Below are 105177 nucleotides of genomic sequence, written 5' to 3'. Positions count from 1 at the left end.
GCTGCTAGTTTAGCACTCTGGTGTGAATCAGGTCAGTGCCTAGAGGACGCAAGCTTCATTTTTGATGGAGACATTTGCCGTGGCTACTAACTCTGTGCACGTCTCCACAGAGCAGAAACTACTAGCTGAGCTCTGACCCACAGTCTGAGCCAGACAGGCGCGTGGGGCAGCAGTAGCTCAGTCGGTAGGGATTCCGCTTGGGAACCAGAGGGTCGCCGGTTCGAGTCCCGTATGGACCAAGTAAGTGGACTGGTAGCTGGTGAGTTGCCAGTTTGCCTTCAGGGCACTGCCAAGGTGCTCCTGAGCAAGGCACCGAACCCTCAACTGCTCCAGGGCGCCGAATAATGGCTGCCCTGCCATAATTGGAAGTCGATTTGGATAAAAGTGTCTGCTAAATGGCCGTAATGTAATGAGAGCATGGAGTACATGGAGAATATGCCGACACATCCAAAAAAGGGGCCTTGCTTGACATTGACTAATAACAAAAATAGACAGTGGGATCATAGATACAGTATTTACCTCAGTTATACTGTTTACATTATGAAAAATACATATTTGGCCACTCACTCACTCAAGGGAAGTATTGTGACCACATGAGGGCGCTGTTGACACACCAGTGATGCATGATGACGAATCATGTAAAAGAAGTAACAGGTTGCAAAATTAGCTCCCAACTGCAATGACAATGAGAAGATGTTTTACTGCGTGCTGCCACTTAGATAGTCTAACAACAAGATGCTTTTTATACACACATATTTTTATATTACTGTGTGATGCTGCCCATGCGATCCTGTTATTTAGATGAAATCATACATAGGCCCCTTGTTGTTAAGGACAAATTCAATGAAATGTAAAGTACGCAATGCTGTGGCTCTGTATCAAGCTTAAGCCATGTTTACAAATGAACCGCCACATTTATATTGCCTAAATGGAAAAAGCTTCCACCAGCACAGTCGTGGATATTTTTCATTGTGTAAAAATAAAAAAATCAGATGCAGAATAGGTACTCTTCTTAGTTTCTCTCTCCTTTCATCCAATCCCCACTCATTTGCTTTTATTCACATTTGTGCTCTATTATACAAAATCGAGGGGAAAACTTAATAATAACCCTTAATAATTCCGCGGAGACTGTTTTCTATTCCACCCACTAGAGGGCGCACTCGCCTCGCAGTGTGAAATGCAATGGCACGCAGCACGACGGCCTCAAAGCAGCGTGGCGGGGAGGAGGGGGGTTGGGGGGCGTGAGGAAACTCCCGCAGCTCTACTCCGCATATTCCCACCCAACCTCTGTGTCTCTGTGTCAGAGCTTCAGTCTAGCCTGACGGTGCTGCTGCTGCTGCTGCTGCTGCTGCTGCCGTCTAAGCGGGATCCGATCATCCCTCTCTCTCTCTCCCGTCAGCTGTTCATCTCTCCATCCGCGCTGCGTCCACGCCTGATCCATTCGGGAAAGTCACGATCTTTTTAAGAAGCGAACCTGCCAACTTTTGTAGCCGTCATTTGCCTGTGGAAGAGCGTCCACCTGAGCCCTGCGGTGAGTGTGTGTCTACCTATGCTCAAGCGAGCTAGATCCTATTTAGGAGGGAGCAAAGAAATGATATGCACTGAAATAGGATGCAAAAAAGGAAATTTATGAACCTTTGAAATTCAGATTAATTCATGTTCCTATATTAGGATTAGTTTAATAGATTTAGAATTTTTCCCTCTGGGGGATCTGCTACAACATATTGAAAAGTTGATCAAATCTTCCCAGCAGGCATATGTGCGGAGATGAAATTGAAGACAGTAACTTGCTGTGTATCTTCCAGGTTAATCCACACAAATGTGCAATTTCAAGAGCTCGATCTGCCTCAACCCTCCCGCTCTCGCACCCGAGGACACGCTTGGCATTCACAAGCTGCCTCCGAGTGTTGCATAATAGCCTCTGTCTCAATGGAGCTTAGGGTCGGTAGGTCGGGGGGGGGGGGGGGGGGGGGAAGCTAAGGATTGAGTTTTATTTGGAGAGTGTCAGATCAGTGCTTTCCCCTAAGCAGTGCAGCCCTCTTCCACTGGCTTCACTAGTTTTTCCCTCCACGGGGCAATGCACCAGCGAACTGTCCCCGCTTTGATGACAGGCCTGTGGTTTGCCGTCTTTCTATAGCTTGTGGTGCAGCAGCTCTCCTCCCATTTTTTGGAGCTCAGAGGTCTGTAATCTCCTTCAACCACAGCACCACCACCCAGTTTCAGTTCTGCCACTGACTCAGGGTAAAAAATGACCCCAAAAGAAAGCTGAGCTGGTACATAAGGGAGAGACAGACACGTGTCCAGTTTGACAGTTTGGACGGTGTCTCTGCAACGTAGACTCACCTAGATTGAAGGTCTGTGTACTGTATACCTGATCCCAGTTCTCCTCCAATCCACCCTCATGCATTTCTTTCCAATCTAAAACATAGAACAGTTTTAATCACAGGAAAGAAAGATACAAAGGTGGAGAGAGAGGGACGACGCGCCAACAGCCTCCAGGTTGACCGTTGCTTTGAGAAACAGAGAGAGAAAGGGGTGAGGTTGAACTCATCGAGCCAGCACACAGCCACGCCATATATGGACATGTGTGTTAGCGAATCAGCTTAAACTCTTATCCCAGAATTCATAATCCTTGCTCACTTTTCTCCCATTTTTCTTCGACGTATCTGACTTCACCCGGCAGAGATGCACCGGTGGACGAGCCGCCCATAAAAGTGCCTTTGAAACCAACCAGCAGGTGTCAGTACAGCGCCGCAATCAAGCTCCTGATCGTAAAAAATTAGAGCAAGCGGTGTGTTTAGTGCAACACTGGCTAGCCGAGTCCAACTAGGAGCCACAAAATAGGAAAGTCAGGGAAAACATAGATGTTCTCTGCCGACATCACAAAGAAGTGCAACAAGTGGTCTTTCCCTCTCTCACTCTTAGATCACTCTCAGATTTGCGAGACATTTGGAAATGCTGTATCCCTGGGGGTTCAAACCATTGACCTTCCGGTTGCATCAACGTTTCCCAATTGTCCTGAATGCTTTTGTTAAATTAAAGACAAAAGGCTCAACGTTTTGTGTCTCAGTATCCCAGCATTCCTCTGGGATTGCTGAAGGTATGGATTTCCGTCAGACTGCAGGTCCTGTTGTAGCTTAAAGGAGGAGCAGCCAGGAACAGAAGGGCTGTTTGAGGGAGAATAATGAATTATTGTCCTTTTTTGCTTTAGACAAAACTTCAATCCCCGTTTTGGATCTGAGTCAGTATCTGCTCCAAGTTACATTAAGCCTAGTCCAGTCAAGTCCTGCAATTTTGGATTGCTTCAGATCGGATCTCAAAATTCTCCGAGCTGAGCTGAGCTGAGCTCAGCTCGGAGAATTTTGAGTCAACACGATTTTCATTCTAGGGATGCATGCCGTTTTTAAATCTCAGCCTTTTTGACCTCCTGCCTCCTTCAGTCTTGTTAGTTGCAGATTGGCACTCGAGCGCAGCAGCCTGGAGGAGGACATGGAACAATTCTGACTCACAAGCAGAGGTGGAAGACGGATATGAAGCTCAAACTTCACACCTCAATGGAACAATATGTGGAGAAAGTTGGAGTCGCAAATTGAACATGAATCACATTCTGAAACACATTAGTTTGAATTGTTGTGATTTACAATGTCTTTTCAGACACTGCTTCCTCCTGTGTGGTTCGGGGGATGGACGGCTGACCTCAGGGTTTGCCGATTGGCTCGCTGCCGGACGCTGCCATGGCCAAAAGCCAGGAGGTGAAGCTGGCCGTCTTTGGCCGAGCGGGGGTGGGGAAATCAGGTAGGTCCTGTGTGAGTGTGTGCGAGCGTGTCTCAAGTCAGCAAACTTCTAAATGGCTCCTAGGCTCCAAGGTGCAAAATCAAATAAAATATCTTGAGCTTCTGAAAACATTCCTGCGGCGTGAGCGGCACCGACGGCTGCGAGTTTCTGATTGGAAACGAGCCGATCTGGCAGATTTCAACTCTTTATTGTTAGTGGTTAGAGCGACCTGCACATATCCTGGCTCGCGTGTTTGTTTTTCGTGGAATGTTCTCGAACGTTCTCCGCGCCTCATTGTGTTGCCGCTGCTGCTTCGCCCTCCTCCTCTCCGCCTTCCAGTGTTTTTCTCCATCATTCCGTCAGTGTTTTCACCCTCGACATAAATCAGCCTTGCGCCAGTGTTTGCTTGCGTAGCTCGCCGTGCAGTCGCGGTTGGTCTCCTCGAAAATGCTTCTCGCTCCCAAAAGATATTTCAGCTGCGTCATTATCGTCTAGTCTCAGCATTCCTCCGTAAGCTTGCGGGCGGCTCGTGCCTCAGCTGGAGCTCTGTATGTTTTCCCCCCTAGTAGCTAACGCGATAACACAGACCATATGTATCCTGCCAGGCCGCAAATCAAGAGCGATCCCTGCGTTGTGGCCGTCAGCTGTTCCAAAACATGCCTTGAGAACTCTTCTGTGTCAGCCGAGGCCATTAAAATGCCTACGGAGGTCAACTCGAGGACCGTACTGAAAAGCGTAATCGCGGCGTGGAGCAGGTCATCATGGTTGTAAAGCATGGCAGCAGCTGGAGTTGAAGCTGCTGACACACATGTTTGACACTCCAAGGAAGAAAAATTAAGCTACTTAATGTGACTTTTGTCCTAGAAGTTATGATTAACCCCATATGCTTTTCCTTAAGTTTTCTGTTTTGCATATGTTTTATCCTTTAAATGTGTTTAATAGGAAGGCATACACTTGCAATGGGCATTTCAAGTTGACAGGAAGCAGATAGATGCTGCATACGAATGCACACTGTCCATGAATAGATTTCTATTTTCAGTTTGAAAGCCCCAGAAACTCTTTAATAAAAACGTTTCAAACCCCAAAGAGCATAATCGCGAAGGTTAAAAGGTTTCTTTTGAAAAGCTGATATTTCCGAGGTGATTGATTAGGTTATTGTACCGCGTGGGAGCATTACATCACCGCCATTGTTCGCTCGTTTCGCTTTTGAAAAGTGGCACCCTGGTGATGAAAATTGCCTTCGAGAACTCATAAAAACATGTTCGCCCCGGTGTAATTTGGCAGTAAGAGGACGCTCAGTACAATCACGGCTGCTGACTGCAAGCAACAAAAATGGAGGCAAAAAAAACAGATTTAGACTTCAGAGTGAACCATGATGGGGAAGGAGAGGGTGAAACATTTCGCCGTGTTGGGTGAAGGTCGCTCTGCAAGTACGCCCGTCTTTCACAAAGCCACAGCAAGGAAGATGGACACCCACGTCTCCACCATCATTCTGAACCAACTTAAAGGTGATCTGTTGATGTATAGACCGATGTAGGACCACTGAGAGCTGGACACACTCCTATGCTGCAGCATCCTCCCTGCTCCACTCTCACATTCAAGTCCACTCAATGTACACATATCCAGATGCTACCTGCTGAGTTCCGATCACAGCAGTAAGCTAATAGAGTGACTGGTTAAGTAGCGCGCCATTAATGCCTCAGGTCTGGCACACACACACACACACACACACACACACATACACACACACCTGCTGATTTGTCGTCCTTTAACACAAAGCGAGTCGGTTTGCAGTAGAGTGATTTTCACACGGACACTTGATTTATGCGGCACTGAGGATGCCTGATTGTGTTCCATCACCCCCGTCTCTCCCTTTACTGCGCACACACACACGCACACAGCAGCATACACGTCATTGTTGTTACATCTGAAGCAACACGTAGCCGTGGTGATCTCTTCCAACAATGAGTGGCCCTCATCAAAACATAGCCCCCTCGGTGCAAATCTACAGATGCTAATGAATCAGCCTCCTTCTTCTTCTTCAGTCTGCTGCGCACATCTGGACTCCAGCCACAATATTACACAACCACTTCACGCACAATATGATTTAAGCACAATATGGTTTTATATTACATTTCAGGTGTTTTGTATCATACGCATGTTGGCCTGACTACAATTGTGTAGCTCAATCCCTCCTTCCTTTCTGCTCAAGTGTCCTTGAGCTTGACGCTTACCCTTTGCATTCAAATGCAATCAGTTTCCTGTTATGTGCAAGATCCAACACTGGACCTCATGTGGATCCATATCTTGGTCTTGGTAGATAATTGGTAAACGGCCGGTTAACATTTTCTCATTTACACGTCGGGGAAGCAATTCATGAAGCGCGTGGCACAAGGAAATGTTTCAATCTGATGGTAAATGTCTGCAATCAATACAAATGACATCTAGGTCTTTCAGTTGATCGATCAGTTTATTTAAATAAAATGTTTCTACTCCGTCTCTGGTGTGTGGGTGTGTGTGTGTGTGTGTGTGATCCTAATGGGGTTTATTGGCGCAGCAGCGATGAAGCTGTGCTTTAACAGCGATCATCCCCATCTAGTTTCCTCACAGGGTGGAAGAAATGTGTCGTAATAAACGGTAGCAGACCTGCTGGTCGTCGTGGCGCAGTGGGGGGTTTTGCCAGAATGCCCTGACCAGGTCTCCTGCAAAGCAACAAGCCCTAATAAAGAGCAAAGCGCATTAACTGCTGTAGCACTTTCACGTTGTACCTTAGGGACTCCACAGAGGGGAAATAAGATGAATTTGTCTAACTACTGTACCTCTACCAACTCGTTTCAAACATTCACACACACAAGTTTGCTGTAGTTGTAAGTGCAGGTTACAATAAGTGGTATGGGGAGTAAATATCTCAACCATCCCCCCTCTGTTAGTCTGTTATTGACAGACATGTGATGGAAAACCCTGCAGTAGATGATTTCCCAGATGTTCTGTTCCCAGATGTTTGCTCTTGTTTTATTATACAAATCCATCCAGAATCAATATCTGATCTTGGGAGCCATATTTACCTCCATTAGTGTCGGCATGGTGTACTGACAATCCTGCATGTAAACAGAAACTAACCGTTATTCTCAGCAGAAAATCCATTTAGAAGATTTAGTCGCTCTCGGTCAGGGCATATTTTCCATATTAACAAAAAAAGGTGTGTTCGCCTGATGAAGAGTTCTGATCACGCCTGAATAAGCTGATGAGGTGTGTGTAGAGTAGAGAGAGATAGGATATACAAGGTTTTATGGTACTTTAGTGCTTCTAGTAGAGTTTCTCAGATACACAAATAGGAAAAAGCTTGTAACTCCATTTCAGGCTTCACCAGTGGATTAAGTAAAGTTTAAATGAGGCTTAGTTTCTGCAATGACGATGTTTTGGAGATGCTCCAAAATGTTCCCGAAATGTGGTGGTGGAACTTTTCCTGCCTTAAAGCGGAAACTGTAATTATTAAATCAAATAGAATGAATAAATCTGGCTGTTATTGAAGTGTTGCTCTAGAAGGCGGCAGGCTGTTTTTATTTTGGAGAATTGAACTTTACAGGGTGTGAAGCTCTGGCTCGTCTCGCCGTTCCTCAAACATCTCCCCCTAGACCCCCCCACCCCTCGCCCTGCACCATGACCAGAGAAAGGATAACAATAACAAATTTAAAAAAAGCAAGCGCTTGCGTCTGCCTTTAGAAATACTGCTGCTTACAGCTTCCAGCGCCCAAAACAAGACCATGAATCAGCCTAATGTAAGTGTCTGTTTGGTGGGGGGATGAAAACAGTCATTGAGAGGGCAAGTGTATGAGACAAGGCCTTAGAAAACAAACAACGCGGACAAAGAGGCGAATCACTCACTCAGATGGTGCGGGACAGTGAGAACGAGTGAAAACTGTGTCTAAACCAGGGGTCGGCAACCTGCGGCTCCGGAGCCGCATGCGGCTCTTCAGCCCCTCTGCAGCTCCCTGTGTATTTGAAGTTCTGAGCTGACATTGTTTAACACAGGGGTCACCAACCCGTCGCTCGCTAGCTACCAATCGCTCGCAAAGCGTTTCCGAGTCGCTCGCCGAAAGGTTCAAAGATTACGTACAACACAGCGTCACTTGGTAAAGGTGTTTAAATTTCTATCCAATCAAATTCACAAACATCCCGCTTCCTTTTGTCACAAAACAATTATAAGCCAATCAGCTGTCAGTCCAACAAATGACGCTGCTGTCATGTTTGGTTACGTGACACCGAAAACAGCCCCGATAAAAGGAAACAAATTACGAATGTGAATGGCAAGTGTGTGCCTGTCACATTTGCGGTGCGAATGCGTCTGTGGAGCGCCACTTCACTAAAGTCCACAGCAACTTTTCACGGGACTTTCCGGCTGCTAGCAGGGCGTCATGTGTCGTTAGCGAAAGCACCGGCTCGAACAATTCCCTGAAGTTCCCATATCATCTCTTTTAGGTGAACGATGGGAGCCGGCTCCCGTCCAAGGGCCGTTCTCACTTTTTTCTGCAACTTAATACAAGACAGAATGATAGGATGGTCTCAGTCTACTACAGGTACAGAGCAGTGCGCGATAAGATGAGTGACAGCTGGGGGGGACGCAGCATTGGAGAAGGTTGGAGACCCCTGGTTTAACACGATGTAGTAATAAATAATTACCATGATTATTGCTGATCGCAGTGCAAATTGTGAAACAGCTCTTAAGGAAATACATTTTGAAATATTTGGCTTTTTCAGTTAAAAAGGTTTCGACCCCTGGGCTAAACTGTCTTAAAAGCAACCAGATCGAAGTTATTTGTCATGTTTTTGTGTTCTTCTGCTTGATAGTGTTTGGTTTTCATTAGATGGTGCTCTTTAGAGTTTGTATCACTGCTGAATGATTCCCAAAGTACTCAAATTCTTTATGTAAGAAGACAGGAAAAGGACATATTGATTGAAGGAAGACAAGGAGGGAGAAATATTGTTTATCTTGCATTGAATGTAAAGTCTGAATCTACAACGGAAATGTAGAATTATACTAAAATGTAGTGTAGTGAATCCACCCGTATTGACTTACTGCTCATGCAAGGCGTCCGACCACATCCAAGCTGATCGGAAATACAAAAACACAAAAGAAAGAAAGAAAGAAAGAAAGAAAGAAAGAAAGAAAGAGAGAGAGAGAGAGAGAGAGAGGAATGCGATAGCAGAGTGTTTAAAAGCAAGCGGGACAACTCAGACACACGTTCATATGGAGGTTTTTGGCAGAATTAAATAATGTCAGCTTGTACCAGAGCACATTTTGGGAAACTGAAGTCCCACAAAGCAATGAATTAATTCAAACCAGCCTCAACATCCATCAGGCAGCTTGCCAATGAGGCCGCGTGTCGAAGCAATTAACAGATTCCTCCTCCGACTCTGCGGAATGCTCCTGTTTTCCACACGCTTCTTTGGCCTTTGACAGCCAAGGGAGCTCAAAAGCCCCCAAGTCTGCTCACCGTCGAAATTCGCTGGTTACATACCGCATGTTGGAAACATATGAGTCATCGAATGCATTATGTGGCAGCGCAAGTGCTCTAATCAGCAGAGGTAGTTCTCAGTGAGAGATGTGAAAAGTGGCTTTCAGCGGAGAGGAGGGTCTGCTTTATGATTTACTATGTTACATAACTCTTAAGCATAAGGCATGAAACGTCTGAACAATGCAGAACAAGGGTCAGATTTGAAAACGTCGCACAGCCTGATGCTACCTTCTGCTTTTGGCCATAGCAGTTACTGTATGTTCTCTAACCATCTATTAGCGTTGCACCAATTACATTTAATTATCAAAATAATTCATCTCTAGCTTCCATATGTCCTCAGTATGGTACAGGGTGTCTTCTTCCATTCACCTTATCTATATCAGCTTTATAAAGGTCATCTGCTTGCTTCAGTGCCCCCCCCTGCCCCGCTTCTATTCATCTGCCACTCCATCACACACACTCTCACACACACACACGGGTTGGACTAGTAGGTGGTTTTGAAAGGATCTATCGTTGGAGAGATGCTGCAGGTAGCGAGTGTGCAAGTGTGTGAAACACATCTTTGAAACCATCACGAACTGTTAAGTCAACACAGGGAAATGAGTGAGTCACAGGAGGGTGGGCCTCTCCAGCGGTTTGCATTCAATTCTTCTGTTGAAGTATTTTAAGAGGACACCTCTGACACTCTTCAGCCTCAATATATTGTCTGCTCTCCACTTAGTGTCTGCTGCCGTCCTCGGCCAGAGACAGAGTGCGTCACAGCCGTAATTTCCTCACTTTTTTTTTACATTACTCTCTAGAGATTAGCAGAGCTCTTGATATTGCATGATGGATCCATTAATTGTTTCCCGTATGCCTCTGAAGGTGTGTTATCAGCCAAGGTTCAGGTTAATGTTTAATATTCAGGGCCACTCTCAGCCTCACTTCAGTTATTCACTGTTTCTTAAACCCACTTTTGCCCTCCCTCCAGAATAGTTCATGCAGCACCTTGACGCTTTGTTGATTGACAAAAATTTGGGTTTAAAATCCACAAACTTCATATTCAAACTTCCATTAAGTTCAGCTGCAGAAGCGCAAATGGGCTCAGATGCATCACTGTGTTTACAGTAGCTGTGCAATGTGGACAAGTCACTTTAGCTTTTGATTCAAAGTCATCGATACCCATTAGGACGATCTTTATCTCAGCTGCACCTCGTACCAAGAGCCTTTGTGTGTAATCGGCCCAAAGATCGCGGTCTTAGGCGTGGTTGCCACTGTATCCGAGCCCTCGTGGGTGTTGGTGAAAAGCACTGCGGCACTTTTGTTTAGACGCTAAATTAAAAAGGAAGAATGAATTGAGTTAGAAACGTCACACCCTTCCTCCAGCCCAAACCCTGCAACTGTCGAGTTTCTGTCCTTTGCGTCTTCAGACACGTGAAATGAAATCCTTACTGGTGGCACCATTCTGCAGAGCCTCTGGGGAGGAGAATGACCGCCTCTCTCTACCTCTCTCTGTCATTGTGTGTTCATGGAGCTAATCCAAAGTGCAACCGAGTGGATTTTCTTCACCAAGATTTCCGTCATTCATACGTGAACCCGATATGTACAGCGACTTGTGTTCAGAGAAAAGGACATCCATCTTCAGAATGAGGAGATAAGATGCATTTGGCCGAAGGGGTATCATGTTTACTATGTGCAAAGGACATAATATTAGCAGATTAATATGAGAAAAAGTAACAAGCAACATCGAAACATGTCATAACTCAAATTCAGTGTTAACTATACAGCTAGGAGGCACTAAGTTGCTCTCACACGAGTTCGCTGAGGCATTAAATTGCCAGGAACAAAGCCAACAACTCCCACCTTATGTTTGTCATAACCACTGCATCATAGGTAATGTCCTGTGTAGGTGTTAAAGTAATTTTATAAAGCATATATCTTAACTAAATGTGATGAATGAGATTTGGCGGGATGGTGGGCCGAGTGAGTCAACCCAGTGCCGTCACGTATCCATTTTATTAAGCTTTTTATGTTCTGGCTCATAACCTGAGGCAAAATCAATTTATTCTGGACTCAAGCTAAATCTGTCACTAAACGACACACTTATTCTCTCTAAACACATTTTCTGCTATTTCAGCCTCTTCCCCGTATTGTTTGCCAAGCTGGGACTTAAAAGCTGGAAATGATGCAGCAAAATGTAACGGTATCTATTTGTAGAGCTGCATGATCAATTTAAATCGTCTCAATTTTAGTTCTAATGAGTGTGAATCACTTGAGCATTTAGTTTACATGTTTGTTTTCGCAGCCTTGGTGGAGGTATCCAATTATCCCCGGGCCCAGAGTCAGGACGGAGACAAGTAAGAGAGATTTGGGTTGCATGATGTGTTTTAGAGAGAATCTGCCAGTGAGTTGGTGGTGCATCGTGCTGCCGGCAGTGTGGCGCTCACTCTATATTTGGGTCTGTTTGGGTTGAATGCATCTCGGATGAATTCCTCCTGTCCTCCGGTCCCTTTAGGTTCGGGTCAGAGTGTCCTCAGGTTGCTTTTCAGGTCCTGTTTCAGGAGTTTTGTTAACTAAACGCATTTTGCAATAACCAATGTGCACTGTTTTAGAACATAAATTAATTTAATGAATGCACTTCATGATAACACTGAATCTCTTTCCATTATTGATTGATTGGGAAAGCGAGTAAATCTGTGAGGATAGTAACACACAGAGGTGCCTAATTGACCTGCTTTAATTCCCGTTTGATTCACTGTGAACGCTTAGCTTGAGGCAGCGCAGATGATCTCGCCGTCAAAATGCCATCTCGTGACCTACGCCTTGTTTACTGCTCTCTGTTGCGAGCGGGACACTTTAATGATGGCGTGTCTGCCGGCAGCAGATTGCAGGCTGCCCGTGTTGACATTAACTAAGATGTGTTTTCGCTGCTGGTGCCAGAGTTATGACTCTTTGATGTTTCAAAAAATCGACTTTCTAATCTAACCGCATATGCAGTCATTCATTTGATTTGTATCTGATGGGAATGGGTGAGTAAGACGAGGAAAGATGTCGACGCCTTCAGGAAAAAATCTAACTGTTCAGGGTTTTCCATTGTAGATACCCCAAAAACAGGGCAAATTATTAATTGTCACGCAACTAATGAGTAATCTGGCATGGCCTGCAATGGAAAGCTGGATTCTTCTCAGAGGAGCTGTTGTGCTCGTTACGCCCCACATCTCATTAGAAATAAATGCTGCATAAGTAGCCAGGTACTTGCAGAGCTCGCTAATGAGTTTACACACGGGGGGGAAGGATGATGAGTCATGCCGGGCGAGTGACCGCCATGGTGGGAGAGGATTTGGTCTCCTTTCTCCATCTGTTATGTATCCTAGGTTTGTATTTTGTCTCGTGTTATACAGTGATCGGTGCGTTCAGGCTGCAACAGAAACTTTGTTTTTTTGTGTTGAACGTCAAAGATGCAAGACTTGAAGCTGGGACTAAATATTCCCAGCCAGACAAAACCATCAAAACTTTTGATTGGTTCTTCACTTCTGTAGCCCAGCTGCACACCAACCAAGGGGAGATGCTGGAGAAACATTTAGGCGGTCGCTCAGCATTACGAGGAGACTGATTGAACTATTTCATGCCGTGACATAAGGTTGCTTTGAAGTGTTTGACAATGGAAGCACTTTCAAAATAAAGCGGATAGAAACATGATTTTTCTTCTTCCATCAGCATCTAAACGATATACAAGCTGTGGGGCTTTACCTCAACACACACACATTTCTTCTCATACACACACACACACACACACACACAGTAGTGACAACCCACAGTGCGAGCAGCAGGCAAACAAATTAGCTACTAAAAACACCCAAACCACATCCTGAACAGGAGGTCAGATCGCTCTGTCCCAGTTTGTGAGCTTTCCCAGAGTTCCGTTCATCACCACGCTGCTCCCAGGGGCACGAATGCATCTACAACCGCCGCCATCACCAAGTCGCCCCTCTATAGAACTGCTTTACAGGACCTCCAAGTATGAAGAAATGTACATGGAGGGTGGTTTGCTGGGAGTTCCCACAGTGTCAGGGGATATATTCTACTAAAATACAGATGACATCTCATCATGTAGAGCTCTCTCCAGATAGAATTACAGCTCGCCAATTAGCCTGTATTCATATCTATTTTTAGGATATAACTCATACTTATATGAACTGACAGATATGTGGGAAATCCAAAGTGGGCAGAGGAACAATGACAGGCGAGCCAACAGTAAACATTCTCTCACCAACATCTGAGATTAATTCCCCCAGATTTGGAGGTGTGTGTGTTTGATTCAGAGCAGTTGGAAGAAGCACTAAAGCCGTGCAGTGAAAGTAACTGCACTGCAAATGGAAAAAGGCACAATAATTTAAATTTCCCCAGCTGATTTAATCATTAATCAACCACAGATTCCTCTTGTCGCCATGTATCAATGTCTTACTTGTTTACAAGCATCCGGGGCCACATCGAGTCTAAATCGTTGCTTCATGCCTGCCAGCACAGCAGCAGCAGCAGCGACCGTATGCATTTACGCAGACAGAGATGCAATAAAAACCACAGGAACGACTCGTCTGGTTAATGATTCACTCCTCTTGTATTCGCGTAAAACACGACAGCTTTTCTTCCCAACTGAGGAGCAAAACTCCAACAGGTCTGATGGCTATAAATCAAGACGATATTGTTCCGTTTTACTATTTTATTGTGTTATGGCGAGACTATTCATTAGATGTTATGAGTTGGTTTAAGTTCCTTGCATTTTCAACTCTCTTGAGTGCCACAGACGCACTGTTTTCCCATGAAATCCTGTTGGCAACATGTCCATATATATATATAAATAGATGACACACAGTATATCACACTAATCATTATACTGTCGGTCATGCAAATCTCAAAGTTCAACAAATCGTTTAGCATCTCATCCAGAAACAAAACTTTTAACACATTTTATTGATCCACCTCTATTCTCCCTTGCTGCAGCATCGCTGTATACACTGAGTGTACACCGACAGTAGGTACCGTCTCCTTCCCTCACAAAAAACTTGCTCCGTTACGATGGGCTGACTGCATCAGGCCTAGGTTGATTGATTGATTTTTTGGGTGTTGGTCGTCTGGTTGCTGCACCGTTCTTCTCCTCGTCAAGCCAGTAAAACAGCGTTTGTGTGGCAGACGGGACACCAAAGAGCAGCGGGCGTCCGTCTGATGGCCTTGGAGGGGATCAATAGAGTTTGCTCAATGAGTAACAGAGTGCTGTCTGAGCACACAGACTCGGGCGCCGCTAATTACTGCTGCTTTATTTCCAATTAGTCCACCATTTTATTCCTGACTCGATTCGCTCTCTGGACAAAGAGTGTCTGCTGCAAATGATCTATTCATCTCAACAATGATTTAGAACTTTCTAAAAATCAAATCACATTCTCTTCTCGCTTAATTGTGCAAAATATGCAGCTTCATAATTTCAGAAGAACGACACCCACGCCAAGGCTGCTGGCTGTTGATTCCGTCAACATGCCAGGTGTCATATTATACGGCAGTGGCTCCCAGGTAACATGGCAGAGGTTATGCTTTCAATGCCGGTGCTCACTTTGTTCCCCGCATAAATGCCTGAAAGGAAACACCTTGGATACAGAGGAGGTGGTAACAGTCACAGCGTAGCTCCAAAACGCTTGTACATACAGTATGTCTTCAAAGCTGATGTCAGACATAGGCGTTGTTTAAATTTTCCCGTCTGTCTCCTTCTGCTGCTGCTGCTGCTCCTCGTCTTCCCGGTTGCTCCATACATCAGAATCATAACGCAGAAATATCCAGAGATGTCAAAGCCACAAATGTCAGAAAACTGTGTGTGTCAAAACTCGGAGGAGCCTGTCAGACCGTTGATGCCAGACAACGTGGAAGACAGCCCCGGAACCCCAAGGACATTAAAGGCGTTATGAAAAAAAATTTGATAGCTAGAGACGACGCTCATTCTCCTGCAGCGAGATGAAGAAGTATAGCCTCATTCATTTACCTGAGGCGGTACTTATTCATAACGTCCTCTTCCGATCCCGCGCCGCGCCCCCCCTGCAGTAGCTCTGCGCCCCCCACTTTGGGAACCACTGAATTAAGACAATATGAGTTTTGGGGGTTGTGCACACTGAGTGAAAACAGCACAACAAAATACTATTGTTGGCTAAACTGTAACAGAATTAAAGACCTCAAAATATGTGTAACATATACACGTAGGTGTACATGTTAACCTACGGATAAAATATTTCCTTTTTGAGTAAAAAAGGAAATATTTCCTGCAGTTGAATAACTAACGGAATAATTCACCTATAGCAGAAGCAAAATCCATCCAAAATGATCAAAGTAAGCTATGCCTGTGGAAGGTGGAGAGAGGGTTTAATGTATATACAGTGCATACAATGTATACATTCAACAGGCAGTGTTATCAGCATTCCAGTCTAACACACAGTGAGAGAGCAGCCGGGCTTTGCGATCTGCTCCATTTGCTGATACAGTGAACACTATTCCCTGTGCGAACCTTCCGTAAGCCAAGACCACAATGTCCATATTGACACACGCAACAAAGCCTCCTCTCTTCCGTGTGTACATTTCTCCCAGCTGCCGTGGAAAGCGGGAAGATACTGTTACCTCTAATGAGGACGCCACTTCACACCCCATTGGCTGTCCGGTCCACCTGGAATCCAAGACAGTGGGGCAGAAACGCCCACACATACCTCCAGTGGGGACGAGAATCATCCATCTCCGTCTACCTTTTCAACTCTTTTACAAAAGAGCTGCCGCTGCTCATCAGAGAATAATTAACCCTCGCAGTGTCACATAGCGACGCCACGTTCGACTTACAAGACTGAGTGATAATCCAAACAGTCTGAGCCCACAGGCTGGACTCCAGTCCTTTAGAAGTATAATGAGACATGGCAGAGACACAATTTCCCCGCAGTACTTCTTTGTCCTGGCTAATAATGAGAGGGAAAAACAAGATGGATGCGTCAGGTGGGCCACTCGGGTCCATTAGAAGTCCTCCAGGCATATGACGGCTCCCTGCAGAGACCTCGTCGACGGAAGTAGAATTAGCCGTCGCCTTTCACTGTGACCGGTAGTGTACAGGCTTGATTTTAAAGGCCTCTTTAACAGCGTCTGGATGCGGGAGATCGGTATTTCTGTCTGGCTGTTTTCATTGTTGACAGCGAAACCGTTAAAGTGTGTGAGTCACCGGGGGCTGCTGTGGGGCCGCTTCTCAGTTCTGATTAAGGCGGGCGCTGTTACAGACAGAGCCCACGCGCTAATCAAGAGAAGCAGGCAAATAATGATGATGATTAACGGAGTTGGTTTTTAATGATGTTGAGCTATTACAACAGGTGTTAGGTTTGCATCTTATGGGCTTTTGATTGATTACTCACAGTTGATAAGCCATTTATCGCAGATGTGTCATTAAATTCCAATAAGTCTTTAATAGGATCTGTTGCTGTGATGTAATTCTACAAGTTCTACTCCCAAAGTCGAATATATTTGCTATTTGATATTGTATCCTGAATGTGATTTTTCTCTGTCGCTGTTCACAGCTTTGGTGGTGAGATTCCTGACCCGACGCTTCATCTGGGAGTACGACCCAACACTCGGTAAGACCATCCCTGATCATTCTGCTTGCAGGGGTCTCAAGTTCCACTAATTTTCATATTGCAGTTTCACACGTGCGCTTTAAAAGCTTCTTTTTGACTTAATGCAGATATAACAAATAGCAGCAAGCGAGGAAACAGCAGCCGCAGCGACCGTCTCCTTGTTGTGCATAATGAGTGTAAGAGTGCAGGCGGAGGACGGCGTCTGACCAGTTACACGACTGCTCCACTCAAATTACCCATGAAGACGTACATACATTATTAAAAACCTATTATGGGTACATCACGCAGGTTGGGGTGTTGTGTGTGCGTGTGTGTGTGTGTGTATTACGTGATGTTCTTCCTCGAAATGAATGATTACCAGCCAGAACACAGCGACCACACAGCAGCACGGATGTCATTTCCCCCCCCAGCAACTGAGTCAAAATGGCAGTACAAAGGTTTCTTGATGCAATGCACGAAAAAGCAAAAACTCCTTTGAGGATCTGACAGTGTTGATGCAACGCTTTCCCTCCGACCAAACAGCCCCGAGGTGCTGAGGGGCTTTGAGTTATGAGGAGAGACGGATTACTATGCCAGGAAAATTACAGCTTGTGTTTCTCTCTAAAGGCCTTTAGATGCGAAGGCGGGGCTGCTTAAATCATCCAATCCCTCCCTACTGTCAGTGGCACAAACAAACTCCGGTTTGCGTTGAAGGGTTTGTGGTCGAGCCCCCGACATCAGCTCTCCCACGAATCCCAGTTTTGAGATCCCCGTTCTCCTCCCCTGAGATTCTCCTCATGCCTCCGGCCAAGCAGTCATAAATCTCCGCACTACTTTCACCCTTGGCCCTCGGTGACATTTTGTGCACGTCAGAGAACTCCAGTTTATCCCCTGGAGAGGTGAGCGCACCTGGGACGACATGCAGGGACTGGAGTTGACTTTTTGGACAGGTTTTGTCTCGGTTTGTCTAAATATACGGCATCATCTAGTAAAGCTGATCGGACACGGTAGACAGCAGGAGAAACGTTACACCACATTATGCTCGGCTGCCAGTCGACAGTTCCGGTTCCTGTCCAGTCACAAGAAGCGGAGCCCAATGCTGTGTTCAGGTGGTGTTGGAAATACACGTCAGGCCCGTCAGGTGTGATGAGTGAATGAGGGTAGATTAATAAAGTTTTAAATTTTTCATTGAGATACAATGTTGGTTTTGTTATGAATTTTGTTTCTGGACATTTGACCTCATGGAAAATTCATAAATGGAGCATATGCAATGCAGTAAAATAAATGAACTTCCCAAAATAACCCCTCTCAACCTGTTCTAATGTTCAGCACAACAACAACGACAGCCCTCGACATGACCCAACAACAAATTCTGCACTAATTTGCATCTGTATACGGTTTCTTTCTACAACAGCCCACAATGAGATCAACGTCACCGTTACATCACCTAGGAATATTAAACGCATGTTAAACAGAGATACAGAGTTAAGGCGTAAGGTTACAGAAAAGCCCTGTTGATGAGGCAACGGACATCCAGCAGAATCCATCATCTTTAAGAAAGGCAGATTTGGGGAGCTTCTGTGCCTTTGCGAGGTGTTTACACAGATGGGGGTTTTACAAGGGGAGGAGGGCAATTCAGGCCAGATTACTCCCCATGGTGTCCGCGGTGGAATGAGAGGGGTCACGGCCCACAGCTCACACCTGTGCGCCTGTGCCAGGAATAAGAAGCTTTTATCCTGCTTTTCAAACGAATGAGAGGTGAAGCTCGGGTCAATGCAGGAGTCGGTCATCACTCGGGGACAAAGAGAGAAAAAAAAAAAGAGGAAAAAAAAAAACATGTCTGGCTCCAAAGTGCAATTTGATGGAGAAAAAAAAGAACTGTGGCAACAACCAACATTTTGCTCTATTGAAGTGAAGTCATTGTCTTCTTGCAAAGTGTGTGTGATAGTGGATGGTCAATCAGAAGCGACCGTGCCTTTTAAAACAGCATGTTAGCTGAGTTCAGAGTGCACAGCAATGCTACAGCACAGCAAAGTAGTCTCTCTTTCTGCGTTTGACCTTTTTTCTCGTCTTATGCACCTTACAGAATCAACCTATCGCCACCAAGCCAATATTGACGACGAGTTAGTCAGCATGGAGATCCTGGACACCGCAGGGCAGGTGAGCGCCTTCTAACCCTTTGAAATAAAGGAAACCATGACGACGCTGGAAGTCCTTCTTAAGCACCAGGACTCATTTTCTGATACGCAGCGCTCGCTCTGCATTATTCTGCCTTTCCCACAGCCGTTTTGTTACTTTTCTTGAAACTTGCGGGCACGCTATTGTAAGCCATTTTCTGCAATGTGTCAAAAGCCTTGTGGGATATTAGACGTGGGGGAGCGCTTGCGTAAGTCCTCCCGCACCGAGGAGAAACATGCTGCGGGGCTGTGTAGGTGTTCTGCTCGAGGCTGATTTCCCCTGCGACACTTCCAGCCAAGTCATCCCTCTCTCATTACACTGTATTCTATTTTCAGCTGGCGTTAACATGAGCGCTGAATGTTTCCAGACCTGTCAGGCCGCTCCCCGTCTCAATAAAGCAGACCGACAAACAAATCAACTCCGATTGCATCAAGTCGGAGCATTAACACCGTGGTGATTTGTGGATGTGTAGTCTTGTCTGCAGCTCGTAAGTCCCTGGTTCAGAAACTGGTCAGGTATACAAATGTCAACGTCTCATTTGTATCCACGGGAGGAATGTGGTTTTCCTTTGCCAGTAACAGAGATCAGACTCTCTGCCTCCCTGCAGACGGATTTGATGTACAGTCGCCCTCACCACTTTAGTTCTCTCACAACCAGGCGCCTGTTCCTCCTTTGATTTGATCGAAATAGGAGCGCATGCCTGACTGCCTCTTGCTCCCCAGATAGCTGCAGAATAACATTTGTGTTTTAAGCGGGTGTGAAAAAGAAGCAGAGGCAGGAATTCAACCCCCTCATTCATAAACAAAAGGGATGTTTTACACACAGTAACAGTAAAAATGCACGAGAGGTGGAGAAAATGCTTAAGGACTGTTATCGGGGGATAAGCCATTTAATTTTTTAAAAAATAACCTACATTTCTAACAGTTTGTCTTCGTCTTAGGAGGACGTCCAGCAGAAGGAAAGCCACATGCGCTGGGGTGACGGTTTCGTCATCGTGTACGACATTACCGACCGGGGAAGCTTTGAGGAAGTAGCGCCGATCCGGAGCCTCCTGGACGAGATGAAGAAGCCAAAGAACGCCCCGCTCGTACTGGTCGGCAACAAATCCGACCTGGACCACGTCAGGCAGGTGGGCACGGACGAGGGCGAGCGGCTGGCGGCGGAGATGGCGTGCGCCTTCTACGAGTGCTCGGCCTGCGCAGACGAGGGAGGCGCGGTGGCCGAGGCCTTCCACGAGCTGTGCCGCGAGGTGAGGCGCCGCAAGGCCGTGCAGGGCAAAGCCAGGCGGCGCAGCTCCACCACACACGTCAAGCAGGCGATCAACAAGATGCTGACAAAGATCAGCAGCTAGGCAGGACCCAGAAAGCAGATGCAAAATGTAAATGTCTCATATATAATCGACCATTCCTGAATATTGGACTGATTTCAATGTGGAAAGTGTTCTTTTACTTTTTCTCTGATCTTTTCCCACCATAATGTTGACACTGGAGCCCTCAGGGATGATTCCTGCTCGGAATTGATGAGTTGGATCAAAGTAACACCACTGATTTGAGATGAATCGGTTATAAAGTTAAGCTCAAGTTCTTTCCTTCTTTAATCCAACTGTTCAATAGAATAATGATCCTGAGGGCAGAATATGATGCATGCAAACTGTCCCATCCAGCATGCAAACGACCCAAGTGTTCTCTCTGTAGATTGTCTGTGGTGGTGGGGGTGGGGTTGTTGTGTACTTGTTCGGTCGGTCGCATCGGTCAAAGAAAATACAAGCAGAGATCGACCACTAAGATTAAAGTAGATCCAGTGTGCTCTCCGATGTGCTTTGTCCTCCGATGTCCAATCTAGAAAGTCTCTGGAGTCGTCAGTGCCTGAAGTCTGCCACATTTCTGTTGACATCAAAGCGACTTCCTGTGTTTGCCCGGGACGACGGCGCAAGAAGAAGATCCTTTTACTTTTCCGCAAGGGACCAAAGCGAAAAGGATGGGAAAGTCCCCACACAAGGTTACGAGTGAATGTTATTGTTTGTTTTCTGTTAAAGCCACAAAAAAGGGAAGCAAGCATCTCCCTTGCTTTGTCACATTCCAGGGGTTTCTTTATAGCCCCTAGTTTCATTTTAATACTGTAAACTTTGTATGATATAGTATATTGCCTTAAGCACTGTTGTGTACTAGGTGTGTACAGGATCCACCGGCATCTAAATGATACTGAAGGTGTTGATCTTGGATGCAATATCTGAGTTTTGCTCGTATGTACAGTATGTGTGAGGAGGCAGTAGTCGAGTGGGTAGAGCTTCCGCTTAAGGACCGGGGGGTTGCCGGTTCGAGTCCCTGCCGAGGTGCCCCTGAGCAAGGCACGGAACCCTCAATTGCTCCCCCCTCTGCGAAGGGTGGTAATATAATGTAATGTAAGTCGCTTTGGATAAAAGCGTCTGCCAAATGATCGTAATGTAATGTAATGTAATGTGTGTGACCCTTACGAACAATCAACCAGCTGGGCACTTGTAATTAAAAAACAGATATATCCCAATAGTTTTCTCTTAATTAGTCTGTATGCCGTGTTAGGCTTCACTGTTTGTGTTCGTAGGAATAGTGTTGCCATGTTTTCACATTTGTTACAGTAAGAACGCCATAATTCTGTAACAATTCACAAATTAACTTTTGTCAATGATGGAAAGTAACAAGCATCAGGCTCAATCTGGATTTCTCCGGATAATCCACAGACAAATTTTTCACATCTTCACACAGAAATCTCCACCAGTGATCCAAGTAGGGTGCCGGGGGGGATTACTTAATAATGTTGCGGTCAAGGGATGATGAACTTCTGTATGCATAGTATATCGTTTCACAAGGCAAGACAGGCAGGAAAGGCCAGTGTGTCACATACTTTCATGCGTCATGGGGATACAAATCCCAAAAGATCCCATTTTACAAGATATTTATTGTTTTATTTTAGTGATGTGTATGTAAGCCTCTTCTAGTATAGTTATTGGTAAACTAAATTACAAGAATATTAAATGACCGGTATCCCCATGAGGTACAGCCCACTCGCTTGTTCCCGTTTGAAACAAAATGACCATTTTAGGCCTGGAGAAAGTGTGATCCGAAAAGCTGAGCCACACAGTGGCAAACAGGAACACAAAAGTTTCAGTATCGGGTTACGGTAGCTGACAATACACCAAACAGGTACAAGCGCCCATACGCCTCATTATTCTAGCATTTCAGCAACTTTTGCATGCGGATTTCAAAAGTCTCCCGTTAAATTTCCCCCTTTCTTTGCCTTGGAACCCATTAAACACTTTTACATGCCGGGAGACTTCCCACTTCTGACATTGTCGTTAAAAAAAGAGGGGGGAAACTCCCTTTAACACACACACACACACGCACACACCCTGTTGCTTCAAATAAGAGTGCTGAATCAGGGGAAGGATGCAAAAACAAAAAATGGGCCGTCTGTAGTTTGGGTGAAGCAGAGAGGAGTGGTACAGCTCTCTGCCAGATAATTACAAGAAGCAAAAATGCCACAATAACCAGGGAAAGGAGCCATGGTGTTCCTCCTGGGGCCAACCAGATGGAGATTAAAGGACAATTCCAACAGTTTGGAGACGCCTTTCTAATTAATTTTAACCCCCTGACAGTTCCAAATGGTCCACGAAATAACCGCAGACTCAATTGGACTTAATCCATCACTGAGAACTAGAAGAAAGTCTTGTCAAATTGCGCATTGTCAGCAAAATGAAGGAGAATGATGCGGTGAAAGAATTAGGCGGAGCGAGGTGACATGACAGTCGTTCCGCTCCCGTTACGCTTTCACCAACAGCTCATATCAGATACATTTCTCTCAGAAATAAAACTATTCTCTACAAACTTTGAAGTGCAGAAACGGATTCAAAAAAGATAATGCCCGCTAGATGTTACATTTCAACAATGCAATAATACTCTTCCTTCCCACAGGAAGGCATTTAAACCTACAAATTCCGGCACACTTCATAATTCGACAGCGCAACAATACATTCTGGCCAGCAGAGGACAATAAAAACCTGCAAAATAACTTACGTTTAATACAGTTAGAGTTAGGGCATTAAAATCAGATTATCAAACTTATTCATCAACACAAAGCAAAGATTATAGTATAAATTGAAATAAGGTCACACACTTTCCCTTTTGGAGATGGAGGAATAATGCTGCACTCTTTTAGTGTCTTCTCCACGATGCTACAACACAGTGACAGGATAACAAAGACATGTTCAGAGGGTCTAATTTAGCCTGCACAAAATGAGTAAGGTTGTTTTAAAGCGAATATAATACACACATCCTCACAGAGACTGTTGCTCCAAACATCCTGGTTACATATGCAGTCATGGGGAAAGCGAGTTCAGCAGTGATTTCATCGCATTGGCACTCGAGCATGCAAATGAAAAAGTCAATTCTTGTCTTTTACCAGCTGATTTGGTAGCCGAGATATTCTGGAGACCCTCCTGCATGATTCAATTTCCCATGGAGGATAATTGTAGAGAGGAAAAGCAACGCAGCTCCACAGCGGAGGAAATGAACGCTCCACCTCTATAAACAGGCCAGCTCTCCAAATGCTCCACTCTCGCTCCACGTCGGGCCCAGATCTTAAAAACAACACACACTTCTCCCCCACTGAGTGTGTTGGCGACAGACAGTTTACCTTACAAGCCAAAGAGTTTACTTCCAAAAATGCTACGCAGTAAATCCATTGTGGAGGAGAGAAACATTAGCGTCTGAAATTCATCTAACTTTACCTGCGACAATATCTGAATGATTATATCAGCCAAATAAACTGATTTTACTCACAATTCATACAAATAATCAATTCCAAAGTGCATATTTTAGATTGCAATCTTTTTTATTAAGCACAAAAATGACGTCTGTTGGCAAAATGAATCCTCTGAAATTGCCCTAATTGCTCTAATGTAGCAATTAAAGCCTACAAGTACTTGTATGGTAGTGGTGTTATACTACATAGCTTAGTACCTACATGCTGGGTTTGATTTGTGATATTTTTCCTTCTTCAAAATGATATGTAGTGTTATGAAAGTGCTGCAAAGTGGTTTGACGTACAGAATACAAACCATTTATGGTACGCAAGCCTACAGATATACTGTCACGTTCTTTGAAATGATAAACACAATATGAGATGTGGAGTTAAGCCTCTTAAAAGCCTCTAAACACATGGCCACGAGATAATAGATTCATTACAAATGGCAATAAGGCACAGATATTGCATGGTCTAGCTCTGGGGTCAACCCTCCGCATCTCACACCACTAAAATAAAATGAATGATGATCTAACATGTTAAGAATGATGGAAAACTGTTTGATGGTCATTGAAATGCCTCGGTTTGTTTTTCACAGTCAAAGATGTGAAGAAATGGGGGTTATAGCGAGGGAATGTCGTATTTTCTGCTTTAGTGCCCATTGTGTGCTGCACTCTTATGTAGGTGTGTGACAGTAACTTGTGCATCAACCAAGGACTTGTAGTGTAAACATGAATCCATTTAACAATCCCTGCCTGCATCATCCCATTTCTGTAGGAAATAGTGACAGAAGGGATGCAGCATGCCCTCAACATCTGGAATTCTCTGTAAGACATGAAGTTGAGTAAAGATAAACAGGATGTTTTTCTGCACACAACAACGTCCCTGCAGTGCAAAGATGAGAAGTCAAACCACAGAAAAGCAAACTAGAGGATTTCCATCCGTCTGTGCCTCGCAACTCTCAACTGTGTTCTTTGAGGCATTGCAGTTGTCATGACAACCAAGGTCTTCCTTGTTTTTTAAGATTTTCACTATGGTGACCAAGGCGTTGTTGTCATACAGTAGGCAGGTCTGAGAGGGGGAAAGGCTGCTCACACACATACAGGAACCAACACGCAGATCCACCCACACATTAATTCCAGAATTCCTGGCGAATAGCTGGATTCCACTTATCAGAGGTCCCCAATCTTGTCATTAAAGAGATCAAATCGCCACAAGGGACTCAGCCTTCAACCTTACAGCTGCGTCATCGTGATGTCCGGCGTGTTGCTGCTTTTCGGAAACCTTAATGAGATTTTTCATGAATCAAAGACAGAACCTTTGTTTCTTTTCTTCTCAGTTTAGATGTAACATATTCAGTAAACACCCACACAGGCCTCAGAAGAGGTATGAGCTAAAAAAGGTGAAAGCATCTGCACTGTTGGATCAACGCTCTGTTCCATGCAGGAGTCTGGCTTTGTTTATCCTGGGTGAGGACATTTTCCCCCACAGTTTGACAGAATTGCCACATCATGTAGTATAATGTAGACAGACAGACAGACAAACACTGATGTGGACAGAATTCTGAAACCGTGACGTTGCTGCATTTGACACAAATGAACAATCAGATGAAGAATGTTCCCCACAATGTCTCTTCACTAAGTGTAGCGAAATTGCTAAAAACTAAGCAGTGTCCATACAGGATGGCTCATCTGCTATTAAGAACTATTTCTCTTAGTTTAACTGTGATAAAACTCTTTCTTCTTCCTTCTTATTGGTGCTGATAGTTTTGCATCACAGCCTACACAGAGTCCTTTTCTAGACATTTAAATTTAGCAGTAAGGACACCAGCAGCTTGAAGCAACATGATGGCAAGCAATCAAAGACAAGTGAGCTCAGCCATGATATGATACTAATTCGCAATTAACACCAATGCAAATTAGACTGATAAGAACAGAACTTTGAAGGGAAGCGTCACACACACAGACAGATTAAACCAATTAATTCATGCATATAACTAATTGCCAAGGCCTGACAAAAATAACGAGACATGCAACGACAAAACCCACAGTTTCAAGCACACAACTCAAAGTACAATAAGCACGAATTCGTATCCTTACTTGGAGAAGACGCCATTCCCGAGGATTCCCAAGACCATAACATGTGCAGGAGCTCTGGATTCCACCTTAAGTGCGTGTTTGAGGCCGAACAGCTGATATGACAAAGAATAGCTGCACACTGGGGTGAAGTAGAAGCACGATCGGACGTGATTTTCCGTTTTAAATGATATTAGCGGCAGAAGCAGTAACAGGTGGGTCAGAAGCAACATGGCGATCGGGGCAGGCAGTGGGCGGGACTTAGGTAGTTTGAATAGAGCGCCTCGTTGGAACGGGTGCGTTTGATGTATGACGCAATGGGTGGCAAATGTACGGTGTTAGGCGACGTAAACACGACCAGGTACAAAGGACTCAATTCCGACTTTTAGACGGCAGGAACACCTTCAATTAGCGTTTTACTAACAACAATAACATGTAAGGTAAATGTGTGAACTACAGAATGATGAAGATAGCTCCCTGTGTACGAAAATGGAGAACACTATCAATCATGCTTTATTTTGCGCATATTGTCCATCAAAATAGTGAAACGGGACGTATTCGTTTTCAAACAGGGAATTATATTGACGCACATATGCTTTACATGAATCTTAACGCGATAATAAATCAACAATGATCTTCGTTTTCTTTCCTGCTGCGCACTGAGGGCGTTAATATTACAATTCCAGAGTTTAGGTATGAAGAGACCCTAAAGGGAAGGATGGTGTTTGTTATGGAGGGCAACACCCTCTAGTGGTTTAAATGAGTATCTGCACCGAGACGCAAACCAGAGAAAGAGAATGAGTGCACATTTATCACAAAATAAGAGAGAAATTTGGAGTTTAAGATTTATAAAGTGAAAAGTACAGTTTCCATCTGTTGCAGCAAAGCACGCTGGCGACGGACGCTTTCACACTGACTCATCTCTCTATCACAGATTTAAGATTGGGTGTGTTTGAGTGGTACAGGCATGGTGGCTGCAGGCAGGCAGAGACCTGCGGCAGATGGAAGATTTGACATTCAAACCAAGGAAAACAAGAGATCACAGTGATGGCTGATTACCATCGAGCTGCCTGCTCTGGTATGCAACACATGTCTCAGTTTGGAAAACAAATATGACTCTCAGGGCTCTAAAATGAGGCCATCTTCAGGTCTCTATATATTTCTTCTTCTTTAACAGGTTGACTTAGTATTCAGAATCCATTCCAGTGCCCATAATTATTTTTGAGATTTATTCATCTAAATTATGTAGATATGCAAAATGTGTATTTAGCACAGTAGCACATAGAATATTTTTGTTTATTTCCTGCCTTTCATGAGGACACCTCATGACTTAATGCCTCAACAGTTCATGTCCAACAAGCACAACAGCAACTATCCTTTGCCATCTTTTGTGCCTTAATCCAACACAAGGTTGCCCTTCTTCAATCCATCTCTGCTGTTCTTCTTCAGTCTTAAAAGTCATCCTCTGTCCTGTTCAGTGCTATTTGTTTTGGATCCTTCAACCTTTTCAACCCATCTCCATTTTCCTCTTGCTGTATCTTTGTTTTCAAGTTGGCAACATAATAGTAATACAATCATCACCTTGACACCTTCAAACATGAAGTACAAAGTCTCCAAAATAGCTGTTTGATGACGCAATACTGTGTATGTGTCAACATGTTCACAACCAAATGTGTTTCATATTACCTCTGGAACATAAGTGCTTAAAAATGGGATTTCCATTTATTTGAATGCTTGACATGAGGTGGGCACCAGATGAAAGCAGGTTTTCTACGCTGAGCTTTTACGCCAGGGGGAATAACATCAGTAGTGATCCAAACCCAAAGGATTCTGGGATAATGACATTCTGAAACTTTTAAAGGTAAAAATGTGCCAAGACTTCTCTTATAAAGACCATAAATGGAGAAGAAATCCACAAATGTGGATGACTTGCAGAAAGAAGAATGCACACCCTCAGATATAATAAAACTTACTTTTAATAACAGAAATCTCGATTTTTCAGACAAAAGAACAAAAGTACAGAAACCAGAAAGTACAGAAATAAATACAACAAATTACAGAAACACATGAGATGCGTCACACTTCTCACAAATAAGCAGCCAGACGTTAAGATCACAATTTTACACACCTGAGGCACATGGGGAAGGTTGGTTTTTCATGCCACATTTACACCAATATACAGAAGAGTTACGTTAATACACTTTAGGTACCACACAACACCACCCACCATTCAGCAGAGAGAGAGAAAGTGTGAGAGAGAGATAGAGAGAGAGAGAAAGAGAGAGAGGGGGGGGGGGGGGGGCACAGTGGGATAAAATTGGCAAATAAACCCGTGCAATAATTGTTTAAAAATGCTGCATTTACAGTGGATTTGACTTCCCTTGCAGTATTAGCTGTGTTTAAATGGCAAGTGAGTGTAGCTGCATATTAAATTCAGTGTTAGACTGTGCATCAATCAACACACCTCACCGTGTTATGTCCAAAGTGGAAATGAATCCATTATATTGCCTTTGATCCAAACTATCTTCTCTAATTTAACGATAAGAAACGATTTCATAAAAGACTGTGCGCGGTGAAATGCTGCAGCTGCATCTAATTATCAATTAAGTGCGGTTGTAGTTTCTTGCAGAGAAGCTAGAATGGCCGCCTGCTGGAAAGCTGCAACGCTAAACTCCAGCAGAGTGTTTTAGCACCTTTGCGCTCTTTTGTGAAGTTCGATCTGTATAAATAAAGATTCAAGGCGATCGATTTCAGCCACGGTGGCTCTCAGGGCTCTAGCAAAATCAGGATTCTCCACCTCCATCATCATTATCCTACAGATTTTGCACAACAGCTAAATTTTTGGAGCTTATTTGCGCTCAAAAGACATGGCCTATTTCACAAAAGCAAGTCATTTTCCCAGTTCTACCGTCTTAAAAGTCTGTTTCTGCAGAGCAACGCTGAGCTTTGAGGTAGCTACTAGTAAACTCTGCTACTTGCGTTGAATCTTAATTAACCATTAAAAGCCACACTGCTCATTTTTGTTCATATTAACTCTGCAAAGATTGGAAAAACAGTCTTTGCAGGGCCCCTCACCGTATCGCTTTAAGTCTATTGGGTTAATGGACACAGTGATTAAAGTTATTATGTCAGTTTATCAGTAACATCACAGCCATTATTGCATTGCACATAAGGGACCTCGTGGTGCGGTTATGGCTTATCACACTGCAGTATTAGACACTAAGCGGTAGGCATCTTTACACTGAGAAAAACATAAATCATAAACACTTTCAGAGGGTCCCACGATGAAACACAAATTTGGTCCATTTTGACACAGTGCCAAAGATGAGGAAGAATGAGGAAGAATGACTAAAAACAGCAGGATTTTCCACGTTACTCACTGGTCAATTTAAACTTCAGCAGGCGGAGCAAATACACCACAGTTTTCCATAGACAACCAAAAGCTGTATATTATGTCCCCTTATAATTAATTTAAGAATAGAAGGCTCATTTTATTTTCCTCCTTTGGCGCTGTGGCTCCGCCCACTGAGGTTTACACCCCTTAAATATGTATTACATTTTTCTTACACAACTAGATTGTAAATAAAAGGAATAAAACAGCTTTCCAAAATGTACACAGGTATCATGGTGTCATATACAATATTGACCTTATTATTATCTTTTAATATCTCATTATTGCAGGAATGTGTGGTCTTTTTTATTGTGTTATTGTAATTATTAATCATAATGGAAAGATTTACAATTATACACACACGCGCCCACACACACACCACTATATGTACATTTCATACATTTTCATGCATTAGAAAGTAATTTTACTTTAAAAGAAATGATTATTATCATCATCATGACCTTACAGTTTGGATGACAGGTCTGTTTAAACTGCATACTGCTCACTGATGCACATCAATATCCATTAGATGAAACATATTACAGTAGCACAGATTATAGTGGAGCATATAGCTAGGAGGCCTCCAAACATTGGTAGTGGATAATTGGAGCAACTTTTACAGATTATTATTGTGATTGGGCCCGGCACACAATAGATGGGGATGCAGATCCCACCTCTGTGGACGCCGTGCTGCTGCATGCTGAGCGTTTGACCTGGGCTCCCAATATATGGTTGCTAAGGGATCCTACAGCGCTGTCAGCGAAGCTTTCGAAATCTCACATTAGGCATAATTTCTTGGACTGAGTTCAAAAACAAGCTCCTACCTATAAATCATCAAATCAAATGTTTGAAGATGACCTTTGCATACACACCATTTATCCAGGAAGTGAAATAAAGAGAAGATGGATGTGGATAAATAATCTGTGATCTCATCCGAAGTCAGAAAACAAAAAGAGAAAAGCTGCAGGGTTACACGTCTAAACCCTTTCTTTCATTGTGGAAAAATGTAAGTGCTCACTGTTCACCTTTCAGCACGTAGAATTTTGTAATAATGATTAAAAAATGCCTTGTTATTTGAAAAATAGTCCGTTGTGCTATTTACAAAGCACAAAACATTGAGAGAGGAGACCTGGGGGTCAACTGAGCTATGATGGAAGACAGCGGCTGCGAGCCAGTTCTGCATTTATACCTTATGATATCACCGCTCACAGTGTGTGATATGACCCTGTGTGTGTGTTTGTGTGTTTGTGTGTGTGTGTGTGTGTGTGTGTGTGTGTGTGTGTGTGTGCGTGTGCGTGCGCGTGCGCGTGCGCGTGTGGGGGGTTCAGTTTCATTGGTAATGTTAGGCCAAGGTGTGCCAATGTGTGCGGTTAGTGGGGACATGTGGCTGCTTATCCATGCTCAAAAATAGCTGGTGAACCACGACTGTAATATTTTAAAGATAAATGCGTAATTCAAGCGTGATCAGATGACTTTTTCGCCTAACATCTTCATTGTTCGGACAATCAATATGGAATAACGACTACATACCAAGCAGAACGAGCTACACTATCTACTTCAATCATTTACCGCTAGAAAGGCTGAGTTCACGCCAAATGGCAACTGGAACTCTTTTAATCTGGTTATCTTTTGTAATGTTTGGCCTTTCTAGCGGTAAACGTGTTGGGGTGGGGCTGGCAGGTTTGCACCAGGTTGGTAAACTTCACAAACAGGGGGGAGAAAGGAAGGCGGAGGAAGAGGAAGCTGAGACTCTGAGGAAGATGGAGAATCCAATGACGGCTGACAGGAAGGTGGAAGCCTCGTGGGGAAGCTTTTTAGTCTGAGAAGAGGCTGGCGAAGGATTGTCGCAGGCTGCGGATGGTCTCGGCTTTGGCCTCGTCGTCGGTCAGGCTTCCTCGTAGCGTCTCTGTGAAGGTGTTGGTCAGAGACTGGGATTTGCTGAAAAGAGGAGAGAAATGTGAGGATTTATGTGTCTTGCTGATATTTCAAGAGATGAGACAGTTGCCTGGAGACATGAGTGTGTGACACCAGTGTGGACTCACTTCAGCTGTGGGGACTGTTTCTGGGCACCAGGGCCGGCGGGGGCGGGGATGGGCCCGGGCTGGAAGGCCTGGCTGGGTGAGGTGGAGGCTGAGCGGGCTCGCTGCGGTGAGGCCTGGGCTGACTGAGATGGAGAGGCGGCGCCAGAGCGATGTCCCCCTGCAGCACACACACATACACGTTTAATTGTATCATATCAGTGCTAGGGTAAAGAAGTGCTTTGTTGTAGTGATGAAGAGCTTCTTACCTCTCCTGGGCTGTGTGGTCTGTGCCTGGAGGGATACAAACAGGGACACAACTACTTATAGTATTCTACTGTAACTACTTTGACTAGTACCAAACAATAACTTCAAAAGCTTTCTGTCTGTATTAAAAGGGGGTATAGTTAGTTAGTTAGTTATTATAGCTGGAGAAGTAGCAGTAGAGCAGCAGTGATAACAATGATAAATGAGGCAATACTTGTTCAGTTGTTGTGGTAATAGAAGCAGCAAACCACTATTGCCCTATTAGTAGTATATATACTATTACTCCATCTTCTTTCAAATTACATCTTCTACCGACACTACTAGTATCACCAGTACACTTAACTATAGTATGTAGATACAGTATGTATCTACTGTATATACTGTAAAGTTCTCATTTGATAGATCACTTCCTTGCCTTGCACTACTGTTTATACTGTTGTGACTGTAAATACCCCCTCTGTCACATACTTATCATTGTAATAAAGTATCGCTTATGTACTTCTCGTTGGACGCTACCTGCATTTCGTTGCTTGTACTTGTGACATGCAATGACAATAAAGTTAGTAGTAGTAGTGATAGTAGTCATTATCTAAGTACTGCTGTACCTTCACTGAGGACAGCTGCGGCGTGGAAACTCCCAGCAGCACTTGGGCCATCTTGTTGAGGACCTGCTCGGTGATTAGCTGCTTGTCTTCCTCCACGTGTTCACCAATTAGAGGCATGGAGCTGTCCATCACCTGGAAACGCCAAAACACACAGCCAATCAGCTTCAGATCTAGATGTAAGCATTTTAGCTTTCCCCCACTAGATGGCAGTATTGCACCTGCCAGTGAACCTGTCCAGACGCCTCTTGGGCTCAGTGCAAATGGAACTCTGGCATTTTTACAGACACGATGAGTCATTTTATAGTGCGAGTGACATCGTATTTGTAAATGGCGTTCCCCTCTGTAATGTGGGACTGTCGGCCAGACGACGCTCTTTTAAAGTGACATTTATTGCCGGATGCACTGAGTTTGACAGCGTTCCTCTCTGGCTGCTTCCCATGCTCGTCAAAAATCCCCCACAATCCTGGGTCTATGTTGTAACATCCTGCAGTTTGTGGAGTTGGTTTCACCCCGCGGAAGGACAAATTGTAGAGGAAAGGCGTATTATGTGTTTTTTTGCAATACCTCAAATCAACAAAGGTGAAAGAGAAAATCATTTGTAAAAGCAGGCACTGTAAGACACAAATGAAGGGTGCCTGTAATCCCATATTTAGAGCTGAAATGGCATATTTGAAAACAAACATCTCCTCCTTCAAACTGCTATTTTGGTGTACCACTTTTTGCACCTTCTGATGACCAAAAGGGAACCAAAGTTAGAATTTCCTGTAAGTAAACATCAGAATGTGGTGTTTCTCCTGTGGCTCCATCTGTAAATATTATCTTGCCCCGAGCTTGGACTCGGAAAAGCTCAAACCACAATTATTGCCACACAAACAATTAAGCACAAAAAAACATTCCCACCACATTCGTGTGCACGTGAACTGGAGGAACCACAGAGCACGTGGGGGCCTTGCGAGAGCCTGCGGTCGTCCTCTCTGAAGACCCAAAACAACAAACCCGAGCGAAGAAGAGCGGCTGCTGGCACTGCAGGGGCATGTGCGCACGTGCTGCTCCGCTCGTACACACTGTACACCGCGCACAGCCAGAGAGGACTGGAAAAGCCTGCAACGTTTCCATCCCAAACAGACGCTGCCGCAGCTCTATTACTCCGGTTGACGTGGTGACATCGGGTGCTGTGCTCACTGTACTGGCACAACACAACACAGAGGCAGTAACCTGTTGCTGTTATGGTTTTTGTTAAGTGATTTCATGATTTTCAGGTCACTATGCAGATGATTTGTGCACGCCACACACACACACACACACACCTGGTAAACATAACACAAAATACCTCTAGAATAAAAGCAACATCAGCCATACAATGAAACCCTTAAAGGTCATTTGAAGACCCAATCAAAGGTCTTGTTAAGCCCAAATGCCTTTTTTCATGTTGTGACTTTCTGGATGATTTTTTTTGGCAAAATCACACTGTTTACTCCAACCCTTCCTCAATAAGCCTCAGTTGATAAGTCGAGGTTAACTCTCGTGTTTTGGCAACGCATGAAATGATTGAACACCAAAGTCATTTCATGGTAGGTTAAAAAATGTTCCCAATCACTTTTGAACAAATCAGTCGAGCACGAACTGTTCCACCCTTACCAAAGAACCGTTTAAAAAAGCCCTCATTCGTATCCTGGCTTCTTGGCTGGGGTTTGGCGGCGAGGCGGGGCGTGTCCCGGTGTTTTGGCCAGTTGAGTCATGACCACAGGGGACAGAGTGTGGGGGCCCCTGGCAAGCGAGTGGGGCAGGAGGGCCCCCACTTCAAACGGCGTGCGGTGGCGAGCGGAGCCTGGATCCACCCTGCTGATTTATTGGGAAACGGAGACCATCTAAGCAAGAGGACTGTGGCTGCTGCTGGGCTGAGGTGTTACCCTGCCCCCGCACAGTGCTCTCTCTCTCTCTCTCTCTCTCTCTCTCTCTGTGTGTTTGTGTGCTTTTCTGGACAATGTACCCTGACTGCATGGGAAAGTTCAGAGAGCACAACATGTGAAATGCGCTCATTCAAAATGATTATGGGACGGGCAGAGGGTACGGCCTCTCCATGGGAAAACAATTTTGGGTTTAAGATAGCTGCATTCATCCTTCTCTTTCATGGCATTTCTACCATTTGCTCAAAGTCAAAGAGAACACGTGGAGCGCCTATCTGAGATTATCTGACACGGGACGCCATGTACCCTCTCACTCTCTTTTTATCTCCCTCCACCCTTATCTCGCTGACTCTCTCCCTCTCTCTCTCTCTCTCTCTCTCTCTAGACACAACAGTCACTCATAGTAGGAATGTCTGCAGAGGTGGAAGGTCAGGATGTGTGTGGTTATTGTATGAAGTAAAAGCCTGTTACTGCAGTGAGGCAGTTCGTGTCATATCATGTGTGGTGCACTTGTTGCGTCATGTCAGTTTGTGTCGCGCAATGCAGGAGCTGTGGACTTGAGACTTGACTGCTAAATACCTGACATGACCCTGAGACCTTAAGGCCTGATGCAAAACACAAACCAGTCCAAAAAGGCACAATACTAATACGTAAAATCAAACCAACCAACAAACCAACAATGTTTTCTTTTAAGTGTCCTTAATATGAATTTCAGTTATCAACTAAGCTTAACTAAAATAACTTACAAACAAAATGTTGAGAAATACTTAGACTTGGTCTCAAATGAAATAAGACTCAACTTGGCCTTGTCTTCACTGACTTCATGTCACAGTTTCCAGCAATGTCTCAATGATTTGACACAAAGCTGGAGTTGAACGTTTCTATCAGACGCAGTAAAGTACACAGTGCACGATGTGAGCAGCTCATTAGTTTTCATTGGAGGGAGGTGTCATGGCTGATATCTTGGTCGGGAACAAATAACAGCTTCCCGGTCTCCTTTAATTAAACTGCAAATATGCTGAAGGGTGCAAGGGAGAGAGAGAGAGAGAGAGAAAGAGAGAGAGAGAAAGAGAGAGAGAGAGAGAGAGAGAGAGAGAGAGAGAGAGAGAGAGAGAGAGCTGAGGGGGCGGATGTGTTCTTTCTGTTTTTGGTTGGTGATCATTGCTAGATGACTGTGTCTAGCTCTGAGACGTTAGGGAGCTAGCTGGTATTTCCTGAGATAGTTACAAAAAAAAGTCTTATTTTTTGATCGCTGACCTCACCCAGTGTTCAGATAAGGAGGACTGTGATGTCATGGCCTCGGCCTGAACGTGTCAGATGTCTCTAACCGGCCTGTTTCCTCAGATTGAGACAAATGTAAATAATAGGAAGCCATTATAAAAACAACACGTCGTCACAGTTGATAAGAGAATATTTGCCTCCTGATTCATGGATCCACCTTTAAAAATAATTCCCGATAGATCCCAAACTCAATCATTTCTGGGCTAAAATTTAAAAGAAGATAAAGTTTGATATACTCATTTATCTATTTTGAATTGGCAATGTTTGTTTTTAGATGCTTTCTACCCTCGACACAGTGTCCACCTCCTCTGACCTCCAACCTTTAAACACACTGACCTCAATGATATAGTCGTTGCCGTCTTTTCCGTGCACGGCCTTCACTGCACAGATGTCCAGGCCGCCAAACATCTCGGCGCAGGAGTCCACCCACTGCCGATATCTGGAACACAGTGACATGCCGGACTGATAAAAAGACCCACGGAGCGTTAAAGACCCAATAATTACTCTGGAGATACGGTAAAGGGCAAGCTGATCTGTACCGCGCTGATGCAAGAAGACAGACAAACAGACCTTTAATGATCAACTAAAAATAATAAAATGAGGGAAACATGTGTCAATACTACTTAACAAGTGTACGTTTTTACATGATTCTACTTCATTAATAGAGACCTGAATGGCGCTGAGCTCACCTGTCTGTCATGGCGATCTGCTCCAGCATGGCAGAGCCCGTGTTTGCTTTCCAGTTACCGGAGATGGACGTTCTCCTGACAAAAATCACACACAAAATTCAGGAAATGAATCAAACCTCCAGTCAGAAAACAAGAATGCTCCACCATGAGAGGCAATCATCCACGAGTTGTTTGTGTAGCTGTGCAAGAATCCTCACGGGAGACGTAATCATCACTTTCTTACTGACGAGGACGGCGGCCATCTGCAGCTACATTATGTTAGTGTCACGGCGGTTTCCGAGACGAGATTAGGGTCGGCTTCTCTGTTCCTCAACATTTAGTCGAGTAATTGTTTGGATGTGGAGACATGAAAGCCAAACAGGGTGTTGACTCATGGTCTTTGTTGCTGTATGCCCTGCTGAACTTACAGTACGAGTCTCTTGCGCCCAAATGGGTGTGAGGGGTTTTCACAGAGGAATGGTGCCACAGCTAAGCTATTGTTTCCTTTTTCCTGAGAACTGCCTCGAGGGCCGGAAAAGAGCAGGACTATAATTATCAAGTTTTTGGGATTTTCCGACATACTGCAAACTCCATCCTTGTTAGTTAGAACTGGCTCGGCCTTGATATTCGGAAAGTAGTAACTCATTAGTTTAGCAATAGTTACGTTTTCATCTACAATTCAACGTTCGGAATTTGGAAAAAAAAGCTAAAAAACCTGGAAAAAAACCCTCAAATATCGCAATAAAAGACAGGGACAGATTTCAAGAAGTATTGATAATTAAATCCCGGTCAAGTGGAAGGCCTGCTATGTGTTTACTTCTCCTCTTTATATGGTGTGGTGGAAAATGCAAGTCTAATTCTTATAACATCTTATAATGGAAAGACTGCATGAGTTTTGAGCAAAATTCAAGAACTGAACCCTGTGGCATGATGGTGTCATATCAAACTCATATTGTTGCCCATAAAAAGGTTTAAAATGGACATTATCATTATCTCTAACACCTATAGGTTTTTGTACCTTTTCAAATAGAGTCTGATACAGGAATGATCAAAACTGGAGATACAGGAAAGAAATGTCAGTTTCGCTTTCACTCTTTCAATGTGCAGGCAAATGGAGGACAGCTGTGTTCTTAAAGGCCTTACATGTAAGCCTTGTAGTTGTTGCCGATCTTCTGGATGCGGATGTCGTACTTGGACTGGATGTAGGGCTCGCAGGTGGCGTAGGTCCCGGCCAGACCCACCACGCTGGTGATGTCCTGGAAGTCCAGTTGGTTCTCCACTTTGATCTGCGGGAGAAGAAGAAGCAGCAGCAGCTTGTCAGCCTGGTCTAATTAGAATCCCGCAAGAATTTTACACTTTAGCACAGACGCGATAATGAGCGGTTCGCCTGCGGGAAACATTACCAAGGCCCACTTTGAACCGAGTCACCTCACTCCCATTAAGCTCAAGCGATCAGGCTGTAACGCCATACAAGAAGGCCAAGGCAACGGCGACACACCAACAGAAAACACCATCGTAAACACTTGTGCTCACTATGACTGTTCCAATTTGTTAACAATGTGGTTTGACAGTTTGTAACACACAGAGAAAACAACTGGCAACAAGTGAGTCAGTCTTGTTTGTTCTAAAAGTCTCCATCTTTGGGATTGAAACTCCCTCCGACATGGTTGTGGCATCGTCCTTAGATGTTCCAATGTGAAATTCAGGTCATGGGAAATGGGGCAGTTGGGGAAGACTCATGCTCATTAATCAGCAAAATGGCAGACTGTCAACGCTCTGTGTCTAAGACGTAAAGAGATCAAGTCCAGAGCTTCCCCCTCGCTCGCCACCGTCCCTGTCTCTGGCGGCATCGCCGGTGGGAACCGCAAGGTGCCCCATCGCGAAGAAGATAAACCAAAGAGAGGGATCGGAAATGAGATGAGAGGTAAATACCCCAGGTTACTTTCCAAGATATCTCAATGTCCTCCATGGTAACAGTGACATTTAATGACAGATATGTAAAAACTGACATCATTACGATTTCTCTAACATCGACTCCACTGTAAACAATTAAAGATAGAGCGTTTAGATACATTAAAGGGCAAATAAACAATGTAAGTCAACTATATATCTGATATAGATGCAAAGTGGCTCCCTTCAAACCCATTTTGAAGTTTTTCAGATTGGGTTTGAGGGCCTTTTACAACAAATTAATAAGACAACGGGTGAAACGAGAGAATTGTGTGGGTGGAATAAAGAAACCACAATGGTTTCCCGTATAAAAGACAAGACGTGTGATGCGAAGGGAGCAAACAAATAAAGAAGAGAATTGTACGAAAAGCATAAAAATACAATTTAAGGAGGAGGAGGAGGACGGGAAACTTTGATGGGTGCGTGGTCCAATAAAGAGTGTTGTCACTTTGAAGGGCTTAAACATGACTGCACATTATTGAACAGGATAAAACTTTCAAAGCTGCATATTAAGTAGTCAAACTAGAAATGCACAGAGTTTGTTGGTGTGTATTTTCTTTGTAGTCACGACATTTTGTAAGCGACAAACGATGATTAATGACATTTACTTATGCCACTAAGTTATTACTTAAGTCACTCATCACGAGCATTAAGGTAACTCCTTTGATGCTGTGATTTTTGGCCAAATGGAGCCGGCAAGCTTGCCAACTTAAGTGGGCAGGAGCTGAAACAACAACACTTTAAAAAGCAGAGCTGGCTCAAGGGTCACGTCACGGAGTGGACACCAGAAGTACCTGAAGTACCATCCAGAGCCGTTACGCAAGACCTTTGAGTGCTTAAAGGAATGGTAACAGAGAGCGAAAGGGGGCGCCAGCTAAGGTGAAAGACTGGCGGAGAGATGAAAGATGGCAGCGGGTGGAAAAGCTGGAGTCACACAGGTCGCTGTCCAGTCTGAAGGACGAGGGAGCTAAAATACGAGGTGTGTGCGTCCACTCTGTCTTCACTGTAGAACTTTGGGACCTTGATCCTTGACGTCTTAGTCGAATGACTTTAAACAGGCGAGTTCAAAACAAAATGGCTCTGTCTCACATCGGGGGGCTGTCGACGGTACTGCTTTTTAAGATAAAAGACATTGTGCCCTGGTCCAATCCCTGTCCTTAGAGAGGACAAACATGACAATAATGAATTTGAGTTTTCCATTAGTATTTCACCCTTTTCATCATTTAGCACTTACAAGAATTCTTTGTGCTTTCAAGTCATCCAAGGACGTTCTAACTTATGATTCAGGAAGTCAGAGTGATGATGTAATCGGGCGTAATTTAGCGGGAACAATATGGACACAGGAGGAATTTGATATTTTTGCTTTACTTTTGTTTTTGTTCCAAAAAACTGCTCACTTATTTAGCAGAACTCCAGCTACGCAAACATTAGTGTGTAATTTATGTTTTTAGCATATTTGGTAAGCCTGTAAAACATGTCATTTTATTGAAAAAGACCATGTGTAAGTGAAATACAGCTATCCTTTGTCTTGGAAGAGTTGAGGTGTTTTCCCACTCATTATAGGAATTTTGTGGCCTCATCTTGTAATTGCAAAATATACGATTTACATTGAAGGGACCATCTGAAATGCTTGATGACCGGCTGGTCCACAATGGCAGATTCAAGTAGTTGTCCTTATTTATTTGCACGGCTTTAAGTGACTCTGTCGGAGCTAATTAGGCTGTTTGTGTTAAGTTAGCGAGCTAGAAATGCAAATTCAGGCCTCTTTTTCACAGCTCTGCTTACACAACCATTGCAGGTATCTGTCAAAGGCAAACAGAACGGGGCCTGGCCCAAATCCCACATGTCCGTTCTCAGAGCTCTGTGAGGTCCAATGGGGCTAAATGAGGTCCTGCTCTTCAGATGCTCGCCAAATTCTCCTCCAGCCTTATTAATTCTATAACACGTCTGGCTCCTGAACAGGAAACCCAGCCCGTCCAGACAGACCAGTGCTAAAAGATATATAAGAAGTGTTTCCCCCTATTAATCTACATAACTGCTGAGAGAGGAGGCAGGGGGGGGGGTATATATGAGTATTAGTCAGTAAGACGAAGAAAAGAGCGCCAACTACAGAAACTCAGTCTTCCTCAACATAAATTACAAGGGACAACATATCGAGGTACCGCCCTCTCACCGTTTCCAGGTGATTTCGTTGAAGATTGCTGAAAAACGCCACGGCAACAAGTGCATAGCAAGAAGGGCGAGTTCTGGTTTTATTGCGAAATGTCTCATTTGTGTGACTGCTGAGAAATATGACTTGAAAACACACCAAGATGAGACAGGTGGAGTGTACTCAGACCTTATCAGGTGTGTGTGTGTGTGTTGTCAGTATTTTTCCAAGAACTTACCTTGCCCATGCCAGCGTGGGCGTGGCCCATCTTGACCACCACAGGGTAGGACGGGGTTGCCACCTGAGACAGAGACAGAGACATTAGATTGTTAGCCGCCCTTTACCCCCAAAAGAAAGGTAAAGGTCAAAGACACATTATTCAGATTGCCATGCTTTTGTTTTCATTGAGGCTTTACAGTGCATAGTGAGTGAAAACGATACATTTTAGGAGACACGGTCTGTATCTAGGCTTCACCTAGGAAAAGCACCGACTCTCATGGTGGAGTTGGAAGAATGTTGGTTTACTACACAGAAGGGTGGCCTGCTGGGAAATTGGGTGGAAGACCGCAGCTCTTTCGGATGGGTTGAGACAAAGCACATGGACCTCAAACATGCTCTTTCTCATAGTTTGTTGGGTTGATGTGGATGAAACATCAACAGATGACATCAAACCTCCCTGTGGTTAGACGCCTCTTGATAAATCCACTGATATCATTGTGAACCGGAGTGTAATCTAGCGGGGGACTTTTCCAGCGATGAGAACACTTTCACCTCCTCCCGTCTTAACTGGATCTCAAACAGACAAGCGAGGTGAAATATTGGGCCAGTTAGATTTATAGCAGTAATTTAAATATAATTTATTGATCCTTAATTGCTACAAAAACATGCAAACTCTCATTTCAACTACTACTCATCTGAAATGCGTATATTCTGATCATATCCATGCTTTCTGCACATACTTTGACTGTTTTTGAGTTGGATTCTGTCAAATATATCCATGGTAACATTCAGGCAAATGTGGATAGTGAACAGATATTGACGTGTCAGAATGCAGCATCACTGTACGTGTGGCATCAGACGGACAGCTGAGACTTCTCCAGCTGCTGCATTCAACGTTTGTGAAATCAGAATGCAAAAAATCATTGTGCTTTTGTGCTATACAATTATTTGTTTAGTCCTTGAAAATGCAATTATACGTACAATCGGTCGTTCAAATGTTTGTTTAGTATCCAGCCTTTAGTAAAATGAGAATAATTACAGAATTACTGCTCCAGTGTACTTCAAAAGATCTAAGCAGTCCATAAAACCTTTTTTAAGGACTTTTACACTTTTTTGTACCACTCCTTGCCAGTAGTGTTAATGGTAATGACTCACCTTTATCAGAAGTGGAAACGGAAATGGAAATAGGAGCTGGCAATGGTTATACATTTTATTTGTCAATCAAAACAGAAGGCTAAGAAGATGGAGTAGGCCATAGTTTGTTTGAGCAGAGTCATCAAAACAAAGTTTGCATTCTGCCCGATCTTTGGACCAGTTATGGGCAGTGGGAGACAGATTTGCTTGTGATCCTCCACACAGAGCCTGAGACACATCGTCTTCATCCTCGCAAACAAGTCCTTTTACCATTGATGTGCAAATGCTTCCACACACCTCACAGAATCACACATTCCGACGTTAAAGGAATCCAGAACCACGTGATGTAATGAAAAGCATGAAAACACTCGAGCAGGAAGTAAAGTTTACGGCGATTATCTCTCCAAGCAGTGCCAGGTGAAGCAACCCACTAAATAAACACAGTAACAGGAGATGTTAGGGCCAGAGGCAGCGAGCCAGAGAACGCATGGAGATATAAGACCTGCGAGGAAGAGGGAACACCCAAACAGCTGCTATCACTTCATCCAAACCTCCCTCCCTGACAGCCGTCATGGCCGCACATCCTCGCATTTACGTTCGAGCTTATTCTCTGCACGCCATTTAGCAAATACAGAGCTGCAGCAAGGGCGTGACTGTCGCCGCCGTTGACAGCTTTCTGACAGTTTGGTCAAGACCAACACTGCCAAGATAAAGTGTACTCTAATTATGTCTGCTATCACTTTCACATGTGCCAGAATACTGAAAGGGAGGCGATACTGTACTTAGAAGGCCACTTTGTATTCCACTTTAACGCCTTAGATGTATGATTTTATAATTATTGGCTGATAAGTGAATCAGGAAACACTTTTTTTAAAATCAGTTTTTATGACTGAGGCCCAGCTAATGGGATGCATTCTTATGCATGTATCCTTATTTTCATCATTCTAGTTTATTTCTGTTCAATTTCTGCTTCTTTATCGTTGTTTAACACTGTAGAAAATGTACTTTTTGATTTACTATGAGTTTCTTTAAAACTTTCAAATATCAACAATGAATAAAGAAATCTGTTACATTCTAGAATAGTTAGCTTTTTTGGCAGTTGGACATTTTTTGAGTCATTTCCATCTCATTTTCCAGCCTGTAACCTGTGGAGTTTGTGCGATTCATTCCCAACAGAGAACAAGTGAGCATTAGAAGGTGACACTTCGACAGCTACACACTGTATGCATGTCATGTGCGTGACCCCGAGGGTCTAGCGTTTAACAAGTATCCGAGAAAAGCTGTGGGCGTGTGTGTGAGTGTGTCTTGTCTGCAGCAGTGAGTGTGTTTGGAGTGGTGTTTTCGGATGTACGGAGCCCTGCAGCCACCCACTCCTTCTGTCTGGACAGGTTCCTTCCAGGCATTCCCATCAGTGTGGCAATGACGGCAGACTCCAAACGCGCCGCCGTGGAGAGACGACCACATCCTCTGCCACTCATGAAAGAGGAGCGTCAGACCGAGACGTGTGCTCACTGGTGTTTTCTCATTGATTCAATCCTGACAAAACACGCTGTCACCTTCACTGCCGACAATCGGTAAAGGAGAACAAAAACACTAGTTACATCACATGAAGATCCTTCTGAGAACCTTCACAGATACAGTATGAAGAAGCTACTTGACAATTTGAAAGGTTATGAAGGAGAAAGACTGCACCCACGAGCAATGAGCTGCCACTCTGCAAGCCTCACACACACACACATGTTTTTGATAGTTAGGGTTCGAAACCAGAGTACCTGGGAGGAAACCCGTGCAGACACAGGAAGAACATAAAACTACCGGGGCGGGCATGGGATTCAAACCTAGGACCTTCTTGCGGTAATGAAGTTACCAGGTCATGTCAGGCAAACCTATCATGTTCGATATCAAATCATCATGTTTTTAGGTTTACTTATTTATGTTAACACCCATTTCATGAGTCATGCCGTAATTTGCAAACGTTGTCATAGCCTTTGTCATTGATTTACTGTTTTTAATTTCAACTGAAGCACTTTGAAATAAGCAATAAAGATAATAGTGACTTTTATTCCTCCAGCTGTAGCTGAATAAAGGTCACAGCTGAAACGGGGTATCTGGTTTCATTTGCCCCTCACTGTGCATTTCGTCATTGCGTCTGTATTGTGTTTTCCTCTGTGGAACCATGACACAGACGGCCATAAAACAAAATGTCAGCAAAGAGTTTGTGTCACTGGTTACTTTGCAGTGATTGATATTGTTTGTAGGAGATTGTCCAACAAACACAAGCTTTCCGTCCTCAGTGGCCATTAGCGCCCTGGTGCTCTCAAATGTGGAAATTTTCGGTTTGAACTCTTGCTTTTGAGTTTCGTCTCGGCCATTCCGCCTGTTGTTCCCAGCAGCGCTCTGCGAAAGGCATCCAGTGTGGTGAAGAAGTTAAGAAGTCACAGAAAAAAAAGATAATTATATAGTGGGTGACTTCACCAGTCTAGCTTTTATTTTGTAATGCAGGCTCCCCTCATTTACAGTAAACGTGCTGGTGGATCAGAACTGGCGGGGGATGGAAATAGTTGTAGGGAATCCCATCCATTCTCCGCCCACCCCTTCCCCTCTGACAGTGCTGTGCTGTGTGTACCAGGCTAATTGTCTTGTGAGTCAGATGGGATAATCAGGTCAGTGTCTGAGGTGAGTCATGCCTCCGTAACTTTAAAACACCTCCATGCGACATTCCAAACCCCGAACACTGCGTCAGACTGACCACTGCATCAAATTCAGAGAAACTGTTAAACATCTGCAGTCTCCCCGAAACATCTGTCTCTACCGGACTAGAAATGTCCATAGTCAAGTTTTTGATTGCCAACATGTCTATTACCAATTATAAAATGGGTGAAACTTAACATTTTCATGAAATTGTGCAGCAAATATAAAGCAGAATTGTGTTTTCTATTGTGGCATGTGTGTTGAATACAATTGCTGGCCGCAAAGTAGATGATGATTATTTTAAAATCACAAATACTTTTGCAGTAAATTCCAAATTCCAATTTAGAGAAAAGACTCAAGTATAGGTTGTGAAGTTCAATGCTTTCAATGAATAATTCAGTCAGTTTTATGACAGTCAAATGTCAAAATCTATATTGAAATGACTGAACTGCTCAGGCGAATGTTTTTGAAGACATCTATCTGAAGTTACCCACATGAGCTATCCTACAAAACACATGGTGTATCCATCCCGCGTTTATGATCTCTTAATTTTTATGATGGCAACTCCAACCTGCCACATCAAGGACACGACGGGCAGCAGAATGGTTTGGGCAGACGACGAGTGCTGGGGATCCCCGACCCACAAATCCTTTTTCAAGAGTTTTGACCGCACTGGGAGCAAAGGCGGCCAGCCCACATGAAAACCCTGTCCGGGGATGAAGCGAGCCGCTGGGGAGCCATAAGATTTACCACCTGGCTCCCTACTGAGTTACACACTCGATTCACACACCTGACTGGATTTGGAGGCTCACTTTGAAGCAACGCTGAGAGCAGTGAACCTCTGAAATAAAACCTTTATTACAACAGTAACTCCTGGCAGAAACTACAACCGTTTCTATTTAAGCACAGATGAATTCTTTTTATAACATTATGTGACTTGAAATGTCTATTCACTCAATGCAATAACTTGTAGAAGTGATGAATGCTACTGTGAATTGTGGTTATTGCCACTGGTGTGTAGGATCCACTTATATTTAAGGTAAATGTATGCAAAGACACTCAAAACAAACCCTGTTGTTATAGTAACAAGGCATATATTTACTGTAAATACCTTAACCATAAAGTTTAAAAGCTTGTTTTATAGAAGTTCCTAAATACCCAGTCACACCAGCATGACACACAGTTCCTGCACACACCCCCACAGCAGACATTTATGAGTTGTCACGGCAACCCCTCCTGCTCCACCGCCACCTCAAAACTTTAACTGTGACACTTGTTGCATCAAGCCTTGTACAGTAAACTCCGTCTAATGGGGACGTGGTAATGATTGTTGTGGAATTTGGGCTCATCTGGCTTCCATTAAGGTCCATCCGGGTGCATTTCCATGACGGCTGCCTGGAAAAGACAACTTGTTCCTGGGAATGGAAGTTTCCAGGGTGGACACTTCCTCACAACGCCAACGTGCTGATGGAGAAGTGACAGGCGATGGTTGTCAGCGGCTCCTGCTGGTCAAAGTCAGCTGACCTGTGAGCGCAACTAGCTAAGTGATGGGGAGATGGGACTTCATATGTGACTTCATATGTAACAGTTTGTTGGAGTGTGTATACATTAAAGGGGATATGCTATATTATCATTACTATTTTGTTATGTTGTCATGTATGTGTGAATATTGCTACATTTACAAAACTCGACCATAGATACTGAATTGTGATGAGGGCAGCTGGCCAATGGGAATAGTGAAAGCTTTCAGGTGGATGCCTAAAAGAGACAGCACCCAAAATGACCTGTCATCACTCAGTGTGCATAGCAGTGTTACAGCTAAAGAAAGGTAGAATTGATTATGTATGTTGTTTTGATAAAGAGGCCTAAATGAAAATAAAAATGAGGAAATCTGGATTAAATCTCCCCTTGAAGGTCCATGAAGTGAGAGCTCAGCTTTTCTGTGGTTGGGCTGCAAGATGGAGCTGGACAAACCTTATTAACGCTAATCAATTCACTAACATTCCTGCTTCTGAAGTAAAAGAGGCCCACAGTCAGCGAGACAGACGAGACTCGGGCGGGCCAATCCTGCAAAAACGATCATTGCTGTGCCACATTCCTCTGAGTCTAAAAGGGAAAGAGATGTTTCATTCCCATTTTCCAGGGGCTCCCGCAGTATTAGGTCTCGGAAAAGGCTGAGCAGAGATGAGGGGACTGTGTGCAAGGCTGGATTCCCGGTCCAGTGATCAGTAGCCTTATATTGAATCATTCAGTCTGTCCATTCAGTAAAGACATACTGGTGAAAACAGTCTGAAGTATGAAAGATATATGAAACTATTCTGTCTGCAGCCACGCCTCCAAATTCAAATACACACAGAGGTCATAGGTCACGGGACAAGGTCAGATCATGTGAGGAGATCAGAAGCAATTGGGGTTTGGAATGGGCTGGATTCCAGATAACTGGAATGAAACACATATCAATACCACTTCGATTCTTCGCAGACCTTCAATGAATGAAAACATTCTGAAGCCACATCCACATCCACATTCTGAAGCCACATCCACATCCACATCAAAAACAGTCTTATGGGTTTATAAGGGGTTAAGGGTTACATAAAACCAGGGAGCAGAACAGGTGCAAAGACATCTAGCTCCACTCTCGATGTGTTCTCTATCCACGCTTATCTTCTTCAGGGTGAGGTCATAGAGATCCATACTCCCATTCCGGCACAGGGAGAGCATGGAAACTCCTCACAAAAAGGACTGAGGTGGACTATAAACCCAAACTAAACTAAGAAATGCTGACAGATTTGATCAGAACGTTTGGAGCATATTCATAAATGCTCCTGTTCTCTGTCCCTGATAACGTGGCCGTCCGGGGCGTGACAGGCCGAGATGAGAGGAGTCAGCAAGTTTTCTCTACAGCAGAGGATGTGGAGCCGTCTGCAGAGTGCATACCACGACTCGGCCTAAATGTCAGCGCCGCCACTGTTTTCAATTAGACGTGGAACATCGGGAGGAAGGTGGAGGAGGAGACAGGAGGAACATCAAGGAGAGAAAATGTTTTGGAACAGCTGGATGTGGCAAACCCAACCCCGGGTTTATACCGGCAGCAGAAATGGGTGGTACCCAGTAACACAGTACGGCAGTGTTAACAGTGTAAGACTGTGTTACACTTGATTATCACTTGCAGTTACACACATCAAAGGGAAAATTGATCAGTCTGGTAGCAGATTAAATAAATATTCGGCTTCCTAAACCTTGAGAATCGTAAACATTGTGACGTGTCGGACAACAATTTCTTCTAGCTCAGCAGACAAATGGACTTGGTTTATGTTTTCTTTGTCCCATAAGAACAAGCGACGATGCACTAACAACCATGTGAATCAGATGGGAATTATAGCCAATCATAGGCTATTTCCAACACGTAAGCGTTGCCGCCCTGGAGGCAGACACGGAGAAAAGGAAAGTGAAATGACAATGGATTGGCAATTGTAATTTATAGATTGATAGAGGCTAAGTAACACAATATGTATCACTCCTACACACTTCTAGCTACATTATAGGTCAAGCTAGGAAGAGTAATCTGGCGCTTAACAAATATTAGTCTAATGTATGTGTATTTACATTGACTGGTGGTGTATATTTGTATCAACATGCTGGCACACACACACACACATTGGGCGTAGATTGTGCTTTGTCACTGACAATGTAAAATGTCAGAGGGTCACAAGAGTTTGTGAAATGACTTGGACAAGGAGGGGGAGGGGTTCCGTTTAAAGAAACTTCGTTATTTTAACTAAACACTATTACACATTTCCCAAGAGCTAAATAAATAAATGTGTAATGACTGCATTTCCACGTTGTGCATCAATGTTTGTGCAGAGTCTCCTGTCTGGTTAATGGGGGATTCCAAGCGTAAAAATAAATGTGGGATGAGTAACCTCCTACTGTGGTTTGTCCAGCTAATGGTGGTCAGCTATGGTCAACAGAGCTCACACCCTCTGGTTCCAGCCAGGGGAACGTTCATCACTACCAACAGAAAGAATGACACATCCAAAATAACCTTTTAAAGGGATGCTAGGGGGGTACCATGGGATCTGTGGGTGTAGTTACTGTCACTAGTTGGTCTATTTTCACAATTCAGCACATTCATAACAGGTGTAGAATAAGCAGAGCGATCAATTTCTCCATCAACAGGATAGAAAAGAACATGGTGTGACAGCACAAGGTCTTCAGATGACTCAAAACAAAGAGAATTACATTAATTTCCCACATTGTTAGGAAATGTTTTGGAATGAAACTGTCCAAACAGTACAAAAGAGGAAACAAAACACTGCAAGGGGTTTTCTAAGCGAGTGATAATTCTAAATTTAACCCTGCTGTAGTGCCTCCGCCGCCCAGCATGTGACGTCAGCATCCTGTGGACCCCGTCGACCTCTGACACGCGGGTGACTCACTGGCTCTCTCCCGCGACCATCTCCTCAAAACTGACTTTCTCCCTTCCTCCCACACGCGCCATCCCTCTGCTGCTCGGGTTTCCGAGAATCGCTTGCATTTTACAGTTTGCTGAGAGGAAGACACACTGCTGCGATTTACAGAGGCCCACCAGATGGACTCCAGTTGAGGAGTACCGGATTGGACCCTCGCACTGTGGCTCACAGATAAGGGATGTGAGCAAGCGCGCCTGCTGCTCCTACGTCCCCTTCCTCAGAACTTTGTAATCCGTTATCTGGTATACCCATATTTCACTGTACAAGCCTGCATTATCTGGTTGGTGTGTGAATGTTTTTCATGCTTCGTACAGGCAAAATTGCTTGCGTTCACACTCAGGAGTTAGCATGTTAAAATGCTGAACTTCCAAAGGTGAGAAGTGGTGGGTGCTGACATCATCGTTATATGGATATGCAGCAGAGATGAGGGTTGCAAAAGCATGTTTAATGCCCAAATATGTCGTAGGCAGTACTGTCAATCAAATTGTTCTCTGAAATGTTCCCAAAATGCACCAAGTACAACAGACAAATCAGATTTCCATTTTCCAAGAGTGTTGCTTCTTTAAATACAGCAACATTCGAGGCTGACATTCACCAAAAAATTACGAAATTGCCCAAAAACGTTGACATTTATTTATGTGACGTTGTATTTCTTTAATGACCGAGATTGGGACCGTCCAAGCACAAAGAAAGCATTATACCACCAATGTTCTCAGCACTGGACCCCGATTAGGCATTCCCTCAACCTTAAGGAATTCCTCAAAGCTATTTCCATGCTGTCATATGCCCGTGTTTATGGTCGGGCCTGGTGTCTCATTGTCTCATGCTGTAATACAACATAGTCATTTTGTGGGGCGTTTTGACCGCGCACGCACCAAATATGTACAGTACAGAGCGACTGGGGGGGATGCGGGGGATCCGAGCAGCGAGCGCTGTGGTCGCATTTGGCACGGCTGAGTAGGAAGTTACTGACCCTTCATCATTCATCACTTCATATTTTTTTGCAAGGGGAATCCATTGTGTGCTGAATAGAGGCCATGTTTGTGTTCCTTTCCCGGTGTCCTAACACTGAATCATATAAAAATGCAGTTGGAAATGGACTCTTGGATGACTGAATGCATCACCCGGCCTTGATATCATTTCCTAGTGTAGTAGAAGGGTGGGGAAGAGAACGCCATCCTCACAGCTGATATCCTCCCCTGTGCTGACAGAGCTCAGATACTGAGCGTTGACCTTATTTCGCACATTTCATCCTCCAAACCTGGGGGTGAAATGATAACTAAGGTAACCATGATATGGCACAAAACCAAACACATTCCGACATCAATTCTGTCTGAAGTTATAGTCGTCTTTTTGTGCTTTGCGCCCCAGTGCCAGACACCAGAGAGGTGACGCCTGAAGTGAATGGGCTCACACTTTCCTTCTACTGGTCTCACTGGTGTGTCTGGCATGAGGGGTCATCAGAGGACTACTTCCTGTGAGGACAATAATGGTGTATGACAAACTATCCTCCCTCAGAGTCGAAACTCAGGGCATCAAAGAGCACGAGCATCAAGGCGCTAAAGTAAGCAGGATGACAGCTTCCCTCATCTGTTTCATTAATAAGTCATCTGTAACCAATGTCAATAATTAAAATTTGTGTGAAAGCATGTATCAAAGCACCTTAATTACCTTTAATCTAATTACAAAGGCAGATAGAATTGTCTGATAGAAAAGTCGTATATTTCACACATCAGATTAAAACACACCCTCACGCAAGCACACAAGAATCCAAAAATGCACACCTCTCTTTTCAAAGTCGCTACTCTTAACTAGAATGGCATGTGGGCTGTGTAGCGGGGCCCGGTGAGTCAGGCTTGGACAGCCTCCCTAGGTGACCGTCACTCCCGGCGGTGCTATCTTTTCAACCTGAGCCTCTTCCTGTGTCTCTTTAGCGGCTTGTCAGTTGGATGAAAGGTATTTCCTCCGAGTCACCGCTCTGATCTCTTTTGTCATCCCAGAGCCGCGCGGGCCTGAAAGACCGCCGATACAACAATGATGTCGTCCTATACGCCCGGCAGCCCACCAACCTCAAAACAACCTTTGTCTCCACCAAGACGTTTTCAGATAAAAATGCTCTTCACTTTGCATTGTGCTTACAGAATCTTGGCCTACATAGGTGACATCGTTTCCAGAGGGTCCCGACATTCTTTTCACCAGCGTGACAAGCTATGAGAGACAACAACAGAACCGGAATACTCTGGTATTGCTCATCCTTTTTATCTTGTTCTATTTCTGACTGTAAACATAAAGTGTGCAGTTTTGCATATATATAACTCATGGTTTCTGAGGTATAGCAGTTAAAAGTTAATGAAATTCAGACTAAAGACTTCATTCGTCTTCCTGTAGTTTAAACAGTCCTGCGAGGACAGCTGTGAGCCAAGAAGACACACTGATCCCACACATATGGTGAGCAGCTCCCTTTGCCTATTCAAATGTTCATTCTTCAAGGGAAATTCACCCCTGTATACTCTTACGGACAATAAATCATTGTTTGATATTTACAGCATTCCAAGAGATGAAGTGTTGAACCCATTCTTCTCTCAACCTGCCTCATATACTTCAGCTGGTGCCTTTGACAAAACCCAGAGGATGGGTGTGAATTTGTTCCTTTCTGCCCAGATTAGGGAGACCATAAACATGAAAACTATACCAGAGAGAACATGGAATAAGATAAACATTTAATAACTTAGGTGGCGGTAAGAAATCACCATTTAAACACAGTGGGTTGTACGCCAACATAACCTGATATCTACTATGAATACAATGTGACAGCGATGGAAAGACAACACCCAAAGTGACACATATCTGTTTTATCTTTTAACCATCAGTATGTGTTGTGGGTTTGGTTCTATCCCTTACTGGGACTGTTTTCCCTCTCCATAGCTGATTCATGTTGCTATCATTGTAAATGTATGTTAGGAATGTGGTCCTGTTTTACCTCGGTATGCATCAGTGAAGTCATATGTAAAATCGACTGATTGAATCATTTCTGAGCCTTCCTGTTTCATTGTCCACATAGTGTTCAGATATAAACAAGAGTGGAGCTGCGGGCCTTAGATTAAAACCCAGGGCGGCAGTAGCTCAGCCGGTAGGCATTCCCCTTGGGAACCGGAGGGTTGCCAGTTCGAGTCCCTGCCCAAACCCCCAACTGCTCCCCCCTCTGTAATGGGTGGTAATGTAACGTAAGTCGCTTTGGATAAAAGCGTCTGCTAAATGACCGTAATGTAACCCTATAGACTCAAGGCTCCTTAGAACAATCCTCAAGATGGGGCCATTTTCTTTGCAATAAATGGTAAATAATATAAATAACATTCATTTTATATCTATTATAACAATTTTTTATTTTATTTATAGCTGATTCATTTTGCTTTTAAGTCCACCCCTGGATGTGAATCAACCTGTTGAGTCTGCCAACCTCACCGATGAAGGAATGTCACAAATGTGTTTATTCAGACTTCAGGTGGGAGGCTGAAATAATATCTGACCAGGCCTGATCAAGGGTTTACAGCAGCTCAGCAGCTCAGCAGCTGACGTGTTTCCTCAGGACGTCTGCTCGCACCGTGAGTGCCATCCAACCTGCTCTGAGGCTGAACCTCTGATAAAACACAGCGTCCTGTCGCCGCTTTGATGCCGTCCATTTCCATAAATATCTTGTTGTTCTTATCTGTTGGAGAGCCACCAAAAGGTTCAGCGATGTACCTGTGTGCAGCCCTGAAAAAACAACGGCTGTTTACCTAGGTAACTAGGATGAGCTGAAAAACACACCTCAGGACAAATTCTTTATGAACAACAGTGAGTGGAAACTTTGAAACACGTCGGCTTTGTACTTGTCCTTAAGCAAATGGAAACCGGTCTGCTAATGTGTTTTGAACCAACAACATAAACCACCTAAAGCATCACATTTATATCAAAATGAGTCACCTTTGCAAAATGCTTTGAAATTAACCCTTTCACTGACAACAACAAGTGTGAAAATCTGATTATTTCTGAAGATATTAGTGGGCATGCAGACAGGCTAAACACTGAGATAAGTGTTAATGACAGCATATTAAGGGTCAGAGTTCCCTAACCCGATTATTTCTGGCTTGGTTATATAACTGTGAGTGGCGTCAACCCTTCACATAGCTCTCTCAGTCTGTGCAGATAAGCCTCTGGAGCGATAATGCAGTCCCACTCGGGCCTGGGAGCACAATACAAAAGGAGGAGAAAAGAGGGTTTGAGTGTAATTGCCTAATTTGAATGACTGGGCACTGCAAGAATCGTAAGTGAATCTATTGCAGAATAAAACTTTCTGACTATACGTGAAACTGCTGCATTTTTCAAAATGATCAGCTCCGAATTTCATCCACGCTGAAATCTCATCTTCCTCCAAACCGCAGCATCTAAAAGAGAATCAATCTGTCTTAACCAACAGTGTTTCTGTCTGACTGTCGCTTCTAGAATAAAAATATAAATGATCACATTGAAATATTGCTAATAAAGGGGCGAGGGTGGACACCTGGACTGAGTCATAGCGCATTATTGATGGCATGGTGCAATGTCGAGAATGTAATATCTATCTAACTGGTTTGTACAAATGACAATATGACGTGTGTACAGCATGTTTGTCGTTTTAGAGTGTTTTTATATGTTTTTAGTTCTTTTCTATGCTTCTTTTTCACTGTATTTTCTAGTGTGTTGTGTCTTATGTAATCAATCAATCAATCAATCAATCAATCTATCTATCTATCTATCTATCTATCTATCTATCTATCTATCTATCTATCTATCTATCTATCTATCTATCTATCTATCTATCTATCTATCTATCTATCTATCTATCTATCTATCTATCTATCTATCTATCTATCTATCTATCTATCTATCTATCTTATTTATATTTAAAATGTTCGTTTTCCTGAATACTTAAAAGTGAACCGAAACGTTTTTCCTTTTTTATCTTCATATTTTTTATATGATGGTAAACCAGTGGCGTGCAGGGGTACAGGGTAAAGTTCCAATATGTCATCGTGTCTGTTATTCTTAATGGCATCACCGGACCGGCCGCTGATTGGCCGCTCCGCCAGCGCGCTGCAGAGGTGGAGAGGGGCGTGCACGTCTCTATCCGGCTCACTATATGTACGGCTGTGCGCCTGATCAGGACCAGAGAAAACGCTCGGAACGAAGCGAGCTACTGCTGCTGCAATAACAACAACAAAAACAGCAACAACAACGACCCGGAGACTTGGACATTATAGGAGCGGATCCAGACGGACTCCATCTACCCACACACACACAGTTTGAGCGGAAGAGAGGAACTGGCAAAGTTTGGTGAAATGCAGTCGGTGTACCAGCATCTGTTCAGCGTGCTGTTTGTCTTCAGCAGCCTCCAGCTTCACCGGCTTACGGAGGGCTGTTCATGCGCCCCGTGGCACCCGCAAGAAGCCTACTGCAACTCCGACATAGGTGAGTACGGATTACTAACTTGGACCTGAAATCGTATTTTTGTTTTGAACGGTGTTTCTCGGTTTAAATGTCTCTTTGCGCTGCAGAAGCACGTGCGCGGCAGCACATGAACATCTGCTTGTTTTTCTAGTCTAGTGTAATTTTGAATGGCTCTCCAACACGCCGCTCATTTTCCCCACTATATAATGAGGCAATTGAACGTTACAATCTTTCGTGCAATCTTTGGTCACTTAAGTCACCAAGTCTTCCCAAACAGCTCTCCAAAATGACACACATTCTATTATAGACCAAATCCCTGCTTAATAAATGAAAATGGAATTGATTGAGACTTGGAATGCACAGTTTGGGACGCATCTGTATGGGCTGCATCCAAATAATTGTAGGTTCTAATTCTAAATTAGGCTTTTTGTGGAGATTCTGTCAAGCAACACACCATTTTAAACATCCTATCTGATCCCGTTTTATCCTTTTCTGGTTTTGTTTGGCGGTGCAAAGCTGTTTCCAAGTTTTAGATATCAGTGTCTCCTCCTGTTCAGGGCTGCAGGTGAGAATTCACACCAGTTGATAATAAGATACACACTCAAATCCTGGCTGTTTATCTGCATTCACTGGTATTACTCTGAGGGACAGCCACCCAGTTGTAACTCGGTTATGCCTGGCCTCTGGTCCACAAAGAGGGAGCAAGGGAGAGTTTACACAGCTTACTTTACTGCCCGGGTTATGCTTACACTGGCTCGCCGGAATAATACGAACTGAGGATCTGGTTTAATGTGGAACGTCTGTCCATCCTGCCCTCTGTGTTTACATAACACTGGCAAACGCAAAGGGATTATCTGATCTGAAGTCGCTTTTGGGGTGTGTTTCAGACAGAACGGTGATTGAACAGCTTGTGGGGTGCTGTAAATTTCTCTGAGGGATTAGGGGATGCCTAGAGACACACGCTTTGGAAGAACACACACACGCTTGAGGGTTCAACTGACATGGATTTGCAGAGTGACAGCAATATTTTTAGTCTGCAGTCTGTATTTTGCTCCAGTATTATTTGACCCAAAAACTTGCAACCATCACAGGACACTAAAGCTCTAAAAGCTTAACCCATTATCCAAAAATAATCTGTCAGACTAACCCCAGCACACACGCACACACACGCACGCACAAACACGCACACACACACACACACACACACACACACACACACACACACACACACACACACACACACACACACACACACAGCCTAACGGGTTTTACTGGATCCGCACTACACACAACACATGGTGAGGGAAAACCTGGTTTCTGTAGCAACCCCCCCCCCCCCCCATAAACAAACACATGCATACACATACACACTCACACATCACTTGCAATAATGTTGCAATTTCGATTAGTGGCCAGTAGAGGCTGATAAAGATGACTCACAGTGCATCATTTTCAAATAGCCTTTTTAAATAATCCATCAAAAAGGTGTCTGGTATATTCTCACTCTTCAGTCTCTGCTTTACACTCAAAGTTCCCAACAATTTCTTTGTGGAATATCTTTGCCGAGGAGTGAAAACATGACAAAATAAGTATTTTTGGTTAATTTATGCTGTTTCTCAAGGCAAAGGCAAGAAAAGTTCAATTTCAAGTTTTAATTAATGAAGCGCAATGAGGTGCTTTTGATGGATCCCATACCTGCGAGGGTGGAATTCCCAAGGATAGAGAATAAGGGAAATAGACTCAAATTGGCAGGATCGTCTCTTGTGCCAAAGTTGCAGACTGACTTGATCGATTAAGTCAGTCTTCGGCACAAGAGACGATCCTGTACATCCTGTACATTTCTTGTACCAGTTTTGAACAGTTCTCCTTTAATTGCTCCTCACACTTCCACATCTAGGACCATTCCCTGATTTATGTCCCATCCCGACATCTTGCCATTTAATGAGCTGTCTATCGTTGAATGCATTATGATAAGTCAACAAGCCTGTCCAAATGCAAATAAAAAAATTCCAATGTGCTGCATAGGTTTCTGGAGTGAGCAGGAATTCACATTGACGCTATGAAGAAGCCTTTGTAGCTTGCCACCCTTGGAAGGAGCTGCAGGTTCAGGCCTCCATCCTTTAAATCCGCCTTAAATAAAACCTTCTGACCCAACATGGCTGCTCAGCATCTAGCCTGTGTCATTGAACTTCTCTTCAGGGGGCAGGATCAGGGTGCATCTTCAGCCAAGTGACCCGGTTGGAGTGAAAAAGGCTGCTTCCACAAATGCTTGTGATGCCTTTGAAGGGCCCTTAGATAGCTCATGGCGTTGGCACCGGCTGAGACTCGCCAGTGTAGAATCTGGGAATGACTTCAATGGGAGCAGTGATCATTTGTGAGCCCCACAAATCCCATTTTCAAGGTCCGGGGCTTAGCTGGAGGTGTGCTCTGAATGCTTCTAACCTCTGGAGCAGTGGCCTGATTCAAAGAACAGGGGTTACACACAGCCTTAAGTCATATCCCCTGGTCTTTCATGTTCATTTCTTTATGAATTTTATTATTTTCCCTGGTGTGTGATATGATTTATATGCTGATAATAGCAGTACAATACAACATCATATGTATGGAAAATCTCAAGCGGATTGGGAAATGGCAGTGGCTTAACAACTGTGTACCCGGTCATTAAATGTGTACCAGGGGTGGAAACAATACTTTTCCATATGTTTTTGTGCAGAGAAATGCAGTAACTCATTGAACAGACTCTGCGCTAATGTGCTTCAGCTTCAGCGTAATATAGGTTAATGATTTGAGTTCCATTAACTCAAACAAAGATACGAGGTGCAGAAATTTTTGGAAAAACATGACATCAATTCAGATGTATTATGTGGACTGTGGTTCATTCTTTACTCTAAGACTTTTTCTACCATTCTCAACCAAAACATGTGCAGTTCTGGCTGATCCACCAAGTCAAAGCTCAAATCCAAAGAGGTGGAAAACAGAAAGTATGGGGTTGCAACACAGTCGAGGAGAAAGCCTGTAATTCTCACTGTCAGCATCAAAGGCAACAGCCCTGAATCTTCCTCATCTAAGAGCTGAAGCTGAGTTCAAAGCCTGTTGCTCTTGTTTTCTTGGCCGTGACCCATAATCACCCGCAGGCACTCCACTGGCTGAATCAAAATTAGGCAAAAAAGCCTGAAATTAGGTTATTTTGACTCTGCCTCTGTTTATTTTGACTAATTTTAAAAGATCTGTTTGAGGTGTAGGTGTGAAATGATACAGAGTTAAGTTTTCCCTCGGTTTTGGTGGAAGTATCTCATAAATGCCTTGGCGCTGATTGGTCATGTTACCTCAGTCCTAAGCGTTTAAGTCCCATCCTGTCAGTATTACTGCTGCATACCTGAGTACAGGGCAAAGACACGTCCGTTGTTGAGTGCAGAACAGGGTTGTTGAACTGAAACAGCCCATTCACAAGGGGAAATGAGCAGCGCTAGTTTTTTCCCCCTGAAAGCTCCCCGAAAGCAAGATTAGAAGCTTTGCAGTAAACTTTGACCCGACGATTTAATATCGTGCCGTGACGACGCCTGTTCCCAAGCGTCTCTGGTGATAGGAGCAAACCTTTACATGCTCGTACCAAGAACCGGATCATTAGCAGGGGATTAGCCTGATTTGTGATTTTGCTCGAGTTTGCAGTTGAGGATCAGGCGCTGGGAGAAATGGATCCCACCCGGCGGTGCGTTTTGCTTTGCACAGGGAAGCTTTTGTAAAATGACGGCGGTTTTGCAGGTTTAGAGCGAAATACAGCTCGGGGCTTTGTGATTGCACCTCCCTGGTACCAACTACTGAGTTATGTACAGAGCAACACTGTCACATACTCCCTCCATTAGCCACAATCAGCTTTCTCATCTGCGGGTTAGAAGGTGACAGAACCTGAGGCTCTCTGTAACTATAGATGTGCTATCTGCAGTTTTTCCAAAAGTGACTTAAAATATGATGAGAGTCAAAGGTTCCGGATTCCTCACAGGCCTGGGATGTTCGTCCCCTGAGTCGGGTGTATCAAATCTCCATCCCGTCCCTCCCTTCTCTAACCGTACGGCCAACAAGAGGCCAGCACGGGGGCGACTAGGACGCAGGCCAACATGTTATATCTATAAAAGCAACAACAGCTATGTAACGACCAACGAGTCCAAAGAAAAGGGGAGAATGAGCAAGACAGAGAGCCAGAGAGAAGATAAAAGTAATGGCAGGCTAAATGCAGAGCTGCAGGTATTGATGGAATCTCTCCTTCAGCCACATGAGCAGATCCTCATTTTCCTCAGAGACAGGGCTTGTTTTTGAAGTGCCTTTTTTTTCTAAAGTTTGGGAAAGGCACCAATTTCAGTTCAAATGACTGTGTTTACGGCCTCAGCTGGAATGAAACTTGTATTTAAATGCATGGTCGGTCAAAATGTTCCCTTCACAAGATCGAGCTGAGACTTCCAGCCAAGTATGGGAAAGAATGTTGCCTTGGCATTTGTCAAATTAAATTTGTTACACTTGAAATGTGAAGGTTTTGATATATATATAAAGGCATTTTATTTGACCAGATGTTTTGTTGTTGTGTCCTCCATTTTGGACTGAATTTGTTTAGACAGTTTGCCATTGTCTAATGTACCATCTTAATTATCAAATCCACTGGCTTGTGCCACTTCCTTTGTAAATTAAAATTGTTTGCCTTGGGCTGGAGAGTGATCTTCTTGCACCATATCTGTCATATCTGGCTCTGCATTTTGCCAGCTAGTAACAGGACATCGCAAGTTTCTTCTCTGGTGTATTGTTGAATCTCAACAGCCAGTATTCAGTTTCAGTGTTTGTGTATGAGCTTGCTAGTGTGTCATCCTGAGAATTCCTCTTCCTCCCGCTAGCCTCCTCAAACTTGGACTAGATTCTGCATACTAAAACCACTGTCACCCACCCAGTGCTCTCTCCCTCTCTCTCTCCCGCCCTCCCTCTCTCTCCCCCTGTTTCTCTCTGACACATGCACACACACACAGGAGGAGTTTTATTCATGTCATGCTTGCTCTTTGTCACATTGCATCTAGTCTAAATTACATGCTCACCATATGATTTTCATTTGCATTCGTGCTGGCGTAATCCTCCACTTGAAGCAAGAGATACAGAGCGACTTAAATTCTCATCCCCTTTTCCCCTTCCTGTCAGACCCTGGTTATGACTGTGTCATAAAAATAGCCTCCCGCTCTTTAAATGTATGTCAGATCCTCAGTGAAAGATTAATCATTGCAGTATTGAGTATCTGATACAGATACTGAGGCCGTATATCATGAGGATTGTGTTAAGCCCTTCCGTTGCCGTCAGCTTTGCTTAGCTGTCGGCACTTTCTGACGGGGCAAAAAGTTCCCAAAAACAACAACTTTGCAGCACTTTAGTTGCTCTAAGTTGATCTTTCATTTAGGTGTATAATTTGAAACTGGCCATGTTTTACACTCTCCGTTTCTTTAAGGCACCTGCCCTGTTCCGGTTGGCCAGCTGTGTCAGACTTGAGCTGATAATATGCACAGACTCTTAGTTTGTGGGTGTGTCTAACAAGGTGTGTAGGCGAGTAAATTCAATCGGTTGGTGCTCATGTAAACCTGTCACAGGACCTATGGATGTCTCTTAATGAATACATTTCTATAGGAACCTGAAGGACTCTAGAGGTAAGGTGAAAACTGAAGGACCATAGCTCTTATCTGCAGTTTCCACATAGCTTTTAGTTGGAGCTTGGCGATGTCAGATCAGCTTATACAACTGGGTTAAATAAACAGTCATTATGACGTGAGCAGGCGGCATATGGAAACGCTGCCCTGTGGTTGTAAGTAAATATAACTCCAGAGAGGAGAGGAGGTCAATGGGTCACTTAAGGGAATGACACCAATCCTCTGTTTCCGCAGCAGCTGAGGCCTCTCACACATTCCTCTGGGTGATGGCACCATCACTGGTCAATTAGTGGCTGCCGTACAACAAGAGGCTCCTATCTGGATATTCTTCACTTGAATCAGCTGACCTGTTGCCCTTCACACTTAAACATTTGTCCTTCTGGAGGGTTGGGTTTAAGGTCAGGCTGATGTAGGAAACTAGGTTTTGGGGTGACTGTTGAACAGTCACAGTGTATTTAACAGAGAGACTCCTGGTAAGGTATCCTGTTAAATCTGCACATTCCTCTATAATTGTGTCCTGGTTCCTCTGTAATTGCGCCTGCACACATTTGTCAAACAGCATTTGGGGACGTTTAGCAGAAGCTGATCAGGTTCATATTAAATGAGCTGACAGATTAATGGATTGAATGTCCTGCAGAGAGATATTGTGAAAGGTCAGGAAGCGGGCGATGGGGAGGGGATTGGCACATTAATATGGCTAGATCCATTTTTACATGGCGGTGGGATTTCTTGTCAAACCGTCAGAGAGTGAGGCTGCTGTCCTGAGTGATAACACAAAGCTGGCAGCTCGAAAATCACCTGTGTGCTCCAGGGAGGAGGCTGAGTGTCACTGCACAGGCAGCATGAAAGCTTTTGACATTTCTCAGCCATGTTTGGAGGAGGTGGTTTTGAAGGTGAAAAGCTACATTTACCATGAATTTGGGAATCAATTATTAAGCACATCAATCAATCCAATTGGGCATATGTGTCCAATGATAGGAGCAACATCTGGCGGACTTAAATATATACTTGCCCAGGAGGCAGGTTAATGGAAGTGCTGAAGGACAGAAAGAGATACTGATTCAGTAGCATGCAAACTATTTTCAAATATATTTAAATAGTTACATAGACAGATCCAGAGAAAGAATTATAATAATCTAAATGTTTTCTTTCATTTAACCCAGTATATTCTGCCTTGATGGAGGTATGTTCTCTGTGTGACTGCATGGATCTGACTCATAATTCTACCCCCATGAAAAACATTACTGTGCCAAATATCAGAATGAGTTCTCATATAGACTGAAATGTGTGGGACACTCTATTTCCATGTCAAAGCGATTGAAGGTTCAGGGTTTTGATGACCAAACTGTGTCTATGGTTACATCTAGTTGCATGGATGTAGGAAAGTAGGACAGCTAGACAAACACAGACCAAACAGAGGATGCCACATGCCTCATTTCTTTCTCCTGTCTAAAAGAATGAAAGGCCTCTCCTTTTTTTTCTGTTCTGGGGAATGTGAGCCTCCAAAGTATGTGGGAAGGAAATTCCACTGGGAGAAGATAACAAACATGGCCAGTGTTAGTTGTGTCTGCTGGTCGTCCGGCTGTGGGCAGCAGGTGAACTTCACAGCAGACTTACCCCTTATGCAGGACCTGCAGCTCTATTCACCGGCTCAAATATGCCGCCACTCCCTTAACCACCAACCCCCACCCTCTCCTGGCTTTCTACAATAGGCCCACTTACTCCAACAGGAGCGAAAGCAAACAAATCAAATCTGCCACTGAGTGTTTTCACCTTGCCGACATTTACATGAGGGTCCTGTGCTCAGATAAGATCTCTTTCAAGGTCTGCTCCCAATATAGAAAGAAGCCAGTGGAGCGACACACTGCAGGTTTTCCCCTCGTGTGACTCACTTTACATCTGATCAGTGCAAAGAAGAAAAAGCTGCATGGAGTCATATTTTCAGACCTTTTCCACAAATATGAATGGGACATTTGTGGCTACATCCAAGAACTGTCCAGTGAGACCAAAGCCTTGGTTTTATATTACGAAGATGTGAATGATGTCAGAGGAGGCCTCTTTTCCTCTGATTTCTGTATCAAACTTAAAAATCCCCTGGCAATGCACGAAATCTGATAATTAATTAAATATGTTGCCAAACTGGCCCTGAAATGTTATTCAACAGGCACTTCCTAATGTCCTCTACTGGCTGGGGCAGAGTGCTATTAGATGAATCGGTGAGGAAGGCTCAAGGTTATGAGTTAGTCAGAGGAATGTTGCAGTGACCCAGTCATTCTTTATTCTCCTGTAACATTTCATCTCTTGTCTTCACAGTGATTCGTGCCAGAGTAGTGGGCAAGAAGCTGATGGGAGACGGACCCTTTGAAACGATGCGCTATACGGTGAAGCAGACAAAGGTGAGATGATCGAGCTTCAAGTATAACACTAAGTCACTGTCAGGCTCAAGAGAAGCTGTACCTTGGATCACATTTACCCTGAGGAAGGATGGAGGGGTACAACAGGAAAGGCTCCATTGAAGCTGTTTGTGCTGCAATGACATGCTGCATGAAATGTCACAAGCAATTCTTCAAACCTTATGAAACGCAGCACCTAATGGCTGCTAACGTCATGTTGTAGATATTGTTAACATGCAGGCAGGTGTGGAAGAAAAATGTGTTGATACATTACACATGTAAATCATATCAAAGGGAGATGTATGTTTCTTTGTGTAATATTTTCAAATTTGTAGAGTCTGGAACATCCCTATATCTGTTGCCCAGAAAGGTTTAACTACCTCAAATAAGAAACAAACGTTGAGACAGTGAGAAGTCACAAAAGCCTGGTAGAAATCAATGATCATACACCAAGGATATTTTTAACTAAGCTACAAACTATCTCCTCACCCACTCGGTCACTTTGTGTTATCTGGAAAAGCAGCTCAGGTTACTCTAGAATGAATGCGTGCGCTTTGCTCCCTCCATATTCTTACGTAACGCTGCATATTCCTGACAGATGCCGACATCGGCCCGCTGCTCAGACAAGAGCCAGGCCCCGGGATTAGCGGACTTACTAGCATTACAACTCAACCAAACTGCTCGCTCAGAGTGTAAACATTTGACCGGAGCCATGCACTGCTTCAGCACAATCCCACTTTCAAAGAAAAGCATTAAGTGGAGTCTCGTTAGTGAAACAAAGTGATTTATCAGTGTAAGGATTATGCTGGGGACTGAGGCATGACCTGTGCAGCTCTGGGGTTGTTTATTTGTAATACAATAATTGGGTACAGGCAAGGATTTATGTCTGTTAATAAGCTACAAACAGTGGTTTTCCTTGTGGGCTGATAAAGAATATAATTTCCTCCAAATTTCAATAAATCCTATGAGACAAATGCTTTGGTTTTTCCCAGGCCCTCCACAGTTTGCAGCTTAAATAACAGTTTGTTCTGCATGTCTGGGAGAGACGCGTCTAAACAGGGATTTCCTGTTGTTCCCAGACAAATAAATTACGCTGAAGCAATACAGCAAATCTTAGACTTGTGCCTCAGTGTACCTGAGGTGAACAGGACGAGCTGCCACCCATGGTTTAGGGTTGACCTTGCCAGAACAGCATCAAAGCGGCACATTACAACATCTAATCGTGTTATCTGTGATTAAGTTGAGGGCTGAGCCTAATACTTCATCTCCTACGAGGGATCCCAGAAGGAATGTCATCAGATAAAACGGGCGTAGTGTTTTCATTAGTGATTATTTATCAGTGTTAGATGGAGTAAATGAGGGTGTGGGTGTACCACATGGCGTTTTATCACATTTTTAATTCCAAATTCTGCTACTCCTGTCTTGTAGATGTACAAAGGATTTGACAAAGTTCAGCACGTCCAACACATTTACACACACTCCTCAGAGGGTTTGTGTGGGATCAAGTTTGACATCAACAAGTACCAGTACCTAATCACAGGTAAGTCTCCCGTCTGACTATTTTTCATCAAAGTTGGATTATCTATATGTATTCTGTACTTACATGGCAATTTATGCCTGTTATGCATAACATTGGGATATGCCTTGGTCAGGAAAAGTCTGTTTCAAAACTTGACGCACATTCGACAGCTCCTTTTGTATACATTCAGGAAAAATCAATGTGGATATATATACAGCATATCTTGTATTTTAAACCCAGATTAGTTTGATGGATACTTGCAGGACAGCGCAATAACCTAATACACCATTTAAAAAATGATAGAGACTGAGTTATCTCTTTTTGCAAATGAACTCATACTGTTTTCTACTGATGATTTCCTTATGGTAATATCATTGTTGAGGACTTGGTGGTGTTAAATATCTGAACAGAAAAGCACAGAAGTCTTTTGCTCACTGGTATTTCAAATCTTCGGCTCTAAATTTCTCAGAACTGCCCACAAATTTAACCTTGTGACAGAAAAATAAATTCCAATCATCACTGTGTCTGTTGTCCCCTCTCGTGTGGCCTCTCACAGCTTTGCTGGCTGGCAGCACTACGAGTTTGTTTGGCCTAAACACTCCACCCCCGCTGCTTGCCTCTCCAAGGACTTCTTCATTTGTCCTGTGACATAAACTTTACCACTATTTATAACCACTTGCCACTGTGCAAGGAGGCATAGCAGGGGCCAGCTTTTTCATCTTTTGCATCCATTTCCTCAGGCTTCATAGGCCAACAACAGCAGAAAGCAGTTTTCTCTCTCAAAACTTGTAATTAACAGCTCGCAGGAAGCTGCCGACGCTTTCCAGCAGGACCACTTTATGAGATGCTATTTCCAACGGAGGTGCAGTTAACTTTAGACCCTGCAGCTCTTGCCGTGTGTAACTGTCGCTAAGTCCCGACCTGTAAATACTGTAACTACACTCCACTGTACTAGTGAATGAGCCAAGGTTGCCAGGCAGCAATGGCTATGTTTACCAAGTCTGGGTACAGTGACATCATCTGCCATCTTTTGCTGTTCTCAGGACGTCTATAATAAGTTCTGCATGCGCACAAGACTGCCTTAGGCGCAATTCAGACACAGCAGGGACTGTGAGCGGGGACACAGATCACCTTTGATCAGGACTTGAGTGCTCTGGCCCTGATTAGTATTTTAGGAGCATGTCACACACTCAACACCGTGTAATAAGCCTGCTGGTGTCTCCAGTAATCCCACTACGGGGACGTAGGGAGTGTGGGGGTCGAAGAAGCACATATTTGTGAGATGTCAAATTCACATGCGGTGACAACACAGTGAGGCGACACATGGTGACAAATCATGATGTTCCTGCGACTCGACGGGACGCAAACACACCTGTCTCAGAAGTTGGTAATCCACAAAAGGGCCGAACGCTAAAAGCAGACATCTGCCGACCTTTGGTTACTCAGAAATAGCAGTGTTGGTTTACAATGGGCTTCTTAAGAAGATTGTCTTTCCAGATTGCTCGAGTACTTTGTTTATAGTACCCTATATTGCACACACAAACAGGCTTTAAGAGCCCTACACTTCCATGATTTAATAATCCCACAAATTATAGTGCCTGATTTCAACAATGGTGTCTGTCTGTCCTCTCCAGGGCGAGTGTTTGAGGGGAAAGTCTACACCGGGCTGTGCAACTTCAATGAGAGGTGGGAGCGCCTTTCACTGGCCCAGAAGAAAGGCATCAACCATCGCTACCAGCTGGGCTGCAGCTGCAGGGTGAGTGGAAACAGGCACCCAGAGAGTCAAGTTGTTGGAGTGGACCAATGACATGTTTAATATCCACTACAGTGTTTTTTAATCATTTCTGTGTAAGGGTCGAAGGGATCCATGCTCAAGGTCAAAGGAGAATGGCAGACAGCAGCATGGCTCTTTTCATACTAGTTTGAACTAATATGGGTACTGATTATGTGCCGGTTAAGAAGCCTTTTGGATGAATAGAGAAACTTCTTCAATCCAATTTATGGTTCAGTGACTGCACACCTCCTGCACAAGAACTGACATTTGAAATCTTCAATTTCTTTCTGATTGATCAATCGATTCATAATTTTAGACAATATCAAATATAAAACATGACTTTCCTGTAAGACAACTGAAAAGTGGCTGATCCAATGTTTATTTTACTGTTGCCCAGAGTGACTCACAAGTCAAAACTGGCTCCTTTACAATTGTACTACTTCATTTCCACTAATATACACTGGGGATGTGCAGCAGAGACAGAAACAGAGAGGAAAAAACAATTTCATCATCATCTTTGAGTTGTTAAATAACAGCATTGGAATCAGCTCAAGTCTACATTCCTAAATTTTATATGACTCTAATATGTGGCCTGCTGCTGTGCAGCTGCTGACCCGACTCAGAAGTGTCTTACTGTACAGCAGCGTCCTCGACATCTGCTCACACCATTGGCCCCTATCAGTATGAGTGGATTACCAGACACGAGTATTTGTTCCCAGTGCAGGCCAGTAAATGTAAACTGTGAATTGTGTTTGTGTGTTGGGGCGGTCCATGGCTGCAGCCCAGAGGGATTTAGAGAGACCATTGATTAAGCTCCAGTGTGTGAGTCAGTAAGCACATCGTGGCATAAACATCATCACACTTATTAAACTCAATCTGCCGCCCTCCACATTCCTCCGCAAAATGATGATTTATTGCAGTGGAATTCAGGAAGTGTGTTGTACCAGTTAGAAAATTATTCTCCACAGACCGTTAAAGCCACTTAAACCAGGAAGTAATGTCTAACATCTCTGAACCGTGGAGGACAGGTTTGGGAGCCTTGAATAACAAAAACAACCAAACTGGGACGTGTGTCCTCTAACATCTTTCAGAGTGAATTTTCTGGCACATTCAGATCCAGATACGTGCAGCTCTCACTATATCCCTGAGCCGCTCTGCTGCTGATATCAATAAACACCGCATTTCTGTTCATCTCCTCCTTTTGAGGGGTTCTGTGAATCTTCCTGTCGCTTCACAGCGCGTATTCATCCTTGAAACCTTTTGCACGAGGGGTTTTGTTGAAGCACCTGGAAGGATGACGCATGAAAGAGGCTGTATGACGCTCAAGTTAATCATGAAGAAAATACTAACCCTGACAGATTTAGCAAGGCGGCTGATTGGTTTGCATTCATAACATTCCTCCGAGCAAAGTGTCCATGAAGTGCATACTTATGTTTTTAGATTGAATTATTCCAGAAGTTGTATGGTTTACATCTGATCCATTTACTTGCTGATGTAAATGAACAGAAGCAAACATTGAAAAGCAGATGAGCGATCAGTGATTTCAGCCCTGTGATTACAGATCCTGAAGATAGTGTCTCACATAGCTTTCCTCCCTCATCCCCTCATCTTTACGTTCACTTCTGTTTCTGTAGATTAAGACTTGCTACACTCTGCCCTGCTTCGTGACTTCAAAGAACGAGTGCCTATGGACGGACATGCTGTCTCGCTTTGGCTATCCCGGCTACCAGGCCCGACACTACGCATGCATCCAGCAGAAGGAGGGCTACTGTAGCTGGTACCGGGGCATGACGGGCCGCGACAAAACCACCATCAACGCTACCGACCCCTGAACCCAACACACAGTACCCTGCCCCAAAACAAGCTGCCCCGCCCCCGACTCCGCCCCTACCCTGATCACATCAAGAGTATTACAGGACTCTTAAAACTCACTGCCCTGGGTGACTGTTCATATAAAGGGGCGGAAAAGAAAACAAATACATTACAGTGCCTGTTTCGTAGCACTTCTGATATAAAACCTTACCATACCTTTATTTTTTCTTGTACAGGTCACCTACATCTTGGTTTTACTCAAGTTTCAGTTTCTCTTCCCCAAAACATGAATCAGTCGCAGTCCAAACTATGTCTTTAGGTCTAAGCTGCAATAAGTCGTGTACAAGCTGTCAATCTCTATTGATGACCAGTAAGAACTGCAGCACAAGCTAACTGATCTGCTCTCAGATCCAAAAGAAACATCTTGGCCAGAGGGAATTTATCACATTGCTGGATATTGGAAATAGTAAAACTACTCTGGCACCTACTATTTTTGGCGTGCGAATGAGAAGCAGCTGCTTATGTTTCAAATATTCAGCCAGTGGGAGGGTTTATTTCTAAAACAGTTTGGACTAGAAAGTAAGCTTCAAAAGCAAGAATCCTCCCAGGTAATCGATGAATTACTGATTTTAAAATTCGTACCTATTGCCAATCTAAAATGTGAGGACTCCCAAAACTCAAACTCACAGCTAGGCAAAGTTGTTAAATTGCTGCAGAGCTGTATGCTATACAGAACGGAGCCAAGAATGGATCAGACTCAATAGATTTAGTGCCAATGTGAGGTATGACCTCTGAAATGATACCTCTTATTTCAGCTACTAAAATATTCCAGTGGTGTTGTTTGACAGTGAAGTATAAATTGATTATGTTCACAGTTTATACTGTAATGTGTATTTATGGATGATAGTATCTCTGCATCCCTGAATGTTCGTTGTGCGACTCATTTTGTGCTTACTTCACAAACAGCACATGCTATTGAGCACTACAACAATCAGAGAATAAATCAATCCTAATTTACGAAACATATCTGTTACCGTGCCAACACAGGGGACTAGCTCATCTTTTTGCAGAGATAGTGATATTTTATTTTTGCTGTATATAACATAAGCTACAGAAATGACCTATCAACTCATCTGAAACCTCTGTAATACATTTATTTATCTGTTTATTGGATCGGGCAGTGACAAAAATAGACCAAAATACTTTGTGACAACCATCGCAGCACGCCCATCCGATGAAGGTTGAGCGACTGGGTGAAAAGCTGAAGCACTGACTTAAAAGTTTGTCCCGTGTTCCAATCATCTTCAGCAGATGTTAAAATACGATGGTACTTTTTTAGTTTTTCAGCTGGATCCTGTTTCGACAACCCCCCCCCCGGTACTCGTGAAGAGGGTACTTCCCTTTCACCGATCCCATGAAAGTATAAGCAGAGGTTTCAGACAATGAGGTGTTTTTAAGTGTATATTCTATCCTTTTGTATTTAACTATTTGAAATGGACAAAAAATATATATAAATATATATATAAATATGAAAGTAACAATATTGTCACTATCTGTTTCCATCGGGGGCGTTTCTTATTTTCCAATGCAGTATCTTCAGCCCATTCCATGATCAGACACAGATTTGCCTCAGAAGGAGTAACGGCTCCTTTACTCATGCTTCATCACTCATGCTAGGTTATGCCAAAACATGACTCAGTATTTTCCCTTCAACTCTTCACTAACACAAGATACCATATCAGAGGGGGGCGACAACAACTGGCAGATAACCCAATGATCAACATTACAATAATTATCCGATATTGGCCCGGTAACCCAAAAAGGAAGGGTAGAGGGGTGTATTGTGTTTTTGCACCTAAAAGCATGGCAAAGGATGCAAAACAGAGGACAAAATGGAAATAAGATCAAAGATCAGAAATTCTACATACATTCTGTAGACAGCAGTTTGAGCTTCTCTTACAACAGTGAAAGATAAGAGGTTAATGAGATGATTTGGGGGATTTATTGTCATTTCTCTCAGCCTTTTCTGAGATCCAGCTTTAACTTTGGCCAAACTATTCATCTCTGCATACATAACAGAATTGTAAAACGGAAAAACACTTTTTTTTCCAATATCTGGTTTGAGAAAGCAAACATATCCATACTGGACATACACTGCAGGATTTCATCGTTTGATTTAATTATTTCAAGTACAAAACATCAACTTTTCGCATTTGTGCTGACAAAGGCTCCTTCTCCAACTGTGGCGTTGCTGTATCGCTATTTCTGTGGTTCATGTTTGTGTAAATATACTGTCTGCTTAACACAGAATCACTTGGTCGAGTCCAATCCTGAGCGTATTAAAGGACAAAATTAAGATAAAGGAAGCTGTCAAATGGCTGTGTGCAGTCTGCGCGTAAACACTGATTCCTGAAAGTTGAGTGAGGGGGGTGGGTGGGGGTTGGGTTGTCTCCTTGTAGGGGTTATAGTAATGTTTGTCTTAATTTTCTGTGTTTTATATTTTTATAATAAAGTTTTACTGAAAATCAGACCATGTTTTGTTTGTTCTGTGAGCCGTTAAAATTAGAAATCATGTCTGCCGGGCACTCACCATCTGCGTGTGGTTGGGATAGAAGGTCTGTTCATTCAGCGGGAATTTCTCCGGACCAAGGGAGCGGTAGAGCTTAATCATCTGGGAAAACTGCAAGAAGATATTCAAGATCATGATTATTTATGTGGCAGAGAAGGAAAAAAAAACATCTGATCCGGCAGATATGTGATGTGATGCAGATAGATGGTCTAGAGATCTCACAGGATGAAGACCGACGCAGACGGACGCATCTGTTTTGTCTGATCGCAGTATGTTTTGTCTGCCCGCTCAGATGCTTATGAAATGTGACCTAGCAAACCTCTGGGCCTTGAGGCTTACTTGTGACTTTTGATACAATGACTTGGCCCTCACTTACAGGTATCAAAAGTACAAAGATGAACCCATGGAGAGCCAAGCAAATGCAGCCTTGCAGGTATTCCAGCTTGTTTAAGCAGTAAAGTGAGTAATAAAGTCTCGTGATGGAGGCTGCCTGCCCCGCTGGATCCACAGACAGGTGTTACAGCTCCCTTTAATAGCCCAAATAAATCAGTTGGAGTCAGCCGGCGGAGGAAGCGGCTCACTCAGTGCGGGTTAAAGCAGAGTAAAGGGGTCAGTCGAAAATCGCTTACCACCCAGGGTTTGCTGCAGAAGTTGTAGATGGAGAAGAGGGAGTTGACGCTCGGGACGCCACCAAAATGCATGCCGATTACAAGGTTCCTGAAGTCCTCACCGGGGACCATGCTGTAGGCGTGCTGGCGGATCAGGACAAAGTCTGGCTTGACGGCCCTGCAGGAAGAAATTAAACGCAAATGAAAACCCTCAGATTGTGGATGGTGGTAGAGTTTAGGGTTGGGTTCAGTTGGGGTTAATTCTATCCAACTCTCTCAAAAAGCCCTTTGGAACACTGACACAAAATGAAAGCAACAGGTCAGGCAGAATGTGGAAAAAATTGGACTCAAACTTTGGATAAAGAATTTACTGTTGGGAGTATGATGGAGAGTCTGCAAGGTGGGAAAATGCACTTGGAGATGGTTAAAGATCATAATATTTATATGCTTGAGCAAATCAATTTACATTCACATAATCTAGATTCGTTCTCGGCCTCGGATGACCTTGATTAATAAAAAAAAGGAAATGAACTGCCTTAATCAGAGTATAGTCAAAGTTGTAACTTGCATGTAAACATAATATTTCTTATTCCAACACCACCCAAGTCAACTATCATGCTGCAGTAGAACCAAGGCCTGGTTTTGACATGTTTTCGTAATGGCATGAACATTTGCAAGTGGTAATAAGAGAAATCTTAAACTCCCTTCAGTCTCACATGAATGTGTGATAGCATACAGATGGCACAACAGCTTGCTATTATGATTTTTTCCAGATACCAGAGAAGAAGAAGAACATCAGAAGACAAGTAACCTAATTCGTTTTTTGGATATTAAACGATCCCAAAGGCTTTAAAATGCATCCTTAAATGTAAATAAGGGGATGTACTGTACATCTGCATACCATGCCCCGTATAAAGCTATGACGTTAAACGCTTCTCCTAAAAACGAAAGCTGGACTGTTAGTGGTTAAAATACCATCCCAACATCTGTTTATTTTTCAGTTATTTTCTGGGCTCTGGTAAAATGTCTCTGCCTCTGCGGCGGCTCCCTCCAGGCCGACACCTCTGTCAGCACATTAACACATTTGCATTTGGGTCTTGTGTTTATAGCGACGGGCTCCATTATTCACGGACCATGTCGAGTTGAAGGGGTGAATAAATGCTCCATGGAGCGTCTAATCTTTCAGACCATCTATCTAATTAACACAGCCTAATCCCTCCTGTTGCAAAGTGCTCTGGGAGCAAGGCCAAGCGACCCATCAGGCACCTGGAGGCCTCCTTTGATCCAGCCCACATGTCACTGCAACATGGGAAATTCACTTTGACTGAAATTTGCCCAATGATTTTTTTCATTTTTGAATTGGTCATGGTGCATCTGTACATACTCCACATTCCTGTCATTGAACTGTGTTAGCTCTCATATTGATATTTTATCAGTTTGATCAGTCAGGTATATGATTTGATTTAACATGAAACAGTATTTGTGACTCTTTTTTAAACATTATTTTTTTAACATATCACATTATGTTTTGTATAGTAGATTTGTTCCACATTGTTTTGTACATAAAGGTTGTATTTTTAGAATTCCATATATTTTTTTATTTATATATTGTTTATGTTTGTAAAGACATGATACTTAACTGGCATACATACATATAGACCTATTCAAGAGACACATTGCCCGTTCAAATAAAAATCATGTAAATCATACATTTTACATGTATAATTCCATATCCAGACCTATCCAGATCATATTACACACCATTTTGTAAAGTCGTGGTTTAAATCAAAATGCAATTGCAATAGAACCAGAATAAATAAAGACTTTGACCCACATTTTGACACACACATGAAGCTCTTACCAGGTAACTTTTTACTACTAGAGCTATGTGCCGTGGGTACTTGAACAGGCTCTGGGTGCTCAAGTGTTGCTTACGTTAGAAAGCACGGACTGGACTGCCTTCACGGCTGAGAGGGGATCTGGTCTCGGCGACAGAGCTACTACAGCTGTTCCTCTCTGCTGCTGCCGTGCTCAGCCGCAGTGGCAACCGACCAAAGTCTCTGCTATTTATACTGGATCGAGCTGTTTATTGAGGCTGCAGAGGCAAACCAAGTAGCGTGCCATTTTGAAAAAACACCTACTTTACCAGCAGTGTGGATAAAAAGTTCAAACATACAGTTACATCCCTACCTGATTATTACTGTATCCAAAATGCTTGCTGACTGAGAGATTATTGACCAATTTAAACATGAATCATGGCCAGATTCCCACTGACAATGTACATGACATCCCAGATTAAGGTCGAGAAAAAAATCCTATTCCACGTTTTCATAAATAAAGATGTTTTTACTATTACATGCTTAAATGTCGGGCAGCACCCAGATTTCCAGTATATTTATATAAAGTCTAATCCGAATTTCCACATTAACACAGTACAAACAAAATGACAATGTGGATACTGGCTCCATCCACCTGTGACCCTGCACAGAATAGGAGAGTAGAACGAATGGATGAATGGAAGCTCAACTTTTGCATGGCATGTAAAAAAATACCTTTGCCACATACTTCTGCTGCACTAACATCCCTGTTTTGTCTATACGAAATGAATAAAAACTGACCGACTCCACTGCGTCCTCATTATTGCACACAGGCCAGATGCAGAAGACATTCAGCTCAGTGGGATGGTTTTCACCGGGCTATGGTTAATGGATGCAGTGCCCTATAGCAGCAGGGCATTACCCTGGTTTGTCACCCATTAACTTTGTTTTTCCACTCTCCTCATTCGGACTTATACTGCCGAACCGAGGCTCCCTGTAGGTTGCGGATTACCTTGAAGTGGCACATTCATGCTTTACGATCCGCAACGCTCAGGCCCTACAGTCATCTCTCTCGAGTGATATGGTAATGCGCCCTTTGGATGGGTTGTCAGTGGTGCAATAAAGGCTGACAACAGATATTGAATGGGGAATACTAGGGTTATAGATTAAGGATATGAGATCGGAATGGATCCACATGGAAGCTTAGGCCAAGTTATAACTCCCAAATTGTAAATTCAGAAATATGTCAGTATGCATAGGCTGAACAACAATATCCATCTAAACATGTAGTCTAACTAAGTAAATCTTAAAGTTAAGTGAAACAATCTTGCTCAAAAGCAATGGCAATACAAGGATATACCTTTTACAATGATGGTGTCACTTGTTTCTTGAAACTGATGAACCTTTACTTTCATGAGGAATGAGCTTACTGTTCTAGCCCTTGTTTTAAAGGGGACATACAGTATACAGATTTCCATGTTCCTACTTACATTAAGGGGTAAGCAAAACATGATTTCTAGTTAAACAGTCTCATAGCAGTGTTACATCAGCATGTTACAGAGGGACTAACAATAACATACAATAATACATTGGGTTTGTCTCACTGGATGCATCTCATTTGGTGAGAACTTCAGGAAATCGTAACTGATGTTTAGCACATACTCCCGCCTATGAAAATGACAGAAAATAACAAAAAGTAGAAAGAAAAGGTACTGTACAAAAGGGAGCAGTGCCAACAGGATGTTTTCATCGACATTCCTCAAACAGGAAACTATTCAAACCCAAGACAATATGCTGCCATTTTGTTCCTCTGATCCATTTATCTGACAAAATCTCTGACCTTCTAATAGGCTCCACAGGGATGTCTGAATTGGGGGGAGCATTTGTCCTCTTAACGGCCCTGTGCCTGGCTCCAAGGCTGGCCAGAGCATTATCATGCTCCCATCAGTCTGTCTCTCATTGATAAGCATAATCGAGGTAAACCTCGGTGGGAGTGCTGCAAATGTCAAACAGTACATACAGAGAGATCAGTGCAGAACTCGCACACAATGGCAAATTGTACCCAACTGGCCGCCCATCATCATCTCTGCAAAGCAAATGCACCTTAGAGAAAACTTTACCCTTTCCTGCTCAGAGGACAATTACACTCATAACAATAAGAGTTTGACGCAATGCCAGAGAATCGGCATGCAGGCTCACATCAACCTTTGTCATGACGTCAACTGCAGTGATCCATCAATCCATCCTGTGTTAAACATTAACATAAGAGGCAACTCTGTCATGTCTTTTGGCTACAATATGCTCTTCTACATCCCTTTAACAGCTGCATCAAATATTAAATAAAGATTTTGACTGTTGGATTTATTTAAATAATCTCATTTTGGCTATCTGCTGCTTGAATGGGATCCAGTTCAATAGACAGTCAGTAATAAGGTCAGCCTGGATATGAAGGTTTTAAGAGCTCCAGGGCTTTTATGTTGGAGGGAGATTTCATTCAAGCGTACTGATTTCCCTGCTGTAACTGATGAATCTAGGATAGCATGATGTGATCTCCTAGCCTGCAACTAGGAGTCCTCATGGCTGAAACAGTGGCCGCCAGTGCCACCAGAGTGACCTGGCAGCAGCTCAGAGCCTGGGCGGCGGTCCGTTTGGGGCCGCCAGAGTTCTGCATTATCTCCAGGCCGATTGCACACCAAGCTCATTTGACACAACCGCATAAAGCGCTGCAAGGGGTCACAGAGAAACTAAAAGGGCCTGCAAAGAACAAGACATGAGGATTAATGTGAATTACAGGTCTCCATCCAAAAAGGAGAGGGCGTAACTAAAAAACATCAACCAGCAAAAGGAATTAGAAAATTTACTAAACACTGATTGTGTTCAGGATTTGGACAAAAGTAAGTAAGAGCGATAGTGCATTAAATGACCTCTGATACAGGGGGAAATGAGTGTTGATATGAGTTTGAGTGAATTAGCGGGGCCATTTGTATTCATGGCTACATTATCCTCGCTGCTGCTGTATGCTTTCATTATAGTCACAGCACTCTGAAAGGAAACCACCCTCAGGCCCCCGAAAGCCACGGCTGAACTCAGCATGTCTGAGTGTGATTTATAAGCTTGATAACAAGATGAACCTGTCTGAGGTATTGGGTGTTGAGGCAGCTTGAGGCAGACAATTCCTTCACTGATTAAAATGGGCTTTCAAGGTTGGTCAAGCGAGTGGGTAGGGTGTGTGTGTGTGTATGTGTATGTGTATGTGTGTGTGTGTGTGTGTGTGTGTGTGTGTGTGTGTGTGTGTGTCACCTCTGTGTGGTCTCAGCATTAATCGTCACCTGAGGTAACCAAAGAGGAGGAGATTCTTGTGTTGGGATGGGTGGTCCCATCTGGCTGAGACCAGTAGCTTTCAGGATAGAAAATTAAATAGAACGAGAAGACAAATAATCAGGCATGGGTCTGCTAATGTAATCTGTCTGTCTGCCTTCATCGGTGGTTCAGCCATGACAGGGTCAGGTAACCTGAACACCCGTCTGAACAAGTCATTTAATGTAGTGTTGAGACTAATTTGTGTAAAACAAGTACACAATGTAAACCAAGGGATTGGATCCAGAATCTAGGATTTAAATGTCACTCAACATGTTTAAATGTTACTCAACATGTTTTGAGAAGATTATCTAAGGAAGTGTTGACACTTGTGAGCTCATAAAATTACAGAATGTTACATTTCTAGCAGTGGCTCTTGAAGACTCCTGGTCTTGCTTTGGCAGCTTTGTTCCCGATTTACACAAGCACAACCACTTTCAATATCCACTGTTTGAACTTTGTCCGTTTGCCCCCCAGACACTTGAAAATAGTCTGTTGAATAGACATTACCTCAGTGTTTTAAGTGGTCAGAGCAATAAAGAAGACATGGTGCAAAATCCAACCACATTGTAGTGCAAAATGAGCAGAATTAGTGACTTTTACTATACAGCCAAAAATGTTGTCTTCAGTTTTTGTTAATCACCGTCATCCGGGGGTTGGTGAAAAGCTTTTCAGCACTTTTTCTACTAACTGACCCATCAGGACAACCTGGACATTGTAAAAAAGAGAACTCATGGACACCTCCTTATGGAATAAGTACACTAATGAACTGTTCCAGAATCTCACAACACCACAAGTATCCAGCATATAGTTGTATACAAATCATTTGACGCAGCAGACACAGTGTGACAATTAGGTACACGTAAGGTCAAAATAAGGTAACAAATTGTGACACGATATTGTGACAAAGGTCTATTGAGATATTATTGTAGCACAGAGAGTCCCTTTAGTGCCACTGCTCTTCTTCTGCATCAATATTATTGTGATTTTCAGTGTCCTAGTGGGCACAATAATGTAGGCAGCTAGTGTTATTAAGGCCCTTGAAGAGCAATAAAAAATACTGAATTCAGATGTTGGATGAATTTTAAGTCTGAACACAGAAAAGGGCTTGTTTGTGTTCTCAGGAATGATTGATCCAGCTGATGCAGCAACCGGAAACGACTTAAACCTAGCGTGACAGTAAAACAAGCTGGATAAACCACCCAATCACCAACATCACCCACAGTAAACACTTACACCGGCACTCATTAATCACCGCTAATTTCTTAACCAGTTTTATGAACCACAGGAGGATTGGCTGTGGAGAAGCAGAAGGACGGTGGAGGAGACAAACTTTGGTCTGTGGCTAATCATACTTGGCTGCTGTGATCTGTAGTCCGGCCAAACCAGTGTTCCCACTTTAAGCTGAGCAGCTAGCGGGAGGTTTTGGCAGGAGGCGGCGGAGGAGCCAAAGGGCTGACTACAGCAGTGCAGGGAGCAACACACTGTACCTCGTGGCATGTCGCTCTGTCACACTGCAGTTCAGTGTGTGCCACGTTGCACGATCACACACGAGGGAGCAAATTACAAACACAATAATGGAAAATGTAACTTAAAGGGGGACAGCTTTCTGTGTTCTTACTGTATTTTCAGCTGTGTATTTAATTCATTTTAAATCATTTACAGAAACAAGAGGAAGGAGTTTATAAGTTTATACTTCCTCCTACTCTCTTTCAAATGTATTCCCGCTTTGCACACCGACAACGAGGACATTTCTTGTACCATCAATTTAGGGCTTTTAGGGGTAATTTACCAGCTTCCCTCCACAGCCGGGGAAGCCTTTATAAGGTTGTTTTCCCTGTGTTAAATGAACAGAAATGGATGTACATCAGTGGACTTTAACTGAAGCATATGTTTATTACAGACTTACAGACTGTTTCTAAATCAAGTGGAATAAATGTAATTTCATCCTCCAATAGAAGTTGGCATCTGAAGAATGTCAGTACCTGGAGACAGGTTTGGTTCTGGTTCTGATTATAGAAATAGAAGAAGATAGAAACTTTATGATGCAAACACGTCGTTGTGCCCCTCTTACATATTACAACACACACACATGCGTTATAGGGGGGTCAGCGCAGGACAGCCATGACATGGTGGCCCTGGAGCAGTTTGGGGGTTTGGTGCCTTGCCCAAGGGCACCTCGGCAGTGCCCTGGAGGCAAACTGGCAGCTCTGCATACAGGGACTTGAATGATCAATACCCATTGAGCTACTGCTGCCCAAAAAACCTGCTCCAGGTGAGGCTTGAACTCACAACCTCAGCATTGCTCTGCTCAATACCGGTTTATAAGTACCGGGCGCTAACCGATTGCACCAGTGGAGCTTCTATAAAACCTCTGTTGGCCGAGAACTGGGTCAACATAGCTGCTTGGAAGGCAGCTATGCTAACCACTATACCACCAACACTGTACAATTATGTGAATATTTGTGACGTCAGGTGTAATCTGAGCTCCATTGTCACCATATCAGTGGATATCCTCAAATGCCTCACTTGTATCTAATGCATGACCCAAGCAAGAGGAACCTACGGTCAGATCGGGCGCATAAACAACTCTGAAACCACAGAAGTGTGAGAAAGTGGGCTGCCATAGTTGGAATGCGTTGTGCCTGTGGACAGAGGCTGGAAGGTCAGGAAGCTGTGAATGCAACATGGCCTTCAGTTCTAAGACATGTGAAAAGGCACTATGAGTGAATCATAAAAGCTGTTTTGAATACAAATGTGTCAACGTGCACATATTTGTGTACCAAGTCTAACCATCCCATGCTTACACACACTTCAACACAAGAATATCCCTCTCCCTCTCCCTCCCTCTCTCCGTCCCTCTCACTTCTATGTCCTATCTATAGAGTTGCTGTAAAATCTAAACTGAGAATAAAAACAGTTCTGTCAACATACATCATTACTGGCAAATATTATAGATCTACAGGTCATGATCTACAGAATCTGTCCAGATACAGTCAGTGTGCATTTATAGATTTCCATTCTTTCATCCAGACTGACTTATTATGAGTGGGTCAGTCAGGGTTCAGTGTACACATGGGTACTGATGGCAACAAACTAGCATTTTGAGGGGATTGGACCTGGTTACAGAACAGCCTTTGAATCCATCACACATTATTATTCATTGACCAATCAGACCCGTTGCTTGAAACGACCATTGTACGAGATGTAGTCAAGCACAGAGACGTAAACGACGGCCTCAACCACAACAATTTGGCAGTGAATGTCACTGTTTGTGAACGAGGCTCTTTCCCTCATTGCAGCAGTCTGACCATCTGCATCCAATTTGGCTTCTCAATCTATGCAGCAATATCTCCAAAAATATTCTCTCCCTACACAATAACCACAGTGTCATTTTTCGACAACAGGTTGCATTGTAATATTTGCACTGAGCCGGGTCTAGCCACCCCAATTATCCTCGCTTGGTTTCAAACCGAGCTGCGTGATCGGGCCGTTTCCGGAACAAATGGTACTTTTAACACTGATAAGAAAGTTATTTCATGAAACAGCGTGCAGCCAAGGTCAACACACAGATTAGGTGATTTCCTAAGAAGGCTGGTGTACTAACTGGATAGACTATATGGCATTCACTCACTCAGGTGGCTAAATGGATTTTGCAATCAATCGTGGTGCAAATGGAACAATATCCTGTATGTAAGTGTTATAAAAGCTGCAGGTATTAAGATTTTAGATACTTTATTCGTCATCTTGCATGCAATTCACGGCAATCACACACAATTGATATTTGTCTTGTAAGGTTTCATACAAAGGGTTTGTCAATTATCTGGCCTTTGATTAACTAACTAGCCACTAGTGAAGCTCTTAGTCCTACATATTTCACGTTTAGTTGATGTTTGTGACTGAAATACAGTGAATTTTTGAGTGAGTTACCGGCAAGAAACAGCAACCTAAAATCTCTATCCCGCTCTCTCCCTCTTGTGTCTGTGTTGCATGCTATTTCCTAATGCATGACTTAGTATTTACTCCTTTGCATGCCTTTTTTGTACCTTTGTATAATGCCACTAAAAGTTCCTGTTGCACAACCAGCCATTCGTGGAGGGGGACTCTCTCTTGGAATTGCCTCTCCTGAGGTATCTTCCTTTTTCCTTGTACATTAAGAGTTTTTCCTTATCTTCCTGGAGAGCTTTGGTCAGGGTCAGGAATTTTCCCGATGTGGGTCTGTGAAGCCCTTGGAGACATTGTATGTTATATTGGGCTATACAAATAAAGTTGACTTGACTATAAATAGCACAGAAATCAATCGTATTGGCTTCCCTGGCAAAACCGTGATTGTCAGCACTGTCAGCCCACAATAGGAACAAAGAAGACAATTATATGACTCAAGGTTAATCAGATTTTAACACAGTGATTAGTAATCAAGCCTATACAGTCTGGCTTTCTTTAAAGAGGAATAATCACTTGCAAATCTAAAGAAAAGATCAGATTGATTTATGGGGGTTATGTGCGTGACTACAACACTGATCAGACTGCTTAGCTTAGACGGATTTATCACACACACACATAACCATTGCTCCAAAAGACCACAAGGTAAAAGGAAAACTAGAAAATGTTTTAATATTTCATTTGTGACTGTTATGTGTCTTTTCCCACCTAGGCTGAAAGTGGGTACGCAGTCCCTTTTGTAAGATTTCCCACTGGTGTAATCATGTTACAGCCTTGATTTCTCTGAGTGCAGGCGATGTTATAAATACACAGTCATGCTCAATGCCTCCGAGAGAAAAGAAGTGGAGTCTTTGTGCCGGCTCACTGAGGCAGATTATAGATTGCGTGGGCAAATGCGTCAAAGCCGTCTTGCCGAAGGACTCGAGCTCTCCGTCTGCCTCTTGAGTCTTACCTGACCACTTTGGCGCCGCCCTTGGTGACCTGCATATCCACCATACATCCCGAGTTCACATAGGAGGCGAGGTTGATCTCTGAGAACTCCGCCTGGGGAACACAAGGAAAAACACCAATGCCAACATCAGATGTTAGATCCAACAACTACACATAAGGTCATCAGGGTTCTCTACATTCAATGAACTCCCTGACTCAGTGCTTCTGAGCTAAGTAGAGCATTTCTGCACGCTGGTGCACAAAAGATCCTCCTGTTTATTTTGGCTTTCTGACAGAAATAGATTTCTGTCAAAAGTTTTACTGTGCCACTTGTTTGACTAGAATACCATTGACTTGTGCAAGTCATCTGCCGGAGGAAAAGGAACATGCTCACCTTTGCACCTTTCCCTCTAAAGCATCAAAACTCACAGGAAACGTGCCTGCAGCCACTGAGATCCACTGCAGACAATATATTATACTGCTTTTACTTCATTTCACATTTCACATTGACAAAGCGAGAAAAGAGAAGCAGACAGCCAGAGAGACAGATTGAATGTTCACTGGTGAGAGGAGGCAAATTGAGTTATCCCCAGCCTGTGGCCTCCCTGACAGTGAGGCCCTTGTGAACGGCCGTAGCCTGGCTACCTAATGACTTCGTCAAACTCCCAGAGATACTCTAAAGGAGGGGCGACAGGCAACTTCTGGGAATGAACTTTGTCGATGGACAAGGAAGGACAATTTAATTTAATTTCTAATGATTATCATGGCATTCTGGCAAACCGTTGGTGTGAATGCTCCAAACTGACTGACTTACTGAAGCAACTTCTTCTCCTGTCACTTTGATAATTGCATTATCACAAAAGGCTCTTATACAGTGTGAGAATAAAGCTTTAGGGGTCATATTACACTTTTCTTTTACTACTTTCCCTAATTTTTTTATAATTTCACAGGGAGTCTGAGTTGAACACTGCTAACGGTGGGTTTTTCAGTAATGACAATACCAAATAGGGCCTGCTTGCACTCAGTGTGCATAGCAGGGCTACAGCAAAGAAGTAGAATGACATATGACGTCTGTGGTATGTGCTACCAATAAAAGACCTTTTAATGTGTGGTTGATCAGAACAGTTTACTACAGAACAGTTATCATATTTACAGATAGGGATTGTGAATGAACGAATGAAATAAATGAATTTGTGAACGATAGATTACCAGGCAAAACATTGCAACATGGCACCAAGTACTTCAAACATACACTTTGTACATTATCCTGTTTCATGACACAGACCATTGATTTGGTCTGACAATCATGATATCCTCACAATTCTATCATGATTATTGACTCAAGTTTCTGTCAGAATTACCTTTAGGATCCTTTTTTGCAATAGATAAAGAATTACATCCTGTACCCAGATAATGGAAAAGTGCTAATAAGAATGACCATAATCTATGAGAAGAGGAATCATGTTGTTGGAAATGTGCAAAGAAATGTTCGTATCCAAGTGTACTCGAGCTAAAGAGGCCATACGGACAGCGAGTAAGTAGACTTAAAGAATCCAAAACTTCCTAACCTTACAGCCAGCACTTTAAAGATGATAAAGAGGCTCGATCATCAACACAGACGCTTAGTTGAAGACGTCTTGTGTAGTTCAGCCTTCAAAGACTCTGAAAACCATATCAAATCCTCAAGCTGACCCGCTACTCAACCCAGCGACGGGCATTATCCATAGCAAGTCAAGTTCGCGCTACACACACACACACACAATCATACTGTCCTCATCATTGGAGACTTGGGAGTGCTGTAAGCCTGCTTTACCAGGCTTTACATGGGCTTTCATCTACATGAAAAGAAAATATTATCAGCAATATTCTCCCAGAGATACATTTCCCTTTCATCCTGTGCTGTGGCCCATGTAAACTCCGTGTGGGGGAGTGAGTAGTTTTCAAAAAGACTGTGCCAACATAACCAAACTGCCTTTTCTACCAGGAGAAAAAAAACGCCCACTGCTTTTATTTATTGTGTTGCACTCAGAGAGGAAAGGCTGTGGGCGATTAAATTCCGTAATCTTATTTAAGGGACAAGGAGATGCCACTCACACTCAGTGCGCCTCAAGGACATGCACTTGGATCTAGTCCTTTTCTCAGCTCCTCTCTACCGATACCCGCCTCTGAAAGAAACATCTGTGTCCTCAGCAACACACACGTTGCCAAAAAAGACTCATAACACATGCAAGTACATAAAACACACACACACACACACACACACACACACACACAATGTGTCTCCAAGGTAAATTCTGTTCCTAACACAAGCGTTAACATTTGCTACAACCAGATAAACCCAGAGAGTGGGCAATATTTTGGCACGACCCGAGCACTCCGCATCATCCGTGATTGGCTGGTTCTGGGTCAGAGAAGCACTAACAATCACTGTCATTGGGCAGTAATGGATGAAGTGGCTGGTGTGGGGCAAAGCACCAGAAGGCAGGACAGGAGCCTTTTCACAGTGCCATGGTTACCATCAGGGTAACGCATTCAGACACTTGTCTTGCCCTGGGAAAGGAAAACAGGAAGTGATGCATGGGACAACTGCCTCCAGGGCTGATTCTTCTCATCTGCTGACCTGCATTCAAGCTGGATTAAAAATGGCTTTGGGCCAACCTGTTCAGGGAGAGAGCTACGGGACATGGCAGGATTGTGATTAGATCAAATTGTATCTCATAGTTGAATACTTTTATAGAATAGCAGATATATAAAGGAGACAGCAGCACTTACAGTTGTCATATGCACATGTAAACTGTTGTTGTAGTAGAGTAAAGAGACTGAAATTGTCATAAATCAATACTGTTAACAGCCCTAAGCATCCTGTGCATGCATTTCCTTAGCTGCCATACTTCCTCACACAAACTCAGTGGTGTATAGTCAGCTGAGGCCTTATTTGTATTTTTGCCAAAATCACAATACAGATCAATAGTGTACATAAACATAATAATCCAAACCATCTATCTGACCAGATGTGCTATAGTTCAAAGCACTGTTTCATCTCATTTATCCCTGTGGTGCTCCATGCACTCTGCGCTCTGTCCCGACTGCCAAGCCATGAAAACCTGTGGACAGTACAGTAAACAACACTTGACAAGTGCCTCATCTGGAATTTCTGCGGGTATTTTTAGGTTTGCACTAATCCGTGTCACCGAGGTGCAGGTGGTTAAGGTGCCTTTTGTTTGCTTTACTTGTAAACAGAAGCTTGTGTCCTCTGGCACAAACAAGCTGCAGGGATCATTCAGGCTACAATGGAAAATGGAAGAAACAAACAACAAAAGCACGGTAATATCATGCAGGAGAGGTATCAGAACTATGTGTAACAGTTGGGAAATGTTGCCTAAAAGGAGACCAGGAGAGCCTGTAGGATGCTTAAGAATCAGATTGTCCCATAGCTGACTAAGAATAAACCATATTTAACCTAGCTGCATTATTATTTTCTGCCCCACAAATGCCTATTATTCTTCATAACTTGTTCCTCTGATAGGTGAGAAAGCAGCTTTTTCCCAGTGGAAGACCACGCTGGGAAATCTGCAGATTGAGATAGCTGTACTTGTGTCATTGTTAATTCTTTTTCATTTGTCTGTAACAGAAAGTGCTGTTTAAATGTCCAACAGAGATTCTGAAGCAGATCTTGTTGTTGTTGCTTAGATGAAGCTGTTGCATTAATCGGACACTGTGTGCATTCTGGAGAGCTGCGAGCACAGTTGCAGGGCAGATGGCGGATGGAAGAATTCATTGCTGAATGTCTCTCTATTTTTCAGTAACTCTTCTAATCTTGATAAACTCGACTGAATCACACACTGATGCAATTGAGACATCTGAAGTACAGCGCGCCATTCATGTGCATCATAGAGAGGCATTTGCTGCTAATCACTACCACCTTGAATAAAAGTGAAAATATCCCTGAGCCAGATGCTCAGCGCTGTGGGACGACAGAAGGCACGCAGGCGGTTCTATGCCTGGCTGAAATACCTGCAGGGGGTACCAAACAAAACTATCCATCTTGAGCAAGATCTCCCCAGTTCCCCAACATCACTGTGAAAATTCAAGCCAAGAAAGCGCACGGATAACATGTGGCCAAACGGCTGTGAGCTGCACGCTGGGGTCACAGCCCTGCCGAGCAGATGTTGCCACCGACGACCCAGGCAACACATGGTGCTGGGGATCATGAAGAAGTGTCCTTGTTCTTTCACAATCAACAGGCCTCTTTGATTTCTGACTGTTTAATTACTCCGACGCCGTAAATTGCATAGTTTATGACTCTAAACCAGTCTGTTTGGCAGCCGTATGCGAGGTATTATCATATTTTCCGATAAACTCCCGCTGCGGCTCGGGAGCACTTTAGTTTTTCTACTAAAAGATAAACATCATTAGTAGGGAAACAAAAGTAACACACTGAGTTGAAGAGGCAATGCTACTGTCCTACATCCAAGGAAAAAGAGGCATTGTGGGCTTAATTCCACTGAACTCTCCAAGATTGTTGATACGCCCACAAAATGTCTCTGTCCCATAGAAAAGCGGGGAGCACAAGTGTCCAGATACCAGATCAGCTGAGTCAGCAGACCAAATTATCTTTCGCAATGCACTAAGAGATAAGACTTCTTTGAGGAAATCTATATAAGGTAAACAACGGTCGAGAGGGCCAGAAGCTAAGCAAAGAAGGAAGTGCCTGGGCACGAGCGGACAAACGTCAATTTGCCACGGAACTTAAAACATCTTGAGGGTTATTTATCACCACAGAAGAGGACAATATAAAACTTACTTGTGTAAATTAAGATCAATATTTTACAAACACAGCAGGCTTTGTAGATTTGTAGACCAACGCCGCATTGCGATACAGATGTCAATAGCAGCTTCAAAAGCCCTCTAGCATTATCAATATAATAACAATTATTATCATTACTGATTCAAATCTCTCCTTTCTAGCCAATGGGCACAGTGTCAATAAAAATGTAACTGAGCTACAACTTGTCTCTGTCGTACGCCGTTCTTAAGCTCACGGATGATTAACTGACAGTTTAGCAGAATTGGAACCACATGCTGGAGTCATTACTTTTCCTGAAATGCGCACAATTCGTTTTTACATTATTCATATGAGCTGTGACCGCAAGAGACAGAGAAGGAAGAGACACTGTCGGCACATGTCGGAGAGAAAACCGTGACGGCGAGGCTCCTCCCCGGGCTCATCATTCTTCTGAATCTCATGATTTCATGTGAGTCACGGGCTAATCTGCAGTTTCGTGATATATGAGCACTGACCTAATGTAACAGCACATTAACTCTCCGCTTAAACCACAAGGGATTAACTGACAAAGCGCGTGAGAGTGGGAGAAGTTAATATACAACTCACTGCTCCGTTCATGTCAGGTGCATTAGAAACCTTTTCTGTCCTTGAACCTTTCCACATGTTTGCTGGGTGTTTCGCAGGCCATACTGAATTGAAAAGACAGAGGAGCTTCACATATTTTAGCAGTCAGAGCAGTGAGTGTGGCTACATATTTCAGCTTGTTTTAAAAAAAGGAATGGCTTTGTGCCTGTCTTTTCTTCTTGCTTACAGTAGCAGCATCAAGAGCCAAGACCAAATCTGCCCCCAAGCATCTGTTTAGTGGTTTGAAGAGTTTCCCATTGGATACCAGACCTGAATCTTGTACCAAATGCAACTTCAAAGTGTTTCAAGTAAACGTGAAGAGATGATTCATAACAACAGGGGCACAAGTCTACTGTGGGAGGGCAGCGGTTGGCCAGGCAGCTCTAATGAGAGATATCAAATTCAAGAATCAGAATGTGTGTGTCTGTGTCTCTTCCTCACGCTGGCATCAGGGGTAGTCTCGCAGCGTTTTTTTTGCCTCCCGAGGGCAGCATCACATGCGGTGAGCGTGCGCTTTGAGACTAAAGATGGTACCTTATATGGCAGCGAAAGAAGTCGTGTTGGTTTGCGGCCTGTGAGCGCCGGAGAGCTAATGCAGCATGCGCGTGACGGATGGGAACAAGTGAAGGCTGTTCAAAGGCGAGTTCAAAGACCAACCGAGGAAGAAGGAAAGGTCAACATTATGATATCATGATGCTAAAACTCTCTCAAACTGTAGAAAACTTGTCACAAAGGCTCAATTTCTTCTTGCTTTTTGGGACGTGGATGTGGGACCTAATAAGTATAAAACAGTGTGATCATATATGTACTAAATATGAACACAAAGAGTAACGTGTTTTCCTATTTGCTGTGTTTTTAAGGGACCCAAAGTGGTATTTACACCACAAGGGGGCAGCAAAATGTCCAGACATGAGGACGACAGGTTTAAGTTAAGCACAATGATGTATAAACTGTAGCGAAGGAAAAAATCAATGTCAAAACTGTACTGAATATCAAACTGTTAGCTGCGTAGAGTTGATAAAAGCCAGTGACAAAGTGGCCGAGAAAAGGGAAGGAGAAAGTGCACAGGGCCCCTTCATTGCTGCATGTCGCTCGATTTTCACACAGGGATTGGGTTTCCATCGACTTACGGCTCTCGGCGAGGTGCACAAACAGCTTAAGGGGAGTCTGACCTAACTAGGTGGGGCCCAGCTGCTGAAGGCCAATTAGAGAGTGACTTGTTATCCTGGGAAAGAGCTGAGGGTCTAACGAGGACTAACTAGGTCAGTGGTGCTATTGGATCAAACTGTGCTTTGCGTGTGGCGCGTCGCCCAATGCGGTCCCCTGGCTGTCAGATTTAGGGTGCTTAATTAGCTATACCACATGTTTTTATTGGGGCTCGATGGCCGTGACACAGCAAGATGAAAGCTTCCATGCAAATTATTGCACGTCTCATAGAGAAAACTTTGCCTTATTCCCCGATCCGCCCCTCCTTAAAAAAGACTGCGATGTGACCACAACAGTAGACAGCCGAGCAAACAGGCTATAAAATCACCGGTCCAGCTTTTTGTGGTCCGCTCTCCCTCTCCCATAAAAACCCACCACTCCATTTCAAAGACGTGTTCCAGTCTCAACAATGGCTTGCAGATGACCATAGGGCTTTGTGAGGGGAAATCAGATGCTATCTACACATTGTAAATACTCGATGTCTAGACTTATAGACATATTCCGATGCATACCAGGATTTTCTTTGAAAGATGGAAAAATTAGCATCATACCACAACCCTGATACTTTACCACAACAATATATTCTACCCTTTAGCACTTTTCCAAACATATTGTAATACAATACACATATCCTGTATATATACTGAATCACACCTATACTGTATATCCATCACAAACATATTTCTATCCAACATACCTGCTCCACTCTGATCTCATACTCCCCGTTCAGCTTCTTCCCTCTGAAGTACTTGGCCCTGCATGGAAACATTGGACAAAGACAGAACACATAACAATCAACAATAAAGTATTACATACATTCACACATGTATATAAATGTATGCCCATATTTGCCTCCTCTGGATCAACAGTACCATCAACCTGAATATATCTTTTGTTTATTTGACTGAAGTAGAGCTGAAGTGGCTGAAATGTCAACAAACCTTTCAAAATACCTTGTGAATAATGACTCATACTTACCATGGTTACAGATTCTGACCTGTGGGCCTCTCAGGGAATAGACTCCTTTGACACATTCCAACTAATGTAATAAAGTGCTTTTAATATTCACAGATTGAAGGACATTCCTGAGTGTTCGTTGTATTGTATCATTGCAATTTTCGCCAATTTATTCATACTAAGGAGGCTTAGGCTTAGGAGCAACTGTACAGCCAAAAAAAGCCAAAAAGAAGGAGGTACCACGTTTTGATGTCAAATGATAGCGATTGATCGAACACATCTCTGGGTTATGGTTTGTAAATAATATTCATTAGGATTCAGAATTAGGATTTGCATACAGAACATTTCTGAAATTTCGCCCAAGGGGTCAGAGGTCAGGACCACTCTTAAAAAAGGAAGTGTTGACCTGGCAATTCTCTCTCTTTCACACCATTGGGCACATTCACACTGACCAAGTGATGATTGTGGATTCACTGTGCAATTTAAAGCTGTTGCTTGTATACAGGAAACCACAGTGGAAAGTTGTGTTTTTGGTTTTGGGTCATTTCATTGCCCGCTCTGCAATTAAACTTGTTTATTGGTTTATTTGATTTTTGCAATCCCACCAGGATAGATTGAAAACAAAACTCATGCCAGTTCACTTTATGCTATGTTCTCCACAGTTGTGGATGTTTGATGTGAGCCATTTTTTAATTAGATATTATGTACTGAGATATTCTATGAAACATAAGGCACAAACGCCTCAAATATCAGTCTCTTCTAACAAACAAGCAGCCAAAGTCAGGTTATGATGAGGGCTGCTGGGGGAAGAGTTTAAGGCCCAAAGTCTTTCAACTTGCTTATGTTGTCCAGGATAAGCATGAAATGTGGCATGTGGAAAATATGTTCTTAATTTGGTAAAGCACCCCCAATAGCACACTGCCTCTGAGCTAACACAGAGGCTCCTAATCATCTCCACATTCTGATTTGTTTACTGAAATTACACTGAGGTAGCACTGTTAATTTGACAATGACACACAGATGTTACACAGAGGACCTTTAAAGTGTTTATTCCTTTGTTGTTTATTTCTGCTATAACTTCTGTCATGCACCCTTGTTTGACATTTGTTGTTGCGTGTTAAGTAGTAGACAACTTCAAACCCAGGTTATTATTACAATGCTCCACTTACTTCTTGGTTTCACGTGGGAAAAACATACTGTACACACAAACACAAACAGTATAAGCTCACTAGCTGTGGGCTTGAATGACAGAAACAAAACTGGACTTTTACTGAGATGAAATAGTTGAATGATATGGAACAAGGACCAATCTGGGGTATCTTCTTTATGATAGTCATGGATAATAGCCTGAATATGTGTAGGACAGCACACACCAACCCTCTGCAGGTCTAGATCGGCCTGCAGTTGGTTTGAAATGAGTCTGGATCGTGTTCGTTCACACCACAAAGAAACAACTCTGGAGTTATTTTGAAACCAGACCGAGACCCCCCCTCTCAAGCGCAATTACCGAGTTCCAACCTGCCCAGACGGACAGCACCAACACAGGACACAAACTGACCCGACGCGTTTCACTCTTGCCGAACAAAGACTCCTTACTCCTCTCGTCTTCCCACACGTCCGCTCGTACTCTCTCATCGCCTCTTTGTTTTTCATCTCCCTGCATCTGTCCTTTCAAGTCTGTTCATTAAGGTTCATTACAGTCGCTGAGGGGGATCTAGTTCTTAACGTCTCCCAGCTGTTAGACCGGAGTTTTGGGTCCCTTTGCTGTCTCGTTCTCTGTAATTTTGGAAGTCGTGAATCTTCCCAATGGCTGACCTACATACTAGACCAGCAATGCCCCCTGTCACCCTGGACCACCGCGGCAGAGCGTGGGGCAAAACGTTCAGGCTCACCGACTAGAAATGACTGGTATGTCTTTTAAGGTATGGCAAAACATGTCGTCACCGCAAATGATCAATTACATTTACTGGCCGCTGGGTTGAAGGAGCGCTTTACATATGTTCAAAAGTAAACATAAAGCTCTGCAGAGAGGTCTGGGCTTACCCTCTCCCTGCAGCGCACACACCCACTGTATAAACAACACCGAGCTGAATTAAGAGTTTTGTCTTTTTTCCGCCATGAGAATATGCTTCTTTTGTGTGCCGCTAATAGCAAGCGTATGAGTCATGAGCTGTACGTGGACAAAATGAATTACCCCTCTAATATCTTTTACAGTCTATAATAATATTTCACCGCTCCCATTTGCATCTACGCGTCCAAGCTTGATGTGCTAAAGTTACCGTGTTTCTGTAGATACTATATACGTTTTCGCATAAAGATGAAATTTGTCATCTGGTGGTTTGGCTTATAAAGAATGAGAAGGTTTCCAATTAACAAGATGCATCACTCTAAGGTTCTAGTGTAGCTTTTATAGTCCGTGCAGGGTCAAGGCTTTATACATTTAGAACCTCATTAAGGCCAAACATCTAAATGTATCATCACAATGTGTTGAAACATGTAAGACGTGCATTTATCCGCCTACGTATGTTTTTGGACACACCCAGCAAATCAGAGGCTAGAGAGCAATATCCTGGCCATATCCTGACAAGCCAATCAGAACAGAGCAAGCCTTTAGGGAGAGGGTACAGAAATCAGTCTGTTTTGATGCAGTGTGCATAGCAGTACTGCAGTACAGGAGAGTACTGTTGGATCAACTGCAACAACCCAGGTTCAGGTATGATTAAAACAGACTGAACTGTAGTTTAAACACTTAACTTAAACACCACAACACTTTCTGCTTGCGTGTTGGCTAAATATGTCTCCGGGCTGTACAGGGGTAGGTACATGAAGAAGTAAACACAATGCCAGAGAAGGGCTGAATTGAGCAATCAGATGCTCAGATGCTCATTCAGAGTCCAGTGCAAACAAACTGACAGCTACTTGGCCAAACGTCGTACACGTCAGCCCGAGACAGGGAGAGAGAGAAAGCGAAAGACAAGGAGACAGAAAAAGAGGCTTGTTGTTGTTGTTGGTGATGCTCTCAGACTTTGCTTCAGTGCTGTGTACTGCTATTGTGCGTCAGTCACTGCTGGAGGCCAAGCCTGTCAGGGCAGAGCAGCGTTTCCCCAGAGACCCCACAGTCTCAGCTGCAATGCCCAGGAGGAAATCCAGGCCCAGGCAGAGAGCAAAGGAACGGACGTGCACCCTCTACTTCCACTTTGATGCGTTTGACCATGACCTCAAGCCAGGAGCATCCAGAAATCCTCATGAGTGACCTGTGCTGCATCACAACACAAGATGCTTGAAGTGAAGTATGAGGAACAGAGGAATGTGGCCGTGAAAGTGCGCAAAGCCCATCATGCTGAAGCGTCCTTGAGCAACAAACAGCGGCTTTGCTGTACCGATAACCTTAATTAAAAGAGTTCCGAAGCCCTGGGTGGACTGAGCCTGCATATTATGATAATAAGAATTGGTCACAAACTAATGTTTAACGCTAATGCCATAATATTGAACCAATTTAGATTACTGTAATCTTTGCCCTGCAGCGTCTAAAGGGAAATATTGAGTCACCACATTTGCGGCTCTCCTCTGGCCGTGGGCACTGGGTGGGAACGGGTGGGGGGGCGGCCGGCCGCCTGCAATTTAATGGGACTTCTTACAGTATCTGCTGGGTGTTTGCCAGCACAGCAGAGAAACCTTCTGCTTCGGCTTTTAGAGGTCTATCGCAGTTCTTACCTCCAGATAAAATAGTTTTGTTGGCCAATGCGGCTCCAATTACACTGGTGACCGCAGGGGGATACCATCTACACTGATTTATGGAAATGCTGGAGAAACACAATGCAGCTGTTTATCGACTGAGTTTTGGAGTGCTTGCGGACCGCGTGGAGGCCAGAAAAATAAAAACAAGATAGTATCTGACTAAATCCATTACAGGACCAACAAGTAGATTAGAAATGTGGCCAACTTTTCCTTTCCAGGGAGCCAGTGCAGCGATTTCAACAGCAGCAAAGGAGCGTAACTTCTGTATTTCCTAATGTTCCGTCATCGATAGCAGTGAGAGGGCTGAGTTAGAAGGTTTCACATTGTCTTTAAAGCAAACACTGTGACAGAAAGAGCCAACAGCACAGCTCAGATACGTTGCCAAAGCAGCAAGCAAATATTTGGCCTTTTGTACCATTTGCACTTCTTTCGGGCTTTAACTGTTCAGCTGCCGATTTCTGCTTTGAAATCTCCGGTGTGGGAATCGGAGACAAAAGGAAGAGATTATGCTTCAAAAGTCTAAACTGTGAAACAAGAAGAAGGTGAATAGTTCCTACAACACTGCATACAGTATAGAATAGTTGTTTAAGACAAGAGTTTTGTACACCAGAGGGTACAGAATGTTCACAAGTCACCCGTTACCTGAAGCAGCGATGAAAAAGGCTGATAATCGATGAAGAGGTGTTGACACAGACTATATTTATTCATTATTAAAAAGATAATCCTCCCCGTTGACACAACCGAGAAGACAAACGCCGCAATGCCCTATGGCGGCCATAGGGAGGCCATAGGGTGAACACAGAAAGAGCCCGAGTCATCTTCAGTCATGCAAGATGTTCCACTTTGAACTCATTGAATGTGGTGACAGTCAACAACTAAAGTTGCTCCAAACTCATTTTGACGAAAATCAAATTGATGACCATTCACAGTTACAATGGTTGAGAGGCTGAACAAAGAGGAGACTGTGCAGGTTTGATCTGGGACTCTCTGAAAGTTTGAGATTAAGTCTATTTCCTGGAACTTTACATGTATTTTCATACTTATCCTTTCAGTGTGAGGTAGAATATTTGCGTCTGTGCGTGCAGATCATTTCTGGTTTTGACAGTTTTGTAAAGAGCCTGACTGAGAAGCAAAAGTGTCACCAGCAGAGGAAGAGTTAGATGTGAACCTTCAGGGGCTGTCAGACATCACCACCTGCTGGCCAAAGCTATCACTAACAACACTTACAACTCATCTACTAAGAATGGGAAGAACTGATGAGAATCTATTAATAGTAAGTCTACAGCGCCACTATGTGGCCAACAGTGGAACATACTCACATTACTTAAGGATTAGATATAAACGTATCTATATCTAAATGCAAGAATTCATAAAACAAAATAATATTTCTTGGTTTACTTCTGAGTCAACTTTAAGATTATACACATGGCAACTTCACCAGTGCATTCAGGGAACCAGACCTAGATAGTTTTGAATGTAGATCAGTTATCAATAAAATAATTCTGATTTCAAAATGAAAGTGGGCGCCAACGTCGTCACATGACTCCCATGTGACCCAAGGTGTGAAAAGCTGAGAGGATAAATGCCATAATTTATTCTCTGCCTGAATGAGTGGACAAAGATCATTAAGACCAAAGTCCAGTTGTATTCAACTACTGCTGATAGATAGCTGCTGCTTTGAATTTCACATAAATGGCTTTAATTGTTGTTAATGTGCTGAAAGCAGAACAAGCCACCTGCCACATCGCCTATTCTCCCTTTAGAAAGATCCAAGCTCTAACTGCTTGATGAGTTTGCTTAGTTGAATAAAACCTCTCTACTTTCCAGAGAGAAGAAAGAAGAGGAAGGACGGCAGCACTCCCTCAGTGAGGCTGAATGAGCCTGAGGGTCTCAGAGATGGGATGATTCTCTGACTATTCATTTCAGTATCACCTGGAGAAACCGGCCCTGTTGGGATTTCAGCCAGCCCGGCTTAAAGAAAGGAGCCGGCTTTTGGAGGATTGAGCGCAATCTTGCTGCTTTTCGACGTGCCTGCCAGCAGGAGGCTTTGATTTAATGACCATCTTAGACCTTGGCATGATCGTCCAGCAAAGCCTCAGGATACAGACGCAATATAATGACCCCGGCAAATAGTAGAGATAAATTGAGAGGCCTGAATGTAACTAATAACAACCTTGGTGAGGTCGATTCACCACAAAATGTCAGGCAACAGAATAACAATCGAAATGAGGTGGAAGAGCGGTTTATTGATTCACTAAGACAAACGTGATAAACTGACTGCTGCACGTCCGCCTGCAGCTCTGAGAATCAATTCCTTCACCACGCAAAGTAAAACTGATTCAGCTTCTGACGAAAATGAGGTGCTGTTGGTGAAAGATGAACACATCAACTTTCATTAAAGCTCATTTATACTTCTGTCATCTCTGGAGCCAAGGGCCATCCTCCTGTTACCATGGCAATTTTAATTCCATCACAGGAGCCACAGTGGGAGCAAAGAACGGGCCACAAAATACACAATGATAATGAGTTTTCATGATCACAGGTGTCACTTAAACTTTTCTTATCTAAATATGCTGTGTTCAGTATCTACGTAGATAATCAGCATCATTTCACAAAACAAAACTTTAGTGTTGTGTATCCGAGGTCCAGCTAGGCAAGAAACAGATATTGGTCTGGATCTGGCAGATTCAATTATACATGATTACATTACACATACAGACAGGGGCCACACTGAGGGCATCCCTGTATGTTCAAAAGGAATGGTAGAAACACCAAAGATGTCGATTCTGCAGTATGAGACAATTCTTCTGTATGTGTCCTGGAGTTCATAATGCACATTATGAACATACTGTGACAGGAAAAGAATATGTAACTTAGTTTATTTGTGTTGTGAGAGCACAATCTAATAATCCTTGAGGTTCTTGTCAAAAATGTTTCTTACATGATGCATTCATGTAAAAATATCAATTCAATATATCATCTAAACTCACCAGTCTGTGTGTTGATCATCGATGACCAGTAGGATCTTGGGCTTGCGGATGACAGGCTTTGGCGGCTGTGCACTTCCTGTTGAGGCACCTTCAGCAGCATTCGCAGCAGACTTGGCATGTGCGGCGGCGGCGGCGTTCTGGGCCATCTGAGCGCTCTTCACCACGCTGGAGAAGGAGCTCAGGAAGCTCCCAGAGGCCGACGCTGAGCCCTGGGTCGGGGTCGGGGTCGGGAGGCTCGGGGGCTGTCGCCTCTCGGTGGCTGGGGAGGCGGGGGAGGAGGTGGACGAACCCGTAGGGGTCGGTCTCTGCAGATCCATCATGTAGCCGTTGGGGAGGTTGGCCACGAAGCTGCTGTCTGACAGGCGCCGGCGAAGGTAGTTCATGGTGACGGGCTGGTGGGTCGGTCAGGCCAGAGGAGGTGAGGGGGGAAAGAAATCACAAAATCCTACAGAAACAAGACAGAGAAAGTAGGATTTGTGCATCTCTCGGAAGTGTATGATCAGTTACACCTAAAGCTGCAAATCTTAAAATCAGAATGGGGTTGGATTTAATAAAGTGAAACTAACATAACATTCAGGGAGAATACAGGTGCAGTTTGATGACATAGATTGCTTGTGTGCTGTCCGTGGTGCTGAACGAATGTGTCACAGGGCCTATTTCCAGCTCAAACGTGCATACGTACAACAGTGCATAAAGACACGTCCATTAGTTCAAGGGGACACGTCAGAGACACATCAGCTTCTTTGAAAATAAAACTCGTCCATGTCAAGAGATGTAATGTGTTTTTGTTAATTTGACAGACAGACACAGGATGTATGTTGTATTACTTAAATAAATTCCATTCATGTCTGTTGAAGTCCAACTTAAACATGACTGAATGTCTGTGTGAAATGTTTCAGATCCTTCTCCATTACAGATTTGAGGATGAATGATCAAATGTTACATTTTACCACCATGTTTAAAAGTTAATATCCCAGCGGGAGAAAAAAAGCCTTTACACCTTCTTTACTATCTTATATCTGAAATACTCATTTATTGTTATTGTATTTTTACAAGAACATTATTGTTTTCTCTCATCCATTCCCACCCCCCCCATCAATAAAATCTGATTTCCAATCTGTTCCTGTGTTTTTCAGTCTCATCTAATGATTATGGCACCATTGCAAAACTGTCATCTGATACTAAGAAGGTACAAAACAATTGATACATTCTTATTTCAATGAGGTGCAAGCCTTCCAGAAGTTGGTAATCTTCTCAATCGGATTTGCATAATACAGATGAGAATAATTTGGTGACAGAGCAGTGACGGTGCTAATCTGGAGCCACGATTCACAGCTTGTTTCTTTCTAAAGCAGACTGGAGAGCCTGCTGGGAGAAAGGAAGCAGTTACGCAACTCCTCAAACACAGAGACATTTGCAGAGATTAGCTATCAAACTGTAATGGAACAAACACGCAAAGGATGGCAGTAACTGTGGAAAGAAACCCTTAAAACCTGATTGAGACTAGGTGGCTCTCCCAGTAAATGGAGCTTAAAAGAGATAAAAGTGCATTTTCACCGAGGTGCCTTTCTAATGACAGGGAGGAGGAGGAGCAGTAGGAGGAGGAATGAAAAGTGGGGCAAATGTCCCATGTCGTCAAACTTAATGTAGTCAGACATTCGTGTTGCTTCTGTCTGAGCATCTGCAGGCAAGAAAGTGAATGCAAAGTGCCACAAATAGCAGTCGTACAAATGGCAGAAGCAGAAGTTGCAGTAGAAGTAATTCCAGTAAAAGCAGCGCAAAATGGTATTTGTTGGAAGAACAGACATTTTCTTTCCCAATGGTAAATGGCAAAAGAAGGAGGTCAAGGGTCATAGGTCAGCTCAATTGCCATCCCAAGTAGATCACAATATGTAAACATTAATGATCTTTTTCTAACCGCTTTTTAACAAACACGCTCAAACCAAGAGAAGTGCCCTCCTGTGGTCATATGGGAATTACGCTGCACATTTACATGCTGGTACATAAAGCCACTATAATAAGGCAATAATGTGTTCTTTTTTTGTTTAAAGAAAATACAGTATGAATGCAGAATGAGAATTGTACAAAAATACAGTTTAATTAAAACAATTTAATCATATATTTAGATTGGCATCTGTATGAACATGTGTATGAAAATGTCAAAAAATGAATCTCAGGCAATTCCTCTGCCACTGGATGTGTGTCTGTTTATTTTTGGGGACATATCGCGTGATCGTTTAAATCGAGGGCCTATATGAGGATGAGGATAAAACAAAAAGGAGGGTGAATTACAGTGACGTAGCCGCCAACTGCCAGCTCAGCTTGCTTTGTAACGACCTGATCCCATTGGACAGATAAAGAGCAGAAAAGCACTGAAAATCACTATCTTTACACCACTGGCACCTTCCCCTTCTTCCTCTACACCCTCTAAGCTGCTTCCCCTGTGAGCCTGAGCTCGTCTGAAGCTATTAAATCCCTTTGAGCAGGCCTCTCCTCGCTGTAATTCATCCGCCCTGGAACAATGAGATCTGTCAGTGTTTACCTGCTGGCACCATTACTGATAACAGTATATCAGGGCGAGCGAGTCAACAGACAGGGGAAGAGAGAGAGAGAGAGAGAGAGAGAGAGAGAGAGAGAGAGAGAGAGAGAGAGAGAGAGAGAGAGAGAGAGAGAGAATGGATAAAGTACATACAGAAAGTGGACTTCATGCAATAACACAATGTAATGCAACCAAATACAGTGCCGTACAGGCTTCTCTCCAATATTGTATCGATTCTACTGTATTGTACTCTGTGGCTCTACTCTCTCGTGTTATATATAATATTATGCGCTCCTGCTGTTTTGTTACTGAATGCAGCCAAATGCTGAATCAAGCTGTCTTCCCGGGTCATTTCCCCCCATCTAAGAAGTCACAGAAGCCTGCACCAAGTATGAAACTACCAGTGCAGGGTCTCAAAAAAGGGGCTAGAGACTCCCTGAGTGTCCCTCAAAGGGTTAAAGAGGGCATCAAGCAGCAAAATCTGACTGTTTTAGTTGGACAAATATAAAAATGAGCTTTCAGTGCAGTTTGGGACCCACAGGTTTATCTCACTGGCAGCGATACTTCTGGCAACAACTTCCACGTTTCACAGCTATTGTGTAAGTTTCACGGCTTTGACTATGTTTACCACCCCCCCCCCCTCCAGTGGGAAAATGAAAGTGAGAAGGCGGATGTTCACTTGTTATTTTTAGAAATCCGACTAAACTTGTCACATTGAATTATTAATCTATTTTTATGCAGCACTATTAATTAGAGTAACTGTGTCTCTCTCTCTCTCTCTCTCCCTCTCTAATGTGATTAAGTATATGAATAAAGTAGATACAGATCAAAACAATTAAATTATGCCCACTTCTTTACTTTTATTTTCAGTAAAAATCTGAATACAGCACTCCTACTTCGAGTACTTTTCCACTATGATATTACAAAGCTGAAGAAATGGATGAACCATCAGAGGCTCTGGTCTGGATGCAATGCAAAGTGAAAGTGTGAATCACAGAAAGAGTGAGAGAGTGAGAGAGCGAGAGAGAGAGAGCGAGAGCGAGAGCGAGAGAGAGAGAGAGAGAGAGAGACAGAAGCATTCTGGGATGTTGCAGAAAATCACACCACTGTTGTGAAAGCTGCACGCGAGCGACATTACAGCTGCTCCTCTTCGTCAAACATGGATAAAGAGACATGACATGAGCTCCATCTCGCCCTCCGATCAGCTAGAAAGATGGTTTCATCTTTGATCATGCGGACAGATATGCGTAAACACGCCCGAGAGCCCTCTGATCTCTCTGATCTCTGTCAGCTGATTGGCTACACTGAGAATTAGTTTGCTGCTACCGATAATGAATACATTCATTAATGTAGATAAAAGCAAGAAATACATATTTTAAACCAAATGTATTCTAAATGTGCAGTCAATGGATTTCATATGCAATTAGAAATGTCCTGCTGTGCACACTGAGCAAGAACAGGCTGTTTTAGGTCATGTCACCTACTGTAAAGCTTGGCCATATGTGTTAACCTATTGCTACTGGGAGAACACACTGTGCTTCCTTCCTTCCTTCCTTCCTTCCCATCACACACACACACACACACACACACACACACACACACACACACACACACACACACACACACACACACACACACTTGTAATAAGCTTAAAGGGATCTTTGGCAACGCAGGCATGTCCCCAGTGTGCAGTTGTTTTACCGCCACCAGCCGATCCTTCTTTTATTTTATTATCAATGACCGAGGGCTGGAGTGTCATCAGTAACAGCTGCACAGAGGCACAAACGTCAGGATGTGCGGTGAGTTTCAGCCTACCCTCGAGCATTCTGGGGGATTAGAATGTGTGGCCCTCTGTGTGGTAGAGCTGAAGATCATTCACTTCAGCCCAGAGCAGCAGAATAATCTCACAGGTGGAGTTAGTGAATGCCATTTCCACAGGTAGGGACGTGTGTTTGTAATTCACACAAGATATTTCGTGGTCCCAAATGGAAACGTTCATATTTTCCACCTCTGACCTTCCCACTAGTAGATCCAAAGTTTTCCACTTGTACATCCTCCATCCATCCATCAATCCATCCATCCTCACGGACTAAACTAAACTGAGGCTGGGTTACATTTTGGCCTTCACTGCAAGATGCAGTCTTTACCTTCACATTCTATGAGCACTGAAACCTCTAGGAGCGCTAGTGAGTTATAAAACAATTTCATCCTGTTTTATTTAGTAGCAGATTGCAGAGGGCTTTACATTCATAGATTTTTTATGTGAAACTATTTGCATTTTTCATCTTAAGTAAGTGTCTGACTCCACCCACTCAGGTTTAATCTAACCAAGGAGAATATCCATCCCTTAAAAGAGAAGAGTTTGTAGAAATAGTGTATGAAAAACACGAATGTGAGACTTGTACAGATTGTGGTGTAGTGCAGTGCAGTCTATATATCACCCGACACATTTGTTACACTATTTAGAATGTCTATATGACAAATATTCACCCTTAACCATGAAATGTCCTGTTCCCCAGAGCTGCAGACTTTCAGAATTGTTACTTCTTCATTGTTATGTTCTTATTATTCATCTCCCACAGGTGTCAGGATCATCTTTCACAAATCCCCATATGTTCACTCCACTTTGCAGACAGAAATATTCAGATTCTGGCATCTGTTGCAATAAAACAATTTGTTTGGATCATCGCAAGCATGTTTTTTGTAGTCGCTTAGCAACCCGCTCTTTATTTTACTTATTGCCCTGCATGCGGTGCAGAAATAACACGCCACTTTTACTTTTCATAGCACAGGGATGGAAACGTTAAGAACACTAGTAAAAGTGCACTTAGAGGCAGCGTATCCTTATACATTATAATCTGACCATTAAGCCTCTGGCCTTGAAGATATGAATCAATTAAGGATCTATTTTGGTACACTCACCATAATATAAACAGTGTAACCTTGCTTAATGTGATGCACATTATGAGATGAACGTCTGAAAAGCATTTGGCATTTTGTTAAATTTTAGTGGTAACAGTATTTGTGCAATTAGGTGTAGTATTTTGTCTTGTGATCTCTGTCAGGGTTAACCGATAGATTTCTGATATTAAAATCAATATCATTTATGTAGAGTTAGTCACGTAACTACAGTTTATATTTTTAGTGTCAATATTCTAAGCATGCCAAAATTGATCATCCATCCGGTCACTCTGCCGGCTTATCTTGAGGTGAGGTTGCTTGTCTGTCTTATGCTTGTCGTCCATGTTAGATGACCATATCGCACTTGCTGTTGCCCAGTGACCACTGGGATCGACTCCAGCCCTGCATGACCCAGCACGGGCGTGACGAGATAATATGCGAAAAGCCAATCAACAGAGAGACAGATGGAGGCGTGAGCCGCTTCAGACCTGCTTTAAATGCAATGTGAACATCTTGTCGTTTCCTGGAGCGAGCGGCTCAGGCTGTGAACTGTGAACATTGAGATGCAGAGACAGCGTGAGTGAGGATTCGCTCGCTCTCTCCTGGCTGAGTGCCAGCAGTAGCAGCAGCAGCAGCAGCAGCAGCAGCAGCAACTTGCTCGTGAGGTCAGCAGTCACAGTCACCAGACAGTGACCTCATAATGCTTTTAACTGCAGACGCCGTATTTGCATTCTGAGGGCCACACACACGATGAGGCAATACAATAATGTTTCCTCCTTTACTCCCAATTCCGCCTATCCATTTAGTTTGAGCTGGGCTTCCATCCGGCCCGCCTCGTCCATTGACCCTCCCCCACCCGTCATGGTAGTCTGTTGGATCCTCTCACTGACTTTTATGGGCTTAGATTTACTGCGTTTATGTGGATTGAAGGTACTGTTACTTGATCAGGACTCACTTATGATATTTATGTCTTACTCGACTCTCGCATACCTCCCTATCTGAGGAGCCGGTGTCTCTCTTTGAATTACCTCCCCTAAGGCTTTTTCCTTTTTTCCTTACATAATAGGGTTTTTTAAAAGGGGTTTCCCTGTCTTCTCAGAAAAGTTTGGGCTGAGTGAGAAACCGTTGCTATGAGCGCCTGTGGAGCCCTTTGACAGACCGCCTGCGTCTCTACCCCAACATCTTCAATTGCAGAGCAGTTTGAACTATAAACTTTCAACTATCAACTCCAATCAACCTTACATCGCTCCGTATGAACCAAGAGGTCCCCACAACTGAAGAAACAACTTGGATGAAGGGTGAGACATCTTCAAGGCTAATAATCAATAATTAAATATCAATGATCCGCACTTTTAAATGCTCAATTGTTACTTCTCCATATTTGGAACAGCACATCATATGTTCCATTCACATTTGAGCAATGACTAACGAGTGCTTGATGAATCATTTAAACAGAAGCAGCATATTGATCTGAGCGATGAAGAGGCTCCATTCAGAACAAACCGGCGTCCACGTTACTACGACTTCCACATCACAGTCTCGTAACTCCAAACGACTAGACAGGGGTCCCGCTTTTCAAAATAAAAGTCAAAGGAGGTCAAAGGTCGGTACGTTTTCTGTTTGCGGCCGTTGTTTCACCAGAAAAGCCATAAAGGTACAGTATGGAGTGGCCACTGCCTTGGAAAGCTGAGGAAGACGCTGGGTACAGAGGGAACACTCCTGTCTGACTCCTGATTGCCTGATGAATATTTCATTGTGTTTATTTAGAAGCACAGTGACATCATCATTAACATTTACATGACTGCAGCCGAGCAATAAGGAAGCTTAAAATACAGTAAATTAAAGATAGAATTATTGTAACACTGTAATAGGAGTGTTGACAATATGTCATAATTGTTTAAGATGTCTAAGATCTTCATCCTTTTTTCAAAATAAAACTTTTTGGTATGTCAAATGTGTCAGCCTTTGACACATTGCATTCAAATCCGTATGATTACAATAGAAGAGTATATGCTCATTTTGAAGCTTGATTCTTAAATAGGTGATACTATATGGGCGGAGTTGTAGTGATCCCATCTACCTTATTTTAAAGGAGATACATTATTCCCCAAAATGAATATGCTCCAAATATAAACCTGGTAAAGAGCCTGATCTCTTATGACAAGGTTAATATTGTAGGTTATTGAAGACAGGGTCTTAATTTCAAAAAAAGATCCCAATATAAAGAGCTGCTTTCCATGTTCCTGAGGACAACAACCAGCAAAAAAGCAAAAAATACATTTATTAATTGATGTTTTCCCCCAAATAAATAAACACTGTGCAACAGTTTCTAGCTCTGCCTGGGATGCACAACGAGAATGAGTGTGTTTAAATTTGAAACTGACTTTGTAATGCGGATCGTGGATCACGGATACAAACACACTCACACGCGCGCGCGCGCACACACGCACGCACACACACCAGCACGCACGCACGCAAATGCATGGCAATGGTTGGAGGAGTGCCTGCTGCTTAGGGCTGAGGGAATCCCTGCATCGCCTCCTGATCCTCGGTCAGCATCAGTCTGCCCCCCCTCCAAATCATCTCATCGGATCTGATCGGGATCGATAATGAAGCCCGTGCTTGAGGAAAGCCTTGTGTATTGTGTGCATCAGCTGGGGATCACCCCCGAAACACACAGCCAGCAGCGGGGAAAACACACGCGCGCGCGCCAACAAACGCTGTTTCTGATTGGATATAAAAAAGCGTGACTGAGGAGATAAATGCGCACAATAATTACCTGAGCGGTTGTCAAGTGTCGGATGGTTCTTCTTCTTCTTCTTCTGCTGCTGCTGCTGATGCTGCTGCCTTTTCTTCTTCTGCGGTCTCTACCTCTCCCTCTCTCCCTCTCCCCCCCCCCCCCTCTCTCTCTCTCTCCCTCTCTCTCCCTCGCCCTCCACAATGCATGCCGGGAACGTGAGGGGTGTGTGTAGCCATGGATTCATTACCGCAGTCAATCCGGGAAGCTCATTGGTCGCTGGGAAAATTGGCAGAGCGTCAGTCAATAAAGCACTAAAATCACTTTATTGTTTTATTTAATCTATTTTTATTTATTCTAATTAGATTTTCTTTCTCAATATCATAGTGTCTTACGATTTTATCATTTTCAGGCATTGAAAACTTTTATTTAATTTTATCACAGTTTTGAATTGCTTTTATTTATTTATACGGTATATGTATTATACATACATTATGTATATGTATTTCAGCAGAACACCCATGGATTACACCACATTATATATATGAGTATATCCTCACTGAATGTTTGCATGGTTTATATAGCTTCACTTCTGTTTCAAATGAATGAAGCTGATGCACCAAACGTTTCTGTAATCATACTACATATGCCAAAAAAAACACTGAGCCCTTGTTTACTTTGACATGAAATTATCAATCATCCCTTGTATGTTGAAGTATTGCTCTAAATTCCTAATATGCTCATTATCTTGATTGTGATTCATGAAAGAAAACATGAAAGAAAGTCGAGTTAAGACAATGAATGAACGGGGAGGCAGTAGTCGAGTGGGTAGAGCTTCCGCTTAAGAACCGGAGGGTTGCCGGTTCGAGTCCCTGCCGAGGTGCCCCTGAGCAAGGCACCGAACCCTCAATTGCTCCCCCCTCTGCGAAGGGTGGTAATATAATGTAATGTAAGTCGCTTTGGATAAAAGCGTCTGCCAAATGATCGTAATGTAATGTAATGTAATGTAATGTAACATATGCAAACTGATACAAATATTGATCACATGACCAGAGTCTTTAATGTTACATTATGAAACATTACCCTCCATACTCAGCGTCAAAAACAATCAGCAACACGAGCATAAGGCCGGATAATGAAAACATATAATTAATTTTTGTCTAACTGTGAGAATTAATATAGAAATCCTGGGATTGTGTTGGATTTAATTACCTTTTAATGAGGCGTTCAGGTTCAGCATCCATCCCCCAGGAGGCAAACAGCACATTCACACACACTGTTCTCACAACAAATTCATTCCATAATTAAAGACACATTTCAATAAAATCCTTCACTGACAACAACATGAATCTGAGACTAAAATAGCCTAATCATAATTTAATCATGTAATATGATTGAATCTATGATGTAGTGAATCTATGGTGTAGAAATACAAAATGGTGAAGAAATATAAAATCCTCATTTGAATGTATCAAGACTCCAAACAGCTGGTAAGTGTTCGCAGAGAAGTTTGGATGAGATATTGCCTACATGGTGTATTCAGAACCTTTAATCCAAAACACACACTTCATTCATAATGGAGGCTTATCGAAGTTGCAGGCAGATTTGTTGACTTGTGATTTAACATTCCATAAAGATTTCCGAAACGCAACTAAAACTTGCCTGCTCTCCGCCAAATAATGACTTTGCTGGCTTTTCGCTCCGCCTGAGGTTTTGCCACCACGGGCTGGAACATAAGAACCTGCCATGACTCAGCACAAACATCAACACCTCAAACACCAGAGGGGAGGCAGACAAACAAAGGGGGAAGGAGTCATATTTAATTCATAAGCTGTACAGCAATGCAGGAAAAACAGATTCTCCCATCCCTGGAAGCTCCTCTGAGCCGGTTCTTTAGAATCCTGTCTGTCTTAGTGCGATGCACAGGCCGCCACTGTAGGCACAGATGAGACAGGAAGAAGCTGCACGGGCTGGTTAATGTCAGTGGATATTTACTGTCACTGGGTGGGCGCTTGCATCCTGCAGGGCACAGCTGCATTTTCCACAGCGCAGATCCATCTGAACGGGCAGCAAAGGGATAATGAGGCGTGGATGCTGGAGAAATGGATGCCGTGGCGGTGACAGGCAAATCCATTCAAACGCTGGGAAAGATCTGTTAGTCTTCAGAA

General features: G+C 43.4%; 3 protein-coding genes across 3 annotated transcripts; 2 read left to right on the top strand and 1 right to left on the bottom strand.

Moving 5' to 3' along the window:
* Positions 1 to 1283: 1283 nt before the first annotated feature.
* Positions 1284 to 21028, top strand: rerg (RAS-like, estrogen-regulated, growth inhibitor). The gene is made up of 5 exons (XM_076152734.1): positions 1284 to 1531; positions 3655 to 3795; positions 16856 to 16912; positions 18978 to 19051; positions 20010 to 21028. Exons 2-5 carry the CDS (start codon positions 3735 to 3737, stop codon positions 20418 to 20420), a joined length of 603 nt encoding a protein of 200 aa, XP_076008849.1. The 5' UTR covers positions 1284 to 1531; positions 3655 to 3734; the 3' UTR covers positions 20421 to 21028.
* A 9508-nt stretch (positions 21029 to 30536) lies between these two features.
* Positions 30537 to 95215, bottom strand: syn3 (synapsin III). Its single transcript, XM_076152722.1, has 14 exons — positions 94944 to 95215; positions 94833 to 94904; positions 87845 to 87902; positions 80554 to 80645; positions 70507 to 70663; positions 69899 to 69988; positions 40395 to 40457; positions 37201 to 37343; positions 36079 to 36153; positions 35726 to 35828; positions 32202 to 32333; positions 31599 to 31623; positions 31354 to 31510; positions 30537 to 31249 (listed from the first exon to the last, which is right to left on the bottom strand). The coding sequence occupies exons 1-14, from the start codon at positions 95213 to 95215 to the stop codon at positions 31126 to 31128; spliced, it is 1563 nt and encodes a 520-aa protein (XP_076008837.1). The 3' UTR covers positions 30537 to 31125.
* LOC143002511 (metalloproteinase inhibitor 3) lies at positions 53845 to 68482 on the top strand. The gene is made up of 5 exons (XM_076152652.1): positions 53845 to 54159; positions 62124 to 62206; positions 63632 to 63743; positions 65357 to 65478; positions 67131 to 68482. Exons 1-5 carry the CDS (start codon positions 54030 to 54032, stop codon positions 67326 to 67328), a joined length of 645 nt encoding a protein of 214 aa, XP_076008767.1. The 5' UTR covers positions 53845 to 54029; the 3' UTR covers positions 67329 to 68482.
* Positions 95216 to 105177: the final 9962 nt, after the last annotated feature.

This window comes from Genypterus blacodes, unplaced genomic scaffold (genome assembly GCF_046128005.1).
Source record: "Genypterus blacodes isolate CSIRO-AG114 ecotype Tasmania unplaced genomic scaffold, CSIRO-AGI_Gbla_v1 ptg000007l_1, whole genome shotgun sequence".
In the NCBI taxonomy this organism is placed as follows: Eukaryota; Metazoa; Chordata; class Actinopteri; order Ophidiiformes; family Ophidiidae; genus Genypterus; species Genypterus blacodes.
Note: the sequence above shows the minus strand (reverse complement) of the source record. Positions and strands in the feature narration are given on the sequence as shown.

What these genes read in the sequence shown, in the direction of transcription:
- rerg (XM_076152734.1), top strand. Translation starts at nt 3,735, where the DNA reads ATGGCCAAAAGCCAGGAGGTGAAGCTGGCCGTCTTTGGCCGAGCGGGG. An exon ending in AGCGGGGGTGGGGAAATCAG is followed by an intron (nt 3,796 to 16,855) that starts GTAGGTCCTGTG and finishes CGCTGTTCACAG; the next exon opens with CTTTGGTGGTGAGATTCCTG. An exon ending in TCCTGGACACCGCAGGGCAG is followed by an intron (nt 19,052 to 20,009) that starts GTGAGCGCCTTC and finishes TCTTCGTCTTAG; the next exon opens with GAGGACGTCCAGCAGAAGGA.
- LOC143002511 (XM_076152652.1), top strand. Translation starts at nt 54,030, where the DNA reads ATGCAGTCGGTGTACCAGCATCTGTTCAGCGTGCTGTTTGTCTTCAGC. An exon ending in GTACCAGTACCTAATCACAG is followed by an intron (nt 63,744 to 65,356) that starts GTAAGTCTCCCG and finishes TGTCCTCTCCAG; the next exon opens with GGCGAGTGTTTGAGGGGAAA. An exon ending in AGCTGGGCTGCAGCTGCAGG is followed by an intron (nt 65,479 to 67,130) that starts GTGAGTGGAAAC and finishes CTGTTTCTGTAG; the next exon opens with ATTAAGACTTGCTACACTCT.
- syn3 (XM_076152722.1), bottom strand. Translation starts at nt 95,215, where the DNA reads ATGAACTACCTTCGCCGGCGCCTGTCAGACAGCAGCTTCGTGGCCAAC. An exon ending in GATGATCAACACACAGACTG is followed by an intron (nt 87,903 to 94,832) that starts GTGAGTTTAGAT and finishes GTTTCCATGCAG; the next exon opens with GGCCAAGTACTTCAGAGGGA. An exon ending in TCTGCAGCAAACCCTGGGTG is followed by an intron (nt 69,989 to 70,506) that starts GTAAGCGATTTT and finishes ATCTTCTTGCAG; the next exon opens with TTTTCCCAGATGATTAAGCT.